This window comes from Mixophyes fleayi, chromosome 10 (genome assembly GCF_038048845.1).
Source record: "Mixophyes fleayi isolate aMixFle1 chromosome 10, aMixFle1.hap1, whole genome shotgun sequence".
Classification (NCBI taxonomy): domain Eukaryota; kingdom Metazoa; phylum Chordata; class Amphibia; order Anura; family Limnodynastidae; genus Mixophyes; species Mixophyes fleayi.
The window spans coordinates 35729843-35833679 of NC_134411.1; the positions used below are offsets into that span (position 1 = coordinate 35729843).

Below are 103837 nucleotides of genomic sequence, written 5' to 3' on the forward strand. Positions count from 1 at the left end.
ACGCAAACACGGGGAGAACATACAAACTCCTCACAGATAAGGCCATGTTTGGGAATCAAACTCATGACCCCAGTGCTGTGAGGCAGAAGTGCTACCCACTAGGCCACTACGTCACTGGTTCGCCCCATAAAATACTTCCTCCAGTGAGTAGGTGATGGGTCCACTATTAGTGGCTGGCCATGCAATAAGTGGTTTAGTGGGTCACCTACAGATCACAGGTTCAGTGTAAATGGCAGCGTACATATTGCACTCTCATGGATCACATTGGACCTGCATCCCATTCGAGTCCATCAAGACAATGTCAACCCGTTCCCAGTGACACAGATGCACTTACGATTGGGTTACACACACGCATATTGTATGTATGTTACACAAACCCATAGAAGCGCTTCATCCCTCCAATCTTACTCTGTCTATCCCTGGGCTTGTCTTCCCTTTGGCATTATGCACCCGCTTATAGAAGTGGGCTACCATCAGGTAAAAACCTACCTACATCAGTCCTGGAATAAAGCACTTGGTGAACATCGTTGTCCTACTGAGAACTGGCCGATTCAGCCATGGGATCGTTTTCTAGGACTGTGGTCATTGCTTGAAAGTAATTAGAACAATCATAGAAAAGTCTATTTTTTTCTGTTTTCCCCTATGTAGTACTAATAAGACATACAAAATAGGCATGATGCACATTAATAATATCATTTGAATTATTACCGGGTAAGATAATTGCTGGTGCGTGGAACTTTTGAACAGCCGGATCCTACGCTTTGCCCACCCTAATGTATGGCCAAGTCAGACAGAGATCTTAACATTTGGCTATCGGGCCAAGCGTCAAGAAGTTGTTGGCTTAATGTCTTCATAAATAGCTATAGCAGCAGTGACGTCTACAGGCGATAAGAGGGTACTGACTGAGAAACTAGAGAGGAAATTCTGTGTTCTCTGCATAGGAAATCTAAAGGGATACTTTATATTTCTCTGCGTTGGATATCTAAAGTATCCCTGCAAAGATCCCACAATAATCTATGCAACTAAAATCATCACACATTTATATTGCTTCACAAATATTTTATATATTACTGATTGGAGAGTGACAGGTGTGTGGCTAGTGCTTAAACAGATTACAGGGTGTTGTATGCTATATACTCTGTTTATCTTGTAACACTACAATTATAAATGTGAGGTTTTCACCTCTGGCTAATTGAGGCTGGGTCAAGTGTTAAACTTTATGATGTTGGCTGTGTTTATTGCAACTGTACCCCAAACTCTTAAAACAATGAATTGCATGAGCCCAAAATATAAACATGTGCTGCTGAACACTATTATTTTCACCTAATGGAAGCTGTGTTTCCTCATGACTATTTTGTTTATGCTCAAACAAGGAAGAAAAAAAAAAAGTAAAGAAAGTAATTTAAAATGGAAAGTACCATCTTATAATATATAGACCTAAAATAGCTTTTATTCATAAACAATTAGAGATACCCATTCATGACCAGGACAAAGTTTCAAGACAGCGAAATATAAAGATAAATAAGTAGTATTTGTGATATTTGTGATTATAAAGTTAGCGATAAGTGATTAAATTAGTTATGTGGTTGTGAGTTTTTAACAATCACATTTAGTCTTATTATTTCTCCCCAATTGCTCCCTTAGGGAGGTTATAAAGTCACATTAATTGTTTTTTTTTATCCATTGTTCCCTATGGTTCTTATTCACCAAGAATCCTTATGGCTCAGTTATTTATCAAGATATATTATTTCTTCATATATCTCACTGGACACCAGGCCGTGCTCCTCAGACACAGTATCAGTCATACATATATTCCAGCTGAAGCTGTAATATCTCTTAGCTGTCCAGTCCCTACATAAAGCTGATAGTTCTATATAAGGTGCATTGTTATCTCATATAGCTCAGACCCTCTCACACCACAGACAACATACATTTCACTTAATGCTTGTTCAAGCCAAACATCTGAGAAGTGTCAGGATCTCCCTTTTCTGTCCTATCTCAGCCAATCAGAAACTTCCCACCTGGGATCAATCAGTGAGAGGGTTTCTCTCACTTACTCCAGATTAACCCATTCTGACTCATTATATCAGGGAAACAGAGATCCACAATATCACCTTCTCTCAGCATGTAAACCTGAAACTGTTATGACTCCCACATGATAAGCAGTATATCAGTATAATAATATGCTGCTTATCTCATTAGTACAGCACAGTCTATCATTATCTTATATACTGATGGTTACATCTTGCTATGCACAATTATTTTCCTTTCTCTGCTCCAGTACAGAGTGTTTTTTCTCCCAATAAATATACAATCATGACCAAAAGTTTTGAGAATGACACAAGTATTGAGTTTCACACAGTTTGCTGCTTCAGTGTTTTAAGACCTGTTTGTCAGATGTTGCTCTGGTAAACTGAAGTAACATTACAAGCATTTAATAAGAGTCAAAGGCTTTTATTGACAACTACATTAAGTTTATGCAAAGAGTCAATATTTGCAGTATTGACCCTTCTCTTTGAAGACCTCTGGAATTCGCCCTGGCATGCTGTCAATAAACTTCTGGGCCACGTACTGACTGATGGCCGCCCATTGTCTAATCAATGATTGGAGTTTGTCAGAATTTGTGGGTTTTTGTTTGTCCACCCACCTCTTGAGGATTGACCACAAGTTCTCAATGGGATTAAGGTCTGGGGAATTTCCTGGCAATGGACCCAAAATTTCAATGTTTTGATCCCAAATCACTTAGTTATCACTTATTCCTTATAACAAGGTGCTCCGTCATGCTGGAAAAGGCATTGTTCATCACCAAACTGTTCTTGGATGGTTGGGAGAAGTTGCTCTTGGAGGATGTTTTGGTACCATTATGTATTCATGGCTGTGTTCTTAGGCAAAATTTGTGTCATTCTCCAAACTTTTGGCCAGGACTAAAGGTACTAATTCAGGTTTGATGTATCACTATTTGCTATCGCTATTTTTCTTATTAAAAAAAAAAGTCAGGATTTTCTCTTATATATTATTTCAATACCTTTTATTGTGTTTATTAATCCAGTCTTAATTCTGACCATTATATAAAATAAATTCGTCTTTTATCCCAAAATAGTATTCCTATAGTAGAGTATTCATATAGCATAGCTTCCCATCCTCTTTCATCAGAAAAGATTTTCAACATTGTCATCCTTTATCTAAGATTGCTGCATTCCCTGATAATGTTCCAACAATAATGATACGTTATACATTCTCCCTTTATCTTCAGAAGTCAAACCAATCCCACTGACATCAACATGAGTAAGTAAAGCCTGTAAGGGGATTTGAACTTGAGCTGTAGACCATGTACTCATATCATTCAGCTATTAGTTCAGTGAGCCACTTGCTGCTTCTATCAGGCTATTCAGAGACAACAATCATACATTCATGTCTATTGATCTCATTATTGTCTTATGTCATTTCCCTATTAATTCAATATCCTAAACCTCAAATCACAACAAAAAATGTTCTTAAACCAAATATACAGTGATTATTATTGTGAAAAATTATTGTTTGTTAAATTTCATTTATTTTTATTTATTATGTACTCTATTTAATTTTTATATTTATTTTTTTTCATTAGTAAACTAAATGAAAATTAGTGAATTATTATACAGTCATTTCTTGCAGAAACAATAAGATCTATTTTTTTTTTTTAATTAAAAATAAAACTTTCATTTAAAGGTGACTAAGGTGTCCTATCTCATTCATTTTTCTTGATTCTGTGAGTGTTTTAATGTGTTTATTCTAATGTTGGTTGATGATAATGGTATATGCATAATGTTCACATTTATGTATTTTCTTATTTCTCTAATATATAGCCACCGTATTTCTATATGTCTCTCCAGATTTCTTTATTAATTAGTAAAATCTAGGTCCTATATCTATACAGTTCCCCAATCTGACTGAATAGGACAATTTTAATTATTTACATCAATCTTTATTCAGAAAAACGTCAGATCTTCGATAGTCTGACTATACAAATGCTATTATCTCTCACCCTTCTAAATATGAGGTTTATAGTCATTCCTTTTAGACTATTCATCAGAATTATCATTCTAGTTTCAAGTCTCAATAATTCCCCATCAATATGTCCCCCTCTAATGCCCAACTGAATCTGTTCCTGGACATAATTTTACAAATCTTTCGTATTACTGTTGTTTTATTTTAAATGTTGTGCAACACTTGAGATTGGTTTGTACTTGGCTATATCCCTTGCCGCGTTTCTGATATTTCCAAAATACATTGCTTGAGCAATCTATTGGTCTTGCCAATATAGACTTTATCACAAGGACATTTTAATCAGTTGACAATTTATAAAGCTTTTTATATTACACTTAATCTGGTATCTTTCAGCATTTTTTGCAAAAGGATGCATTGCTAAGCTGAATTCTGAACTGCGGATTTGGTGTACCCCTAATTACACTTACAGCTTTCTTTTAACACAGCCTACCTAGTTATTGCATTATCATCCAACTCATGAATACTTCTACTAGATTGGTTTTCATTACAATATAGGGTGAACTATCCATGATTTATTACAAACACAGTGATGTATGCATTGGACATACGCACTATTAATCTGTCTCCATTGCAATGTACCTAAATATTAAATTGAAAATTAATATTATCAACATAATAAATTTTGCAGTATGATGACAGTCGCTGTATTATATTATAAAAGGATAGTTTCTCCTCTAATGAGGACTTGCTGCAGCCTTAAGTTATAATAGACCAGAACTTGGCGACCTATGCTCCCCAGATGCTGTGAAACTACAATAGATGTCAACATTTAAAAATATTTTTCAGGGCCCCTGATGCTGAGGCTGTGAATCAGCCAGTCACAGAGATTCTTGCCAAACCATGGTGCACTACAATATCCATCATGATAAGTTTGCAGAATGTATTATTAACTTTTATCCTAACCTGCAAGCTCGCTGCCTAGGTGTGATCCTGGACTCAGAACTATCCTTTATTCCCCATAATGATTCTATCTTTAAATCCTGTTACACACACCTAAAAAACATTTCCAGAATACGCACATATCTCACACAAGACATTGCAAAAACTTTAACTCATGCACTCATCATCTCCCGCATTGACTATTGCAATTTCCTTCTTACTGGTCTTCCCCGAATCAGACTCTAATCCCTACAATCTGTTTTGCACAAAGCGGCTAGATTGATTTTCCGTGCAAATCGTTCTTCCTCTGTGGAGCCGCTCTGTCAGTCTCTAAGTTGGTTGTCTGTTTATTACCGAATCCAATATAAAATTCTTCTACTAACATATAAGGCCGTCAACAAAATTGCACCGACATACATCTCCTCACTTGTCTCAAAATATCTCCCAAATCGACACCTCCGTTCTGCACAAGATCTGTATCTATCTTCAACTCTCATCACATCCTCCCATTCCCGGTCACAGGACTTTTTTCAGGCTGCACCCACTTTGTGGAATTCCCTCCCTCGCACAGTAAGACTTTCCTCTAGTCTTCAAACCTTCAAGCGTTCTCTGAAAACCCACCTCTTCAGACAAGCTTATAATATTCCTCAACCACCCTCTTAATCTCCCTAGGTTACCCTATTACCACCCTCTACACAGCTAACACAAGACAACAACCCTCTGATCAACATAGTTGTGTGACTGATCACACAGCCCACTCAATACATTTTACCTTTGCATTCTAGCTGGACCAATATGCAATATGTAGCACTTACCCTCATGTATCAAACTCCCATTGTCCCATAGATTGTAAGCTTGCGGGCAGGACCACTTACCTCTCTGTATGTATTACCTACTATCGTACTATTACTGTGTTTGTTCCTAATTGTAAAGCGCAACAGAATTTGCTGGCCCCATATAATAAATTGATGATGAAAGCTCTGAGTTACTACGTAGCTCTGTACATTGAGGGGACCATATTACAAATTACATATCTTGACATGAAGCAGAAGGTAAAGGTCACCATGCCCACATGACCTTTCAATCTAAGAGGCGTGGGGAACACATGATACATAAAGTGGTAGAATAATAATTGTAACTGGGGATGGGGAAAGTGCAGATAGCTATTGTTAGGCAGCAGAGTAATCAGCCTTCAATAATAAGTCATTGGTGACTGGCATTTCTGTGCAGCTACCGCTGGTGTAGCGCTGTGGGATAGAGGAGACACAAAACATCAACCAGTCACTGTAGAAATCAAAGAGCAGCTGCAAACGACCCCGACATCACCATTTATCATAAGTTAGATGTGTCCCTCTACTGGTTTTAGAGGAGGCTTCTGCTCTGAGCCGGCACCTTGTGGTTATCTGTCAGTTTGGAGTAACGGTGTTTATCTTTAGCAGCGCAGTTGGTGCTGGAAATAGAGCCCGGACAGTTGTTCCCCATGATTTTTGGTGGCAGCTGCTGTCGCCAAGGAGGAAGCGAAGATCACCAAAGCAGGGACAGAGATGGCAGCAGCGATGATAGCTGAATCACTGGGGTGGTATCCAGCACATCTATATAACCCTGTCCTTGGTGTGATGACTTCCTGACACTACTACAATAAGTCCCCACACCCTGAACAAATTTTGACTGTTTTATATTTATGGGAAGACGATTGGAAGGTCGGGCACAGAGATGATCTAAAGTGCTGACATATCCGACTCTCCTCTGCATCCAAACATTATAAAATGTTAATATGACGTTTTGTTTTTTTTTTGCATTTTATTACTTAAATAAATATTAACCTCTAAAGCCCGAAGATAAAGAATAGATATAAGAATTGCAACCAACATGCAGAAAACAAGAGGAACTATACTGTGCGGTGGGTCAGTATTGGAAACAGGGACATTTTCATAGGGAAATTTAAACCAGGGACTGTCAACTATGAAGTACAAGTCCCCTCATGACTCTATCTCTGTCTCTTGTGTGTGTGTGTGTTTATACATGCTCTGACAACCTGTGGCTCTCCAGCTGTGTGAGAACTACAAGACCCAGGATAACCATAGCCTCCAAGGTTACTATTTATGCAGACTTAAGTAAGGTGGTGGGACTACAAGGCTCAGCATGATCACTCACACTGCACTAATATATATATATATCTATATCTATATCTATATCTATCTATCTATCTATCTATATATATATATACACACACACACACACACACACACACACACACACACACACACACACACACACACATATATATATATATATATATATATATATATATATATATATATATATAAAGTAATCAGTGGTTCTGCAGCTGTGGTGAAAGTAATTACAAAGACTGCGCAGGACAAAGTGATTCATGGGATGACTGTACTTAAATCTGGAATCTTCCAGAGATTTTCCAGCTTTGTGGTGACACATTTTTGACATTCCAAGTCTCCAGTACAGGGGACATATTGTTGTCGCTCAGCGTGTACAAACCTATGGGGTCTGGTCTACGGGAAAATGGCCGCGTCCAAGACGACCTGGGGACATTTTTTTAATCTGAGTCTCAGCTCTAGCCAATGTCAGCATGTTGTTGTGATTGTGAAAGGCCGCTCCCCGGGCTGTCCTACTCCCTCCTCCCCGTGTCCCTCACTCTGATCCCCGCAGGAGGAGCACTGGGAGCTGGTCCTGGCTGGCAGAGATGGGGCTGTGTCTGCCATGTTTGGGGGGTGCAGCTGAGGATGTGGTGGAGACCCCTGATCCTGTGAGTAGGAAACCCCTCCCAGAGGGGGTGTGTGATTGGGGGGTGTCAGGAGGAAGGGTGATTGGCACCTGTGCAATAATCTCACCTGCAAACCTGAAGGGTTGTTCCTTCCTTGCAAAATATGTGTGAGGTGCAGAGCTGTCAATCATCCACATTACAGTTATTTATCTATAATAATTAGGTTCTGGTTACCCCTTAGTGGCAGACACATTCCCTGTAATTAGCTTCACTACACCACTTGTATTGATCTAGTGTAAGTAAGATTCAGCTGACTATTTAATTTAGCAGATTATTGTCGCATTGTCTTTTTATATGACTATAAAAGCAATGTGCATTTAATCATATTTTTTTTTTTCTGCAATCCGAGCTCATTGGAATTTGTATTTTTGTTTTTATTAAGATTTATTTTCACAGATATTTTCAAATTAAATGGAATTTGAAATGATAATAAACTGTTGTTGTTTATGGAAGAAACATATATATAGGGAGGGTACAGAGTACTTTAGTAGAAATGCTCACCAAACACACAAGCTAACTAACTTCCTCGTCTTAGCCTCATCACCATCATCACCATTTATTTATATAGCGCCACTGATTCCGCAGCGCTGTACAGAGAACTCAATCACATCAGTCCCTGCCCCATTGGTCTAAATTCCCTAATATAGACACACACAGAGGGGGGTATTCAAATGTCGGCGGAAACGTCGAAAATCCCGCGGTCCGCGCACTATTACCGTACGTGGAAAAACCGTTACTACGGTAATTTTCTCGATGGATTTCAGCCGCGAGCTGAAATCCAGCTAACTACTACCGTAATAGTAGTTTTTACGCGGTGGGATTTCTCAACAATTGAATACACCCCAGAGAGAAAGAGACACGGATCAATTTTTGATAGCAGCCAATTAACCTACCAGTATGTTTGTGGAGTGTTGGAGGAAACCGGAGCACCCGGAGGAAACCCACGCAAACACAGGGAGAACATACAAACTCCACACAGATAAGGCCATGGTCGGGAATTGAACTCATAACCCCAGTGCTGTGAGGCAAAAGTGCTAACCACTTAGCTACCATGCTGCCCATATTGTATTGCTGAGGTAATATGAAATGTAATTCGTAGACTCAAGTTCAGGCAAATTTAGAAAAATGGAAGGCCTGCCTAATTTATTATAATTGTTTTTTTGGGTGACTTTTGCTCAGGTCATAAAATACTTTTTTACCTCCAGGGGGAACAAATAAAATAAAATCCGTTCTAAGAAATCCTCCCTGTTTATCCGTCTACCTATGGTGAATACGGAGTCGAAAGTGTAAAAATGTATGATTACGTCATAATGGGGTAACATTTTATCCAGAAACCGCTTCCACTCCAACCAAATAAAATCAGTTGAGTGATTTTTTGATAAAATTTACCCAAATAGATGATAAATTGTTGGAACAAGGTGCTTATGTAGTTTTCTTCGTGCACTCGTTCCTTCCAGTATGTTGTATATTGCACCAGGCCCTCTGTTGCACCGTATAAGGAGACAGTATAGCTGCTTAGATTTGGAATAATATTCTCATTGCAATGTAAGGGTGACGGTAGTGAGGTTTGGTTGGTGTCTGAGTCAGCTGATTAGGAAGGCAATTGCTCATCCTGCAATTCCTGTTGCTAAGCTGCACAGCACCATATGTCTGAGGGATCCGGGCTGTCTGTGTAACCGAAAACCTTAATTGTTTAAATGTCAGGAGCTGCTTCGTAATGAAAACATGTGATGCACGTATGGAATTCTGTTTAAAGAAATGGCTGTATCTACCAAATTTATTGTCTAGTGGTTTCCCCCATATCTGCACACGAGACAGCCATTCTACTGTGTCAACCATCAATTTATTAATATTTACAAGACATCAGCCTATCGGTTTACTAGGAAATAGTGATATCACAGAGAAGTGTGGCTTCAGTTACTAGTCAATGGATAGGCTGCTGTCTTGTAAATAATAATTTAGCCCACAAAATGGCTTCTTCAAAGGTAGGGCGTGCTAGTACCTGCGGTTCCAGAACATAGGTTACCTAAGTCTGACTTAGATTGCAAGCTTTTTAGGTCAGAGATCTCTCTTTGGTTTCACAGGTTTCATGATCAGCGTTCAGAAACTGAAATAGAAAGCTTTAACTTTCATACACCTAAAAGGGATGTTTTAGTCAAACATTAGTCATTTTGGATAGATTATATTTTTTTACAGTATATCTATCATCAGAATGAGCACAGACTCCTGTACGCTCGGTTGCGTATGGGAGAATGTACCGTCTTTAGGCAGTGCCGGTATTATAACTCTGTATATAAATGTTTATTTGTACAAGCGTTAATGTTTTGTTATCATTAATTCCCGCAGGACCTGAAGAGGAGACAGTTAGCAGAAGCCGCGGAGAAGAGACAGATGGAAGTATGAATTTTACTCGGCTATGCAAAATATTTATGCCGATATATCTCTAGATGTCTGTAAACACAAAAAAATTACTTTTACAGGAAAAGAAACACTATGAGGGTTATTTACTATCAGTGAAGTTAGATACAAATCTACACTAAGCCACAACATCCAATTAGACACTCCTTATAGTGTGTAACTTCCACCAGACATTCATTTTATTTTTCGTTAATTGATATTTTTTTGCACATATGTAATAAAAATAATTCACTTGTTGCAAGATAATTATAGTTAGTTTGATGCTATTATATTACTTTGGTACGTGAACATACAGTATTGCCATAAATATTCTTTAGCTCATCTCTGCACACTGTTGAACACAATTAAGAGGATATTGAAGTCGTGAGATATTGCTTTGTAGAAGATGCCACTGAAGCAACGAGAAAGGTGGAGCAAGATGGCGGAGTCATGTGATGTAATACAGGCTAACCAATGAGACACTTGCTTTCATTATTAACCTGCGTTAGATTGATCAGAGCTGATATTTAATTGGTTTCTAAGGGGTACAGTACGGTTGTATAATTTGTACCATGTTATTAAAGAGCATATAGCCGGAATCTACATTTTAATAGCTCTTTTAATCGGTATGACCTTTGGGCACATTTTTTCCATGTATGTAACGTAAATCCTAGTGTGGTTCTTATTTCAATGAAGATATTGAGTGACATCATTTATAGGCTGTAATAATATGAGTGACTTCCATTTACAACGCCTTTGAATCTGGAAAATGCTTCTGATGCTAATAACGAGTATATTTTATTTTTTAGGTGTTACTAAATCAGAAATACTTTCATACTGTGTAAATTAAATATACTCTTTAAATTTAAATGTATCTTTGTATGATAGAGCAGTTCTGTTAACTCAGAAAATATTTACTACATGCTTCCATATACATTGCTAGTTCCACCCAGTGTGAGACATCATTCTTCCATATCCCCAATATATGTCGCCGTTTACGTGTGTACGTGTTTGATCCTGGTGTAACTTCATTTCTCACCTGTGAAAGGCTGCCGCTCGGGGCATCAAGAACCCAAATTCAGTGGACCAAAAGAAAAAGAAAAAGGAAGAGGTTGAGAAGATGATGTCTGAGACGGCGCCCTCTGGTGGTGGTGGGGGAGGACTGCGGGTAGGTGATACAATGCTGTATTGTATATCAAACGCTGTCACCAATGATTCCATAACACCCTGTACGTGAAAGAGGCGAGGGACAGGTCTATCCGCCTATCGGTCAGCGGGACTTGTTTGCATTACGCACACCGGGTCTGTTAGCTGTGTAGATACTGTGCAGAGGGATATAGTTGCAGATTAAATACAAGGGAGGTATTTTTAAATTGTGGCGCTTTCTTAATTTTAAAAATCAGTTTCTAAAGTTCTGAACAACCGAACTGAGAAATGAGTGACAATAAACGTATTAATGATATTTGTAATGAAAGCGTTCTATTGGCTCAGCAGATATGGGGTCTGGATGTACTGGAAGTGAAAGTGAACGGGTTAGAAACCTAGTTCATGTCCGGGCCTGGGCTGCTGTCCTCTGTTGTCGTCTCCTCTCCTGTATTGGGCACTAGTGGAGAGTAATCTGACTTCTTCCTAAACGTTTGCCGATGCTGTGAGCGAGAGGGGCAGGTGACAGTTTTATCATACGCCCTCGGAGCGCAGACCGCCCCGGCTCCCCCCATCGGTCCCTCAGATTCAGTTGCTTTATGTGAGAGGTGAATGTGCATCAAGAGAAAAGCTTATTAAAGCAACAGAATTAACCGTCACTAGAAAACCGAAATCACAGTCCCGCCTAATTGCTACAATCCCCGACTTTAGAACATCGTGTCTGGGCATTCCATGTCGGGATGTGATTGTGGCGGTGAGCAGACACTTTCCATTATAAATACAAGGGAGTGAGGAACCGAAATAACAAAACCTCCACTGTAAGTTAAATGCAGTAGGAGCAGAAAGTAGCCACTTGTCTATTTTTCGATTACCATCCCCCCTCCGTATTCATAATAACTGCCCCAACCCTATTGCATGGAATATATCGGTGAGAAGCCCTATCAGGGTAATATTGTTACCCCAAAGCAACAGGGGGCAAGTGCCCGTTTGACTAACTAGATGGGATAGCCCGCCCCTCTCCTGTCTTTTGTTTTTATACCACATGTGGCACCTCCTACAGCGACACACCAAAGCCCTGATTGAGAATGGGGTGTACACCCGCTTACGTAGCTTTTTGGCACTTAAGACTTCTTGTGCTTTGGGGAGGGTCGAGGTGTTCAACATACGTCGAGTACAGTAAAGGAATGTTCAAGCAGTTGCGCACGTATTCAGACTGGTCGCAGGTACAACTGATAAAGAGATTTTATTTGCAGGTTGGTCAGGGGCCGGGGTAACTAGCGAACTCCTTCTAATTACAGTGTCTCGCAGACGCTTATTGGGAGCAAAGGTCGTTTTTCTTTTGTACGCATATTGGTAAGGTGTTCCTGCTGTATTAGCTGCATCGTTCAAGTTTATATGATGCTTTGTAGCAATTGCATTTGTAGTATGTAAAATAAAAGGTTTTTGTACATCTTGGCAAGTTGGAAGTAGGTGTCTGCTGTCCAGCGGACACTTCTTCTACTCTGAGTACCGGATACGTACGGATCCACTTGTGTGCGACTTTTTGAAGTTACTTCTGCCTATGGTTGTGTTACACTATGAATCAGCCCCTGAGTGTTTTGTGTGCTGCCGTCCTTATATTCTGCATGACTCAATTAGGAGAGGTCTCTGCTGCCCCTCTGTGGCGTAGCAGTTGCATGAAAAACTTTAGAGGTGCAGAATTTCCAATGTAGTCAGTCATCATCATCATCACCATTTATATAGCGCAACTAATTCCGCAGCGCTGTACAGAGAACTCATTCACATCAGTCCCTGCCCCATTGGAGCTTACAGTCTAAATTCCCTAATATACACAGATAGACTAGGGTCAATTTTGATAGCAGCCAATTAACCTACTAGTATGTTTTTGGAGTATGGGAGGAAACCAGAGCACCCGGAGGAAACCCACGCAAACATGGGGAGAACATACAAACGCCAAACAGATAAGGTCATGGTCGGGAATCGAACTCATGACCCCAGCGCTGTGAGGCAGAAGTGCTAACCACTAAGGTTGACCCTATTACTATGACATAATGTGGAGTAGCCCTGCGCATGCGCCAGAACGGGACTTAGGCCAGTGAACGCAATTCATGTCCAAATGCTAATGACACGTACAGCTTGAGGGGCGGAAACAAGGAAGGGACAATTGAATATAGGTAATGTACAGTAAAACTCGGATGCAGCCAATACAAGTTCTGTTTTTCTCTTAAGTTATATTTTTAAAGCACATATTTTTTATTAATGAAACAAAAAAATGGAGAAACGGCCGCGCTTCCCTTGTGTATATAAACAATTTTTTAGCTTTGGGAATATTGTTGTGGTATGTGCATCCGCAAGCCTTGGTGTATATTAATGCAGTCTGTCAGACAGCAGCCAGAACACTATTTACATATGTCTTGTCTTTCACCACAGACGTTTAGAACAGCTCGGCTTATTCTGTTGAAAACCAATCAGTTGCTCCATGCACTTCATGCTGAGGACACAAGATGGCGCTAGAGATTTATCTCGCTAGTTTGACGGCCAAGATTACAGTAAAATAAAATAGCGTCAGGGGACTTGTGACACATTCAGTGAGATGTGACCTTTTGTCTGCCTTCCATCTGCCAGATATGGTTGTAGAATTGGATTTAACAGCTCTTGTTCTTCAGGGAGGTAGCTATTGCCTTAATGCAGCGTTGTTCACCCTCGCCCACGCAGCGGATTCAGCTGTCAGATTCAGGGTTATTCCTCAGATACGTCACGTGACAGGTTGCTCCTATCATGTGGTATAACCCCGTTTCCTCCACCCTGGGTGTATTAGCTGAACTGAGATGGCATTCAGTAGATCTTACAAGAAAGTGTTCCAGTCTGTATGACAGGTTTACAGTCCTCTATATGCTTTATTGTGTACATATTATGGATCCAAACACAGGATTTTTATTGCAGACATAACTGGACATGCAGTGGTTTGCCATTTCAGCTTTTCGTCCTTCTATATTTCCACACCCTTTATCCCTGCGAGATGTGACTGTTGTTATTTCCAGCTGAGATGGATAAAACACATTATCCCACTACAGTGATTTTCAGGGTTGTTAATCACAGTAACTTCTTTGTAACCGAAATTCAGTGTAAACTGTATGTGAACATTCCAGCCTTTGTGTTTAATCAGTAAAGGTTCTCACACGAGCGTTTATCTTTTCCAGTGGCAGGTTGGCTAAGGACCCGGATACAGAAGAAAATGACGTGATTGCAGATACTGTACATGGAAGACTCCTCCATTGTCTGGCTTTTGCTGTTTGCATATGTGGTTCCAGAAGACCGTCGGTGCAGCCGTGAATTCTAGGCCTCGCAATGTACCGGTCGGCTGCGATTCGTAACATACTGGATTGCCTGTGCTAACGCAAACCTCAAATAGTCATAATTGAAGAGAAACGTGATTTTTACTACATATGTTTAGTGACTTGCAGTGCTTCTGTCTCTGTATCCTGAAATTGAGTGAAAAGTTTTGTTTTTAAATGTATCCATCGCTCACGTACACCGCGGAGGCCGCCATTTTGTGAGCTGGACCAATGTTCACAATGGTCCGACTCACTAGTGGTAACGCTGAGGCTCATTAGTAAATGAAGAGGCTGAACGTTTGCTCAGCGACACATTATGGCGCCTCCGCTGTATGCAGGGTACAGCTACTATATAAACGCTTTTCCTTCTGTAAAACGACAGCTGGAATGGTTCCCAAATGTTCAGTGTTACTGTTTGTTATGGAGAAATATAAAGAAAGCTATGAGATGTATATAACGAGTAATAGAAACTCTTCTATTTAATTGTAAGTAATTATATTAAAATAACCTTTAACTGACATTAGCTGAGTGAATAAATCCTTTCTAGGGACTGGGCTCAATGACATTTCCCTAATGATGACAATTAGTGAGTGTGTGTGTATATATATATATAAATATATTTTCAGTGTGCAGTAATAGCATGCATGTATTGAGGAACGCACAGTACCACTTCAGTTAAAGCCTAGTAACACTTATCTTTTTCTATATGTTGGATATAACTCTCTGATCACGTTCTATGTTGCCGTGCGTTACTCTTGTCTGATGCTAGCAGCTGATTGGCTACCGCCACACTTTTGTACCATCGTGTTTTGGTTTGTATAGCAGCACGGCCAGCGTATCAGGTCCGCTGTCTGACGTAAGCCCTATGGAGTCTCCCTGTGACCTTAGTGTTTGAAGACTGTCCCTCGTTCGTTTAAAATGAATGTGAACGTTTATAGATCAGCTTATATGGTGCATTCCTGCATAAAGGGAAAGATAGTACCGTCAATGACCAGAAGGGGGCACTGTCACTAGACGTGGCTCTGCGTATGAGACTGGACGTGGCTCTGCGTATGAGGCTGGACGTGGCTCTGCATATGAGGCTGGACGTGGCTCTGCGTATCGGGCTGGACGTGGCTTTGCGTATGAGGCTGGGCACTGGACGTGGCTCTGTGTATCTTGCTGGGCACTGGACGCGGCTCTGTGTATCGGGCTGGGCGCTGGACTTGGCTCTGAGTTTGAGGCTGGGCGCTGGACATGGCTCTGCGTATGAGGCTGGGCACTGGACGTGGCTCTGCATATCTTGCTGGGCACTGGACGCGGCTCTGTGTATCGGGCTGGGCGCTGGACTTGGCTCTGAGTTTGAGGCTGGGCGCTGGACATGGCTCTGCGTATGAGGCTGGGCACTGGACGTGGCTCTGTGTATCAGACTTTGCTTGAGTTTGTATGATGGACACCTGGCAGCAGATATCGCTGAACACATTGTCATCTGCTGCAGATTTGTCATAATTAGCGACAGCTATGGCTCTGGTACGTACTTGGAATCGGGCGTGGCTCAGCACGTTATACTAGGCGCTATATATGGTTTTGAGTTGTGCATCTGTTGTGCGCTACGACTCACTGTATTATATTTGGCACCAGACACGACGAGGCGCACATCGCCCCCTAGCTGCTGAAACCGGCTGCAGAGAATTTGGAAAACTTTATTTCACACAGTTTAGGCTGGGTACACACTACAAACACTTTTGACCAATTTGTTATCACTAACGATTTTACAAACGACTGAAGGTCCAATCATTCTGCCGATATGTGTATACTGACTGACCCTTCAGATCTGTGCTCTTCATCTGGTCCTGTAGTTTTTTACACAATGACAGCACAGTACACTGATTAGCCGCCTTGTTATCGCTATCCCTGTGTCATTACAAATTTTGTTAACTTCAGTGACTCTGAAACGAAATATTCAGTCTCAAAACAAACAAATTATTCCGTATAAAGCACTCTCTACATTTTTTCACTGGGGCACGTTCATTGCCGGCATCGGCTGAAAAGATCATTACTATAAATTCTACGGAGAACGTGATTGTGAGTGCGTACACACTGCAGGAGCGAGATTATTAGTTTTACCGGCCAACCAAATGAAACAACGATCGGTGCTTTGGAATGAATATCATGGTGTAAGTGTACACACTACCGTGATATTGGGCCGAGCAGTCTGGTTACAGGTGTTTGGCCTGATAATTGGCTGATAAACCTGTAGTCTGTACCCAGCCTAATACTGGAAGTGTCTCCACACCCCGCCCTATCTGTTTATTGATCCCAGAAACTGCAGCTCTGATAAAACTGCGGACTGCAGTGGAGTTTGTGTACTGTAGATTAAGATGTTGCTGTCCCATAGGCAGGGCCGGTGCTAGGGTCCTTGGCGCCCTAGGCACATTTTCAAAATCGGCGCCCCCCGCCCCATTTTCAAAATCAGCGCCCCCCCCCCCCTGTCTTTTCTTACCTTAACTTGCCTCCTCTCTGCTCCGTCTGCTCCCCTCCACTCACTGACACTGTCGGGCCGTGATGATGATGTCACAGCCCGAAAGTCAGTGATTGGAGGGGAGGAGACGGAGCAGAGAGGCGGCAGTGGTGATGATCAATAGTCCCTCCCCCCCTCCCTGTGGATGTATCTGAAGCTGTGCAGTGGCCGTGAAAGGTATGGTCAGCGGTCGCCGCACAGTTTTAAAGAAATTTTTAATCTGTGGCGCCCTCCAGGCGCCCTCCAGAGCCCGGCGCCCTAGGCAACTGCCTAACCTTGCCTAATGGGAGCACCGGGCCTGCCCATAGGGATATGTAACACTGCAGGGAGCCTCCGATCAGGGGTTCACCATGTAGGAGACGTGATTTCCACCCAAAACCCCGTTTAGTCTAAAACTGGCCCAACGTAAATTCCACCTTTGAGAATGGACTGAACACAAACAGAAAACTGGACACAAACGATCAATTCAAAAATCACATTTTATCAAAATTAGCCAGACATGAAGAATACACTGTACTACTCAAAGCTCAACTTACACATCAATATACTAAAAAAAAGGAAATTAACAAAATGTAGAATGATTTGAACATTTAAAATTCATTTCAACAAAAACAACTCCCGAGTTTTTTCTTTATATTTTGTTTGTGTTTTTTTGCACAAAGTTACAGAAATCAGGTTTGTATTTAACATAAATTATTCCTTTAACTGAAATGCAATTCGTGTCACAATGCAAAAAAAAAATCCCTAAAATTGCATCAGCCCCTTACGGAGAAGTAAACGATCACTTGTACACTAATTCAAACTACTGCAAAATGCCAACGTATTAGTTCCTAGTGTAGACTTTTATTTGTGTACACAGGAGGCAGCCATCTTGGGGGAGCAACCAATGTGCATGAGAATGCGGCCAATCAAATCGCTAGAGCCACTGACGTCGTTGAGGCAAAGCTGTCTCCGCCCACAAAATGTCTGCCGCCTCTGTGCAAGCCACAAGTACACTTTAAGGCACCAACAAAGACAAACTAATGAAAACATAAAAATGGAGATAATGTAACACATTGATTGTCACTTAGCGTGGATACTCATTGTCATTTTAAATGATAGATACAGATTAATGCCATTTTTTCCCGGCTCTATTTCCTAGAGTCATCATTAATACTTTGTTCCAGTTATTTGCTCATAAAGATAATTCATACAGTATATTTTAGTCAAAGCTTCTGCAATACCCACCGACGTTATAACTGGGCTATTTATGAGAGATCCAAGTGGTGTTTCCGCACCGTTCACAACTGATAAACCATACCGCCGTTATTCACCGACACGTCGTTCTTTGTAGCCCTTGACCGGGTCCCCAATGTGTTGTTAATGCAGGAAAAATGCATATTTGAGTGTTCTTTGTTTGTTTTATAGTGCTCCTTATTTCCGGTGTTGCTATTGCTGTTCGTGAAGTGACTTAGTGTATGGCTAAGACGGCTAAGACCTCTCCCCAGATCACAATATAATAAAGCTTTGACTAATCATAACGTGCACTTTTTTTCCTAATGAAATAAACTGCAGCCTTCTGTTTTACAGAAACGTTAAAAAACAAAATGCATTTTGCTGAAAGAGCTCAGCTAAGTAATCAACTATATTTTTATATGACGAGCAGAGAACTCTGCTACTTTTAAGGAATGTCCAAAATCTCATCTGTTCCCATATGGAGTGCTTGAGACAGGCCTAATATGTCCCCTAAGGCTTTTGTTTCCTGTATACGTGTTATTATGTAATCTAATAGTTTCTTCATTTCTGGCCCTTAAGCATATGTTTTTAAGATGATTGGCCATCACATGGTAAATCTAGTAAACACAATATTAACCTCCTAAAATATACTGTTTAGGAGAAATGTCTTCCCTTAGAAATGTCTACCCCCAAATTTTATTTTCTGTAGTGGGAGATGCATCAAACCTTTGCGGTCCGTGCCTATACCCATCATGGTTTGGGAGTCCCTTACACCCTCCGATGCGGGTTATACTTTAAGAACCTAGTGAAGTTTGAGAGCGCCTAGGATGAACGGACTGGCTGCCATTTGTACCGGACAAGCGGACGTGTGTTCACCTCAGTCGGTGAACTTCCAATCTTCTCCAGGTTCTCGTGCCTGGAGAAACAAACATTGCCAGAGCTGGCCAAGGTGACTAGATCCAGGACAACGAAGGTCCCACACATCGGACTTCTGTGGTTCCACTAGACAAAGGCATGTGTGTTTGTTGACGTAGTTTAGGATTATCACAGAGTTTTACTATTCATAACATCTAAAGGTCTTCACTGATGGGTCCTGGAAGTTCTTTGTGTAATTAAGTGGGTGTTTGGGTGGGAGACACCAAGGCCTGATGGCTATGTAAGAATTATATAAGTTGCCATAGAGCCATGCAAAAACCAAAGCTAAAACGAAGAAGCGGTCTGTCTAACTCTTGTCCTAGTGTGATATGTAATGTATAAGGATCATTGTGACCACAGTTTTTCAACCATGAGCCTGGACCATGGCTGTAACCTCCTATGACTGTAATACAGGCGAATCTAGAGTACAATGCTGTCTAAAATATCAGCCATGTAAGGGCAGATCCTTCTATGTGTACTCCAAGTAACTAGACTATATGTCAAATGACATAAACTTATGTCAATGAACTGAAAATGAAACACAACATTCCAATTAGCAATCTAAAAATACAAATGGGTCATTATTAGAGAATGTAAAAAAATATTTCATTTTATTCTCATTTTGCCTATCCTTTGCCATATCACTACGAATCCTAGCACCGTGAAAACATTAGCACAAAACTATGTTGTTGCACCTCAGTCATCGGTGTGGGACGAGGCAGTAACAAGCTCAGATCCATTGTTATACTAAGTGGTTTTTTTTCCCCTCTTGGAAATTCATCCCATCCTTTCCTAAAGAAAAAATGAAAGTCCTCCCAAAGGCAGTTCTGTAAATGTGATGGGGGGGATAAGTTATAACACACAACTGGGACCAACCCCATGAGACAAACGTTCTTCTACAGGACGAGAGGGGACGTTTGTCAACTCTTTATCGTCCTTATTCTACACCAAGAAAAGAGACATTAAGTGAATCCTTTCACACGTGCTGAGCAGACACGTTACTGTAGATGATGTGAGCTTTGGGGTCTTTTAAGACTATGCTTTTAATTCTAATTTCTGTTCAGAAGGAAATTAAATTTTAAGGCTACATTGGTAACCAGCAGATTGAAATGGTATATTGCCGTTAGTTGCAGAAAGAGCGCTATTATAATATAAGGTAGCAGATCTCTCGGTGTCCCTCATTTTTTACACAATAAGGCATTGCATGTTTACTTTAAATACTAAACATGATTTGTAAAGAAGTATCTAAGCCTCCGTTGCCAGGTTCAGCATCCTTGCATGGTGCATTGAATGCGTCTTGGCTGATGACCTTTGCCGGTCAGGTGGAATTGCACCTTAACCCAGGAACATGTCACTTAATCTCCTTTTTGGATTTGTAATGGGCGGAGACCACCAGGTAGGTGTCGGGACTCATATCCTTGATGGTGGGGGATTTGTTTTGAATTGGGGAAGTTTTACCATCCGCACGCGATATCTGCAGCATCCTGCAGGGGTCGTGCTTGAGCAAATAACCCGCAAACGTCTCCCATCCGCCTCCGACGCGAACCATCACGTGTTTGTTGTGGAGCATCTGGAAGAAGCAAAATATTGGAAGATGTCAGATACAACCAGGAGCGGAGTAAGGAAACAGTAAAGTAGTGGAGTTTCTGTACCTACTTTCTACCATCATAAAGCGGAGCCATATTTTACACGTGGCCATTTTGTTGTAGCACACCTCCTCCTGATAAAGAACTGTATTTTCCAGGACAAAGTGTACTACAAGAAAATGGCGGACACTCTACAGCACTTTCTTGCAGTTATTACTATTTCTCCTACTATGCCCAGTGTCCACCCTGACCCAGTGTCTGAGTTTATATGTTTACATGTCCCACATGTTAAAAACTCCCCTAAGTTAACATTACATCTTGAAAGCATGATTAATGTAATTACATCAGCTCTATAAACACCGCCTCTACGTTTATGAGTAATTTCTACACGTTTGTGACTTTTGCAAAAAAAAAAAAAAGTGGCAAAAATGGATTATTTCACCATGCCAGTACATATACTTCTTCCCACCAGTCACACACCGTCCCAAATGCCATTTACAATTCCATGCCTAGCATAACAGCCCCACACCCATGATATACAGTATCACAATTAGGGATGTGCACCGGCGACTTTTGAGGTCTCGTGTTTTGTGTTTTGGATCCGGATTTTCGTTATTTTTGAGGTTCGGATTTGTCTCGCAAAACACTTGACGAAAGGTCTCGGTTCGGATTTAAGGTATTGGATTCGGATTTTTTTTGAAAAAAACATAAAAAGTTTAAAAATCAAGTTTTTGGGCTTATTTTCACTCCTAGGCTATTATTAACCTCAATAACATTCAATAACAAGCATTTCCACTAATTTACAGTGTATTGTGAACACCTCACAATATAGTTATTAGTCCAAAACGTTGCAACAAGGTATCTTTCTGGACTGCGTAGAGGAGTGGGTCACCACAATATATATTAAAAACCCTGAACTTTTATGATTCGCACCAATAATTGTACCTGGACTGCGTAGAGGAGTGGGTCACCACAATATCTTAAAAACCCTGAACTTTTATGATTCGCACCAATAATTGTACCTGGACTGCGTAGAGGAGTGGGTCACCACAATATCTTAAAAACCCTGAACTTTTATGATTCGCACCAATAATTGTACCTGGACTGCGTAGAGGAGTGGGTCACCACAATATCTTAAAAACCCTGAACTTTTATGATTCGCACCAATAATTGTACCTGGACTGCGTAGAGGAGTGGGTCACCACAATATCTTAAAAACCCTGAACTTTTATGATTCGCACCAATAATTGTACCTGGACTGTGTAGAGGAGTGGGTCACCACAATATCTATTAAAAACCCTGAACTTTTATGATTCGCATCAATAAATGTACCTGGACTGCGTAGAGGAGTGGGTCACCACAATATATATTAAAAACCCTGAACTTTTATGATTCGCACCAATAAATGTACCTGGACTGCGTAGAGGAGTGGGTCACCACAATATATATTAAAAACCCTGAACTTTTATGATTCGCACCAATAAATGTATCTGGACTGCGTAGAGGAGTGGGCACTGGGCACCACAATAAAATATATAAAAAACCTTCAACAGATCTGCATTACACTACACATACGGCTGCTCCTCCATCCTCTCCATCATATACATGTTGGAGTTTTAGCGTGTGACAACCTCTTGTTTTTGATAATGTCAGTGCATTTGGAATATTTTTCAATTTGCCCCACACCACTGAATGTACTTTATCTATGATACGCAATACGCATCTATCTATCTTGACTGCGTAGTGTGGTGGCCCCGGTACACAATTTGGTACCGAGGCCACAATATAATTTAAAAACCCTCCACGTGTCGGAATTCCACCAAACAAGTATCTGGACTGCATAGTGGGGTGGCCCCGGTACCCAATTTGATACCGGGGCCACAATACCTTCTCCAAACATGCTCCAGACAATTCGTCATTGACAGACCCCAGACAGACAGGGTCGTAGTGTTATTGTTTGACTTTGTAAACCCAAAAAAATGTCCCTGTTGCACATAGTCGTGCAATGAAGACTGACTTTTTCATTTAAAGGCACGATCTTTAAAGTGTAGTGTTTGTAAGTCTAAGTCATATTATACTTTTGGTAAAATTGGTTTTTTTTGTTCCTCTTTATGGTAATTAATTAGTAATAGAATTAAAGTAGGAAATAGAATTAAATAGAATTAAAGTAGGAAATAGAGTGGTATAGAGTTGTAGTGTGGTATAGATAGAGTGGTCCACACAATATAATAATAAAACCCTCAACTGGTCTGAATTCCACCAAACAAGTATCTTGACTGCGTAGTGTGGTGGCCCCGGTACACAATTTGGTACCGAGGCCACAATATAATTTAAAAACCCTCCACGTGTCGGAATTCCACCAAACAAGTATCTGGACTGCATAGTGGGGTGGCCCCGGTACCCAATTTGATACCGGGGCCACAATACCTCCTCCAAACATGCTCCAGACAATTCGTCATTGACAGACCCCAGACAGACAGGGTCGTAGTGTTATTGTTTGACTTTGTAAACCCAAAAAAATGTCCCTGTTGCACTTGCACATAGTCGTGCAATGAAGACTGACTTTTTCATTTAAAGGCACGATCTTTAAAGTGTCAGAAAGAGAGAGAAGACACAGGAGAGGAGAGTTGTAGCTGGGGACCTGGGGTGGAAGCTCCCAGGCTCCCCCAGCATTGCCTGGAAGTCTGAGCGTGGTGACTGAGCCAGGGCAAGGAATGTGTGCCCTGGATGAGGGGGAGAACTCCATGCCACTATAGTGAACCCAAGAGAGAGGGGGACACTGCACATGGAAGAGGCCCTGGAGTGAGGGCTGCTACAAGAGGCATGGTAGCTGTAGTGTCAGATCCTGAGGCTGAGAGTACACAGAGTGACGTGTCAGAGCACAGGAGACATTATCCCCGCAGAGGAGGGATGAGCTGCAGTTGAGAGGTCTGTTGTTGAAATAGGACATGCACACTTTAACAAACCAATCATTTCAGCGACAGGGCCTACCAAACAACTTTGACTTGGTTTGTTTGGGCCCCCACACCAAAAAAGCTATTCATCTCTCCCTGTACAGACTAAACAGGCTCTACTGAGGCAAGATGTCGTCCTCATCCTCAACCTCTGATTCCTCTCCCCCTACAGTGTGTACTTCCTCCTCATCACACATTATCAATTCGTCCCCGCTGGACTCCACAACCACAGGTCCCTCTGTAGTATCTGGAGGGCAGTGCTGTACTTCATTGAGGAATTGATTATTCATTTTTATAAACATCATTTTTTCAACGTTGTGAGGAAGCAACCTCCTTCGCCGCTCACTGACCAGGTTCCCCGCTGCACTAAAAACTCTTTCCGAGTACACACTGGAGGGGGGACAACTCAGGTAAAATAGAGCCAGTTTGTACAGGGGCTTCCAAACTGCCTTTTTTTCCTGCCAGTAACAATATGGACTGTCTGACATGTCTACTTGGATGGTGTCAGCAAAGTAATCATCCACAATTTTTTCTATTGTCACAGCATCCAATGCAGCGAGAGTAGACATGTCTGCAATGGTTGGCAGGTCCTTCAGTCCGGACCAGATGTTATCAGCATCCCCGCCAGTGCCTCTTTTGGGAAAACTGAGCTTTTTCCTCGCAGCCATAGATGTGGAAGAAAATGAGGGTGGAGCTGTTGGCATGTCACGGTCCTCTTCAGAGGACAATCTCCTGACCAGCAGGTCTTTGCACCGCTGTAGATTTGTGTCCGCCGGAAACAGAGACACAACATACGCTTTAAACCGAGGATCGAGCACGGTGGCCAGAATGTATTCCTCTGACTTTAAAAGAGTGACCACCCTCGGATCCTGGCAAAGCGTACGAAGGGCTACATCCACAAGAGCTACATGCTTGCTGTAATCGCAATGGCTTACCAGCTCCTCCCTCACTTTCTCCAGCTGCTTCTGCAACAGCCTGATCAGGGGAATGACCTGACTCAAGCTGGCAGTGTCGGAACTGACTTCTCGTGTGGCAAGTTCAAATGGCTGCAGAACCTTGCACAACACGGAAATCAGTCTCCACTGCGCTTGACTCAGGCGCATCCCCACTCCTTTGCCTATGTCGTAGGTGGCTGTGTAGGCCTGAATGGCTTTTTGCTGCTCCTCCATCCTCTGCAGCATATAGAGGGTGGAGTTCCAGCGCGTCACAACCTCTTGTTTGAGGTGATGGCAGGGCAGGTTCAAGCTTTTTTGATGTGCCTCTAGTCTGCGGTAGGCACTGGCTGAATGCCGAAAGTGTCCAGCAATTTTGCGGGCCACCGCAAGCATCTCCTGCACACCCCTGTCACTCTTGAGGTAATGCTGCACCACCAAATTAATGGTGTGGGCAAAACATGGGACGTGCTGGAAATTGCCCATATTTAATGCCCGCACAATGTTACTGGCATTGTCTGACACCACAAATCCCCATGAGAGTCTAAGTGGGGTAAGCCACTGGGAGATAATTTCCCTCATTTTCTCTAATATGTTGTCAGCGTTGTGCCTCTTATTAAAGCCTGTAATGCACAATGTTGCCTGCCTTTGCATGAGCAGCCATTTTGTAGATGCTGCTACTGATGCAGCTGTTGCTGTTGCTGCGGAAGGGGATGCATCTACCCAGTGGGCTGTCACAGTCATATAGTCCTTCGTTTGCCCAGAACCACTTGTCCACATGTCCGTGGTTAAGTGGACAGTGGGTACAACCGCATTTTTAAGAGCACTGAGGACACTTGATCGTACTTCTCTGTACATTTTTGGTATCGCCTGCCTAGTGAAGTGGAATCTCGAGGGGATTTGGTACCGGGGACACAATACCTCCATCAACCCTCTAAATCCCACTCCACTGATGGCGGACACCGGGCGCACGTCTAACACCAACATTGCAGTTACAGCCGCAGTTATACGCTTTGCAATAGGGTGACTACTATCGTATTTGGTGGTCATGGCAAACGACTGTTGGACGGTCAATTGTTTGGTGAAAGACTTAGCGGTCTTACGACTTCCCCTCTGGGAAGATGACCGACTAACAGCAGCAACAGCAGCAGTGGCAGTAGTAGGCGTACCGCTGCAGGATTCCTCGGATGAATCCCGTATTGAGGAGGACTCAGTCTGGCTGCTGACTTGGGCTGCAGGACTGAATCTGATGGAGATTGTGGAGGAAGTTGACGAGGAGGGTGTTGCTGGTGTGTATCCAACTGGACCACGGGATTTAGGTGTCCCTGTACCGATGAGGGTCCTAGCCCCAGTTCCTGAACTAACCACTGAACTATGAAGGTTATTCAGGTGACGTATAAGGGAGGATGTTCCTAGGTGGGCAAGATCCTTACCCCTGCTTATTTGAGCTTTACATAAGCTACATATTGCCATACATTGGTTGTCTGGATTTGGATAAAAATAACTCCAGACCGAAGAGGTGCATTTTTTGGTCTTCTGACCAGGCATGACGATGGGCTTTTTCATCCCATGGACATCAGCTGTTTCCCCCCCTGGTGCCTCATTTACAATAACCACATCACCATCCTCATCATCAAGTTCCTCCACAGCGCCAGCTACATCATCAATAGCCTCCTCCCGAGCCACCTCTTCCCGTACAGTGATGGGAAGGTCAGGCTTGACAACCACCAACACCCTTGGACTCGCCTTGGGGATTTGTGATAATTTCTCTTTAGAAGGCAGAGTTGTTTGCTGTTTTGTTGCTGACAGCATAACTCTCTTCAATTTTTTGTAGGGGGGGGGAGGAGGAGGAGGGCTAAGATCCGTGGGTGAAGCTGAACCACTAGTCATGAACACGGGCCAGGGCCTAAGCCGTTCCTTGCCACTCCGTGTCGTAAATGGCATATTGGCAACTTTACGTTTCTCCTCAGATGATTTTAAGTTTCTCTTTTTGCTACTTTTTCTTAACTTGGGCTTTTTGGATTTTACATGCCCGGTACTACGAGATTGGGCATCGGGCTTGGAAGACGACGTTGATGGCATTTCATCGTCTATGTCATGACTAGTGGCAGCAGCTTCAGCATTAGGAGGAAGTGGGTCTTGATCTTTCCCTACTTTATCCTCCAAATTTTTGGTCTCCATTATATGTAGCACAAGATACTGCAGAATGTGTGAACTTGGTAATATTGCAGTACCAATGGACTTATACTGCTGGATTGGTTTTGCAAATTTGGTTATAATTATTATATATTTTTTTTTTTTTTAATTTTTTATTTTTTTTTACTTTTTTTTTATTTTTAAAAAACTTGGGAATAGTGGGGAAATAACTATGCCCTTAGAAGCACAGAGCACAGGACACAGCACCACTGGACTGAACAGGACACGGCACAGGACCCAGCAGCACTACGGAACTCAGCAGGACAGAGCACAGGACACAGCACCACTGGACTGATACTGCAGAATGTGTGAACTTGGTAATATTGCAGTACCAATGGACTTATAATGCTGGATTGGTTTTGCAAATTTGGTTATAATTATTATATATTTTTTTTTTTTTAAATTTTTTATTATTTTTTACTTTTTTTTTATTTTTTAAAAACTTGGGAATAATGGGGAAATAACTATGCCCTTAAAAGCACAGAGCACAGGACACAGCACCACTGGACTGAACAGGACACGGCACAGGACCCAGCAGCACTACGGAACTCAGCAGGACAGAGCACAGGACACAGCACCACTGGACTGATACTGCAGAATGTGTAAACTTTGTAATATTGCAGTACCACTGGACTTTTACTGCTGAATGTGTGAACTTGGTAATATTGCAGTACCAATGGGCTTATACTGCAGGATTGGTTGTGAAAATTTTGTGGTAATTAAAAAATATTAAAGTAGTTTTTGGTATTTTTTAAAAAAACTTTTTTTTATTTTTTTAAACACAGGGGAATATTGGGGAAATAACTATGCCCTTAGAAGCACAGAGCACAGGACACAGCACCACTGGACTGAACAGGACACAGCACAGGACCCAGCAGCACCACTGACCTCAGAAGGACAGAGCACAGCACACAGCACCACTGGACTGATACTGCAGAACACAGCACAGCACAGCACAGCACAGCACAGCACAGCACAGCACAGCACAGAACTAAACAGCACAGAACTAAACAGCACAGAACTAAACAGCACAGAACTAAACAGCACAGAACTAAACAGCACAGAGGACCACCTAACACACCCTCCCTCTACCCTGATCAATGCCCGAGTGAAGATGGCGGCGACTAGCGGGGAATTTATAGGATCCGAGTATCGCGAGATCCGACAACGGGATTATGAGTCAGAGCCTCAGTTTCACTTTTGAATTTGGCGCCAATACCCGGATCTGTCTCGGATCCGACTCGGATCCGCAACGTTCGGGTGGGCTCGGATTTCAGAAATCCGAGTGCGCTCATCCCTAATCACAATGCCAGCATAAAATCCTCAAATCCACAATATACATCCCCATGGCAACTTATACAGCACAGTGGTTCTATCATAAAGCGGAGCCATATTGGTCACGTGCCCATTTTGTTGTAGCACACCCCCTGATAACTATATTTACCAGGACAAAGTGTGCTACAAGAAAATGGCGGACACTCTACAGCACTCTCTTGCAGTTATTACTAATTCTCCCCAGCATGAGAGAGTGGGGGGAAGAGGTGAGGGGAGGCAGGGGAGAGAAAGGGGGTAAAAAAGAGAGAGGGGGGTAGAGAAAGAGGGGAGGTGTGAGAGGACACACACACACACGCTATATATATATATATATATATATATATATATATACACAAACACACACACACATTATATATACTTATATATATATATATATATATATATATATATATATATATATACACGCACACAAATACATTGCATAATTACTCTATTTTTGACAGGTCTGCCGCATTGTGTGTGATATTGACAGGCCATGCAAAATACATGTGGGATAATCTAATGTTCGGTGAGGAAAGGTCAGCTCTGGTTTGATGGGATTTCTTCGGGGCACCCTTCAAACAAGATCACTTTCTATAATTATTCTTAAGCTCCCACCAGAATTCCAGCTAACGGCCGGAGGCTTTAATACACTCCTTATAAATTGTGAAAATGTAATATAGATTTTCTTTTATATATCAGAATGACATTAGACAAGGACTGTGAGTCAAATCTCTGGTCTTGTCTTATTAAGTCTCTATACTCCAGTTAGAAAAATTCGAGTTAGAAGAAGATAATGTAATAAATATGCATCAGAGGGGGATGAACAAAAACATGAGGATTTTTTTTTTTTAGCAAACTGAGAGATAACTCTTTTGCAGAGAGTAGTAACATTGTATCAGCAAAGTAAAAAAGTACTTTTTACAATTTCTATTGTAGGAAATAGGGAGCTCAGACTGACGTCTTTTCAAATTCACCTGATACATGCCGGCTATAATTTACAACTCACAAGTTAATAGGTTAGGATCAACTTTTATGCATTTTTATTTACCAACAAGCAGCAGTTGATAACAATGCTTTACAAATCTTCGTATTATCAGTCGGGGGATATGATTATTATTATTTTATTTTGGCCACCACTTTTAACAAAAATAACACTAGAGCCGATCTCTTTTTGTCCTTATAGAGCCTGAAACATTTACACTAAGAAATGTCAAGATCGGTTGTTAAATCCCTCAACCTGCGCCGCTCAGTCTGTGCGCTCTCACTGTATAGTGAGACAAAAGCTGTTTCCATGACAACAGAACGCTGGTTATGAGCAGATATTAAACAGGAAGTTTGTAAACCTTTGCGGTATAAAAGAGAAAGAAAGAGTCGGTAACAGCCGATTCCTCGACACCAGTATACTTTGTACCAGAGATCTCCGGCAATGGTAAATACTGGCAAAAAAATATAACCATGGAGGCTCATATGAGAAAATTAATTCTGCAAATAAATAGCACCCACTTTATAATCACGCCAATCACAATGCATCACCAAATGTCACATGTTTACAGCCTTGTAGAAGGAGCTTACAGTCCTTCTGACTCAATCTTGTACTAGGACAGTGGTTCTCAATCTATTCTAGCACGCAGAGCCCTTAAAAAGACAGAGAACGTACTGAGGAGCCCCTACCTGTCCTCATACCTGGGCTACAAATTTCTGGCACTTTAAATATATATATTTCAGTAGTAGGTAAATAAATAAAGTCCCAAACATGTCTTGCGGAGCTGTCTGACTTATCGCCTCGCCGGTTAATACGGTACAGAAATCTCCGCTCATTTTACCTGGCATCTCTACGGGACGCGATGGAAAATGAGCAGAAGTTTAAGTGCAATCTCCGCTGCGGGTGTCTCCTCGGACAGTTCCTGTGACACAACGCCGCACCTGGCAGCCAACTGAATATACTGTACTACGATTGGAGCAAATATTCCACCACTAGATGTTATAAGATATATAATATTAATTATTTGTTGTCATTTTACAGCAGAAGCCACTTGATTGAAACACTTATGAGGTCATTAACGACGCGTGATGCTGCTTAGATGCAAAGCAAAACATCTATGTTGATGTCACTGAGCTTTTTGTGCTGGCGCATTTAGTTTTCCGCAGAGCGTGCCGTTTTTGTGCAGAGGTGAAACAGTTTGCACCTGTCGTAATGGAGGCTAATTACAGTATGTGGGAGAAAACCAGGAAGCAGGGGCAAACGCAGGATTTATAGAGGGGGGTTTCCACACCACGCCGCCAGTGGGCGTGACCAGTATGCATGGGGGCGTGGCTATAATATTAGACAGTGCTTGGCTGCTCTCCAACTCTTCCTATCCCTATAATATACATGGGCAATGCTGTGTGCACTACTGTTAGGTGCACACAGCTCTCCCTTTTCAAGCAGAGCCATGTGAGGCGGGGGCAGGGTCCAGCCACCTCAATTATACACTGTTCCAGGCTTGGAGGGGGGTTTTCCAGGCACTAGGAACCCCCCTCAGTTTGCCTATGGGAAGGGTAATAATACAGTGGCGGGAGGTCGAGCTTCTGACATGACGTTTACATTTGCGGAGTAGAGGTTCACGTATACACACACTAACACCCGCACTATGTGTTCTCCACCTGCCTGTTTCATACTAACATAAAGGGAAAAAAAACTATTTTGTTTCTATACATGTAAATCAGTGCATCATACAGATTATGGCCACTCGCAGCTTCACAGACAAATGAACGTCCTTCGGGTTTTCAAGTAAAATACTAATTTCTGTTACCTCCAAGATGCAACTTTCAAGCTATTATTCATGGCCAAGAAGGCCACCTTCAGCGGTCAGGAACGCCGTCTTATGGGCGCAGTTTTTCAAAAAACAAAAAATCTTTTTTTTTTTAACCTAAAAGGAACGACTCTACCCCTTTCCCTGGAGTAATACTGGCTTTTTCCGTAACAGCCAACATCTTGTCGTACACACGCATTTCCATACCCAAAAACTTAAACCCATAGCCCAAAAAATACCAATCCATTCGCCGATCTGCTTTGTGAATAGGATTTATATATATTGACATAAACAAATATCATTTCTCATATAACCTAAAAAGATATATTTTCTGCAATTCTCCACAGAACGATCCGTTGGAAGCAGATCGACCATCGTGAAACCCTCTTGCGCGTTTAATTTTTAATTTTATTTTTTTTTAATAAAAACTGCTGCAAATGGATTCCTTTGCCGGCACAGAACACACGCCATAGGATTACAAATTGTTCTCCCTCTGACTTTTCCTCATAAATAATCCACAAGTCTTTGGCATACCCTTGGTTGCCTTGGAAACCACTTCCATCCTTAAGGCTACGTGCAGCCAGACTGATCGGGCGCGCTCCGCCGAGGGTTCCTGCACTCGCCTCAGCCTATTAAAAAGCTAACACAATGCTTCATTACATGCATGTGCGCCGGTAATTAAACCACGATATAAATATATTCACCAAAGCTCCCATGACAGGACTGAAAAGTAATCTCTGTAAAGTCTACGCATACTCTCTTCTGCATCTAATATTAAACTACTGTATTTTATTTTAAAAGCGACGCAATGCTTCCTATATTTGTATGTTAGTTATATAGCTTGAATGATTGTGCATGGGAGCAGCCATTTTTGCTTCACGGAAAACTTCCGGTGAGGTAATTCTATGATTTATACAAGAAGCACCAGCCTCACTGCTGGTACAGACTAATTACTGACACTGGGACTAAGATTTACTTAAACGTCTAAAGAGGAAAATTGGAGGTGTTGCTCTTGGCAACCAATCAGATGCTAGATATGATTTTCTGGAATGTATCAGAAAAATGATAGCTAGAATCTGATTGGTTGCTACAGGCAACACCTCCACTTCCCTTGATAGCAAATCTACACCTTTATAGGAAAAATGGAGGTGTTGCCCCTAGCAACCAATCAGATTCTAGCTATCATCTGATACATTCCAGAAAATCATATCTAGCATCTGATTGGTTGCTTTTCCACTTTTCCTTTTTAGAAAGTTTGATAAATTTAGCCCTTACGTTTTATTCACACTTTTAGAGCTCCTCTCTGGGAGATGTGGGGGGGGGGGGGGGGGGGTCGGTGAACTTGGGGGCAGGTGGGATTTAGCGATGCAATTTCCATAGTGAAGCTCCGCCCACTGAGGTGTGATGATATAAATCACGTCATCACAGTGGGAGGGACTTAATGGCGTAGATTGCTCCCTAGTGCCGCCGTGGGTGGAGCTTGTTCCACCCAACACTTCTCGTTCTGGCCCAGGATTGGGGGGTTTGTTATTCTCTCACTCTCCGGGAGACCACCCTTTACTTCAGGAGTCCTCCGTACATTACAGGAGAGTCAATAAGTAAGTATGCTGCTAGCGAATGACGGTTCAAGCCTGGCCACATGACCAGAGACAGGTTTAATGAGTTTCACATATATAACACTACAGCTCTCTCTCTCTCTCTCTCTCTCTTTCTCTCTCTCTATATATATATATATATATATATAACACTACAGGTCTCTCTCTCTCTCTCTCTCTCTCTATATATATATATATATATATATAACACTACAGGTCTCTCTCTCTCTCTCTCTCTATATATATATATAACACTACAGGTCTCTCTCTCTCTCTCTCTCTCTATATATATATATATATATATATATAACACTACAGCTCTCTCTCTCTCTCTCTCTCTCTCTCTATATATATATATATATATATAACACTACAGCTCTCTCTCTCTCTCTATATATATATATAACACTACAGGTCTCTCTCTCTCTCTCTCTCTCTCTCTCTATATATATATATATATATAACACTACAGCTCTCTCTCTCTCTCTCTCTCTCTCTCTCTATATATATATATATATATATATATATAACACTACAGGTCTCTCTCTCTCTCTCTCTCTCTCTCTCTCTCTCTCTCTATATATATATATATATATATATATATATATATATATATATAACACTACAGGTCTCTCTCTCTCTCTATATATATATAACACTACAGGTCTCTCTCTCTCTCTCTCTCTCTCTCTCTCTCTCTCTCTCTCTCTCTCTCTCTCTATATATATATATATATATATATATATATAACACTACAGGTCTCTCTCTCTCTCTCTCTATATATATATATATATATATATATATATATATATATATATAACACTACAGCTCTCTCTCTCTCTATATATATATATACATATATAACACTACAGGTCTCTCTCTCTCTCTATATATATATATATATAACACTACAGGTCTCTCTCTCTCTCTATATATATATATATAAGACTACAGGTCTCTATCTCTCTCTCTCTCTCTCTCTCTCTCTCTCTATATATATATATATATATATATATGTAATTTTTATACTACATGCAAAAACCGCACACAGCAGAAGAGTTTTGCAAATATACAAATATCATTTTTCAGAACAATTTCATCAGCAACGTTGAGCTCATTCGCTTTGAGCACAACAAGCAGTAAATTTGCATTAGAAATGATTTATGGACTTTTCAAGGGCACCTCCAATAGACATGAGGAAATATTAGTGGGAGGGGCACCATGATTGGGGTGGAATTGTACAGTACATACTGATTGTACTGAATGACACCTGAGGTAGGAGTATACTGACAGACTCTCAGTCAGCCTGGGTAATCTGTCCTGGCCCAGTAATTATTTAATGTACGTGCAAACAGGATTTCGGGGGTGTGGGGGGGGGGTTCAGGAGGGGGCTGGACAGGTTATCACCTCTGCAATGAAGCTTATGAGAAATAATCAAGGTCTTTGATTTTATGCAGTTCCACATCCTGCAAACAGAAAGGGTACGGAGGGGGTAATCATCATTATTTATTTCTGCGGCTACCTGTCACTCAGAGAAGTGATGTCATTTGGGGGTGTGGCTTAGAACACTGCAACTTTTCAGGTTTATAGCGAGTTCTGTGGCACATTTCTCAGTTGTACTTTTTTCCGCCCCTCTTTCCTTCCAAATTTACCAATTGGGGTCTATTTATTAATATCTAGCGATAAAGCATACTTGCCCACTCTCCCAGAATTGCCGGAAGGCTCCCGAATTTCAGGGAGTCCTCCTGGACTCCCGGAAGAGAAGGCAAACCTCCCGAATTCGCCGAAATTCACGGCAGTAAATGGGGGGGGCTTAATAGCATCATTAAGCCCCGCCCCTGCTATTCAATGACATGAGGTTTGGCATTTATAGTGGGTGTGGGGCTATGTTGACATGCCAACGTCACCCCACGCCCCCTCCTACCCTCTGTCACATGACTTCTCCCCCTGGATCTCCCGGGTTTTGAAAGTTGGCATGTATGCGATAAAACCGATTCTACTGTCGCAGAAAATCCACAATCGCCATAATTTTCCGGCATAACCAGTGCGGTAAGGGGCAGCTTGTCGCTTCGCTGGGCCGGTCTAAATGAAATAAATTGTTAAAACACATGTAAATAAAAAAACAATAAAAAATATTTTAAATACTATAATTAAAAAGTGATTTATTTAAATAATGTACTGCCACAATCCTTGGGCATGGGGCAAAGGCCCAACGAATCCTAGCACTGGTGATGAATACTGCTAGCGACAGTGCTGCTATATCCCGCCGGGGACCCCTTGATGTATAGGACGAAAGCGGGTGTCCTGATTGCAATGTTGGTCTATGTAAACCTGATATATCTTCATGTATTTTAGGGGTTGCTGTTTTTATAACTGTATACACTACTAGCCTTATGCCTGTGATACAGTGATCCCCTAGGCTGTATTTTCATCAATATTGCCTGTACCCACCAAATGGCTCCTTCCGCTGTGTGACATGGGTACCGTGTAATGTTACTAGACTTCATTTGAAAACGACATTGCTAAATCTAGGAAAGCCATTTAATATATTTTAAGTTCCTGCCTTATTTCCAGATGTGTTCTAAGGCGCAATTCCACAATACTCCAGTAGGTGGCAGGTTTGTTCCAATCTCCATTTAGTTGGAGTTTACAACGAAAGCAACAAATCACCCCAAATAAGAAAAGCCCTTCTCAAATGAGCTTACAATCTAAGAAAGATTATTATTATCATTGTAATAACTTTGATGTGTGAACATGCAAAGGACATATATGTGTACATTTGTACAGTATAGATATTGCATTAGTGCAGTGTATTAGTGGACAAAATGAAATCTAATTTACAGTATCGTAATACATTAACAGTCCTGTTAATCATCCCTTAAACACCTCCTTGCTGCAGTCTATGGGGTCTATTTACCAAGCATTTTTCCTGTGGTAAACCCCCGAAAACAACAGTTTTCGGGGGTTTACCGTGAAATCACTATGTACTATTGAAGCATCGCAGCAGATATCTCAGATATCTGCTGCTTTGCATTTCCTATCGTTTTTCTGAGCACTCCCCATAACAGTGTATGGGAAGTGCTCAGAACCGCTATGTATTAAAGGCTAACTAGAGAAAATTTTCTCTTTTTTTACATGTTAATGTACTTCATCTGAAGCTGGCGCCATCTGAAGCTGGCGTACATTAACATATCTGAAAACTTTCGCGATGTCCAGAGTTGGACAGCGCATGTGTGGAGGGATCATGTGATCCCTTCCTGTCAATCATCCTGCAGTTTGCCGGCAAGGATGTTACTGCGCATGCACCAACTATTCAGTCGGTACATGCGCACTAACAAAAAAAGAAAAAAAAAGACAAAAAAAAAAAGAGAAGATCACCGCAGCCTTGAAAAATGAGAAAAGACTGCGATGATCAGGTGAGTCACTTCTCAGGGACAGCAGTCTATCGGCACTGCTGTCCCTGAGAAGTTTTTTAATACATAGCCGTTACTTTTCAATCCTTATCAAGGAGATAAGGATTGAAAAGTATCAAGTCAAAAAAACGAAGGGTCATAAATAGACCCCTACAGGAGATAAAACTGTCCTGAAAATACCCCAAGATTACTAATTACTAATGACACGTTGCATATGTTTAGAGTTAGAAGCATCCATGTTACATATATTTCTTATATGGCAGCATAAACAACAAAGAAGTAGTAAGAAGCAATGACATGTATTTCATTTATACACTTGGGACCTCATTTAAAATTGGACGCAAAGTCCGTTTTAGGCGCATCCAACAATAAAACCGCTACCACGCATGTGCAGAAAGCACCAAATCCACCTGCATCTTGGACGCAATTAACACTTGCGGCAGCTGGCGACTCACTACGAGAGAATGGGAGGAACGCGGGATTGTGAAGGCGTGACCATGTAAGTACATCCTAGTCGCAGTGAGGCGCAGACGCAACACACCAAAACAGGGCTAAAGCTGTGTGGCAGGAATTAGGTGGCTCAAGCGTTAGCTAGCTGCAGGAACTGCTCACAGCTCCATAGGGTATTACGAGTGGGACGCAACTGGGGTTGCTTGCCACTCATAATACCCTACCAAGCTGCGGCACACTCCCACTCCTACACTTCTTACACGGACTTTGTGTCCGACTCTAAATGAGGTCCCTGGTGTATTAGGCGTGGCAGACGTTGGGACTACGGAACTACGTGGCGATGAGGAATTGATGGGCACGCAGACAATGGCAAAATTTTTAAATCCAAGACCTTGGAAAGACCTCGTTGCCAACAATATATAACACGGCAGACGGTTAGTTTTATTTCATTTACTATATTATTTTATAGGGCTCGGACAGCCCCCTACTTAATCTATCTGCCCCTCCCCCCCCTTCCCCATGCCACATCTCATTCAATTCAGCGCAAGGTGCCGCCGGACGTCTCCTCGGTGTCCGACTGCGCAAATTGCTGCCTATTTCGGTAAGGAATCTATGCTCATTTTTTTGCGCACATCGGAGACGCATCTCGTCGAATTCTCCCTATTATAGATTCTGCGGGGAACGTGCTTCTGGGAAACGGAGAACAAGTATCAGTGATCTGGGATTTAGTAACAAGAGGCTCCCTTCATTCCTTCTCTATATATCTGGGAGGCAGAAATAATTAAGAGGAGCTTGTCCTAAAGTCCAAAACACAATCAAGAGGCTTCACTGTGGACTTTGTATAGACGGCACCAACCTGCAGATCAATAAGACAGCTCCCGTCTAACAAAGGAGAGTGAGATATTAGATCAGGCGTCCGATAGTGTATATAACTCATTTCTCACTTGTGTCTGTTTGTCCTACATGATAAGTACATGATAAGCAGAGGATTTATGTGTCCCAGGAGGATTGTGCCAACATGAAGCCACGTTATATGACCAATTTGTAGACTGGTATCTATGAGATCTCTGCCATCTGTCAGTCCTCGCTCCAGATGGGTCTTATCCCAGTAATCACTTATACCGAAGAGGCCGAAGACATGAATCAGGCGTCCGGAAACAATCCCGATGAATGAAGGTGCGACATTGCAGAATTTAACCCAGCGACACTTAATAAGAAAGTGTCACATCAGGGAAATGATACAGATGTATTGGAGAACACTCAGCCGCGATTACACTGTAATTCAGACGGGCTTCGGGCTGGACCCATCATAATCTCATTACAGAGCAGTCCGCGGACGATGACACTTTGTATAGACAGCGCACACAACACTTTCTGCTTCGCACTCGTACGCTTTATACAGAGACACTGCAGGAAATCCATAACTGTGCAGTCATTGGTAAAATCAGATCTATCTATATGTTGCCTGGATTTAATCAGGGCCGGCATGAAATTTCAGCATTTACAGCCTATTTTTGCTGAAATAATTATAGGGATGGTGGAAAAACACAATATCCGTTCAACGTTACTGGATAAATGTGTCTGTTTCCCATAAAATTGGAATTTGAAGCTTAGGCTGGTGCCACACGAGCACTTCGAATGCTAAAACTATTACAAGTCGAATGGCCCCATGCGGAGATATTTAAGTGAATGGGAAAATCTCCCCCGTTATGTGAGAGAAATTAAGCTCTGATGACTCCGTGGGCAACATTTTCTGGGCATAAATCGTGTAACGTGGTAAGCAGTCTCCATTCCCTTCAACGGGGGAGAATCAGTTGACGGCAATGTGGCGCGCGAACATCGTTCCGGCAATTACGGTGGAAATCTCCGCTTATTTTCCCCAAGCACCTCTCCGCCCTAAAGTGACTCGCGAACGTTCCTGGACACACCTCCCGGCTAAGTGAATTCTCCCCAATGCTCCAGAATAGAACAATTTAATGTGTTAACATTCAAAGCGCCCGTCTGACACTCCCACTTTGCGCCAACAGACCCCATATTTCCGCATCATCACGTTTGAGACATGCGTGTGCCCTGGCAATTGTTCGACCCATATAAGCCCAATATATAAAGTCATTTCCACTAGTTATATGAGTGTGGGTGCTTTAGTAATCTGAAAATCCTAAATATGAGAATTGTTGCACATTTCAAACAATAAAAGAATATATATAAATGTCATCAGAAAATCCGAATGACAACCCTAGTCCTGTTGTACATACAATATGATGACAATAGCCACTTCCCTTAGCATTTCATGTCAGCCGGGTCATATTTCTTACTTGTCCTTAAGAAACGACAGTTTCATTCACTGCATTTCCTCTCTTTATATTCATTTTATTAAACCGTCAGATTCCACGGTCACTGCCAATGGATACAAGTGACGAGAGCGAGTCGTCAGCTGATTTACACCGGCTGCGGAGACTATTTTCAGTTTAAACTAAAACCCAGATGTTGCAGAGAAGATGATATTTAGTAATATCTAGTCCCAGCCTCCCCCCCTGAACTAAAACAAGGACACTCTCTTCCTATTCCCGTACTCATAAGTACACTGACTATAAACGCCAAAAAATGTTCCATTCATAGAACAGTGGAGAACAAACAGCAACATTTTATTTTATACCAGCTAATTAATGAAATCATTTCACTACAGCATTTACGTAAATATGATCTTGAAAAACAAACTTGTGTAAACGAGGTTTTAAAAACAAAAGTTATCTTGAAAATAATAGTAAAAATATAAATAAACGTTTTGTTTATTTATATTTGCAAGTTTAACTGGAAGCAAAGTGAGAGCTTCTACTTCCACCGTGGATGCGTGGATCGGTACACCGTGTAACACATGCACCAATACCGGGCCGCTAAGACTATTTTTGTCGCTGATGGTCAGTATCGCTGAATATCACCTGGCTGCTCTGGGGATAGTTTATTAGTCAATGAGTGTATAGGGTCATGTTGGAGCATACACAAAGGAAGCTAAGGGGATTAAATACCGAATTAAGATTTAAGCTGGGTACACACTACATGTTTTCAGACAATTATCAGGCCAATCACACGATAAACGACCGTTAGGCATTAATGTGTACAATAGACGATTATCACCCCAAAGCTCATTGTATTGTTTTATTTGATTTTTAAACCAGACTAAAAATCTCGTTCAACGATGCAACAATGTTGTTCCAATTCTGCAGTGTGTAAGCACTCAGGACCGGCAGTGTCCATAGATCTCTATGGGGTGTGTGGAGTCACCATCTTTTCAGCCCATGGTTATAACAGATGAAGAGCACAGATCTGAAAGTAAATCGTGTAAAACGTGTATAGTGTGTGCACAGGAATCAGCTGATGATCGGGACTTTCAGTCATTGGTAAAATTGGTAAGGATATTGCATCGAGAGTAATTTTTGTAGTGTGTACCGAACCTTAGTTACGGCAAGTAAACGGTAGGTGCCACTAAAAGGTCATTGTGTTTGCCTGACCTGCTAATAGGGCGTGTCCATCCAGCCCATACATGGACTTGTAGTTCCACAACAGCTGGAGAGCCACGGGTTGGCCAGGCCAGCTCTAATGGGAGGAGCTGAGCAGGTAGAATCAAATCACTACCATCCCTCCCAATAGATTTGTCCCCGACAGCGGGACAGGGGGTGTGACCATGCAGAAATGTGGGCGTGCTCACATTGTGTCTGGGCGTGGCCACGGCCCCAGAGGGCTGACCATTATCTCCCTTCACCCAAAATTCCCACCCATGGAAAAATATCCCTGGGCAAGACAGAGCCCTGAAATCAGCACAGTTTCGAGGCTTGCACTAGTGACTTGATAAGGCTGCATTCTCATGAATTCTCATAAACATTGATGCTCCACTGTGTGTGTAAGTCGGGTACACTGAAAATAATAAAGTATTTTATATATTTTTCCCATCTACAAATTGCAGCTTAATTCCTACACATGAGAATACACAATATAATGCCACCAATCTTTATAAGCAACATGTGAAAATAAATAAAATGTTACATATCAGATAAGTATCTTATATTCCAGTGTGATAACTGTCATTTCATGTAAAATAACACTACAGGTTAGTAGACCTAAGAGACCTTCCCCTTCACATGCTGATTGTTGATAACTTTTTGGATACCACAATATATAACCTACTGCGCTGGCTGTATATTATAATTAAATCTCAGGGTCGTAGGTCACCGATGGGAGATTGGCCTGACCCTCTGCCATCGCTTAGATGGGGTTTCAGAAGACAGAAATTGTTTGACAGCGAACTAAATATCTATCCCTGCAATTTATTCCTGTACAACACAATATTAGTTTTTACAGAGGAGAATTCATTCTTGTCCTTGGAAATTGAGTGGTGCTTGAAACCGCGCCGTACATGTAGCAATTGCATTGCAAATTACCACCCGCTGCATTGTGTGTGTGCATAATATATGTGTGTATAGATATATATATATATTCATGTATAGTCTCAGTAGTGACAGCTGGTTCAGCTTCCTACTAATAAACCTATAGAGGATAAATACAACAGGATTATTTCCTGTCCTTGAAATATCACCAGCATGCTGGGACCGCCATCTGACATCACTCACACACGGTGGAGACATTTTGTGGACCGAACCAATATTTGAATGCATGTAAAGTAAAACAATGCATTCTCATTGGCCGGGTTGCCTTGATGTCTTGATGTGTGCCAACCATGACTGCACCCCGTCCCATACTGGCATCATTTTCTCTCCCTACCTTATAGTCATCCACTGTCCCTAATTCCCAGGACGTATTACGTTTTATGGATCTGTCTCTGTGACTCGTCATCCCTGGGAATATTCCTGTTTCCTCCCTCTGCTTCTATTCTCACTGTCTGTTGTTATTTACTTGGTGTTTATTGGGTGTAGGGATATAAAGTCCATCAAAAGCTTTCTCAGCATGATAAAATAGGGATTATAGAGCACAAAGGACCATGTAGATCAGTGAGAGGTAACAAGGGGCGCATGGGAGGACCTCTAAACTGGGAAAGGGCCGCACATTACCCGTAATCTCAGTAACAAGGTAAACAATACATCGAATCAAAGAGACACCTATCTGTGATAACATATCAGCAACTCTGCTACCCCCGGTCACTGATGTCCTAATTACACGTATGGCATGAGGAGGATCCGTGAGTAAAGCTCGGTACACACGTATGTAATCTTACATCAGCAGTGGCGCACGCTGGGGGGGTTTCTGGTTCTCCAGAAACCCCTCCCCTACAGGAACCAATGATACTGTACAGCAGCCGCGGCGCTGTCAAAGAAGCGCCCGCGGCAGTGCTGTATTGTAGTATAATACAGCACTGCCGCGGATGCTTCTTGACAGCGCCGCGGTTGCTGTAGAATTCAGACTCGCTGAAATGGAGCTGCTGCGCTGTGATCTTCATCTCTCAGAACCATCTGCTGAAGAGATGGTGACTCTGTACACTGTACAGATATCTGCCTACACTGCTGGTGGTGAGTGCGAACACACTGCCACATTTGCCCGACATCAATGATCGTGATTTTTAGGACGTTTAGAAAACCAAATCAACTAATGCTATGTGCTGGTACGATAAAACATGATGGTGGGAGCATACACACTAATGCGATATCTGACCAAATGTTTGTAAATCGTGTCACCTACACAATAATTACACAGATGTGTACCCAGCTTACTATCCTCCTCCCTCAGTGCCGTTGTCCCGATGAGGCTCGGGCAGGAGAGTTATTGTTGGAGCAGACAAGGTCCCCACAGACTCTCTGTACAACTCTCTTCCATTCTCAGAGCCTCCAGCTGTCTCCATCACTCTCCTTAATGTATCAGTGCCGGAGGAGATGTTCCGTTACCTGGTAACGCAGTGATTGTGTCTTATCACGGTGACGTAACCTGGTGATTGTAATGAATATCCAAAGACAAAATACAAACTGGAAACCTGAGAAGAAGACAATGTCGGGGCTGTCACCTGATATAAGTCACTCGTTCCTCCTGTCACCCACTAATATTAGAAAGAAGCTGCCCCATTTTAGGGAATACTTATCTCTACCTCTAGTACTCAGGGCTTTCACTCAGCTTCCTGGTCTCACAAGCGGGGGCTGGGCTGGGGGGTTTCCCCCCCCCCCAGGTCTATCCCATAGTGGGCTACCTTGGGCCGGGTCACTGGGCCTTCCTTTATAATGTCCCTAATAGGCTGCTGAGTCGAATCTTGTCCCCCAGGCTAAATTTTGGCAGCCCTATCCATGTAGACATGATCAAAAATTATAATACGCAGCACCATTGTGACCGCCACACAATACGCAGCACCATTGTGACCGCCACACAATACATAGCACCCTTGTGACCGCCACACAATACATAGCACCCTTGTGACCGCCACACAATACACAGCACCCTTGTGACCGGCACACAATACATAGCACCCATGTGACCGCCACACAATACGCAGCACCCTTGTTACCACCACACAATACGCAGCACCATTGTGACCGCCACACAATACGCAGCACCATTGTGACCACCACACAATACATAGCACCCTTGTGACCGCCACACAATACGCAGCACCCTTGTTACCACCACACAATACACAGCACCCTTGTTACCACCACACAATACACAGCACCCTTGTGACCGCCACACAATACATAGCACCCTTGTGACCGCCACACAATACATAGCACCCTTGTGACCGCCACACAATACATAGCACCCTTGTGACCGCCACACAATACACAGCACCCTTGTGACCGCCACACAATACACAGCACCCTTGTGACCGCCACACAATACAGAGGGCAGCCATGAGACCTCCACCCAATACAGAGAGCAACTGGGCCACCTGTATATTTTTTCTTTAAAATGTTCCTAATGTCCCCTGCTAACAAGCTCTCGCTTGCCAGGTGAACCGTAATTGAAGGAGACAGTCGCTGGGGCGGCGGTGGTGGGGTGGGGGCTTTATCTCCCTCTCTCTGTATTTGCATAGTTGCATACAGGGGGCACTGTTAACCTGTGGAGTAGAAGGAGAACAGAAAAGCTTTATATCCTTATATACAGGACTAGGTACTATGTAAAATAATTAAATATACTATGTGGCAGGTTGTCTTTAAGGAGAACATTATATAAGGGGCTTAGATATCAGTAGCCCAGAATTGATCTGATGTACTAATACCGCCATGATACTTATGTTACATAGGGTTTTCCACGCAAAGCTACGTGGGAGCCATTGTCTGCGCTGATCCTTTGTTGTACTGAACTAAACAAAAAGTCCTGTCCTTGATAAAAAACTACTTAACTGAAGGGTTTGGTAGAATAAGGGGGTTGATAGAGACCTCAGCAGAGATACAGAAGAGGAAGGAGCACCTCAGTATCTTTGGAATGGCCCTCTCACACTTTTTGGAACAAACCATAAGTGTCAGTGAGATAACTAATAGTTTATTGTTAGATATAATAGTTGTACATTTTGTCAGTAACTAAAACAATAACGTTTATTTTCTTCATGAATAAATTCAGCCACTTCCTGTCACAAAACTGGTTTTGGTTTTGGATCTGGATTAGCTTCGTGTTTTGGTTTAGGTTTTGGCAAAACCGCTCTCATGTGTTTTGGTTTTGGATATTTTAGAACAAATCCTAAAATATGCTAAAATCACATAATTTTGCTCTTTTTTTGTTCCTACATTATTATTAACCTCAATAACACTAATTTCAAGTCATTTGCAGTCAATTTTGACCACCTCACAGGTCACAATATTATTTTCATACACTTTGGGACATAAACTGCAGCGACCTGGCTGGATGGTAAGCGACAGAGCAATGACACAAACACACGGCAGTTCCTAGCACATCTAGGACACATTGGCACATATCAGTGGCAGGAAAGAAAAATGAGGTTCCGCCCTCCCTCCCCCCCTCCGTGATGTTGGATCTTAAAAAGGAATTCAAAACTTCCGAGATCCGACGACGTCACAATGACGTTTTGCCTCGTTTTCAATTCTGAGGGCGCGGGACAGTACCGAGCTGGCTCGGCTCGGTACTTGGGTACCCTAAGTTCAGGTGTGTACGGTTCTAGAGGAACCGAGCCTAAGCATCTCTAATGGCAACAAAGGGCATTAACTAAGATTAAACACATATTGGGCGATTCGTCACGGCACACATACTGAGCGCAGCAAATACATTTATTAGGAAGCTGTTAATATCTTCTGAACATAAAATACATTGTTACAGTTGCTCCTGATTACAGACACGTGTTCTAGCTGTATACACAGCCGTCATCACTAGTAATCAGGACGTAGACTAGCCCTGTAGCTGGAGCAAGAGATACGGCAGAAAAACAAGTAACACTGCGATTCACAGAGCTTGATTCGGAGGCGGCTTAGTGCGCCTGAGTTGGGCACGCCCTTACTGTGAGTTGGCTACGGCACAATACCCCTTCCTCTCCTTCACTCCGTGAAATTGTAGGCTGCAGTAAGTGCGCTTTGCGTATGAAGACGGAGCAGACACGGCTGGGTTTACTGACGTATGGTCCTGCTGTGCGCATGCGCAGAGTGATTTTGCGCACGATTCTCTCAACGTCGGCAGTGCGAGCCTTGAGGAATCAGTCCCAGTGTGTATACACTACTAAATGTACTGTTATAATTGTCCTGTATCAGATTTACTTACATTTATATATTCATTTACTATATAAGCCATCTATTGACCACGTTATAGGTTAAGTAGACTCTCTGTTTTAGTCTTTAGCAGCCAACAGGCTATTACATTGTAAATTAACTCTTTGAACGTCACCAGTGTAATTAGGGATGCTAAATGACAAATCTGTTCCCATCTTTATGCCAGGAACGTTGGATCGCTTTAAGGCAAGTTTTATTTTATCAGGATCTAAAGGCTGCATTCACATCAATACCAGGCGAGCCCTCAAAGTGTCCTCCTCCGTGGTATCTGCGGTTCATGGTTAAACTAACAAATGAGAGAAACGAAAAACCTTTTTTCTTCTGACAAAATACATTCTGGAATCTTGGAGGAATCTACATGTGTTTATACGTTGTGTTATTAGAAAAGTCCCAATGTCTTAAGATTCAGCAAAGCCAATGCGGGCGAGGTTAGGCTATGGCTTCTAACGCGCTAATGTACTAACCAGACATCAATACACCTCAGCTGTTGGGCTGAAAACATCACTCACTCTTAATGCATCTGTTCCTTGTAAATCCCCAAAGAAATATCCCGGCTCCGTTACCACGGCAACAGCAATATGCCCCCATCTCTCAAGTTGAGTTAGTGTTAAAAGTCAGCCCTCGCCTCTCGAATCCTCCACCAGCCCCCGGTGCGAAGACAAATAACGATCGATATGCATCTTACGCACGGTATACAGTGTATTTTCTGAGATCAAAGCATTGCTTTCCGTATTGAATAATTAAAAAGGGCAAAACACCTTTAAAATCGTTTCTTCTCGCACACAGAAAGCAGATTACCCCCCCACTGGCTTCAATACAATGTCTGACTAATGCTTCAGTTATGAAACTTTGATCCCATTCGAATGATAAAAACAAAACAAAACAAGAAACCTTTTTGTATTGTTAAACGTTATTAATACTTAAAGTTACCGGTCACCCACACACACGCTGGAGATATTGGGGTTGTAGCATAACTGGCCGCAAAATAGGATTAAATTATTCTTAATTTGGGCCAATATTTAGTCTGTCACCTGACTAGTTGTGACATCATTGAGGCACGAGGCAAAAGGTGCCTCAGACCTCAGCGATGTTAAGGTACCCTAGTAAAATAATGGGCTGCATCCTCGTTATTAGTTTGGCTGCCTCTATGATGTGTAGGGTACATTTTAAAAATGAGGCACAAGAGGCTACCAAGGCGATTAACCCCCCCACCCCTTGTAATTTAGTAATACTATTTGCTATCACAGTCATAATTGCAGCTATGAGCTTTAAAAGGGAAAGTCTGGGACCCCAGTTTACTCCCCCAAAACACCCCTGTTATATCCCGCCACTGTAACCAATCAGATATAAGCTTTAATCTGTCTGGTGCAAGAGTCTAATGAAAGCAAGAATCTTATTGGTTCATATACTCGCTTTAGTTACTTGCACCTTGTGGCTTATCCAGTCAGGTCATGATTTTAAATCCCTATGAAATGAAAAATTTGAAATGCGTGTACAGCCTGAAATTTATAATTTACTGAAATTAAATGTTAATTGAACACCGACACACTGACCTGTACATTGGAAGCTAGGATCGGTGTGTCTGACAGGAAATCCTCATAGAGAGGGTACCAGTAAATCGCTTACAGTCCTCTTGTCCTCCAGGACTAAGCAACCTTGTTTTGAAGGCGTTGTGTTTGGGCTGGAGGATAACTGCTTAAATTGTACCCATCAGGTGTTCCAAAATCTACAGAGTAAATGCTGAATGGACCCTGTACAGTTACATGTATAAATACACAAACTGCTATTGGGAAAACAGCTATAAATCTGTGCCCCTCCCTCTATTATTAAAGACATTCCTTAAATTATTTGTTACTGTGTTCAGAAGCCCCATGTGATACTTAGGTCATGTGATCATGCAGAGCCAATGTGCTGAAAGGTGGCAGCTTGATGATGTCACAGGAAGCATCACAGGAGCACACTGAGCATGCTCCTGCCTGTACACAGGATGGTTACAGCTGTAACAGGCAGTATATGTTCCTTATGCATTGTGTGCGGATATCTGTTTAATGTGCGCTTGTATATAGGTGACGGGTTTGCCTTAATACAGAGTTATCCCTGGAATATACATTGAAAGGGACAATACTCAACATTTTTGTAACTCACAAATGACTTTAGCAATTAATTATCAATAAATGCAGAGATAGTGATATTTATTATAAAAGTGCAGATCTGACCAACAGACAGCAGTTTCCGGACTAGTGACAATATAAATGCACGTATTACAACGGAAATATACACATTACCATCCCTTATGGTACCCACACGTCATGGGCATACATATTTTAGGGCTCTAAATAAATGTTTGTCCCACGGGTGGAAACATTTGGATGAACAGAGATATTTAATGGGCAGTCTAGCTTTTTACAGTACATTAAGCCCCCTGGGGGTGTGGCCCACCCCCCATTGTGACATGACCACACCCACATCTAGACAGGGCCACGGCCCTATCCCGCTGCTGGGGACAGACAAGTTGGGAGGTAGACCTTCAATGCCCCCTCCCTTACAAACCCCCCTATTTTAATTCTATGTGCGACATACTCCTTCCCCCTCATTTAAATGCAGTGGATCAATGTGCAGAGGGGTCTTTCCCCTATCTTCATGAAATAAACACAGATGTACGGTCCATAAGCCACTATAAAGAATAAAATACGTTACCCGGATAAAGAGGATCTTCTCTCCAACTTTGTATCTTCCTTGGGACAGCCGCTCCACACAGAATTTACTGGGGCATTTACAGGGGGGATCTTCAGAAATATGCTGAACCTGAGAAAAACAAGACCTTCAATACGTATTGTGTCTAAATTCTTCTACCTGAAACAAATGCGCATTTTCATTACAGTGCATAAAAAAAAAATATTTGAGTCGTTGGCCCAGTTGCCATTTTTAAAGAACAAACAAGCTGCCTCTTTCGTTGCCTGTGGCACAGCAGCTTGGTGGTGGAAGGTAGGTTTATAGGCATGTATGAGGGTGTACGTGAGGTGCCGTTAATGTTACATAGCACAGAGACGGCAGCCATTCTGGTAACCAATAGTTACGAGAATGCAAGCCAATCACAAGGGACCTGTGACGGCATGCCTCAATGATGTCACTAGTCCCTACTAAGCTGATAGGCTGCATTCTCATGTATATTGGTGCAGGGTACAATATGGCTGCCTCCGCTGTGTGTTGATGGCGTGTACACTCTAGCGGTGTCACTGTGATATAATTATATACTGTGTGTTTATATAATTTTTACAGGTGTGTGTCTATAATGAGGTAACCTGATCCAGGCTTTTAAAGCAACAAGTTTCAGGGCCAGCAAAATCATATGAATTATTTTCTTTATGCAGATGTGCAAACTAGTTATGACCGGCTAACCAAAACTCTAAATTTGCATAACTTCATACCTTACAATATTTGTACATGCTAAATCAGAGCAAAGTCCTGATTCGCCCAAACCCCGCCCCTATTTTACACAAGCCCCACCCCAGATCCACCTAAGGGCACTGGTGAGGTAAAACTCCGCCTACTTTGGTGTAAACTCCGCCCCTTGAAGCCAACGAATCGGGATTGTCCCTCTGAAATCTGTACAGTTGGGAGTTATGTAACTTACTGCGTCATCTAATAGCTTCCCGGCGCTCTTTTTTCCAGATGAGATCTTTGTTGGGGAGGGGGACGGTGATGGGGTGGGGGTGGAGAGAATTTCTTCCTGTTCAATCTCTTTCTCCAGTTTTATTAATCCAGGCGGCTCCACACCGTTCCTGCCAATGAGAAGAAAGGGGGGGAGTCACATGGTTAGTCTATAATTTGCACATGTGGCCTGGATATTACAAGCTGTAATTTTGCACAATGATAACTGAAAGCTCTGGGACCCTCGCACCATTTATCCCATGTTATATCCCAGTACTGTAACCAATGTCTGTTTTATCCCCACAGTACAGTGCAACGGAATATGTTGGTGCTTTATAAACCTCCACTTTGTGGAATTTCTCCAATCTGTTTTTTTTTTTTCGGGGCGATCTGGCAGTAAAGCCGAGCTATCCCTTCTTTTTCCATTCTACCTGCGCTCTTTCACGAACACACTCGGCCAAGACACCGGGAACAATGGAAAAGTATTATTGGAAAGAATAGGCAGAGGGGTCGGGTTCTGCAGACTGTTTGATGAAGCATTCGTAGGCTGGGAGGGGACGGCTACAAAGATTCCTTGTGCTTCCTGTCTGTCTGGCCAGGCCCGCAGCCCGTAAATCACAGAATTCCCCATGGACCCTTTGCCCTACACCTGCACATACTGTAGTCTGAGAAATAAAATAATCTGCTGGAAAACACACAGCTGTCTCCTGTGTCTGCCGAGATCACCAGAGTATTACAGCCACTAGCCACGGCTCTTGTGATATAGGATTATAATGCAGGACAAGGGATGTTCCCCCATGTACAGAATGAAATTAAATAACCCTGCGTGCTTATCTCAGCAAATTACAAATTATTTACAAAATAGTCAACAGTATCTGATTCCCAAGGACTGTTTTCAGGTGTTTACAAACTTTTTTCCAAGTCATTGTTGCCTCTAAGCTGAGCAGCCTGGAAATGACAGCGTTAAAAGTGGAACTTGCTAGGAAAAAAATCAGCAGAATAGGGGGGGGGGGGCTCCTCGTATTGACCTTTTAACTCTTTCCTTTCCACATTGATTAGTTTAATGAGGACATTGGTCTCAGAGAAAATTTACTTTTATTTAATTTTTTAGTTACTCCCTGCTCCGAAACTTCCAACGCAGTATCCCGCACCAATTTCTACAGATGAATGTGATGAATTGAGGAGTGCGGCGATTCTGTACTAGGCGAGGAGGAGACCTGAGTAGATCGTTGCTGTGTTATCCAAAATTAGATGATATATTTGTGAGGGTAGGATAGGACCATTAAACCAAAAAAAATGTTACCTTGCACAAAGGAGCTATTAAAAACATTCCCAGACCTCGGCAGAACTTGAGAACGCTTAACGCTTGATACAGACCCCCCATATACACCGGCAGTCTCTCATCACACAGTATCACACCAAAAAGATATAACTATACAGAGATGCAAAGACTACAAAGCTCTAATACACAAAATAATACACAGACTCTCTACATGGAGCCATTGAATAGATTTATGAATGCAGGTCTGTAGATCAGACACAAATTAGGGACATTATGGAAAAAAAGCCAAGGGATATGGGACAAAAACAGGGAGGTCTGACATTATATTACAATTTTTTGTGTAGCTGAATGCAAACTATTATTCTACGTAAATAGCCATTTCAGTTAACAGGATGACTGCAAGGTCATTCATTGGGATTACCATCAGGAAGTCTGATGTGCATAGGACAAATACTACCCTCTGCAAATCACAAATTAATTTCAAATAGATTCAACTCTGAAAATTTCCTGAAACTTTTCCAATATATAATTTGTTATTAGTCCCTATTTAATATAACCCAACTTATATTTTAGGCCTAGAGGTCCTAAAATTGAACTGGTAACTGGGAATTGCATATATAAAGAAAGTTTTCTGGATTGTAATTATGGTAAATTGTAGTTAAAACGATGTAAAATGACGGGGAACGTACGCTACCTTGTAGCCATCAGAACGCAATACTTTTCTAGATGGTTTGTCGTAGTGAGGACGTCAAAATATCTTCTGCATCAAACATACACAGCCCCAAAGTCTTTATTATGATTGAATTATATTAAACATGGGGGAAATGAGTAAGAAATTGGAACAAAAACTAGAACATTGGTTGTTCTTACGGGTGATATCCACGGATGGGCCAGTATCACACAGCCACCATCAACCCAACACCCAATGTTCACGAGATACAGATGGACGTGATTAAGCTCACTCTGGTCGTGGACATATGTATACACTCGTCAGCCCTTCCTCTTCTGTTTGTGTGGCATACGGTTCTCACTAGTGTTTCGGGTATAAGTAGACTTCTCTTGTGCTGCACCAACTCTCTGGAACTCTCTCCCTCGTGCCCCCAGACACTCAGCGTCACTTCTCCATTAATACTCAGCTCTTCGGTCAAGCATATAATCTGGCCCCACAACAGTTTACTTTGCCACCTGAACTTTGCCCTTCACAATCTGAACTTCTAAATCAATAGTAATATTAATAATAAGACCAGGCCCGGCGCTCCCATTAGGCAACCTTAGGCAATTGCCTAGGGCGCCGGGTCCTGCAGGGCGCCGCTGCCGCTGACTAGATTGAAAATCTAGTCAGCGGAGAGATGTGGGATAGAGGTGCAGCGGCGGCGGGTGCCGCCGCTGTTTTTTAAATGTCCGCCGCCGCCGCTGTCAGATGCATCCGGGCTGCACACCTGATCACTGACGTCAGTGATCAGGTGACATATGTTTACCCGGCGCCGCCTGCTCTGCCCCTGTCTGTCAGGAGTAAAGTTTACCCAGCGCCCCCCTCTCTTCCCAGCATGCACAGGCTGCTCCACCCCTCTCCTTTTTCTGGAAAGAAGCTGAGGAGCGGTGGGCAGCCATTAAGGAAGAGCCTCCCTGCATCCGATCATCAAAAACGGTAAGTATATTTATTTATTTCTTTTTTGGGTATTATAAATTGTTGTTTTTTTTTTAGGTGAGAACCCAGGGGGGAGGGAGGGGGGGGGGGGGGGCGCTAGGCTGAAAGTTTGCCTAGGGCGCCTACAGACCTTGCACCGGCCCTGAATAAGACATATTACCCAGGCTAGTGCTAGGTGACACAGGGACTTTGGTATACCTGTACCGTGCAGTCGGACAGTTTAAAAAAACAGGGATGCTTTCAGACATGTTGGGCTGGTAATAACAGACGGGTCTAGCTTACGCACCACGCCAGACCATGTTTACATACATGCCTGAAGTATGCTTTGTTTTTCTACTTAGCTTATGGTCTTGGGAATACTCTATCATTCTTTGGGCAGCTACATATTATATCCATCTATTGGTGCCAGAAGTGGGATGACTGCATTGACACTGGGGGGATTTATGCCCGCCTGGAGAGGCAGGATAGAGCATTCTAACATAGCCAGAGGATCAAGTACAGTAAAAGTATGTTTGCGCAAATGCAGTTGATGGAGACCTGCAGAAACACACATATACACCTGCTATGAGGCGTGTGTCTTGCCCCTGCTATAGGGCAGATGCAAATATATGCTCTTGATGATGACTTGTGGTAAACTGGATGCGCAAGCTGCCAAAGTGGAGGTGGACTGATCTTGCAATGTGTAGGTCTCTGCGTTTGGGTGAAAATACGCTTTCTAAGTGCCTTTTTTTTAACATAGTAAGAGCAGTTGATTATATGGTATTTAAGCAACAAAACATTTATACTGTGAATGTTTTGAGTAACTAAATGTTATATTTTATAATCACAGCTATAATAACAGAATAAATCCCCCACCGAAATGAATATTCTTTATTAAAATTGCAAAACCAGTAACTCAAGTATTGAAGGAGTTGGTAAGTTTTCGTTTTCACATCTGCCTGCAACATGTTCATTAACAGCTACACTGAACGCTCCGCTTCACAAAGATTATTATTGCAAGAAAAAAAAAAAAGAAGAAAAAAGTCAAAGTGAAATATGTAAAAAATGTAAATATTCCTTTGGTGAATCCCCCCTTACCTGGCTGCAATCCTCCCCAGCTCCAGTAGGCAGAGGCAGACTTCCCGCGGCTGCTTGTGAAGCACTGGGAGCAAAACAAACAGTACAACAATTATTTCATAAACAGTTATAATAAATACACACACGGTATATCTAATAACACAATACAAATAGCACAAACCAACTGGAACCCACAGCGACCAATTACATTCCAGCTCTGATCAGAGATTGGTTGTCAACCTTTGCAATGTTTGTTTACTGACTTCTTGCAATTCACTCAGAGACATAATATTTTACTGACATATTTACTTAAAAAATTCTCAAAACAATTTGTTTGATCTTTATCTGGTTTTAAGCACTCTGACATTTATAATGCAGCATTACAATGTTAGAGCATGATGTGAACGGCAATAGCTCTTATTTGTTTTAATTTTAAACACTTTTCATGCGTTTTTTAAAGGCTGAAAGGTGCACTGTATATTCTGACACCTATATAGCCCGTCTGTTCTATATCTGAACCTAAAGATGGCTTTAATCATGGACCTAAACCCTGCAAAGTAAATAAAATAAATAAATACAAAAATAAAATAAAAAAGTAAAAACTCTCTACAAATGGATACGTAACAAAATTGTATTTGTTTGCTTTTTTTTTTTGCTGTGTCCTGGTCTGTAGAGGAAACTTGATACACGCTGCTTTTGTGATTTAGTTGAAAGTTCCCCCTCTTGCAAAGTGGTATTAAAGTCCACTAATATCTAACCCTGTATCTTATTCATAGACAGTAATGTGGCCAATGACAGTCAGTATCAGATTGTTGCTAAGGGTTACAGCACATCGGTGCTACTTGTATAACTTTATTAAATAAACAAGAACATTTAATGCATGAGATGAGGATTGTTGACACTAGGGTCACCTGATCAGTCATGTGACTCTGGAGCGCACGCAGCAGAGTCCGATTTAATCTTTGGCCATCTCTACGGTCCGTGTTTTTCACTCGTATCACTTGCTCCAGCTACAGGTCGGGTGTAGGTGCCGATTACTAGTGATGACAGCTGTGTATACAGCTAGAACATGTGTTTGTATACAGCTACAACATGTGTTTGTAATCAGGAGCAACTGTAAAAAAGTATTTTATGTACAGTAGCCATTAATAAGATACTAATAAATGTATTTTATGGAGGTGGGGGAATGGGAAAAAAATACTTTTTAAAAAAAATGTTTTATCATGAATGACTATATTATTTACAGGTGACAATAACTGAATACTTTTTTTGTGTGCGTTCTTTTGGTACTTTATATTTACATATGTATTGGACGTATCCTGCAGTGTATTGTGTCTGTCAAAGCACAGCGGACCTAGACCTCTATTTAACACGAGATGTACCGTCAGATCCGCTTGTAGTTGAATACGGACGTGCGTATACCCGAATTACTGCGTTTTAAAAAAAATGCAATTTCCGCTCGTTTTGCCTTTAGTGAATCAGGCCCATCGTGTGTATTATACACGTGTAGATTTACATGACTGATCTCGTAACTCTACGTGATGACGTTTACTGGATAGGAGTGGCACAGAGATTTAAAGCCACTGAAAGCAAATAGTCATATGTGCAAAAACAGTGACAAGTAGCACGGAGATAACTAAAGGCTAAGGGAGATGTTGCCTATAGCAACCAATCAGATTCTAGCTATCATTTATTTAGTACATTCTACATAATGACAGCTAGAATCTGATTGGTTGCTATAGGCAACATATCCACTTGTTCAAACCTCAGTTTAGCAAATATACCTTTAAGTCCACGTGGATTTGTTTCATGCATCAAAGTCAACAGGGTAATATGTGTGAATTAACCCCTCCCCCCCTTCCCCCCCCCCCCCCTCCGTTTATCTGGTTTTCCAGTCAGACCAGTGAAATTTACGAGGATATTAATCCAAGCTGTCCCCCCTCTTCTTTCCTTTTCAGTGAGCTGTGAGGACATTTTGGGGGTACAGCTGGTCCGGTACCCAGTTTGGTGATGTTCAATTCATGGAGGGCCACATTAGCTCTATGAAGGGCCAAAGACTCTTCACTGGATATATTAGGCTAAATTTATATTTTTATTTATGGCTTGCATTGTAGTAATTCCAGATAATCACCTATAATTGTAACCAGAATTTGGTATAAACACAAAACATTTTTGTCAGAACTACTCGCTTAATGGTATATAAATATAATACCAATTTAAGGCCAATGTAGAAACCGATCTATCCGACAGAACAGCAGCGTGCCTTATAGTATATATCTAGCTGTGATTGTACGTTTAATAAGCAAATAAATATTATTATAGTGACAGTGATGAAGGTGAGACGTGAGATGGGGACTGCCCAACACAGTGAGAACAGACACACACACCATATATACTGCATATACCAGTCTCCTACCATCAACAGAGAGATGTCTGTGTGGTCGACATCTAGGAGTCTGAAGCTTTAGATGGGGGGAAATAGAAATGGATTTGTGAGGTAATAAGAGTGAGGATTGAACACAAATACATTTTTAACACAAATAGATTAGATATATATATATATATATATATATATATATATATATATATGTATATGTCAGTGACACTGATAACAAGTTTAAGAAAACATGAAATTCTCCCATATATGTCTATGGAAGGGGCCCAAAACAGTGTATTAAGAGCCTCACATTCCAAATTTGCCATAAGCGGGAGTTCCAGGCAACTTGTCCAAGTACAGCCCCTGTCATCTCCTGAGACCATAGGTTTATTGTAGATGTAATAAGCCATGCCATCCTCTCCAAATGCTTACTTTTATACCGTGTCTACCTTTTAGGTCCCTTAGTGCTTCAATAGGGACCCACCACCTCTGATAATTGGGAGGAGAACGCTCCTGTGGGGCGGACTGAACTGGCCCTAGCTGGAGCAGCTAGGATGGAGGTGTGTGCTGTATGCAGCAGCTGATTGGATGGGACCCAGCTCCTGTCCAATCAGCTATCACATACCGTGCACACCCACAGAACATTGGCATGGTTTAATCAGAGGCTGTATGCAGCTGAAGGTGTGTGTGCACCAAATGTATCCCTGTAGGAAACAACGTTCGTATATTCTACGCATTTCATTATTTTAGACATTAATTCCTTTGCTGCTGATCAGAGTATCACACCTAGAAACACCATCCCTGTCTATCATCAGATAGACACCAGATTGTACAGGTGGGATTTGGGAATTATAAATATAGCCAGGGGTTGGCATCTCAGTGCCGGTCTTACCTGCTACATTAATGGTCCGTCTGGCTGGTTAGGATTCTGGGAAATTTCCTCCAGTCTTGCACTGGTCATAATGCCGTGTTTGTTATTAATTGCAATTGTTTGTAAAAAAAAACATGTTACTGCTATAAAATGCATTAATTTGGAATGTTTAATCCTTAGCAATGGATTCTGCGGTATCGGGAGATAAGGAAGTGTTAATATTTCCACCATGACTCATCACCTCACCAGCTTGTAATGTTTCTGGATAGTTATGTAATGCTCATTTTTTGGAAGTTGAAAGTTTGGCAGATAACGTCTGATCTGTCAGCTGACCTGAGTGTCTGAAACGCATCAGGCATTAAATCTGGAACAGAAACATCATTGTGTGTTGGGCCAGTAACAGTGAGGAGCATTTTGCCCATCCTCTAACCTTGTTCTCATGGGATTAAATAAAATACACTTTAAAGGGTTCTCCACCATCATAATCCATTAATTTACTGACTTGAATAGTTTATTTCTATTAAACGTACACACCATGCATTGGATACAATTACTTCCAGAGAACAGTATCGTGTCTTATCCCAGTATAACATAAATGGAAACGGAAGCTAAAAAGAAACATCTATGAATTTAGTAGAAGTGAACAGAGAATGTATACAAGCCAATACATCGTAATAATCTGTAGGTGGAGAAACCCTTTAAGTGGATGATAGTAAATTAAGTTATTTAAATTCCTTGGAAGATCAGGACAGACAGGCTCGTCTGAAGAGCTTACATGTGGTCTGACCAATTGCAACCAACCAGACACCTGAATTTACTGTTGCAAGTTACACTAGAGTGATTCAAATATTTTCCTGAATGGTTATTAAAAAATGTAAGTTATAGGAAATATAATTGGCATGACACTAATGTATTAATGTGAATCAATGATTATTTCCAAACCCCCCACCCTAAAGATTAGTGCACAAAGGTGCTTTGTACCCCGGCACCGTCTATATAACATTTGGGGGTGTAGCTTCTATTAAAAATCTAAAACAACAACGGGTGCAGTATGTTAGTTCCTGGTCCCTTGACCGTGTTACACCCTGATTAAGGTACATATATCTTTCTGAACGAGCCAATTAAATGTTCTTTAGTTGCAAAAATGCATTGATGGGCGCTCTTTGACCAATGTAAAAAAAGAAAACCTTCGAACACGTAATAAACTCCACTCTGATTTACCTGACTCTCATCATTAATGTAAGACATAGATGAAGTGAAACTGAGCAACATTTTAGGCAAAAACCAAAAACATTTCAATGATTGAGCGGAATGGTCCTAAAGTTTTGTTAGGTTGGACTTTGAAGTGACGTTTCCCCTCTCTTCATCCTATGCATTTTCTGGTGTATTCTCAAACCGGCAAAGCTAGACACAGATTGATTTTCAAGTTGCATTCCAAAGGACTGCGATATGAGCGTACACCGTGAAACGCGTTAGCAGACAAATAGAAACACAAGTACGCACTTTTTTGGTTCCAAGTTGACCCTTAGGGGCCAATTAATTTAATATAGTTATGCGCACATTACAGTCAATTACGGTATGGAAAATTTTGCTCTATGGTGCAAACAATGAAGATCGTTACCAAAGCATCACGTGGTCACCCACTGTTTGTTCTTTCATTTCTCCATGTTGTCAACACAGAGAGAAGATCCGGTGGAGCCTGAGTGGTAGTCCCTGGCCTAAGACACCCGCAGTTTCTTTGGGGGTTGGTGAGGGAATATTTTGGGGGGGAATATCCTATAAGAATTACATATACATTCTATGCGATATATTTCAGGCTTACAGCCAGCCTGAAATAACTCTTGGAGTTGGATTTCCTGTGGAATGCTCAGCATCTCAATTCTATAATGTTTTTATAATTTAGTTTCTTATAGAACAACCAGCAAGGGAGCTGGCAAACGTCTAGAGAGCCGTCATCGTTCCGAGCTAATGCACCGTTTTACGTGTGATTAATGAGTCTTATGGCAACAGATTTATTGATTACTGAATATTGACCTTTCTCCTATGGTAAAAATGACAGCTGACTAGATGGTTTGGGTCTTACAAACGGACGGTACTGAGGCGAATGGATGAATGAGACTGAATGAGAATTAAACTGACTTCTTGGTTTCAGCAGCAGAGAGGAGCTGAGATTTGCATGCTGGGAACATAGCGTCTAATCAGACCAATGAGATTTAGCCATCAATACACCAGAGGTAAGAGGGAGACAGTATCTGAAAATAGACATCTCATAGAGAGTATAAAGGTCAGCTGAGAGAGGCGCTGATTGTGAGGGAGACTAAGGTAAAAACATTATTATTGAACGCCATGTATCGGATATTCTGTCTCAGTTTCCATAATGGGGCAGCTGACACCTTAAAAGCACATTAATGCTATTTCTGTTTTATTCGCATGTGTCTAATATAAGTATTAGAACTGCACTCCCAGGTAGGGTAAATATAAAACCACTATATAGAGGGAGCGATTCGCCGAAGCCGAGAGGGGCTGCTACGTGAAGCAGGTTTTCCAGGGGGCTTCGTAGTTCGCCTCACAGTCCTGGCAAAAAAATTGAGACTATGTGACACCATGAGGAGATCTGTGACTGCGCCCATCTGTAGTTCGGAGAGGGGCTGTGACATCAGAATAAACCCCTAGAACCAGGAAATTCGCAGTCCTCACCTCTAGCAGCCCCCTTTCTCTCAGGCTGAACGTGCCAGAACGTGCTCACAGGAGGCACGGGGAGGCTGGAGAGACAACATTCAGCCCTCCCCCAAATTTTGCTATGGGGCACTGCAGTGTTCCAGCCCTGTTTGGAAGCATAGTGTAACCCTGGCTAATCTGTGGCTCTCCAGGTGTTGTCAGACTATCTGTCCCAGCATGCTTTGCCAGTAGATTGCCCAGGCCTGTTTTAGTGCATTTTTTTACAGTTCATTTTTTAACTATTCTATTTTTGCACAGTTTTTTAAAGCTGCAATTCCACAAAAAAAAAATCTCAGTGACAGACTATAAGAAGAATGTTCCCAATCTCCCCGTCTTCAGGCTGCTATTAATGATTTATCAATTTGGATTACCATGGCAACCACAGTCACAGGCCACACAATATGGTGAGCAGAGAGGCTCTGGAACACCCCTCTGAGCTCTGTCTGCACTGTGACATCCTCCTTCTCCTCCCTCTGCCATCACATGACCTGCTGAGAGCTGTAAGCCTGTGTCTGTGTAGCAGACTGACTAGGGCTGTGTCTGGCAGCCTTTTTTGTTTGATCATGATCTATAGGAGGATAGCTAAGTAAAATAACTTGCTTAAAAGGTACTTAGCACAAATCTTTTATGTGGGCTTGCTGCTCTAACCTAAGATGTTATTAGTGTAACTTAGCATATAGTGCCCTATATATATATATATAAAAAGTATAGAACAAGGGTTTATATTAATAATTGCTAGACCTGGAACATCTATGACAGAGATATACATCCGAGTCTGAAAACTGTGATGCATTGGAAGTGCAGATGAAAGTGTAACCGCTCTATGAGGTCTGACAAGATATGGAGAGGAGAGACGTCTTATTCCAGGGAGAGGGACGAGCATTTTATCAGGGGGCTCCGTTACAATGGAGCAGATCCGCCAGAAGATACTCTGCAGTCCCTGACACAAAACAGGGAAGAAAAAGGAGACGGGAGGGATCTCATGTCATCCATGAGGACAGAAGCCCTTTCATACACACTGCTCCTATTTATCCCGTCTCCCGTTATCTAACGCTCTCTGGAAATATCAATTCTTTATTTGTCAGTCTGGAAGTCAGTCATGTGTCTGGCGGTGTGATCAGCCCTGATAGCGGCACTTCACCATGAAAGGGAATTTATACTTAATATAGATGCCTCTGTTATGCAAAAGCTATTTATAAAATCTTAAACATTCACAGATATTTTTGCCTCGTGGTGAAGCTTTTCTTTTATTTCCATATTCATCAATTGTAAAGTGGTCTTACCAATCAGACCTGTCCATATTGATAGCTATGGGCATATTTTAAAATAGTTTTTGCATTTCTTTAAATTATTTGACCCTCCTGGACAACCCCCTTCTTAATTAATTCTTCACCCCCCATATATAGTAAATAGGGGGATCTCTCTTTGGGAATTCATCTCCTGAATTGGTGCACCACCTTGCAAATTTTGATCCCTTCCCCTGAGATGAGAACATTGTAAGCCTGTCAGTGATCTTCTCTAGAGCTCTACTAAACCGCTATGTACGACTTGTACCTAAGTCGCAGCGAGAGGCAGCTTTCTGACTCAAGTAACAGGGAGGAAATCCATATTTGCTTTACCTGCGGGGTCAGGATTGATTTGGAATCATTACTGGTGGTAAACTTTGCACTACCAGAAGTCCTTTATTTATATATGTAACAAAATAATGCAGACTGAGTTGAACTGAGCTCAATAAATTTCTAATTATCATTTGTTGATGCCTTATGGATGAAATAAGGCACATGACTATTGCTTGAATTAATGTACATTTCTACAACAAGTATGGCCAACTGGGTTCTAGCCTGAAAGTTGTCAGATTTTCAAAAATTCAGATGTGTGGGATAATATTGAGTCATTTATCATAATCAGAGGATTGTGAAAGTTTCAACTAGTTTCATTAAAAATTCAATTAATTAGGTGACCCCCCCTGCCCACAGTACCCACTTCTTACTCTGGTGCGGTGGTAGGGCGGATTCTTCTCCTCTTGGGAGTGTGGCACTGAGCTGTGACATCATAGCCCAGCGCCACGCCCCCTGCCCATTACCAACATGGAGGAACAGCAGTCGGCAGCGTCACAGGTTAGAAGCCGCTGGCTACTGATATGGAGGGGCACATACTGGGAGGTCGACAGGGTAAAAATAAAGACAGCGAATGACTGTTATAGATGCCCTTATAACCCGTCTCTGCCTGGTGGTGCTTCTCTATCTCTTTGCAGTCATGTGTTCTGTTTTTTCTAAATAAATAGAATCTTTCCTAATCTTGTCTAACATATGCTGACCTGTAGATAGTATGATGATCTGTATAATATCTTGGAGCTTGTGCAGGACTAGAATGTGAATTACTATAAGCAATGGACAGTTGCAGAAACACATGACAATTTTTCTTTTTTTGTGGTGTAAAATGCGAGATAAAGCAATGGCTCAGTGGGTAGCACTTCTGCCTTACAGCCCTGGGGTCATGAGTTCAATTCTCCACCATGGACTTATCTGTGAGGAGTTTGTATGTTCTCCCCGTGTTTGCGTGGGTTTCCTCCGGGTGCTCCGGTTTCCTCCCACACTCCAAAAACATACTAGTGGGTTAATTGGCTGCTAACAAATTGACCTTAGTCTCTCTCGGTCTGTGTGTATGTATGTTAGGGAATTTAGACTATAAGCTCCAATGGGGCAGGGACTGATGTGAGTGAGTTCTCTGTACAGCGCTGCGGAATTAGTGGCGCTATTTAAATATATGGTAATAATAATAATATAAAATACAATGGAACTGTACTAAAATCCATGAAAAAGTATAATAAAGGAAGGCAAAATTGGAGATTGACTATTGTTTCTCTAAGAACACAGACAAAAAGGTTTTCAAATTTCACAGTTAGTTCCATAGCTCCTAATTGGCTCAATGTCTCCGTGTGGAACGCAAGTGTGCCTGCACTATTGCTTGACTGCTTGAAAGATCAGACAAAATCTATATTTGACACTTTGCGAGATATAAATGTACGTTCGGGCGAGACAACATGGACACTAATATAAAATTTCATCCACAATCAAACAAAACATGAAAAACAGGTAAAATAACTTAAGTGAAATAAACACGGACATTAGTTTTACTAACCCCAGACATCAGTCCTAATGCAAGTGGATAGAGGAGCAGATTGTGGATTTCGATGTTAGCATGTGGTAACACACAAGGCTTTGGCAACAGAGCCGGTGAAACCATTAATTGCTAGTTATTGTAAGTGATACGTACCGAGTCCTTCCGACTCAAACAAACACGTCTCTTCAACACCTATTCTCCTGCACCAGGAGAGGAAGTTTGCTGTGTTGTCTCTTGCAAAGAAGGAGCCAGACGCGGCGTTGGCTCGGTAAGGAATCCTCTTGGATGGCAGATCCTGCAAAAAACAGATCTAGCTGTGAGAAAATTGGAAATAGTTATGATGCCTACGCTGCACGGATGCCAAAAAGCTTTTAGCATTTTAAAAAAAATTAGGTTCCACCGGCAAATTAGAGTTAGGTGAATTTGACTAGAGTAAGAGCGCCTATTGCATTCACTATTCACTGCTGGGGACATACAAACTAAGAGATAAGCTAGATAAAGTTACAAGAAGTTGTAGCCAATCAGAGCGTTAGAATGTTTACTGTAAGACAATATTTCAGAGCAGGGACGAACTAGGTCAACATGTAACCAGTCTGAGTAACAGACAAATAATCCTCTATACAAAATGATGTTCATACATTCAATTGGTTTAAAGTGATAAATATATTCTTGGTGGATACAACAAATATTTTCAGGAGGCATTGTGATATTTATTAAACAGAAATGTTTGCAAAGTTATAACCACATCATTTATGGATAGACCAGTGTTCATCCAGGAAGAAACGCGACTGCCAATATTAGTTAGGAGTTAAAAGTTTAATTCCAATGTGAAATAATTCGCAGTAGCTTTGATTCTTTGTTTCTTGCTTCCCTTCTTGTGGATCAATAATCAGACTGCAAAGTGGAACTTTATGAATCTTGTTTTCAACTTTAATGACCCAGCCAGTGTAAATAATCACAACGCAATGTTGTTATATATTGGGGAGAAAAGATCTGCTTTGAATTATGTCTCTTTTGGCTATGCCATGATTTGAGCTTATAAACAGAGATAATGTGAATGTGTTCATTGTGGCCAAAAAATAAATAGTTGTTTGATGAAATAGTCTTCACTAGTATCAAGTAGATACTCTTTATGCACAGAAATATAAAATAAAGTTCCGTACAGTATTCAGGCAGCAATAGAAAAGAGCCACCTAGTGGACAAACAGAATAATTACATGTTTGATTTTTACTAGGTAATGACACTTCTTGCCCAACTGAGTAACTTTACTTTGTCAATTACACATTTGCAAACAGTGTTTGCTTTAATAGGAAAATTGATATAATTGTGAGAGAATTAATATAGGTCTTTAAAATAAAAAACTGACTCATAATAGTGTTATCTTAATAAACCCGGCTTTCTCTGATCGGATTCAGAGCCGCAGGTTCTGGCAGAATAATTAGCTTTCCATGTGGTGAGAGTGAATTGTGTTGACACAAGTGTAAAATATCAAGCTCCACTCCGAGACAGAGGTGCCCACAAGCCCTGCTCTCAAATATCAGGCAAATGGCTCCCCTGCTGCCGTTCCCCGTGCAATCTTGTCTCGCTGATGGCGATGTATGTGGTTTCATGCAGGATGTAAAACACATGATGTCATTCTGCAACAATCCTGTCAGGCTCACTTCGTTTAAGCTCTTGGGGTTCTCCGCTCCGCCGATGTAATGAGAGAAAGGAATACTTTTTAAAGTTTGCTTTTTGTTTTTTTTTCCAAATGAATTGGCTGAATGGGATTAGTTGGAAAGTATTTAACACTTTGCTCGCAGTATAATATACCCGTGACTTAATATTGGTGCCTACTCACAGCGGTGGCCGGGCTGTAGTTATCATAGAGGCCAATTAGTGATGGCACCATGCTTTAGTTTATTTATTTTATCACTTTTTTTTTTTTTGCAATTCTGACTGAAGCAAAACAATGGAGGGAGGGTGTTGGAATGAGAGTCATGAGTACGTAGGGTGTACAATTACTACAGTGATTTAGAGAATATTCATTTATACCTAGGGGAGAATCGGCTCTAAATATAATCCTGAGAGTTTCCTTGTTCCTAGTTTCTAGGGACAGTTTATGGTGTTAAAAAATTGTCCCCGTTTTTTCAGTAATGACGAAAAGTAAGGTCTAGTCTGTATATAAGTTATTCATTAAATAAAAACAAAATATGATATAATGGGGTAGATTAAATTCAGCCCAGTGGCGGGACCATCATTGGTGCAGCAAGTGGGATGCACCGGGGCCCATGGAGATAATGGGGACCGCTGCACGGGAAACTAGCAAGCTCTGGGCCCCGGTTCCCTCCTGACACTTTCCTGCACCGGGGAACAGAGCTCGTTAATTCCAACCTCTGATTCAGAGCAAGGTCCCTCCGAAACGTCCACGTATGCCTCTTACGGAAACTATGCCATAAAAAGCAACTATTTTGTGAGGTAAAACAATATTCATGAGAGAGTAGATGATCGATTCATTAGGAACTAGTGATTGAGGCTGGATAATGCCACACGCTGCTTCCACTGTGTGTGGTTACACATACACATTAACAGAGCATTGTAAACTTCTGACATAATATGCCAATCATCTCTATCTTTTGTATTTATTTAAGTGTCTCCTCCATTATTATTTACCACCGATGTCTTGTGCAAATGAGAGGTAGCAGACAGATCGAACAGATATGCTAGTGGTTTAAAAAGGAACATCACTGGATACATAATTTCAGAATTCTATTCCTGTCTGCGATACGCGATGAATCAGACAAATAAATGTGATGTTTTTATGTTTTACTTTTCTATAAATGTTCAGTAAAGCTTAACATGAGCATAACACAGAACCAGAAGGACAGTATATTGCAAAACAATTTCACGACTACCTACTAAATATTACGATTGTCGACTTGTAAGGTGCCACATTGCTCTGCAGCGCCATAGAATAATGAAAACAGGACATACATAAATCAGGGACATGTAAGGCAGACAAAATAAATGCAGAGGTGTAAACAAAGGATAGGGAGGACCCTGCTCATGAGAGAGCTTGATGGAAGCGGGCACAGCTGAAACAAGAGGAGCGACTGTGGCTCAGAGTGGAGATTGGGACATGTGTAGGGGTGCATTAGTTGGAATAATATTGGCGGGAGTAGGGCAAGCAATAATAAAGACAGTGTCTAAAACTTTGAAGGCTGTGGGAAAGTCTGATTGAGTGTGGTAGGGAATTGGGGAGCAGCACGGGAGAAGTCTTGTAGGCGGGAGTGAGAGGTGGTTATCAGAGACGTGACAAGGTGCAGGTCAGAGGTAGATCTAAGAGGGCGGGAGGGAGAGTATTTTGATATGAGATTTGAGATGTATGAAGGGGTAATGTTGTTGAGGGCTTTGTAGGTAAGGGTGAGTAATCTGAATTTGATTCTGGAGGACACAGGGAGCCTGTGCAGGGATTTGCAAAGTGGTGCAGCAGATGTGGAGCGGTGAGAGAGGAAGATCAATGATATATAATATAAGGATATATTATACATATATTTATGCCACTAATTCTAATTCTCTCCTCTGACCTTTAATAATAAAACAAACACATAAGAACAAGACAACAATGTGAAGAAAAGACTAATACTGGGATCTGTGCTCCCTATGACCTTAATCTACAAAGAAATAATTTATCTTCATCATCTCCAAGGCTAAATTAGCTTTTTTTCTGTACTTTTGGCAACATTTTTAGTGCTCATACCAATCCCGCCTCCCTCACTTTTACCATCCACAACGTTTCTGCTTTATCCTCCTTTATTTCAACTGCACCAATGTGCCTCTGACTGCTTGTATGTCTGGGTTCGTTCCCATCTTACCCCCTTGTGTCTACACGTTACATTGATAGATTTATATGGGATTACATCGCTCCATCGTCTGACCTATATTCTCTCCTCCAATTCATTACTGAATAAATGCCCCACATTCCACAGGCACCATGTGATCTACGGCAGCCAATCATCTGCTTCCAGCCCAAACCTAATTAATGATCTTCCCTTCTACCAGCACTGACCACTCTGTATGCTGGAAAACTGCCTATTGGGCTGTAGTGTATAACCAGCATTTTGAAGTTTTATAACAAGCCAAGTGCTCATAGCAACTTATTGTGGGCAGCCCGGTGGCACAGTGGTTAGCACTGCTGTCTGACAGCGCTGGGGTCATGAGTTTCGATTCCACCTGGCCTCTATCTGTGTGCTGTTTGTATTTTTTTCCAAAAGCATACTGGTAGGTATATCGGCTTCTGAACAAAATGGACGTCTGTGTGTGTATGTATTAGGGAATTTATCTTGTAAGCTCCAATAGGGCAGGGACTGATGTGAGTGAGTCCATATTCTATGTACAGAGCTGCATTATGTGATTGTTACTATATAAATAAATGGTAAAAAACTCAACATCTACATTTGGATGGAGAAATTACTGTTTACTTTAACCACAGACGGTCGACCGGTTGGACACTTCAGGGGAGTAAAACGTGAAACTCAGAGCAAGTGCAGACTCTGATTATTTTCTCTCAAACTCAACATTAAGTATTGGGGCGGAGTTACCTTTTAATACAGCACAAATGTGCAGCAAGCCATAGTGACTAATCAGATTCAATCATCTTTCTTGTCCTTTGCTGATCTCAGGGGTATTAGCTGTTGACACGTTCGCTATGTAATGTGGGCCTCAGTGGACGATGGATTATTTTAAATTGATATCCCACAAGTGATAACTACGTCATTTGCAGCTTAATATTATACTTTCTGCTACATTGTAATGGACAAATAAGCATATAATAAGGTGTTGTGCTCCTCCCTTCAATAAACACTACTCTCTGCTATTGATATGGTATTAAGGGCTGTTCGTCATCTAGTCAAATGTACTGGGAGCTGCAGAAATGACCCCATGTATCACTTCAGTTTACAAAGACTGAAGTCTGAGCTCACCCCCCCCCCTCCCTCAGTCTCTATGCCCTACAAAGAACTTACTGATAGTTTTTCACTTTATTGAAACAATGTTGCAGCTCCCCAAACAGTTAACCCTGAGAGCTGCAGGAGAAACACTTAAATGTTACCATTTCAACCACAATTAATTTAATTTTTATTAATGGCTGGATCAGAGAAGTCAGTGATGTGAAGGATTATATATGCTCAGTAAGGTGCTACATAATATCCATTCACCATATAATAAACACATGGCTCTACTTTATTTTTTAACATGCTCTGTTTTTAAATCTTCTACAGCTTCATCATAGTAGCATGGAAATAGTAGATCTAGTGAAGACAAACGTGTCATCAATAAAATATCTTAGTTGTGCACCAATTCAATGAGGAAAATAAGAACAGCAATAATACAATGAAAGCCGTTTATACGAACGGACGCTGTTACCCATGGCAACCAGAGTCTGTCATTGTTCTAGTGCAGAAAATAAATGCTGACCTCTGATTGGTTGTTGGGTGGGTTACAGCGACTTTTTTTATGTACCATAAAAGTTTCAGACTGCTCACACAAGCAACTTGTTTTAGCCGGTGTCAGATGGGGTGTGCAGGGCAGTCAGTGTATCCAATTACAATGGTAGCATTGGAAGTAATGTTGCTTAAACCCAAAATACACAGTAATCTTCAATGAGGGTAATAGAGTCACTTTCACATGATTTCCTCATATTAAATAAGTTATATGGGTCCAGCGAGGGTTAGATTTACCTAAGATTCTGACACCCTCCAACCCCAATCCATCCAGGTGATAAACCATGCCCCTAATTGTGTAAGCCCCACCCCTTTCCAAACCCTGAACATTGGGAGGGGCCTGTAAGAGTTTGCACTATTGGCATTTAAGCTTACAGCCCAAATAGAGGATGGTGTTGTGAATTAAAGACTGGTGTGAGAGTGTGTGGCATAATCCTCGTATCTTTCTGGTGATGCAATTCCATCATTGGACATTTCTAAGTTGTGTCCTGTGATAAAAGTGGGCGGAGCTCGAGCACTCCAAAAATGAAACAACTGTGCAAGGCTGCGCAAAATTCTGTTAAAGTAAAACATGTATTTAGGGTTCAAACATTTTTTTGCATTTCTTAGACAAGTAGACGGGATAATTGCCTTCTCTTATGAACACGGGGCACTGATTGCCCGGAACAAATGCATAAAACAGTTACATAATGTGTATTCTATAAAAGTATTATTTTATCATTATATTTAATTCACAATCATTTTACTAGTTGACATAAGTAGTAGTAAGCATTGTAAAATACGTAGTACAATGACGGATAAGGACGAGATAAGACAAGTTTCCATTCCTCACTCCTAGAACACCCCCTAAGACTTGGTAAAATTCACCCAACTCATTTCGGGGTTGTTAGACATTTAGGGGTGCATTCAATTGTGAGCGTTAACGCTGAAAAACAAACGCTCGAAAAATATTACCGTTTATACGGTAATATTGCGCGCGAAAAGCGTTTATACGGTAGTTTACTCGCGGAATTTCAGCTCGCAGCTCAGGGAGCAGCGAGCTGAAATTCCGCGAGTAATTACCGTATTAACGCTAAGATTTTTCGAGCGCTCGTTTGTTAGAGTTAACGCTAACAATTGAATACGCCCCTTAAACATTTATACAGCGTTCCAGACAAAGAGACGTGTCCAGGACTTAAAATTGCATTTTCTTAAACTGTTTCAGTTACATTTCACACTGTGATTGTGCTCCTAGGAATATAACATACTAATCTTCTATATTTTTCTTTTCTAATCTATTTTCAGCAGAAGTTAATCTAGAATGACCGGATCGTTAGTGATGACAAGATGAAGATGTAGCTACATCTCTCCGAGACTAATTATAGTGACATTGTACAAGAACGTTTTTATCTCAAAGACGTCTGCAATATCTTCATCATTTCCTCACAGTTATTTCTTTGCCGTGTATGTCATTGCTGTCTATATAGATGTATATTTTTCTCACATTCTACCCCTCTCAAAATCCTGCTACTTCCACCTCCGGAATACATCCAAGATACGGCCCTTTCTCACCACGGAAGCCACCAAAACTCTTATTCCCGCCCATGCGCTCTCCCACCTTGACTACTGTAACCTCCTTCTCTCTGGCTTACTGACTGCCCCTCTTAGGTCTATTCTCAATGCTGCTGTCACGCTTACTTTTCTCTTCCGCCGCTCTATCTCTGTCACTTTCCGTCAGTACCTATATTATCTCCCTGTGGCCTACAGAATTAAATTTAAATTCCTCACACTCGCCTACAAAACTCTCAATCACCCCCCCCCCCCCCACATCTCCAGTCTCATCTCTACCTACACCCCTATCCGCCCCCTCCGCTCTGCCTGTGACCGCCGTATCACTACTTCACTGATCACCTCCTCTCACTCCCGTCTCCAGGACTTTGCCCGGGCTGCTCCCCAGCTGTGGAACGATCTTCCACGTTCCATCAGATTAGCATCTACTCTCAAAGGCTTAAAGCGTGCCCTTAAGACTCATTTCTTTATTCAAGTCTATCAGTCCTCCTCCTAACTCCCTCGTCCTGGCTCTCTCCCCCAGTTAGTACCACCCTGTTTGTGTCTCCCCTTCCCTTTATGATGTAAGCTCTCATGAGCAGGGCCCTCTTTCCTTGTGTGCTCCTTCTACTGTTCCTTCACCCTCTGTACCTCTTGGCCTGCTTCCCTAGCCCTGTTTTCTAAAGCTCAGTCCTACTTCCCGCTGATTTCTACCATCACTCTCACTCACTGTCCCTCATATAATTTGATCTACATCACCGTGTTACCTGCATATTTATTTAATCAGTATATCTGGTCTTTGTATTTTGCTCTTCATGCATCACGTTATGTGTTATGGATCACTGCGTTCTGTTTATGTCATGTACAGTGCTGTGGACCCTCTGTGGCGCCTTTTAAACAAAATATAATAATAATAATAATAATAATATTAATAATAATACCAGAGGGATCCTATGTATATTCAAGTGGATACGACACAGAGCTCTGAATATAATTATCACGCAGTGCACTGAACTGTATCTAACAGCAGCAAAACAACCCAGCACCGAATAGATTATATAAATCTGGATAATGACACAAGGACCCCGTGAAGATAAAGTAATGTAGTAGTAGTTGTAGAAGGGCAGCACCAACAAATAAATTAAAGTTGCCAGAATGTGAAAAGTCCCTTAAAATACCAATACTGTATTCAGAGGTAAAAGGATCTTTGTGCAACACACGTGTTACTGAGCTGTTATTAGAAAACAAATAAACTAGAATGGGTGCAGTGTACAGTGTTTTCCCATTAAATAAGACATCTGGCGTCCTCTGCAAACATCTTATCTATCGCTCCACTGAGTTCAGGTTTTATAGCTGAGCAGCCGCATCTCACGTAGCCCGGCCAGTGACTCACCTTGTCGGCCTTCTTGGCGTCAATGTGCTTTTCCCGGAATTTACCCTGGAGAGTTTCCGCGAGTTCACAGAGTAACGCCCCATTATCCAGCGTCTCCATAAATGTTTCCGCTGTTACCTCCTTCCCTGCCAAGCAAACCAAAAGGTCAAAGGTGTCAAGATAGAAATTTTAGACAGGCATATATTAAAACATGTTTAATAAGTATGTGACATCACTGAGAGGGCAGCCTATCCAGTCACTAGGAACCAGTGACATCACTGAGAATGCAGCCTATCCAGTCACTAGGGACCAGTGACACCACTGAGAATGCAGCCTATCCAGTCACTAGGAACCAGTGACATCACTGAGAATGCAGCCTATCCAGTCACTAGGAACCAGTGACATCACTGAGAATGCAGCCTATCCAGTCACTAGGAACCAGTGACATCACTGAGAATGTAGCCTATCCAGTCACTAGGAACCAGTGACATCACTGAGAATGCAGCCTATCCAGTCACTAGGGACCAGTGACCCCACTGAGAATGCAGCCTATCCAGTCACTAGGAACCAGTGACATCACTGAGAATGCAGCCTATCCAGTCACTAGGAACCAGTGACATCACTGAGAATGCAGCCTATCCAGTCACTAGGAACCAGTGACATCACTGAGAATGTAGCCTATCCAGTCACTAGGAACCAGTGACATCACTGAGAGTGCAGCCTATCAAGTCACTAGGAACCAGTGACATCACTGAGAATGCAGCCTATCCAGTCACTAGGAACCAGTGACATCACTGAGAAGGCAGCCTATCCAGTCACTAGGAGCCAGTGACATCACTAATAATGCAGCCTATCCAGTCACTAGGAGCCAATGACATCACTGAGAATGCAGCCTATCCAGTCACAAGGAGCCAGTGACATCACTGAGAATGCAGCCTATCCAGTCACTAGGAACCAGTGACATCACTGAGAGTGCAGCCTAACCACTCACTAGGAACCAGCGACATCACTGAGAGTGCAGCGGCAGCCTATCCAGTCACCTAAGTATTTCCTAGTGCATTGTTCGCTGCCTTTACTACTTGTAGTTTACAGGTGTAGTTTTAGTATCCTATGTATTTATTTGGGAGTTGGGCACATATCTCTTCCAGTCCATTTATAGAAGATTTGTTTATTAACCTGCCTAGGACTCTGCTGAATGCTGCCCTGCTGCAACTACCCCTGGTCGAACATTCACTTTTTTCCCTGAGCATCTCCTACATTAGAGCAAAATATAGCCCCAAACAGGGGCAATCTTGGCTAATCTGAAGCCCTCAAATGCCCAAGTTGCTTCTGCCCCCAACCTAACCCAGTATATGCTGCCATCGTTTAGCTGGTCCTCCAAAGCACTGACCAATCCTCCTCCGATACTTCTACCACTGGAGCGCCTCCTACTGGTGCCAGTGGAGAAGCCTCATATGCTGATGGAGGTGGAGGTAGGTGACAACAGGGCAACGATTGCGTACCTCCTCTTACATCACTATGAGGCAGGGGCGGGCTGGGCCGGGGGGCAGGGGGGCATCGGTCCCCTGGACCGCTTAGTCTGACCTCTGTTCGGGCGGGCCTCCCCCCCGTGGATGCACGATTTCCTTAATATTACCTGCGGCCGCATCACAAAACACGCGATGAAATCGTGTCAGCGCACAGGCAGCCGCGTCATGAATGACGCGCCCGCATCGCGTGTCATGTGATGCGGCTGCCTGTGCGCCCCCCCGGGCTGAGATTTGCCAGCCCGCGCCTGCTATGAGGAGCACAGGTTATACATTTATTTTGACACTTGCTTCCTGAAACACAGCAGATCATAAGGAACTCAGTTCCTGAAAATATTTTCTGACAGGAACACAATTCCCCCCTTCCTGCTAGATTGGACAGTGACACTTGTTATAAAACATGTATCAGTTTATTAGATAAAGTTTGTTTGACCTGTTATACACAATCTAGTTACATTTTTGCCTGGTAACTGTATTTTTCCCCCTCTTACTAAACTCTTGGAGAATTACTGCTTCACTGAACATCTGCATCCAATGAAAAATATATTAGGTGTCAGCTTTCAATTTACCATGCTTTATGGCCGCAAAAGGTTGTACTTTGTTTCTAAAACAGAGCTCTGACATATTTTACAGTTCAGCTATATTAACTCAAATGAGGATACTGCACCGAGCTACATGAAGGGACTTTTTTTTTTCATTCAAATGGAAAATCCATTAAGACCCTTAAGCGTTTCTTACAAGGGGCCTGTCGCTGCGAGGGCACTTTGTTAACGAGAGGACGAAATATTTGGCGCCCAGGCAGCCATATATATGTTGTGACTTAGATTCCATTGTTCACTGGGAAATTCCGGTCTGGGACAAACGTTTGCAAAGAAAACGATTGAGCACAAAAAAATAAAAAAAATAGAAAGCTACGAAAATCACAAAAGATATATAATGACATTTCATTCAAAAAAATCCAAAACGGTATCCCTGGCTAGTAAATACTGATTAGCATCATAACGTACATATATATATATATATGGCTCGTCTGCAGCCGTCTCACCTCCTACCTTTCTGAATATTCCCTCCTTGATCCTCTCCAGTCTGGTTTCCGCCCCCTCCACTCCACTGAAACTGCCCTGGCTAAAGTCACCAATGACCTCCTCTCTGCTAAAGCCAGGGGCCACTTCTCCCTTCCCATCCTCCTTGACCTCTCTGCAGCCTTCGACACCGTTGACCACCCCCTCCTCCTTCACACCCTCCAGTCTCTCGGCCTCTCCGGCCCTGTCCTGTCCTGGTTCACCTCTTACCTTTCGGACCGTTCCTTCTCCGTCACCACCACTGAGTCTCTCTCCCCCCCGTCCACCCTTCCAGTCGGGGTCCCTCAGGGCTCTGTTCTGGGACCCTTACTCTTCTCTCTATACACCTCCTCCCTGGGTGAACTCATCAGCTCCTTCGGCTTCAGCTACCACCTTTACACTGACGACACTCAACTATACCTCTCCTCTCCTGATCTCTCTCCCTCCCTCCTCTCTAGGGTGTCCGCCTGCCTCTCTGCCATCTCCTCCTGGATGTCCTCTCGATTCCTCAAACTTAACCTTGCCAAAACTGAGCTCATAGTTTTTCCTCCCCCACACACCTCGCCCCCTTCTGACCTCTCCATCACTGTCGACAACACCTCTATCTCCCCTGTCCCCCAACTTCGCTGCCTTGGTGTCATCCTCGACTCCTCTCTCTCCTTTGGCCCCCACATCCTATCTCTTGCTAAATCCTGCCGCTTCCAGCTGCGTAACATCGCTCGCATCCGGCCCTTCCTCTCCCAAGATGCCACCAAATGTCTTATCCACTCTCTGATCATCTCCCACCTGGACTACTGTAACCTCCTTCTCACTGGCCTCCCCCACTCTCATCTCGCTCCCCTTCGATCTGTACTTAACGCTGCCGCTAGGCTTATTTTCCTTTCTCGCCGCTCCTCGACTGTCTCCCTCCCTCTACCTAGCCCTTCACTGGCTCCCCTACCCCTACAGAATCCTCTTTAAGCTTCTCACACTCACCTACAAGGCCCTCGCCAACTCCACTGCACCCTACATCTCCACCCTCCTCTCTATTCACACTCCATCCCGCCCTCTCCGTTCTGTCTCTGACCGTCGCCTCTCTTCCCCCCTTATAACCTCCTCCCACACGCGTATCCAAGACTTCGCCCGCGCTGCCCCCCTCCACTGGAACAAGCTCCCTCCCTCCATCAGAACTTCCCCTAATTTGTCCAGTTTCAAACGGGCCCTAAAAACCCACCTTTTTCTTAAAGCCTTTCTGTCTCCCACTTAACTTCCTACCTTATCTTCTGCCTCCGTCCCCCTACTCTCCCTCTCTCCCCTGCGTCTCTCTGTCTGTCCACCCCTCCTCTTAGATTGTACGCTCCTCTGAGCAGGGCCATCTCTCCTCCTGTTTCCACCACTTCTAACTCTGCTCTCCAGCTACTTAGCCCTCCTCCTTGTGGGTCCTCCACCCCATGTCCACTCTCGCTCCCTCCTCCCCCGTGGGGGTCTCCCTGTCTTCCGCGCCCTCCTTCTTGGGCCCCGTCATTTGCGGATCCTCCCTCCCCCTTCCCCGCCCTCTCTAGCTGTGCATTGAGCTTACTGAGTTGCTGTGCTTACTGTTTACTGTACTGTGCTGTCTCCCATTGTATTGTAATTTGTTTGTCTCTGTACGGCGCTGCGGACGCCTTGTGGCGCCTTATAAATAAAAAATAAATAAAATAATATATATATATATATATATATATAATGTGTTATTTTTAAATGTATAGTTTCATAGGCAAACCGAGGGGGGGGGGGGTTTACCAATGCCTGGAAACCCCCCTCCAAGCCTGGGGCACTGTATAATTGAGGTGGCTGGACCCTGCTCCCGCTTCACACAGCTCTGCTCAAAAAGAGAGAGCTGCGTGCACCTAACAGTAGTGCACGCAGCATTGCCATGTATATTATGGGGATAGGAAGAGTTGGAGAGCAGCCAAGCGCTGTCTAATATTATAGCCACGCCCCCATGCATGCTGGTCACGCCCACTGGTGGCGTGGTGTGGAAACCACTCTCTGCAAATCCTGCGTTTGCCCCTGAGTTTTTATATTTTCTAGATCTAAGATGATAAATCTGATTCTTGATTCATTTTTCATAAAATGTAAAAAAAAATTACAATTACACAAAAGATTCTCTAGAGTATTCATTGCCGTTATTCACTTTTCCATCCCTTAATATTAATATACCTAAACACAGTCTCATCTTGGGACATACCTCTCCCACGTATCATACAATGGGTATCTAATCCTGGCTTGAATTGCTAAATATTCCCATGGCTATTCAGTCAAACATTTCATTGGTTGTGGTGAAAACCAGCACACCATTCACATTTGGTAAAAAGGTCAGGTAATTCTGGTCACATACATACAAGACGATTTTCACCCTTTAAAATATTAACTTTAGGAAGAATCTGTCAATCTTTACTGAACAAAACTTTTTACAATCTTAATACATTTTTTCTGGAAGTTCATCTCATTCATCCGCTTGTCCACTAAGCTGACAATCTCAAAGCTTTGGTTATCCCCAACTGTAAACTTCTCCAAAGGCTTTGGAAGTGGATAATGGTAATTGAGCAACTTTTAAGCATGTTAACCGAAACCTACATTCGATTCGTGAAGATTTGGTTAATCTATTCCTTCCTGAGTAATATTAACAGTTCTTCTACCATTCATCACTCTTCCATCAGAAAGAAGGTTCAGGGCTGCTATGTAAGGTTTATTTATTCTGTCTATTCTATTCCCCCACGCCATATTCTGTTAGCTTATACTCAAATACCTCTATGGGCTTTTCATTATTATTCATTAATATTGTTTTAGCATTTCTACTGTTTTGCTGTAGCAAGTATTTTCTGTGAAATGCGTTGGCTCATGTCATAACCTTTATATAAATTTTATATGATAAATAAACAGGAATCGTCTCTTACCCAGCATGCTCGTCAGCCATAAAGCCAGGTCTTCTTTCATAGGCAGCAGGTTGGCTTCATGCCGAATGGCCAACCATTGGCTGTATTGGTGCATGTCCGAGAGGCCGGGCCCCCGGGCCGCTGGACTCACTGTAGTGCACATCATAGCGTCTAAAACAGAAAACAAGCGACACAAAATGTCACACTAGTTAGTGAAGGAGAAAAGCAACTTTCACAAGTAAACTAAACAGAACCTTCGCTGAATGTTTGAGTCCTTGTTAGTGGCTGCAAATTTGAAAAGAAAATTCTTCAACTGAAATATTTACAATTTAAAATATTTAAATCATTTCATGAGAACAAACACACTCATGTTACAAGACGTTGCTCTAAACATTCAACGAGGTAACAAGTGCTCAGCGATGTATGTAAAATCCAACAAACAACAAATGCACATAAGCAATGACACAGTTATGTTCTAGAGAAGCTTCACCGTGGTCAAAATGATCCCTTATATATTGCAAACTATATTACACAGGAGCTACAGTCAGAATATAATTCAGGCACATCAGTTTCTGGTCCTGTGGAGCTTACGATCTAATTTCCCTATCACAGGTAAATACACACCAGGGCAGATGTAGAAGAAACAATGTAACCTACCAGAATGTGTCTAGAGGGAACGTGAACATGAGGAGAACATATAAATTCTACAGAATCTGTTATTTTGTGGAATGTACTAAATAAATGATAACTAGAATCTGATTGGTTGCTATAGGCAACATCTCCACTTTTTCAAACCCGCAGTTTAGTAAATATACCCCTGAGAGTTCTAACAGCGTCTTGTTGGCGTCTCTGAGTCATGTGACATCAGTAGAAGGTACTTGTTTAGTAATAAGGACAGAAACATGATTAGACAAAATTATTGAAAATAGTTTGTAATGAGCAATACTGTCCACAACTTTTTTTTAAAAAACATGGTTTAACTGCTGTCTATAAGGTTTATTGATCGCAAGTACAAAAAAAACAAAAAACGCCAAAAAACAAACACAAATCAGTAAGAAAAGTCTCCTGCATCTTCAAAAATAACACACAAACACATGTTGCACCAATATTGATATTGATAATAGAATTACATTTGTATAATGTGTATTATTTCCTGTCATCATTATTGATATGAGCAGGAGGTAGGGACAGATATTGTAATGAAATTTAGACCTCATGTGAGATTCATGGTCACCAACCGTCAATGCAATTACTGATATCAGTAAAACTATTAGACATTTGTATCCTTCAGTAAGATGAGTAATGACAGGAAGGTGTCAAGTTTACTAAAGTCTACACATAATACTGACTACACCAATGGTGGTTCAGGACTCCGTTGTTTCTTCCAACTCTTTTCTTGAGACGCTATGACTAACACTTTATGGTGTCTTAGAACAAAAAGCAAAGTGTCAGTAAAATGCTGAAGGTCAGTAAATGCAGATACATTTTCAGCAAAAATATAGGTTTGCAATGATTGGGAATTCTGCGGAGGTTGTCCTGAGGAATTGTCAGAAGCGTTATTTGGCGTAGCGAGCTGGTACCATGCATGGTCCATACAGGCTAAGCCAGTCCAGGACCACCTCTCCTTAGGGTAGATTGAATTTATTATAGTACATTACTGTCATGTATGTAATCATGTAAAGGGGATTTTTAAAGAGCTGTAGCTACTCAGGGGGAAATAGCACAAAGTGCCCCAAGCGCAGCCTGTTCCCAAGATGCACTTGCCCCAGCAGATATTCGGACTATGCATCCAGAGGGCTGGCCAGACTCCGTCGGAAGTGCCAGAGTTTATAACCCTAAAGAAAGCCAATGTTTGGCCATTCGGCATGAGGCCAACCTGCTTCCTATCTAACGGGTTAGTCCAGAGATGATACCACGGCTATCTATATCGCCAGTGAATAGGCTCCTTTGTTGAGATCCATAGTGAGATCCCATTATCGACAGACTTCATGGAGTCGCCACCAATAGGAATCCAGAGGAGAGATGGGAAGAGATGAATCAGCCGCGGTTCAGTCTCCAGCCAGAAAGCTGAAGCTTTGTGGTTGAGAAGCGGGACTGCAAAGATTGGTCCTGGGGACAGTGTGTGCCGGCCGAAAGTGGGGTGACGCTTGAACCCGGATGGCCACCTGAAGACATTGGATCATGCCAGAGAAGGGAAGCCCCAGGGAGAGCAGTCATTGAAATATATTATTTCCCATTATGTAATATTATTGTGTTATATTATTTTGTTATAGTGTGATTATTAACCATTTCATAAAGGTGCAATAGGTTTGTTGGTGAATGGTATTAAATACATTTTAAATTTTCTTTATTCAGATATTTGCCTGGTGGTGAAAATACATTCTCACATCCATGATATTGAGGTGGCTGGAATGTAGCCCAATAAGCAACGAGTCATTGACGGTTATCTTCATGTACATGGTCTGTAGGTTGGTGTTAGAAATACCCTGGAGGTTTCCTTATCAATCACACTAGCATTTTTGTGGCCACAAAAATTTGTAAAAAAAAAGCTCTACAAAGTAGTTTAAAATGTTTTGGAATTTCTTTTAAGCAAACATGGCAAAAACAAACCAGTATACAATATATTTCTTTTTCTATATTACTCAGTATTACCAAAAATTAACGTATTTGCTGAAAACTATTGCAAATTATTCCACTAAACCAAAACATAGGAGATTTGTTCATCCCAAATTCAGCACCAGGTACAATTTGTATATTCTCTTTACATTACTATTTGACAAATATAGCATTTGGGATTATTGATAATTTGTTGTGCAGAGTCACAACCAGTTGCAGCCAATATTGAGATAGCTCAGGTTCAGGAAGGAAACATTGTATAACATTCAAACATTCAAAGGAGCAAGACAAGTTCAATGTAAAGCTCCCCCCCCCAAATACACTGACAGCTAGATGTCTCATTATCCATGAACAACACTACTGGATACTTCCTGTGTACTTAGTTCCTTCCCTAACAGACAAGACCAGCAACAAACTACACAACCTTGCACGCTGTGGGTCCAATAATACGCAACGATGACCACCACCAGCGGCTGCTTCTGATTGGCTGGTTACATACACATCCCTCCAGCTGATGCTTAGATCATTAGCATCGCTGCTATATAATATCAAGTCACGCCCGTCTATCCATATTACGTACCTGACATTTCCACTTGGACCATTGCAGGAAAGAAGATCTCTGTATGATTTTTTAAAGGGAATACAACAGATGTGTGTACTTAATTTATATTTGTATTTGTGTATTTAATTACATTATATGGTAAATGCGACTTAGCGTTTATTAATAACAATATTCTCTCTTGTGTACATAACACATCATTACATTATTATATTGTCTACAAATATGGTAACAGGACTGTGGCATGTTATATTTAATATAAAATAATCCTCTTTAAATCACCATTAACCCATCCTTGGTACACTTTCCTAACTGTACCCAATAAAAAGAATTGAGGGCAAAGCCAGGGTAGAGAATGTAACATAGTCAGCGTGAGAACAATAATCCACTTTAGTATAGGAATTACACTATATTATATTTGTTATTTTCTTTTTTATTGGTCATTTTGTAACTCAAATGTGTAACAGAAACGTCGGCGTACCACTGACAATACATTGTACAGGACGTTGCGTTACGCAGGGTACGCGCAAGCAGCGTTCCGCGTCCGTTTAGCGCTCTGGAAGTCAATGCATCCTTATATCCTGTTCATGGGGGATCAAAGATCCCTAATTTTACAGCTGTGCGGTGGATGTAGTTGAAGTGAACATAACACAGGTGTAAGACACACACTCGAGTGTACCTGAGTTTGCAGTTTGATGTTGGGTCGTCTACCTTGGTTTCCACCGACATAGGGCACTCATTACACCTGAGTGTTGGCTCCATCACAGAGTTATACAAAAACACTTATATATGGGGATTAACAAAATGCTAATCTTCATTACCTACTTCCCAATCATCTATCACTCTCCTGAGCATGTCCCTCAGCCAAGCACAGAATCACCAATAAAACCATTTCATTATTATACCAATCAATGTTATATTACGCAGCAATTCCCTTTCAATATCGTTCTCTCCTTACATTTCCTTAATCATTTTCCAAGTAAAAATGACATTTTTAAAAGAATTCCAGTAATCCTATAATATCCCAAATGCACGGTACAACCTTGCAATTAAAATTCTAACTAGATCATTATAAATAGAAAGTAACACTGCGGAACATCAAACCCATAAGTCCAAATCAGTTTTAAAAAAGTTGATTTTGCCTTACAAATCCCTGTGGATTTTCAATATCACAGCTTTATGCAATTCAATATATTTCTTTTGAAACTTTCAAGCCTGCCAAAGAACTCTATCACCTATGTTTGATCTGATATGAAACAGTATCCAGTAAAACAAAAATATTTATTTAATAACTTACAAACAGATTTAGATACACACAACTGCAACAAAACTATTGTTTCAAATGTTTCTAGAATGTATCAGTAGGTTGATTGTTACTGTATTCTTTAAAGATACAATCAATGCACACAGCTCACTTATCATTTGAAATTCGGGCAAGAATACCCCCTTACCTCGTCCTTCTTCAGGAAGACTGTGTGGCCCTTAGTCCCAGCGAGTACATGAAAGTCCTACAACTTCTTGCCAGCACTAATATCTGTATTACGCTCCAGTCCCAGCTTTTTCTCCTCATCTAGGAAAGTAGAAAGACATCTCGGATTGAGGGAGCCATTGTCAGGCAAAGAATTTTACAGCAGGATGGTTTACACTGTACCTAATGGTATGTAACACTTTCAACAAACTGCAGGGGTGCAGTCCTCCCCCCTCTGCTAGTCTGAACAGTGAGCCTCTTATGTGACTACAGAGGGAACCTTCTCTTTTTTTGGGCTAGTTTAGAGCACAGGACAGTGCTTGTGTTTTGCCAGCAAAAGTCATTTAAACTATCTGCTGATTTCCAAATAATCATTTGCTTTAAAAACAATATCAGAGAAACTGGGTCATCGACTGTAACTGATCCTTCTCATCTGGTCCTTTGTGAGTGAGAATAGAGAACGATTTGATTAAACAGAGTTGGTTTTTTTTTTTTTTAGGTAGGAGGCTGAACTAGTTTGATGGTTAAACACAACTTGTCCCCATAATTCTCTTCCCCTATTACACAGAAAATGGTTACACATGGGCACAGGCGTTCCCACAAGGTAACCCGAGTGGAAGCTAAATATTTTTCCAATTAAACCAGCTGCTATTACAGTAACTACAACATGAGCTTAATTGTTATTGATTCATTGTTTTGTACAAAGCAATTTATTGGGGCAATATTTTGTTTTACATATGCTTTGCAAAATGCATTTGTGAATTGGTTTACTTTAGTAAACTTGCTTGTTGGACTGTAAATCCCAGCATGCTCTGGTTTCCAGAGGGTGCCATTACCGCAAGTCCACCAAGATTCTAATGCTAGGTACTCACCTGTGTAATCTTACTGCAGATGCAATTTCTGCAACGATTTCACCAACGACTGAAAGTCCCGATGATCAGGCAGATTCATGTGCACACAACTACACGATTTACCGCCAGATCTGTAATCTTCATCTCTCACAACCATCTGTTGGAAAGATGATGACTCTGTACACTGTACACTGTACAGATATCTGCCTACACTGCTGGTGGTGAGTGCGTGCACACTGCCACATTTGCCCGACATCGCTCCACCTTCGATTGTGATCTTTAGGAAGTTTATAAAACCAATCAACCAATGCAATGTGATTTGGTGCAATAGAACTTGATTGTGGGAGAGTACACACTAATGCAATATCTGTTCAAACAGTGGTGAATCGCATGATCTGCACAAAAATTGCATAGCTGTGTATCCAGCTTAAGAGACACTAGGTCATCTAGACCTCCTACAATAATCCACTTGTAATAGAAAAGCTGCATAAACAACAACGTTTTGCCCCACAGTCCCGCTGATTACATTATTATGCAGTTAAGACTGGAAATCAACGCTTATTACACATACTGGGGATTTGGAGCCACGACAACTCAAACTATTGGAGGTTAATTTTTGAACAAGAAATGTGATACTGTGCAGTGGTCTATTCACACCACATGAGAACCTAGAGAAGTGGTACTGTGTAGTTGTCTATTAAATGATAGTTATATAGCGCTCAGCATATTACGCAGCTCTGTACAGATAATATGCGGAGTGTGCAAGAAACACAGAAAACATACACACTCCACACTAATAAGGCCGTGGTCGGAATTGGACTTATGACCCAAGGACTGTGAGGCAGCAATTCTGACCACTGTGCCACCGTTCTGCCCATACAGACTAAAGGTGGCCTCATACAGGTTGGGAGACAAGATTATTGTACAATTTGGTTACACATGTGGGTGACCAGATAGGACGAGATCCGTCCGTTCAGCTGGGTGACTCTCAGTCCATTGCAGACGGTCCAAGGAGGACCACGCGCAGGCTAGTAGTAGCCATCAGTGGTCCTCTCTCCCCCCAGGCCTGATGATGATCCACAGGATGAGGACTTTGAGAAGACCACCATTGCTGCTGAGATATCACAGAGTGTGTAACCACCTTATGAATAGATACTGTAATAAGAATTACATCCAACATGCAGAACAAGAGGACTGTTCTGTTGACCACTTGTGGAAGAAGAACAGATGCTAAACACTATGAGCGCAGGCAGAATAACTGATGGGATACAGCTGATCATAGCGGGAGACCTGGTCTCTTATCTCTGGCTGTTCATGGTGAGATCAGAGCGCTGTACTTTATGACACTGTACACTGGGGGTTGTATGAAGCAGATGATGGACGTCACAAGGCAGATGTACAGCAATATCCATCCAACTCTCATGCTGTATATCATGCTTAGCAAACCTCCAGCTGCTGGAAAACCACAAGCCCCAGCCTGCTCTGCAAGCCAAGTTACCTACCTCCACTGTATATTACACAGTGCGCCCTCTATAGGCCTTAGTGTTACTGCACCTTGGTATAGACAGGAAGATCACTGCAGACTGACATGTACAATATACATGACCACAATACCTGTATATAAGACACTAGTAAAGCTAATATATATATAAATTGATTGATTCTGAGGCCATCGCTACATTGATCATTAGAGAAAGTTGTGTATTATTGGGAATAACATCCCCCCTACTGTAAATTATTACAGATAATACAAGTCACCTTGGAGATCTGTGACCTGCATAGAAGCACACAGCTTGTGGCCTTTAAATAAGATCTCTTTGGTGACTGTTACTATTCCTATAATATACATTGGGGGGAGGGGCGGGGTACATTATTTCTATATAAATCACAGACTTCACGACCCGTAGAAGCTTTCTGGCAATTTGCAGGCACCTCTTATCCTGAAGTAGATTACAACATGGAGCTCGGTTTAAGAAGTTACATAAAGTGATGATTTTTCAGGTTTACTGTCAGAATTTCAGAATATGGAACCGGCCGCATAGATAAATAACTTAGATGAGCTCTGTGCTTCCACCAACATTCAAGAGATTTGTCTGTTATAACGTCAATATCTATAGCCAGAAAATCTGTATCCATGTAATCTGAGTATTTGTTACCCACACTAGTATACAGGGATTACCAGCTGACCATATTAATCAGTAGCAAATGCAGGATTTGTAGAGGGAGGTTTCCACACCACGCCGCCAGTGGGCGTGACCAGCATGTATGGGGGCGTGGCTATAATTTTAGACAGTACTTGGCTGCTCTCAGACTCTTCCTATCCCCATAATATACATGGGCAATGCTGCGTGCGCTACTGTTAGCTGCACGCAGCAGAGCCGTGTGAAGCGGGGGCAGGGTCCAGCCACCTCAATTATCAATTATACAGTGCCCCAGGCTTGGAGGGGGTTTCCAGGCACTAGGAATCCCCCCCCCCCCTCAGTTTGTCTATGTTAATGTGAGTGTCCATCCCACACCCAAGACATTGATGGGGATCAATAAACAAACTGTCATGTTAGCAGCATTGCAGGGTACAGTGAGCTATTTCTTTTTATCTGTTTTTCCTATATATGTATCGCCCTAATTATAAATAAAATAAAAATCATAATGGAAGCGATCATGATGGAAGTTTCTAAGCAGAAACCGCTGAGATGTTAGAGCTTATGTAAGATACCGTATATATATCCTGTTATTGCAACATATATCCTATACTACTTCTATTTCAACTTAAATTGTAAATTTAAATTTTGTAAATATATTGTCATTTTGTAGAGTGCTACTTTACATTTTCTAAAAAGTATTTTGTCAATCAAAAAAGTTATTTTAAAGTTACTCAGTGCACCTTGTCATATTTCTGTGATTGTTTGTCCTATATCACTAGTCTTTGGCTTGGATCAATAAATAAACTAATCTGTTACCAGCATCTTATGCAACAACAATCGTTTTACCCTATTGCAGGCTTAAACACCACATTTTGAACTAATATAAGGCTTTATAACTTATCTTGTATATGGAACGTGTTTTTTAAAACAAGAAATTTCCTTTCATTTCACTTTAATAATTGAACATTCTTTTCCATATAATAATTTTATAATATTTTTTTCCATGGAACAGTTACTCTCCATTAGCCCATGAATTCCATTTTATGGTAAGTAGTCTGTCAGGGGCGGATATAACCAATATGGTGCATCAATAAGGTTTATGTGAATGCTAATGTGTCTACTTACAGGAGACCTGCAGGACGTTATAGTGTATACCATTAGATGTCAGTGTCTGGTGATTGGTCAGGTGACGACAGTAAGTCACACTTAATAGGTCAGTGAACACATCAATCAACCGTTAACTGAAAACACAGAAGGATGACTTAGAAATAATTTATATCTTGCGTGCTGGATATTGGCAGCAACTGCACTTACATTGCTGAACTTTCTAATATCATTCAATGAATAGGAAAAAAAAACCAAACCAAAAACACATTTATAGGCTATGGGGTAAATTTACTAAAACTTATAAAGAGGTGTTGCCCATAGCAACCAATCAGATTCCAGCTATCGTTTGTCTACAACATTCTAGAACATTTAGAAATTTAAAGCCAGGACATCCTGTGACCTGAGCATTGTTAAGACTTTAAAAACCGCTTCATACTTATTTTAAAGTCCCTAATAAGTTCCATGAACTTATTCCCAATTATCCTATGAATTTGGATCAGGTGTTTAAATGATGGGACAAGAAGTTTTGTGAGTTCCGAATTTTTGGGTTTGGAAAAAAAAAAAGAAAAATTCATCTTTCCAGGACAGGTGGGAGCCCTGTCCATTGGGAGGTGTAGAGGAATGTAACTGCAAGAAAATGTTCCACAGATACCCCTTAATGATTTCAGATAACATCACAGTCATACTTCCCACCCTCCCGGAATTTCAGGGAGATTCCCGAATTCTGGACTTCCTATCAAAGTGGGCGGGACGTGGGACCGAATCCTAGGAATTCCCACCCCATGACTTGATGATGCAAATGACACAATTCACTGCGCCCCCCCTCCACACTAGCCACTTGACCACCCAGAGGGGAGACTAAGAAAGTTAGAAACTATGATCACTGTTCAACCTTTGGGTACTTTGGATGCTAAAGCAATTTTGTCTCTTTGCAGCCAATCAGAAGCCTGGATTAAGATTAAACTTCACAGCACCTGGCATCAGGCTCATCATTTACTATGACCACGATAGCAAAGCACTCTGGGATTTCCCAGCATCCATTGTTACACCATATTTAATGTAGTTGCTATTTTGCAGGAGTACAATTTTCCTGTCTGGCCTGTGTTGAAAAACACCACACAACCTTATTTTTTTTTTGGTCTGAAATGCCTGATAACAGAGGACAATAGCTTCTACTCCGCTATATACTGTAGCTGAAGCTTTGGTAACTCAGAGAAGTACTTGTGAATGGTATTTATAGTTCTCTATTTTAAGGCTACTTGTATTTTAGGTTAAGTGGCCTAATTCATTCCTTGGGGGTAGATTGATCAAACATTCTAAAAAAGAAAAGTGGAGGTGTTGCCCGTAGCAACCAGATTCTATTATGTTCTACAATGTACTCGATAAATTATATCTGATTGGTTGCTAAGGGCAACACCTCCACTTTTCCTTGTAAGAATGTTTTATCAATCTACCCAAACTTGCGTGGCTCTTTTGACATTACTATCCAGACACCCCTCATATATGCCCCTAGCCCTCCCTCCCATTGCTTTGTTATCCTCTCATGGCACCCCGGTTTCTGTAAATCGCTGACCCTGTGTGGTACATAAACATATTTTACATTATTTCCAATAGTGCATTCAATTATTTAGTGCCACCAGAGGTACGGAAAAAGTACACAAAATAAATGACGTAAAATGTAATGTAATAAATGCCCTCAAATAATGCAAAAAAAAAGTTAAATACAAAAGTCTTAAAACAATATTAATTTTTCCCTTTAAACGCTAAAAGCCAACCTATCCAGTCATTTTCCTTATAACGTACAGTCAGCTTTGTTCTGGGTCCAGATTTTTCAGTTTTCGTTGGGGGTTGAAATGTTTGTTTTGCCATGTACCTGTCGGCTAACCAACTCCCCTAGTGAGATGCCAAAACAGTTTCATCCACAAACTGACACATTCCACAGAATGACAGACAGGCGGGGTAAGCTCGCCAGACTGTAGATGCTCACTGCCTGGAAAACGTACGAGCCCTTTCAAATACGAAAAAAAAAAAGAAAAAATATGACACAAAACAAAATAACACATCAACAATGAGGACATTCATCAGAGCCTCTCCATTCAATTACCCACATTATTCCTGCTAGATGCTTGGTCTCCATTCTGTAAACACAGCACTAAGAACAATCAACTTTAAAATTCTTTTTATCTATAAGGAGACTGCGATGATTGCAAAACAGTTCTGCAGCCAGGGCAATAATAGTCCTCGGCTGATTATTAAGTGGAGCAGCAAAATAATAACAAAAATATCTCTAAAATAAAAATATAATAACCCATGCGGTGCTGAAATTTCTTTTTTCTTCTTGCCTATAAAGGCTGCAAAAGGTTAACGTCTCAGCTTCAAATATTTAGACTTTTTACTGCTGGACCAGCAATGAACTGTAAAGAGATGCATTCCAGATTTCAATAAGCAGTTATGTGTTCCCCTTCTGCAGACATTAGGAAATGAAGCCACATAGAGGGATCTGGCTTACACATGTTCTCAGTTCTACGCTTAGTCCCCCAAATATTACTTACCCAGATCTGTTTTCTCAGCTACTTGCGGGGTCTTTAGACGCCCTCTGTAATGCTCTCAGCGCCAGGAGAGAAGGCCTGGTCCTTCTCATCGTACTCAGAAGAGTTACTTCGGCAGGAGAAAGTCGTGTGCGAGAGACAGAGAGCTGAGAGCGTTGCTCAGCCTGTTAGGAGAAAATGGATATAGAGTACGGTTAAAGAGCAGGATATGTAGGTGCTCCCTAAGATATTATATTACACTTTCTACTTGGCTATTACTCCCAGTCAAGGGTTTTTGTTTTCCATTGCAGAACTGTACAACTGAAAAGTAATACAGTCTGAGTTATTAATGCATCCCAGGATCAATTGTTGTACAATATTCCTTCTAACTGTGCAACCTACAGCTTATTCTTTTCTAATAGCAAACTTCCTTGTGCTGCCCGGGCCTCCCATTAAGGAACCAGTAAACCTTAAATACAAATTATTTTATATAAACAAGTTATTAGCAACACGCACACAATCTATTATACTGCAGATATTTGAGACATCAGAACTTTGAGATTGTAAAATCGTGGATGATCGCTTTTGAGGGGGGGGGGGGTTCGGGGGTTCCTAAGCAAAGGAGACTATTCTAATAAAGAACTAGAAGGGTGTATGCTTTTTAGATTAACTGGTCTTCCATTTTAGATTTTCTGGTGCTTAAATGAAAAAGTTATAGTCAGCCTATAAAGACTGCGGACATTATTAACTGGTCTCTCTAGTAGATAAATAAATGGGTAAGTATTTTTCAACTCTACATATCTAAAAGTAATATAATATTAATATACAAAGAATGATGGGGGTCTGTTTGTGAGACTGGGGAATTTGGTTTAAAATATGTAGCTCATGTTTGAGGTTCGCTGCTTCTCCCGACACTTGATGCTCGAGCGGATGACAAGCTCACGTTAGAGTATGTCACAAGTTTATGGATGGACACAAGCAGAAATCTCTCTGGTCATGAGAATGGTCCTAGAGTTATAGTTAGCAATGCGAAACGCGTGAATGTGATAACCTACAGTTCAACTAAAGTTAGAATAAATCAGCAAAGTAATCAACAGAAGGCCAAATGTGCCATAAACGAGGATGACAGGTACTAAGGCCACCTTTAGCATCAATGTGCCAAATTAAAGCATGTGTAGTGAATTACTCCAAAGCCACGAGTCATATGATTAATCACAAAGACATCCTCTCATCTACACCAAAGACAGACTGAAAGAGTTACCTTAGCTGATGGATCTCAGAAGATATAGTTGAAGGTCACCTTCACTGACCAGTCTCCCCTTCACTCACCAGAAAGTTACTAGGAATAATGTACTGTAGATAAATACTATTGAAATTAACCTGTTGTCAGTGATGAACATCAAAAAGAAAGTTCGATGTTGTGATATTCAAAGATGACAGCTTCATCGTCACAAAAGGGAGTCGCGTCCTTGTAGAAGGAAAGGTGAAAGGTACAAACTGAAGTGCAAAGTAACGGCCAACACCACATAGCAGGACCAATATATGAACCGCATCAATACGTCGTACCAATATTCAGGACATAGGGGCGCCGAAGCAATAAGGAGGGCAGCTAAACGGCAGCTCACTAATGGCATCAGTCAGTTGCAGATATGAAGGACCTCTGTACTTCACACCCAAGTGGAGTTTGTATGTTCTCCCCGTGTTTGCGTGGGTTTCCTCCGGGTGCTCCGGTTTCCTCCCACACTCCAAAAACATACTAGTAGGTTAATTGGCTGTTATCAAATTGACCATAGAGACTCTCTCTCTCTGTGTATGTTAGGGAATTTAGACTGTAAGTTCCAATGGGACAGGGACTGATGTGAGTGAGTTCTTTGTACAGCGCTGCGGAATCAGTGGCGCTATATAAATAAATGGTGATGATGAAGGACACGTGTGAACCAATGAGCACTGGGACCGCAGAAAGGAAGAAGTATTTTCTTACAAGCGTAAACAATCAGTCAAGAGTTACAAAATTCTACCTGCTTCACAGCAAAGATGAAGTACTAGAGAAACGTACAATATCTTGCCCATGTAAGATAGTACATACAGATAATGGGAATGAAGTAGTTAGAGAAAAAACTATTTGAAAAGTATCAGAATTGTGTTCTAGATCAAACTATCACACAACACCCAATAGAATGTTATAGCAGAGGGGAAGACCCATAGTCTGTATGAAAGTGGATTGAGGTAAAGAGGTCATGACAGTCTATTATCTCCAAAATAATTTATTCTGTAAGGTTATAGAGATATTTTCATACTAGTAGAACAGTAATAAGTCTGAGCTGCGGGATATTACATTATTGGAAGCAAGGCCTATGTACATGTTCCAAAAGAAAAACTGTAAACGGTGAATTCCTGGTAGGCTACAAAGAGAAGCAAAAAACTATACATTATTCTGCACCAACATAACAACATGATACTAATCAGCAGAAGAGTGATGATTGACAATCCTGTATCACTGAAATTTCACAAATTGTTTAGCCAGATCTGCCCTCCCCCCAGCTTCTCTGCTGCAGGGTCCACGGCTCGCTAGTCCCACCTCTGTGTGTTATACAGTATTGTTTTATTACTATGTTTATTTCCAATTGTAAAGCGCTACGGAATTTGCTGACGCTATCTAAGTGAATAATAATGATAATCATCTTCCTCAATAACCTAGTGTGCTCCTAAACAGATAAAGACTATCCAAAGTGTACTGTCACAGAATTGTAGAGATGGCAGCTAACCGGTGTTGGCGCAACTGAACAGGAAGGCCCGGAGTATGACGTACCCCCGGTATTCACCAGGGACCCCCGCAAGGGGACTTTGGCTTAGCTGCAGAGGGTACGCAGGTCACGGTTTTCCAAGACAGTCACCGGTGTAGTGACAGTAGTAGACAGGCCTAGTCAAGTTGTCCAGGTCAGAGCCAACCGAGACCTGCAGTACACAGGGAGGATCCAGAGAGAAGTCAGGTCAAGCCAAATAGTCAAACCAGCCGGGTAGCGAGGTACCAAAACGAAACACAGGAGAATAGTCACAGGAAGCCGAGTCAGAACCGAATAACACAGGATCAGACGTTCAGGAAGCGCTGGAGCAGGAGTGAACCAATACTATGGCACTAGAGATGTGTTAGAGGCTGCTTTATATACCATAAGGTGCATCATGATAGGGTTAGGGGGATTTTGGCGGTCAGACATGCTGGCTGCAGACAGGTGAACAGAGATAGCGTCTTGCTTCTAGGCAACGGGACACGGCTGCCGGGAAGGTGCAGGAGTCTGTCTCCTGCACCAAGTGTCAGTGCGTAGAGGGCGCCTGACATGTACATTAGAAGATGACACAGAATTGGAGAGACTGACACTGTCCGGATAAGACCATCATAATTTTAGCGTCAAGACTACGAGACCCTTAATCCAACACTCCAAAAATGTGATGATGATGACGACGACGCCGTCTCTGATTGGCTATCTAGCTGCTTCTGACTGGCTATTTGCATATTGACCCTTCCAGCTGATAGAGCCTCATTCATTAGAGTCACGTCTATATTATGCTAAGCTGCGGCCGGCTATTTGCATTTGTTATCGGCCAGTTAACCTAGATTTATATCTGATTTATAAAGTGGTAAACAAAGGAGGTGAAGGTGTTATTTAATTAGATTTTATAATACACATGTTATGTCAATATCTGTTTAAACCCCTGTAATTATTATCTGTATAAACTATGCCATCGTTCATAATCTGCCGGTTCTGATGTCATCACGTCAGTGTTCATTAGGAACACGTTGGTATATTATTATGGATATCTGAAGTCATCTGTGATTTCCGTGACGTGTATAAAAGCACCCAGGGAACTCAATGTTTTTATTATGCATAGGTAAACCAAGGGGGTTTCCTAGTGCGTGGAAACTCCCCTCCAAGCCTGGGGCACTGTATAATTGAGGTGGCTGGACCCTGCCCCCGCTTCACACGGCTCTGCTTGAAAAGGCACCTAACAGTAGTGCACGCAGCATTGCCCATGTATATTATGGGGATAGGGAAAGTTGGAGAGCAGCCAAGCACTGTCTAATATTATAACCACGCCCCCATGCATGCTGGTCACGCCCACTGGTGGCATGGTGTGGAAACCCCCCTCTACAAATCCTGCGTTTGCCCCTGTTATGGTCAAGGAACTCCCTGGTGACTTCTAAGTTCCTTATCATGTCCAATAAACCAAATGTAAGAAAATCAAATTTTTGTTTTTACTTCCCAAAGTATATCATTGTATGGGAGCTCGTGGTTGGTGGCAGGGGCTTAGCACGGCATCATAGCAAAATTTGGGGGAAGATCTGGTATCTCCAGACCATCCTTCCGAGTCCTCCGCTCTGGTTTGCTGAGCATCTCACCTCTGTGCCCTGTATTGTCTAGAGTCCCTGTAGGAGCGGTGGCTCCACTAATGGTTTTCAGATTTCATGTATAACATTGGCTTACGTTTGTATCATCATCATCATCATCATCATTTATTTATATAGCGCCACTAATTCCTCAAAGCTGTACAGAGAACTCACTCACATCAGTCCCTGCCCCATTGGAGCTTACAGTGTAAATACCCTAATATAGACACACACACACGCACAGACAGACAGACTGGGGTCAATTTGATAGCAGCCAATTAACCCACTAGTATGTTTTTAGAGTGTGGGAGAAAACCGGAGCACCCGGAGGAAACCCACGCAAACACAGGGAGAACATACAAACTCCACACAGATAAGGCCATGGTTAGGAATCAAATTCATGACCCCAGTGCTGTGAGGCAGAAGTGCTAACCACTAGGGCAGCACAGTGGCCTAGTGGTTATGAAATAACATGCATCTTTTATTGGTGGAGGGTGGGTTTAGCAGGGTCTGGCTGGGCTGGGGGGCTTCTGCCCCCCTAGGCCGGTCCCATAGTGGCCTAACTAAACTACCTGCTTTTTTTCCCTTTTAAAATATTCCTAATAGGCTGCTGAACCGAGTTTCGACTCCCCCAGGCTAAAATTTGCCAGCCCTTGGGGTTTAGATTATATTTTTAATATCTATGGGAAATGCATATGTTACAGTTTTCAATTACAATCTTCTCAGCCTCTGGTTACATCTGATATGGATGATGAACACACAGATGTATACTTACTTACTCACCATTCCTCATTGCAATGTATGTCAGTTAACCCTGCTGTCAGATTAGGTCCCGCAGTCAGATAATAATGAAAGTAAAATGTGCTTTTACTACGTCTAGTTCCACTGAGTAAACACAGGTTGAGCAGCATTGAGCTGTCAGGCAGCCAGTGCCCCGTGGGTGACTAGGCCCGAGCCTGTGTTTAGTGTAGGTGCGTTGCTTAGTAACGCCCAGCACAATAAGCCCTACAGCCTGCGTCTACCTGTCCTCTCTCCTGGGGAGGTTTTTATTCTGCAAGTTAATCATCAGCATCGGTTCATTGTTCAGTAATTAAAATGGGAAAGTGACAGCGGGGCCACTGAGCTTGCAGAAAATAATTTACAAGTGCAGAATTGCTTCAGAAAATACCGCAGGCCTAGCTACCAATCAGATGTTAGCGTTCATTAGTCTGACAACGCTAAACTCATAAAAGCTGATATCGGGTTGCTATGGGTTACAGTACATCATTGTTTTTTTTTGCACCACATCAATTTGCCCCACTATAAACAGCAATTCCTCTCAGTATTTGAGGAACAGTATTAAAAGACTTGTCCACTTTTGAAAATGTCCTTATGAAACCGCAGCGTGCTTTGTCAGGGGGGGGGGTAACTACCTCGGTAGCAGAGGGCAAGCCCTTGAGAGAGCCCGAAATGCACATTTTATATCAACTTGGGCCATTGTTGGTAGGTACTGAATAACAGGTCGCCACACGCTCTGCATAGGTATGAGATGCTCTGCTCAGACACGTTTTGTTGGATTTTGCAGAGCGATGTTCTGCAGACCTCTAGAGCGAGGGAGAGCGAAGCAATAATCTGTGAAGAATAAAAGTGGAACTAAACTAAAATAAATAAATAAATGAAAGCTTTTATTTCTATACTTCATCTGTGAGGTGTCTATTAATAAAAGTGAAGGTGATAAATTGGTATTTATTGCAGATGCAATTCGGGTTTTGCAATCTCAGCCTCACCCGACTGGGAGCTGAAGTGATTAGTTCTCTGTTACTGCTGCTGTTTCGTGTATACCGAGGGTACTAAAATAATACTGTGCTCTAAACACGTTTTTAAAAAAAACATGGCTGCATTGTTTCTACAATGGCCATCTATTTCTAGTGAGATACGTTAGCTGCGAGACATACATAGTGCAAGTTCTGGGGGTATATTTACTAAACTGCGGGTTTGAAAAAGTGTAGATGTTGCCTATAGCAACCACTCAGATTCTAGCTGTCATTGTGTAGACAGTACTAAATAAATGATAACCAGAATCTGATTGGTTGCTATAGGCAACATCTCCACTTTTTCAAACCCGCAGCTTAGTAAATATACCCCCTAGGAGTTGTCGTTGGCGATTGTCCCGTCTTCTCTCCGGACGCCTCTAAACGGCAGATTTAATGTTACATGTAGATTTCGATACGGTTCTGATGAACTATTTAAATACATCTAAAAGGAAAATCACCCAAAGTGATTGACAGAAGGTTTCACAGTCAAACAAACAGCTGCCAACGATATTAATGAAGTAATATCGTCATTGCATGCTTATATAGCTCACATCCATAATGCAGTCCCTACGTTAAATAACAGGGATATAAGAAGTCATAGAGGAGCTACATAGCTCCCAACTGTCCCGATGTCAGCGGAACTGTCCTGATTTGAGAGCTTTGTCCCGCCCAAGGACATGTTTGTCCCGTGGGTGGGGTTGCGCTTTACAGTGCTAGGCCCCCAGTTTTACTTGTGGGGGGTGGGGTGGGGGGGGGGGGTGTTGCCCATAACAACCAATCAGATTCTAGCTATTATTTATCTAATACATTCTAGAAAATGATAGTTAGAATCTGATTGGTTACTATGGACAACACCTCCACTTTTTTTTTTTTTAGAAGGTTTGCTCCCTCTACAGCTCCCGAACCAGCTGCTACCCCCCTAGTTACACTAGTACCTAGACAAATGTAAGATAAGATTTGTGTTGTGCTGAGCTATAACTTATGGATACAGAAGGAGAACTTTAAAAATATAATTTATTTGGCTAAATAACGTATCCCCATGTCATAAGAAAATTAGCATTTTATTTAATTATGATACAGTAAGGGGGGGGGGGACACAATACTGTAATAATGAGATTCATGGAAACCAGCTAGAATACAAAATAAAAATGACTTTGCCTGGATTTAATTAACGTCGGTCCGTGTCCTGTCCCCGAGCACACATAAAGAGGGAATTAATTTCTAGGTTTGTATTTGTAATTAATGTAAATGAGCGAGGTAGAGAGCATTGATTTCTCCCAGGAATTAATTGGACATGATCAATCAGCGCATCAGAAGTGTGCCAGCCAGGTCGTTCATCAGATAGTTAGTGTCACTCTAGGCCGGCTTGGCCTTTCAGCTGGGGGAAGACGGAGTACCCTTGGGGAGAGAGGTGCAGATCATTACAACGGTGACAATTAATTTGCACTCTGCTGCCTTCAAGACTCATTACTCTTCATATGGCTGCAGCAACTGCTCGGTCTGCAAAACTGCAGGACGAGGGGGCCAGCAAGACGACGGTATCATTCTAGGATGGCTAAAAATAGCCAGAGAGTTAAATTAAGCATGCGGAGCGTCTTCTAAGTTCTAGTGTGTTTGAGCCGCCGAAGTGCAACTGGAAGAAATGCACCTAATTTGGAGTTTTGGATGAGACCCGATTAGGGCAGGCGCCATACCAAGGGAGGGCCTGGACGGCAAACAATTGCTACACTTGGAAGCAGCGCTCCCCATTCGCGATGCTCCTTACCATGGCAGGCCGGAGACGGGAGCATTGGCACCCTTGGGAAACGCTGAGGATCTCCTAACGGTAGCGCCAGCCAAACCAAGCCAAGCCATTTGTGGAGTTGATATGCCCGTGTGCCTCTCCATACAGCGAGGTGTGCCCCGAAAAAAACGCGCCCCAGCTCTTTATCTCATTTTAATAATCTAGCTTCACAAAACAAAATAAGTTTGTTGCAAAATTAGCAGCACAGTGCGGCAAGCATGAACTTTGCACGGACCGCCCACACTATGCCCAACTTCTACCACCATTCTGTGCAAAATTCTGCTCCTTCCGAAAACCCTGTCATGTTTTTCCCAGAAGCCTGTGTGCTCTCGAGGGGAACAAAGCGTACTCGCACAATTCGAGGAGCACAGCACCATCAAATAGGTGTTTGCTCTTTGCTTATGTCATTTTGCACTTGGTCTAGTCAAGGCATCCATTTTATCGGCGGGACTAATATTTAGACCAGGCGTGACCCTTCGGCTTCAATGATAGGCTGCATTCACAGGGTCATGAGTTAGATTCCAACAAGGGGCCTTACTGTGTGGCATTTGTACATACCTCCCGATTTCAGCGGGACAGTCCCGAATTTAGGTCTCTTAACCGCCCGGGACAATGTTTGTCCCGTGGGTGGGAATGTTGGGGGAAGGAAGATAGCTAATGGGCAGCCTAACAGTTTACTGCCCAAGGCAGTACTCTCGGGGCGTGGCCAAGCCTAATCGTTATGTGGTCACACCCACATTAGGAAGTGACCACGCCCCCATTCCGCTGGCGGGGTTTTGGGAGGCATGGTTTGTATGTTCTCCCCATGTTTGTGTGGATTTCCTCCCACATCCCAAAGACATACATGGTACGCTAATTGCCTTCTGACAAAAATAGACCCTGAGTGTGTGTGTGATAGGAATTTAGACTGTAAGCTCCAATGGTACAGAGACTGATGCTAATGATAAATTTTCTATATACAGCGCTGCAGAATATGATTGGCGCTATATAAATAAATAATAATAATAATCAGCATGTTTGTTCATGTACTGGCATTTTATACAAATATATCAGTGAAAATTGCATTTCTCTTTAATTGCTTCATTGATTTGAACTCTCCTTTTATATATAATTCCATATTTTGTTAAACAGAATCAATATCTGTTTATTGTCATTAGTAAGGTAGTATTAATTTGTCTTACTCACGTTAGTCTTCAGTCTGTTTGGTCAATAAAATCTATTTTAGTTGTCATCTCATATATATATATATATATATATATATATACACATATATATATATAGAAACAGACACACTATATATATATATATATATATATATATATATATATATATATATAGATGTAATAGATGGCTATAAATAGATGATCATATGTACGCGGTGTATATTCATAAATATTTGTGTCTCTATAATACACCCTTCAAATTTAATTTGAACGTATTTGTTTTTGCTGACATGATAACTGCGTTACACTTTACATCAGGCTCTCATAGCGGATGTCTTTGGTACACATTGTTCTGCTGTTCCCACAGTTACGCTCTGGGGTAAAACTCTGAAAACAGAGAACAGACCCGTCCCTCTGTAATAACATTTAGTGAGGTGTCAGTTGCACTTGCGGCTGGAACAATGACATAAATTGCAGGTGACAAACAGGGAGCAATTTGCAGCCGGTACATGGAAACCCTCCACTAGGCAGCAGATATATTGGTCGGTCAGTAATGACTGCAGTAACTGGTGTACAGGGGGAGCTGGGATGTCTCTGTGTAATACTGCAGCTTCGGGTCACTGCTCTCGCTGCTAATTGGTCCCTGAAGAAATGGTCTTTTGTTCTCATTTACAAGCAATGTGTTTTTTTTGTTTCTCTGTACAATAATATAACCCAAATTATAGCTATTTTTTTAGAACATGGAATACACATGAATAGGACATATTTAAGATATATAGCATGTTTGTAGAGTAGGAAACTATTGTTCTGTATATCTATATGATAATAGCATAGGTACAACAATTATGAGTGACTTATTTCTATGAAGCCATGGTCTGAGCAGGGCACATGAGATACCAAATAAAAAGGTCTTGGTCTGTAGATTTGCAGAAAAATATTGATGTTGTAAATAGTTGCATTGTTTTGGGATTTTTTTGTCGACCCGACATTTACAACAATGCATTACCATTGTCGTCTGGAGAATGTGACAGTTGACAATACACCTGTACACCTTTTGGTTGCTCTGGAACCTGTGACAGTAAACTCTCCCTGTGCACCTGCTGAGTGACCTGGAACTTGTGACCTGCTGGGTGGTCTAGAAACTGTGACAGTTATTTGCAGCCCTGCTGGGTGATCTGGAACATGTGACCTGCTGGGTGATCTAGAAACTGTGACAGTTATTATATCTACATGTAATGTAGTGTATAAAAAAGTTAATGAATTCAGTTAATAAAGTAATTTAGTCATTACATATCAGTTTAATTTAAGGTGGTTACCGCCGAGTTTCTCCAGTATTTATAAAGAGCCAACATGTGATTTTGCGGGTTATTTATTTTTAGACAGAACGGTATTATGGCAAGGTTTTACAGATTTTTTTTCAGGTGTTGTTTCTCTGATGATATGAGATTATGATCATAGTGACATGTATTCAACAGTGCGTTGTCTTAGAGGCATCTTACAGCTCTACATTTAAATGAACGTTACATTTGCAAAGGCATAGACGTGTGAGACACATTCCTAAAACACTTATGGAAGCCTGTTACATACACCAAAAATTTAGAAAAAATTCAATATGCTCGGACATTGATAGCAAAATCAACAGCTTTCTCCAGCTCACAACAGTTCCTCATCAAAGCTTTAACGAACTTGGGTTTGACTAGATATTTTTTGTTTCAATGCAATGAACCTGATATCACATTTCTTTGATGAACATGGGGCGAGATTTTTTCTGTGTGATCTAATAAACTTGGGGTGAGTGTCTGTGTTTTGTAATGAGCCACAATAAGACTTTTCTATGTGTGTTGATGTACTTGGGCTGAGAGTTGAGTGTGTTCTGATGAACTGCTGGTGATGGGCTTTCTAGGTACAAGAAAACAAACTGAAAAGTATCGGTGAGACAGGTTGTGATCAGACATTAAACAGCGCTCTTAAGGTATACATAACAGCCTAAAGGATTTCTTATGAAACATAATTATATTCACATGATAAACAAATACATTAATTATCAAACTTTACAAGTTTTACTGTACACTCAAAACATTATAATTTTAAGGAATTATTCTGCACCTCTATTTCCACACATACAGGTGGTAAAAAAATAATTCTGCCGATGTCACTAGAAGAATTTAAATGAAACTATTTGGATGCCTTATAACATCTCCTAATGTTTTGGTAATACCTTTAAACCTATTTTTGTACAGCAATAAGTGATACACATTTATTTTACTACCATACTTGCTGTTTATATTTCTATGGTAAAACAATCTCTGCAAATCTGCTAATGGTTTCCGCAATATTGCAAATGAATGGTTATAGATTTGTAAAAAGAGAAACCTCTTTTCTGTAGTACATTGAGTAATGATTGAACATGAGCAATATAGATTTTTTGGGGAGGCGATCTAAATGATTTCTGTTTTGCTTTTTTTTTTTTGCAATTTATTAATAATTATTGTTATGACTGCCACATAAACTCCATTAGCCACTGACACTGTGACACACTGTGTGTGTCTGTTTGTGTGTGTATATGTATCAGATCATTTGCAAATGTAGAAAAGCGTATTACAAATGGAGTTTTGTGGCAATCCACGGCTATTTTCGCACCCAGTTTCACTAGGGAACAGATGGATTTATGCATTTTGTAGGACCTGAAAGTCTTTGTATACCTTCATATGCTCTTCACGGACAAATAGGTGTCCGTATGAAAATCAATAAGCACCATGGGTCCACATTTTTATGTCTTGTTGTGGTTTTTAAAAAATGGCGAAGGTTTAATTCGACAATATTATGAAAGAGCGTCCAGTCTACAGTGAATAATACGTGAGTCGTGCAGATTTGTCTGCACCATTGCTGTGTTTCTTGCAATTGTGCTTTGTCTGCAGCAGCTATGAGGTGTAGCTCGGAGTATTCAATGGGACTGGAAGTCTACGTGATAGGGGGAACATCTGGAGTTAATTTGTGTGGAATGTGAGCTACATATTACAGATGTATCACGGTATGTGCTGATCTTCAATGAACAGAAGGCTTATTAGAGAATTTGTTGTCATCTCCTTCGTTTCTTTTGACATGATGGGCTGTCTTCTTATATAAGGGTCTCGTCATTGGGTCTAGGCCTTCGTCAGCTCTGCAGCTGAAAAAAGGTTCTGCTTCATCATCATCATCATCATCATCTATTTCTCCTTCTTGGACAATTGAAGACTTTGTGTCGCTTTTCAGATCAGGAGAGAACAGGTTGGTACTATTTGGTTATTTTATGGTTCTTGGCTAACTCCACCCTATATTTTTAATTTTGGGTGGAATTATCCTTTAAACAATTATTGCTTTGAAAAGCTAAGAAGCAGTTTTTCATTTGCTTTGATACGTTTGGCCTCTGGGGGGCGCTGTTCCATTGGTGACTAAGGCTGGGTACACACAACGCGGTTTGCAGACGATTATCGGGCAATCGCACAAGAAAACGACTGTTCGTACTGATTAGCGCATCAGTGTGCACGCTCAAATGATGGACGGTTATCATTCCAAAGCTCATCGATCGTTTCATTTGATTTTTAAACCAAACTTAAAATTTCGTTCAAGAATGGAACGATGCTGCTCCAGTGATTCACCCCAAGGTAGCCCACTATAGGACTGGCCCCAGCTCGCATTGGAATATGCCACGGGCAATCTTAGCGATGGATACAGGCAGGAAGCAGAGAGGGTGAACAATGACAACGTGCCCAGAGATTATCAGTATATAAAGTATCGGGGTGAGGATTACAGTCAGCAATGTCAAACATGGGAATGTTTTGTATGCAGGAAACTCAGTCACTTTAAGGTCAACTGTTGAGTTTGGAAAACTAGAACCTAAAGTCAAAAGTGCTGTAAAAGAGATGACAACACTTAAATGTATTGTGGCTGCTACTAGTGCTTCATGAATGATTGCATCGTGCAGTAAGTCTGGAGCCATGATAAAAGCTTCTTATACCTTAGTAAGACATCATCATCATCATCATTTATTTATATAGCACCAACATATTCCGTAGCGCTTTACAATTGGGGACAAACACAGCAAACTAATAAACAAACTGGGTAAAACAGACAAAGAGGTGAGAAGGACCTGCTCGCAAGCTTACAATCTGTTGGACAATGGGAGTTTGACACATGAGGTTAACTCTACATTTGCAGTCGGCCCAGCCAGGCTGCAAAGGTAAAAGTGACTCATAAGCTAAATGATCCTGTCACACAACAATGTTGGTCAAGGGATAGTTGTATAACAGGTGGTAATAGGGTAAGGTAGTGAGGTTAAGAGGGTGGTTGAGGAATATTATAAGCTTGTCTGAAGAGGTGGGTTTTCAGAGATTGCTTGAAAGCTTGTAGACCAGAGGAGAGTCTTAATGTGCGAGGGAGAGAATTCCATAGAGTGGGTGCAGTAAGACAGTAAAAGTTACTGTGGCTAATGGACAGGAGGGCGCTCCGAAGGACTATGGGAGGGGTACCTCACTGACCGGCCTCCCCACACTCACCAGAAAGATGCCAGTGAATAATGTACTCTACAGATGATGGGACTGAATACACAATCTGTAAGACACAAGCCGTCTTGGTTATTACCATTAATTTATTTTACGCGGCGCTGTAGAGAGAATATGTCATCTTTCATATCAGTCCCTGCCCCAAAGGAGCTTACAGTCTAACCCACCCCCATGGAGGGAGCAGTAACCACTCCTGAAACAACTACATTAAACTCAATAGAACCTCTGTTTAATACATAACAACTGCACTTATAAAACAACTTATAATAAACATGTAACGAGAGGTTCAATATTTGACAATTTGGGATTATGGACACATGAGAAGTTCTTATTGCCATCTACCCACCCTTTCAAAAAAAAAAAAAAACACAGTTCATAGTGTGTGTAGGTGACGGGTGTGTTGTAAATCTTATGCATACTTATCAATAGTCCCTATTTTCACAGGATAGTCCTGATTTTCAGTAGTCAAAAAGCTGAAGGCCAGCCATAAAAGTGTTATAATCTCATCCCACATGCTGTAGGGGACCGAGGTGTATTGGGTTGTGGTTTGGGTCTATCGGGTGGGGTTTTGTATAATAAACTCTAGAAGGAAGCTGAGAGCTAAATAAATAATAATTTAAAAGCTATATCAGACGTACAGGTCCAAACTGATAGCCGTGATCTAGTACAGCTCTAAACGACCTGTAGTTCTCTAGTTGTTGTGAAACTACAAGTCCCAGCAGTTGTCGGTTGGCTATCTGCAACCAAAGTATGCTGGGACTTGTAGTTTCACAGCCACAGGTCGGCCAGGGCTGCTGTTGATTGTAAGCTGTCACGTTCCTCAATTAGTCTTCTCCTGTGCATCACGTTACTGGGCTGTTTGGTTGTATATGTTTTCCAGATTCAGTGCTAATTAAATAGAATTCTTGTTCTCTTAGAACCAATCATTTTCGTGGAGTATCGTTTCACATCACTGCTTCCTTAATTGCATTTTGCACCATCTCGGCCGAGAGAAATTTATTGTTGCAATATTCTCCTTACCAGTAACTAAAGATTAATGTGTTTTCTCTGCATAATGTGCAGCCGGGAGCCGAGGGCTCCCAGTGAGGACCGTTCTCCTGGCTGAACGTCTACCACAGTTCTCTGCATTACAATAGCCCTAAGCCTGTCAAAGAAACGTTATTAAAAAAAGGGTCTCGCCTTTCAGCCCCGGCTGCTCCATAGGAATAAAAATGCAATACTGTGGGGATTGTCTTTTGTATTTAGTCATGTCATTTTGGCGATTTGCCTGCAGCTTAAAATGTGATGCCATCTGTTATACTAACTAATGGCTCTGGCTTTCCAATTTCTTTCCCAGTTTTATATATGTTTGTAAGAATCGTTTGCAGCTTCCATTACAATAAAAAGAAAAATCACACTGTAATTCTGTATTTAAATATATATATATATATATATATATATATATATATATATATACATACACACACACACACACACACACACACACACACACACACAGATCAGCCACAACATTAAAACCACCTGCCTAATATTGTGTAGGTCCCCCTAATGCCACCGACACAGCTCTGACCCATTGAGGCATGGACTCCACAAGACCTCTGAAGGTGTCCTGTGGTATCTGGCACCAAGACGTTAGCAGCAGATCTTCTGTAAGTTGTGAGGTGAGGCCTCCATGGCTCTGACTTGTTTTTCCAGCATATCCCAGAGATACTTGATCTGATTGAGATCTGGGGAATTTGGAGTTCAAGTCAACACCTTGAAGTCTCTGTCATGTTCATCAAACCATTGCTGTACATTTTTTGCAGTGTGACAGGGAGCATTATCCTGCTGAAAGAATAAGAATACCGTTACCATGAAGGGTGTACTTGTTCTGTGACAATGTTAAGGTAGGTGGTACGTGTCATAGTAACATCCACATGAGTGCATGGACCCAAGGTTTCCCAGCAGAACATTGCCCAGAGCATCACACTGCCTCCGCCGCCTTGTCTTCTTCCCATAGTGCATCCTGGTCCCATCTATTCCCCAGATAAACAACTCGCACGCACCCAGCTGTCCACAGGATGTAAAAGAAAATGTGATTCATCAGACCAGGCCACCTTCTTCCATTGCTCCATGGTCCAGTTCTGGCGCTCACGTGCCCAATGTAGTGGACTGGGGTCAGCATGTGTACTCTGACCGGTCTGCAGCTACACAGCCCCATACACAGCAAGCTGTGATGCACTGTGTGTTCTGACACCTTTATATCACAATAAGAAAAGAGAAACCAGAAGTTTATTCGAAAATGGTCCACTATGGACTCCCTTAAATTCTCTGTTCTATTGTGAGTATTATGGAACGTCTTCTTATATTAAAATTTAACCTTCATTAAATTATATTAAAATTAAAGTATTAGTAACCAGCAGAATGAAAATAAGCAAAAATGTGTATTTAAAATATCTGGATGCCCTTCAGTAGTCTCCTATATTATTTGAAGGTTTTATAATCAATATATTGCAATAATAATAATATATAATATTGCTATCCTGCTTAACTACTAATGACAGCTTGTCCTCTGATACTCCTCTGGCTTATACCTATATAGTGGTGGATTCCTCTTAGCATTCAAATATTACTCGATGATTGAAATTCCCCTATATAGAGATATAAACTGAAAATGAATACAACCTATATTGTGTATAATTGGATAGATGACATATAATATTCTCCCTGATCAGAATCTCTCTAATCCTATATAGTGCTGCAGCTGGAGAGAGCTTACTACCTGCCCGCTTTGGTCCGTTTGGTCCAAAAGGGTTTGCATTGAACAAGCACATTTTAGCGAAACGCGCGTCGTGGTTCTCGCCAGGTGCACCTTAGCCTCAGCTATCTTACAGGAGGTTACGATATAATCAATCTTAGCTCTAATCTTAACACTGAGGCTAAATGTCACTAGTTCTTGGGGAAGTGACAGGCTGCCCTCTCCTCCGTTGTAAATGGGAGACTGGTACAATTTAAAGGAAGCTAATAATCTCAGCCAAGTTGCTGAGATGACTTGCATTCACACATCTTAAACCATAATAATAATAACAATACAATTACTCATAATAGTAATGATAATAATATTATTATTATTTCAAAAGACTAGATAGAATATTAACTTGGC

The 103837-nt window shown here is 41.7% G+C and overlaps 2 protein-coding genes and 1 long non-coding RNA gene across 5 annotated transcripts in view; 2 read left to right on the plus strand and 1 right to left on the minus strand.

Moving 5' to 3' along the window:
* Nucleotides 1-7521: 7521 nt before the first annotated feature.
* On the plus strand, nucleotides 7522-15119 carry SVIP (small VCP interacting protein). Its single transcript, XM_075188406.1, has 4 exons — nucleotides 7522-7708; nucleotides 10073-10123; nucleotides 11172-11291; nucleotides 14467-15119. Exons 1-4 carry the CDS (start codon nucleotides 7646-7648, stop codon nucleotides 14479-14481), a joined length of 249 nt encoding a protein of 82 aa, XP_075044507.1. The 5' UTR covers nucleotides 7522-7645; the 3' UTR covers nucleotides 14482-15119.
* A 2443-nt stretch (nucleotides 15120-17562) lies between these two features.
* GAS2 (growth arrest specific 2) lies at nucleotides 17563-87189 on the minus strand. Of its 3 annotated transcripts, none has more exons than XM_075188408.1 (9): nucleotides 87056-87189; nucleotides 80388-80506; nucleotides 75783-75932; nucleotides 70299-70423; nucleotides 62051-62192; nucleotides 52830-52893; nucleotides 48806-48953; nucleotides 47869-47976; nucleotides 17563-20801 (listed from the first exon to the last, which is right to left on the minus strand). In XM_075188408.1, the coding sequence occupies exons 3-9, from the start codon at nucleotides 75925-75927 to the stop codon at nucleotides 20583-20585; spliced, it is 951 nt and encodes a 316-aa protein (XP_075044509.1). In that variant the 5' UTR covers nucleotides 75928-75932; nucleotides 80388-80506; nucleotides 87056-87189; the 3' UTR covers nucleotides 17563-20582. The 3 variants fall into 3 exon arrangements, with proteins under 3 accessions (XP_075044509.1, XP_075044510.1, XP_075044508.1); XM_075188409.1 differs by lacking the exon at nucleotides 87056-87189 and adding an exon at nucleotides 80588-80822; XM_075188407.1 differs by lacking the exon at nucleotides 87056-87189 and having other exon boundaries at nucleotides 80388-80822.
* Nucleotides 87190-99318: 12129 nt separating this feature from the next.
* Nucleotides 99319-103837, plus strand: part of LOC142103447 (uncharacterized) — a 13485-nt gene continuing 8966 nt past the window's right edge. Inside the window, exon 1 of the long non-coding RNA XR_012679356.1 lies at nucleotides 99319-99421. This is a non-coding gene — a long non-coding RNA (uncharacterized LOC142103447). The remainder of the gene's footprint in view (nucleotides 99422-103837) is intronic.

What these genes read in the sequence shown, in the direction of transcription:
- SVIP (XM_075188406.1), top strand. Translation starts at nt 7,646, where the DNA reads ATGGGGCTGTGTCTGCCATGTTTGGGGGGTGCAGCTGAGGATGTGGTG. An exon ending in TGGTGGAGACCCCTGATCCT is followed by an intron (nt 7,709 to 10,072) that starts GTGAGTAGGAAA and finishes TAATTCCCGCAG; the next exon opens with GACCTGAAGAGGAGACAGTT. An exon ending in CGGAGAAGAGACAGATGGAA is followed by an intron (nt 10,124 to 11,171) that starts GTATGAATTTTA and finishes CACCTGTGAAAG; the next exon opens with GCTGCCGCTCGGGGCATCAA.
- GAS2 (XM_075188408.1), bottom strand. Translation starts at nt 75,927, where the DNA reads ATGATGTGCACTACAGTGAGTCCAGCGGCCCGGGGGCCCGGCCTCTCG. An exon ending in ATGGCTGACGAGCATGCTGG is followed by an intron (nt 70,424 to 75,782) that starts GTAAGAGACGAT and finishes TTTGCTTGGCAG; the next exon opens with GGAAGGAGGTAACAGCGGAA. An exon ending in GTTTGAGTCGGAAGGACTCG is followed by an intron (nt 52,894 to 62,050) that starts GTACGTATCACT and finishes TTTTGCTCCCAG; the next exon opens with TGCTTCACAAGCAGCCGCGG.